At 40.2% G+C, this 144,179-nt stretch overlaps 2 protein-coding genes across 2 annotated transcripts; one reads left to right on the top strand and one right to left on the bottom strand.

The window, feature by feature from the left end:
- Positions 1–9,341: 9,341 nt before the first annotated feature.
- Positions 9,342–13,331, top strand: FGFBP1 (fibroblast growth factor binding protein 1). The gene is made up of 2 exons (XM_012552314.2): positions 9,342–9,421; positions 11,354–13,331. The coding sequence occupies exon 2, from the start codon at positions 11,375–11,377 to the stop codon at positions 12,074–12,076; it is 702 nt and encodes a 233-aa protein (XP_012407768.1). The 5' UTR covers positions 9,342–9,421; positions 11,354–11,374; the 3' UTR covers positions 12,077–13,331.
- A 40,309-nt stretch (positions 13,332–53,640) lies between these two features.
- Positions 53,641–134,174, bottom strand: CD38 (CD38 molecule). Its single transcript, XM_031943474.1, has 8 exons — positions 133,732–134,174; positions 85,488–85,614; positions 79,242–79,377; positions 76,508–76,590; positions 65,553–65,626; positions 64,021–64,113; positions 63,766–63,852; positions 53,641–59,516 (listed from the first exon to the last, which is right to left on the bottom strand). Exons 1-8 carry the CDS (start codon positions 133,965–133,967, stop codon positions 59,456–59,458), a joined length of 897 nt encoding a protein of 298 aa, XP_031799334.1. The 5' UTR covers positions 133,968–134,174; the 3' UTR covers positions 53,641–59,455.
- Positions 134,175–144,179: the final 10,005 nt, after the last annotated feature.

Below are 144,179 nucleotides of genomic sequence, written 5' to 3'. Positions count from 1 at the left end.
AATTACTTTTATATTCTGAAATCCAAAATATCTGACAGTAACGTGAGTTCTCTGAAATCAGCAAATAATACATATGGTTAAAAGAGCCATGGTCTTGAAGACCCAGGTTCAAATCCCACCTTACTGTCTAGGACTTTGATTTCTTCATCTATAGAAGGTTGGGCTCCATTGGCCTCCACAGTCGATTCTAGTACTAAACCTAGGATTCTATGACTCGGTATTTTTTAATCTGACTCTGTTGAACCATGCTGTAGTTTAAATCCACATTCAGGGTTGATGGATGACATCAGGCTATGGAACGTTGTTGTTTGAAAAAATACTCAATTATCATATATTGAGAAAACATGCCATGATAGAAAGAGCCCTGAAACTGAGGCAAGAAGACCTTGGTTCAAGTGGTATATTAATTCAATTAACAATCATTTGTTATATACCAGCCCTTCTTAAGCCACTTTGATTAGGACAGGGAATGTTGATTATTTGACCTAGAGCGATTGCCTCAACCTTTGCAAGTCTATTTCCTCATTTGTGAAAGAAGGAAGCTAATATTTGTGATGCCCTTGGCCTTGAAGCATGGGGAGCTATCTGGGAAATGGCTAGCAATCTGCATCATTACTTACTTCCACAATTTCATTTCGAGGCTCAAATGAGATAATAACTCGTATTTGCATAATGCTTTAAGGTTTAACAGATATTCTCTCTCAACAACCTTGTGAGGTACATAATAGTATTTCCTTCAATAAATTCATGATCTCATTAATGTGGGTATTTGCTCCACATGCATAGATCACAATCTGTTCCTGGATTCTTATCCTATGCAAGTTGAGTTCATTTAAAAATCATCAACAGCATTTTAACAGCATTTAAACAGATCTGCAGGGGAATAGATAAGATACACATGACACAATAATCAAGGTCTATAGTAATCTAGTATTTGATAAACCCCCACACTCCAGCTTCAGGAATAAGAACTCACTATTTGATAAAAATTGCTGAGAAAACTACAAAATAGTATCTCAGAAACTCAGAGATAGTCAGAAACTCTCACACCCCATACCAAAATAAGGTCAAAATGGGTACATGATTTGGAGAAAAGATGACACCATAAACAAATTAGGAGAACAAGGGATGATTTACTTAGCAGATCTTTGGAGAAGGGAGGAATCTATGACCAAAGAAGAACTAGAGAACATTACGGGGAAAGGTGAAATGGACAAGTTGGATGGCATTAAATTAAAAAGGGTTTGCATAAACAAAACCAATAGAAACAAAATTAAAAGGGAAGTATAAAGGTAGGAAAAAATCTTTACGGTGTTTCTGATGAGACTCTCATTTCTAAAATATATTTTTAAAAACTGTTTCAAATGTATAAGAATACAAGACATTCCCCAATTGATAAATGTTTGAAGCATATAAACAGACAATTTTCAAATGATGAAATTAAAATTGTCTATAGTCATATGAAAAAAATGCTATAAATCACTCTTGATTAGAGAAATGCAACTTAAAACCACTCTGGGGTACTATGTTATACCTCTCAGATTGGCCAAGAGAACAGGAAAAGATGTTGGAGGGGATGTGGGAAAACTGGGACACTGATACATTGTTGGTGGAGTTGTGAATTGATCCAACCGATCCAGAGCAATCTGGAACTATGCCCAAAGGGCTATCAAACTGTGCATACCCTTTGATCTCTACTGGGTGTATCCCAAAGAAATCATAAAGGAGGGAAAAGTACCCACCCATGCAAAAATGTTTGTAGCAGTTCTTTTTGTGGTAGCAAAGAATTGGAAAATAAGCAAATAGATGCCTGTCAGTTGGGGAAGGGCTGAACAAATTGTAGTACGTGGAGGTATATTGTTCTATAAAAGATGATGAACAAGCTAATTTTAGAAAGTCTTGGAAATATTTACACAAACTGATGTTGAGCAAAATAAGCAGAACCAGGAATACATGGTGCACAATAACAGTAAGAATGTTCAATGATCAACTATGAAAGACTTGCTTCTTTTCAGTGGTTCAGTGATCCAAAGCAATCCTGGAAAAAGACCTAAGGAGATTGAATGTAAATCAACACATGTTCACTTGTTTTTTCTGTTTTTTTTTTTTTTTAATCACTCCTATGGTTTTTTCCTTGTGCTCTGATTTTTCTCTCCCCACATGATTCATAAAGCAATATGTATTCAAAATAAATAAATTTAAAACCACCACCACCAAGTTAAACAGATCTTTTAAAGATCTATCTTTTTTTCCACATCATAGTTATTACTTGTATTAATCTTTTGTGAGTCATTACTCTGACTGATCTACTTTTTTTTCCCTAGTCACACAGTAGATTATAAGCTCCTTGAGGGTAAGAAATGTTTGGTTATAATTTTGTCACCCTGTCTTTGCATAGCTGGTGCTTAGTATAGTGTCTGACACATAATAGATGCTTTATAAATATTTTAAAATCTATTTCCTTCATGATGTCCTTTAAGCTACTTCTTGCTTGTAAATCATCTTAGAAGCCGTCCATGTTTCTCTTCAGTGACTTTTCAAACCACCCATAATTTTGGTTCTTTGGAGCTTGTGGATCTTTAAAACTCCAAGTCAAATAGCTTCCCAGGAGAATATAAATATAAATAAATAAATATATGAACATATATATATAATTTTTTAATGGGGCTTTTCTTGGAGACCAGCTTGGGATTATTGCAGGTACTGTTCAGTTACCTAAATGCAATCAAATCTGTATTTCACTGGATCTATCTCTTTCCCCTCTGTCGTCCCTGTCCTGGATTTGCATACTAACTCACTGGACTGACTACCCAATCACATGTCATCCTTTGAGGTAGGTGCTTTTTTGTCCATTTTTTTTCTAGTATAAATTGTTTGGTCAATTTTTTTTTGGGGGGGGGATATTCAGGGATCTTGCTGAACAGGGTCTATAATGTTCTTGGGTTTTAGGCAGTTTTAGCACAAAGTCATCTGAAAACGGGAACATCTGAATGACTTCAACATTGATGGGGAATCCTTCCTCCTCCCACCCCTGACAGAACATCATCAGTAACAAGGCGAATACTTAGCTTTTCCTTCTGTGTAGCTGCCTTGAATAATCAGAAGGTAATTGAACAGAATTATTCCTATGGTTATTTCTCTCAAAGGATACAGAAGATCCTTGTGTATTAGATATTCCATGTTGCCTGAAAGCCTGTAATGCTGAGTTTTATTTTCTACTTAAATGCTTTATTCCAACCAACACAATGGATCCATCGGGATCACCCATTTTCTGCACTTCCTGTCTGCTATAGCAAATCATTTGTGAAAGTTTGCCTGTAATTGTCAATGCTGTAAAATTACCTATGCATATAACTTGTAAATAAAAAGCTATAATAAAAAAAAGCAAGTTTGACTGTGCTCTTCTCAGACCAATGAAAGTGCTGTGTGTGCAGCTCGTTCTTATAAAAATGAAAACATGATGGGAAAATTAGTGTGAGGTCATTATTAGGTGACTAATTGCCTTTATTTCAGCTGTAAACGCATCCATGGTTCTGTTGGATTGTTTGTTTTCCCCCCAGTACTTTTGTTATCTTTTCCCTGAGAGAATTTGTGAATCTCTTATGAACTCTGTCTGGTTCAGGACTTTTTTCTAACTTCATCTGCCCAAGAATTGAGCTGTTCTGAGAGTCCCCATGTGGAAGTTCTTCCTTCACAGAGTCATCTTAAGGTCAGATAAGAGAAAGGCCGTAAAGGAGCTGGCAGTCCTCAATAATGCAAAATACAAAATGCACAAGCACTAGGTCTGATGGAGGCAGAATGGTGCTGGTGCCGGACTTGGGTGGGTGAGAATAAGGTCAACTCTTTGCTCCAACAGTTACTATTGCAAAATTATGAGTAAATATCTCTACTCATCCTCAATTTTCTTATCTGTAAAATGGGAATAATATCTTCAGTACCTATATCCCAGGTAAGAGCAAATTAGACAAATGGCAAATCTTAAACTCGTCTACAAATACCAGTTTTTTAAATTATTATTTATATTAGAGGTGCTAGGTGAAACAATGTGCTGGACTTGGAGTTCATAAGACCTGAGTTCAAGTCGTACCTCGGTGTAGCCGTGAAAAAGTCTATGAACCTCAGTTTCCTCATTTATAAAACCCCTCCAGGGTTGTTATATGGACCAAATAAAATAACAATGTGTAAAGTGTTTTGTAAACCTTAAAGTGCTGTGTAAGTACTAATAGTAGTAGTAGTAGTAGTAGTAGTAGTAGTAGTAGTAGTAGTAATATAAATATAATTATTTATGCTATGGGTGTATGTGTACATCACATACACACATGTGTTTACATGTTCTTTCTCCCTTTAGAATATACATCCTGAAGGACAGGGCTGATTTTTGCTTCTTTCGCGTTCCTTGGCACATAGAAGGTGCATAATAATTTTTTATTGAATCGAATCGAATATATGACATGATAAAAAGCTCACTGGCTGAACTCATCTTCTTTCAGTGGCTGAATAGGGAATACTTTTCAGACAGTACTGGAGAGCAGGGAAAGTCAGTGGTTGGGGTTGAAATTTTCTAGTGATATGATCTTCAGTGAGTCATCTACACTCTCTGGGTCTCATTTTCCTCATCTGTCAAATCCGGGGCTGACTCAAGCTGACCATTAGAGGTCTCTCCCCTGGTTCCTAATCTGGGACCCTACCTCTCTGGTGTTTACTCAGCAGACGCCGATTGAAGGCTTACACTGCGCAAGGCACATGCTCAATGAGAACATCAGTGTCCTGCGTCACACTTCCCTCTTAAGAGCAGCCTCATTCCTCTCCGTGGCTTCAGCAGAATTGCTGATTTTGCCGGACCACTCTGATCAATATCTCAGTTGTCTCACCGGGTACCATTTTTTTTTTTTTTGTATCTGTCCAAATTTTGGAGAAAGACTGGGGGCAGGGGAAAGCTGATGAGGAAGCCGAGAGAATCCAGTTGGACGCCCTTTGCTAGAAGATGGGATTGATTTCTGGAAAGCTGACATGTTCCTCTCAAATGAACTTCACACATTAATTCCCAACCTGTTGGACTCCTCCACCCAGACTCACTTGAGAAGGCCTCTCTTTGCCACTGATCCCAGTTTGGGGAAGTCTCTTAGCAGGATATGACCCAACGCCTGGCTGATCCTGGCCTTTCCTTTAGGACCTCACATAGCACTTTGCTTTGTTAACCATCTAACATAATGTAATAAGAACTATGGACATCGGCATCTGTGCCATATTCCCCTCCTAGACTGTCAGCTCCATGACGAGGTATCCCCTGGTACCTAGGACAGGGCCCTACATACAACAGGTCTTTAATAAATGTTTATTATTCTGAACCCAGCAGTTCTGTATAGAATCAAATTTAAGGAGTTAAAATTGTAACAAAAGGAAAATGAATTTATGTTTTGCACAAAGCACTTTTTGCTTTAATCCTGTGTGTGAAATGGTGACATCTGTTAGGTACATGAAATATGACTAGTATTGACCCAGTGAAAGGATCAATCGGCTTTGAGAGTGACATCTTGAATTTAGGTATAGAGGTTTATTTTAAAGGAAGCTGTACCTAGTAGAGATGTGTGGCTTTATGCACAATGTTCATTTTCTGTTCCATTTTGTATGTGGAAATGTTCATTTTTTAATATTTCAGAATAAAAAATTTAAAAGTTTAAATAAAAAAATAAAAAGTTGCAAAAGGAATTATATCTGCAATAGGTTTGGGGTAACAAAAATATAAAACTAAAAGAGTAACTGGCAAAATCCATCTGGCTACTGGACTGTAGCTACGGTCCAGTATAGAGTCAGAAGAATAGTCATACTTAGTGCTTGAATAAGAAGCATTTTTCATATGAGTTTTTCTTGGGATGCTCAAGACAAAAACCACACATTTATAATGGATTCGCCTCTTTTCCTACTTCACTGGGCAAAGGAAATTATGTTTTATGAAAAAAAGGCATTGACTAAGGAGAGTTCATTCTTTTAGCTGAGAATCTGATCTCTCTTAAAGTTTTAATGAGGTTTAATGGTTGCTATTTCAAAATGTTTAAAAAAAAAAGAATATTGGTCTGGATAGGATATTTCATGGAGAAAATAATTTCTTTAAAATTTGCTTCTCAAAATGAGGGAGGGAGGGATATCCAAGAGAGAAAATGAGAGCAAAAAGCATCTGCTGGTGGTTGTCATCCTTGACATGGCTATATTGGGGTCCAGATGCAGTGTGTCTGGTGGTGGCCTGTCAGACCGGTACCAGCTTGGAAAGCTCTACCCAAGTCTGGGCACAAAGAGCCGCCATGAACACTTGCATGAAGATGGCTCTAAATTTGTTCCTCTCCATAGGATAGTTTACCTCTCAGACCTGTGGAAGGGGAAGGTCTTTATGACCAAAGCAGAACTAGAGATCATTACTGATCACAAAATAGAAAATTTTGATTGTACCAAACTGAAAAGTTTTTGTACAAACAAAACTAATGCAGACAAGATTAGAAGGGAAGCAATAAACTGGGAAAATATTTTTACAGTCAAAGGTTCTGATAAAGGCCTCATTTCCAAAATATATAGAGAATTAACTCTAATTTATAAAAAATCAAGCCATTCTCCAATTGAAAAATGGTCAAAGGATATGAACAGACGATTCTCAGATGAAGAAATTGAAACAATTTCTAGTCATATGAAAAGATGCTCCAAGTCATTATTAATCAGAGAAATGCAAATTAAGACAACTCTAAGATACCACTACACACCTGTCAGATTGGCTAAGATGACAGGAAAAAATAATGATGATTGTTGGAGGGGATGCGGGAAAACTGGGACATTGATGCATTGTTGGTGGAGTTGTGAACAGATCAACCATTTTGGAGAATAGTTTGGAACTATGCTCAAAAAGTTATCAAGCTGTGCATACCCTTTGATCCAGCAGTGTTACTACTGGGATTATATCCCAAAGAGATTATAAAGAAGGGAAAGGGACCTGTATGTGCACGAATGTTTGTGGCAGCCCTTTTTGTAGTGGCTAAAAACTGGAAACTGAATGGATGTCCATCAGTTGGAGAATGGTTGAATAAATTGTGGTATATGAAAATTATGGAATATTACTGTTCTGTAAGAAATGACCAACAGGATGATTTCAGAAAGGCCTGGAGAGACTTACACGAACTGATGCTGAGTGAAATGAGCAGGACCAGGAGATCATTATATACTTCAACAACAATACTAGATGATGACCAGTTCTGATGGATCAGGCCCTCCTCAGCAACAAGATCAACCAAATCATTTCTAATGGAGCAGTAATGAACTGAACTAGCTATGCCCAGAAAAAGAACTCTGGGAGATGACTAAGAACCATTACATTGAATTCCCAGTCCCTATATTTATGCCCACCTGCATTTTTGATTTCCTTCACAAGCTAATTGTACAATATTTCAGAGTCTGATTCTTTTTCTACAGCAAAATAACGTTTTGGTCATGTATACTTATTGTATATCTAATTTATATTTTAATATATTTAACATCTACTGGTCATCCTGCCATCTAGGGGAGAGGGGGCGGGGGGTAAGAGGTGAAAAATTGGAACAAGAGGTTTGGCAATTGTTAATGCTGTAAAGTTACCCATGTATATATCCTGTAAATAAAAGGCTATTAAATAAAAAAAAAAAAGAAAAAAGAAAATTTTACTAGACTTTCAGTGAGGAAATATTCATTATCTCCTTAAAATTTCTTTACACTTTTGGATAAATATAATTGTTAAAATAAATAAATAAATAAATAAATTTGTTCCTCTCCCTTTCCTTTGAGCTACTGCAGTTCTGCTTTGTTTGATGTGGGCACGTCATGCCAGGCACCTGTTGTGTCTGAGGTGAAGTTTTGTTTGTCCTTTTGGGAGAGGATCATGGCATCGGGGTGGGGGAATGCCATGGCATGCAAGTCCATTGGAGTGAGCAGGAAAGGGCTCTGCAAAGTCATCAGCCTCCCCTTCTCCTCTAGAACCATCTGGGTCAGTGGGTAGAGAGAAAATCTTAAAGTTAGGAAGACCTGGTTTCAGGTCCCACCCAAAGTGCCCCTTCCTTGTGTGTCCCTGGACAAGCCACATGCCCTCTCCGGGCCCTGGGAACTTCTCTCTGGTGGTGTAGGTGGCCTTTGGCAAAGAAAGCTTCCTTACGGGTGATTGACTATAGCAGAAATTACAGGTCTGGTCTAAAAAGGCAAATGTTGGTTATCTGAGATACAAAAATGGAACCGTCCCTGTTCTCAAGAGGCTCACATTCTACTTCACTGTAACTGTATAGAGAAGAGGGACTGGCCCCGTGCTTTTATTGGTACCTAATGAGGGGTCCTTCACCAGGGAGCTTCACCACTGAGTCTCTGGATGGTGCTCAGGAGGAAGCACTGGACCTGAGTGCAAAATCTGACCTCAGCTGTGTGACCCTGGACAGGTCACTTACCTTGTGTCCTCACCTGAAAAATGGAGACAAATATAGCACTTATTTCACAAGGATCAAATGAGAGAAAATACAAAAAGCACTTTACAAACCTAAAAGCACTAGCTATGACTATTAGCCCTGCCTCCCCAGCGTGCAATCTGAGCCCCGGAGTGACTTGCCAGGTCATTCATACAAGCAGAATATTAGAAGAGAATCTGGAGTTTGAGTCCTGGGACCTCGCTACAAAAACCTCCTCCTGACGGGCTTGGGGGAGCCCCAGAAGTGGGGATGGTTCTTGATTCCGAGGGAGGACACTTTCAGCAGAAGATGACCACGTTCTTCACCACCTAACCAAGTCTGCATTTCCTTGGGTGCTCCAGCTGCTCGCCCCCAGCAAAGGCCAGAGCCTGAGCAGACTCCCCGGGCTCTTGTTTAAACACCCTCCTCCAGGATGTGAGTCCCCTCTGTGGCCCTGGGATCTGGCCTCCAAGGCCCTTTCTCATTCTGCTAGTCCTCTAGGATCTAGGTCTGCCACGTGCGAGAACATCATATACACCCCCAAGGGGGAGAGAAAAGCCCAAGTCCCACCTTTCCCTTTGCCAGGGAGGATGCGGCTTGCGGTTATCTCGGGCTGGGGGGACAGCGCAGAACCCCCAGATAAGCCGGCAGAGCTGATAAGAGCCTCGGGGAGACGTCTCTCCCCTCCGTGGGACTTGGCGAGTGCGGGATCTCGTTTGGCAGCCACACCTCTGTCACCCCATGGCAAGCGGAGCGGCGATGGGCTCTTACACGTTCCCAGTCGGGGCTGGCACCCTCTCAAGTGGGTGTAGCCAAGGGAAGAATTGAAGAAAGTTCTAAAGGTGATTTTTTTCAGGAGTATCATGTTGTAAGACCTTGTGATTGGGCCGTGGGAGTGCCCCGGCTGTATAAGTAACACGCTGGCTCACGCTGGGTTACCGAGCAGCCTGCAGTGCACCCAGTCGGAGCCCGGAAAGGTGAGAGATTTTCACGGGCCCCTTTCTGTTCTGCTTTTGGTGGGAGGCAGGTACTGCGGGGCCCAAGCCAGGAGAGGCCCCCCAAGCAGGAGCAGCGAGCTGGAAATCCCCTGCTGGGCTCTGGTCCCCCCACGTGCCACTTACAGGCAAAGCCCTTAACCTTGCTGGGGCTTGGGGTCTCCAGCTCTGTGGAGAGGGCATCGGGCTGAACCATGCCTAAGGTCCCTTTCAAAGCTACCAGTGGGGGATTCTGGGATTCTCTGTCCTAGAATTTTCTGAATGAGTTTAGCTAAAAAGCCTGGGAAACTTGTAAATGCTTTTGCCACATTTAAAGATAAATAATACTAAAAGTGTCCTATTTGCCTTTGCTTCCCTTCCTTCCTTTCTTCCTTTCTTCCCTTCTTTTTTCCCTTTATCTCTCTCCTTCCCTCCTTCTTTCCTATTTCTTTCTTTCCTTTCTTCCTTCCTCATCTTTTTTCATCATTTCTTCCCTCTTTTCTTCATTTTTTCTTTTTCCCTTTTCCCTTCTCCCTTCCTCTATTTTTTCTTACCTACCTTCTCTCCTTCCTGCCTTCCATTCTTTATTTTTTCTTTTTCTTTATCTCTCTCTTTCTCTCCTTTTCTATTTCTTTCTTTCTTCCCAGATTTCTTTTTTCTCTTATCTCTTTTTCTTCCTTCTTTTCTTTATTCATTTTTTCCTTCTTCCCTTCTTTCTTCTCCCTTCCTTAGTTCTTTCTTTCCTACCTTTTGTTCCTCCTTTCTTCCATTCTTTATTTTTTCTTTATCTCTTTTCCTTCTTTTCTATTTCTTCTTTTTTCTTGTTTTCCTTCCAGATTTTTCTCTCCTTATCACTTTTTCTTCCTTTCTTCGTCCTTCTTTTCCTTCATTTTTCTTTCTTCCCTTTTTTTCCTTCCTTTGTTCTCTCTTTCCTACCTTCTGTCCTTCCTTCTTTCCTTCCTTTCTTCCATTCTTTCTTTTTCTTTTTCTTTATCTCTCATTCTTTTCTTCCTATTTTTTCTTTCTTTTTCATTTCTTTCCAGCCTTTTTTTCTCTTCCTTTTCTTGCTTTCTTTTTTCCTTCTTCTTTTTCCTTCCTCCCTTCCCTTCTCTCTTTTTCTTCCCTTTTACAAAACCCCAATAGTTGTATAAATTACTTCTTTTCTGTATAAATAGCTCATAGCTTTGGAGTGTCTTAGCCTGTAGAGAGCAACGGAATATTGAGGTCAGACTGGGCTTAGAGATCATCAGGTTTAGTTTTCTCATTTTACAAATTTGAAGGCAGAGCCAAGGAGGTCAGGCTGCCAGCCCAGGACCACAGAGCTCATTCATGATAAAGCCCTGACTAGCTCCTGTCCCTGAGGGAGAAATCCTCTATCTTCACATGCAGTTTATATTGGCTCCCATTTGCTGCAAACAGCAGGGAAGGAAGGAAGGAAGGAATTAATCAAAGGGCCAATGGCCTCATGGAAAGGACTCTCTGTATTTTGAATGAGAAGATCTGGATCTTGCCTCTGTTTCTTGATACTTGTGTGATCTTGGGCAAGTCATCCCTTTTCTCTGTAAAATTAGAGAATTGGACAAAAATTTCCAAAGTTCCGCCCTGCTCAAAATCTGTGAACCTAGCTAGGATTCTGTAACCCAACTTTGACCAAGGGTCTTGTGGAGGGGGGGAGGCCAACATTTGTAGAAAGCATGGTTAAAAGGATATTAGAGTGGTAAATGTCCCCCACCAGAGAGGGGGGGTTCTCCAGTAGGAGATGCTGTGACTCTCCTGATTCCAGGAGCCAGAGATCCTCCCCCTGAGGGTTCCTCCATCGAGGGCCATTCAGGTGGGGTGCTCCTGAGACAGCTGTCTCCAGAAGTGGTGGGACAAAGAGAGGGAGGAGCTTCTCAGAGGAAAGGGCCCTCTGACTAATCTGACTTTGTCGAACAGGTTTCCTACCCGAGTGGAAGCATGAAGATGAAGTGCATTGCCCTATTCTCTGTCCTGCTCCTGGTCTCACAGCTGCTCTTGGTGGACTGTGAAAAACAGAGGAAAAGAAAACACGGGAGAGATGAAAAGGGCGAAGGGAAACATCCCCCCGGCTCTCCTGACAAGGAGGAGAAAGGCCAAAAGGCTAAGGGAGGAAAAAGGCTCCCCAGGGGCAAGTTTTCCACTCAAGAGAATGTCCCTTGTACTTGGGCAGTGACTGAGAAGGAGGGCGTCGCCTTGAAAGTTCAATGCAAAGGGCAGGAGGCCCAATTTGAGTGTACCTTTGCAGGCAGCCCTTCCTCCTGCCCCCATTACGCAGGCAATGAAAAAGCCTACTGGAAACAAATAGGCCGAGCCCTGCAGAAACAGAGGAACCTTTGCGCAGACCCCAAGAGCATCCTCAAGTCCCGCGTGTGCAAACAAGGGCCTAAAGAAGCTCATCTCAGAATGGTGGACTCCAGCAAGAAGAGCCAGAGTCAGGATAAGAAGGGCAGAAAGGACCCTCAGACAGCAGCCCCCACCGTCGGACCGGCTGCCGCCACCGTCCAGCCCACGACTGCTGCCCAGTGTGAGGAGGACATGGAGGCGATCAACCAGAGAAAGGTGGCCAGCGAATACTGTGGGGACACCTGGGGCTCCCTGTGCACCTTCCTGCTCACCATGCTGCAGGACAAAAAGTGCTAGCGGACTCCCAGCTGGAGCCTGTGCTCCCCATGTGCTGCAGAAAAGCCTTTCACGCTTCCCTCCCGCACGGACTTCTCTGGCGTCACAAGGGAGGGGAGCCCAGCTACGTATTTAAGTCTGTTTTGTATTGTTTTGCTTGTTTTGTATTTTGGAATTTATACTTTATTGGATTTTGTTTTCAGTGGCCAACAATGTTACAAAAACTGTAAAAGGGCATGTGTGTGTACACATAAATATAGATGTAGGTACATACACATGTATATAAAAGTGCAAATGTTATACACAAGTACGTGGTCTGTATAGATACATACAAGGTGGTGTGTGTGTGTGTGTGTGTGTACACATAAATATACATGCAGGTAGATGTAGGTGCACATACATGTGTGTATATATATATATATATATATATATATGCAAATGTGCACAGGTACATGGTTTGTATAGATGCATACCAGGTTGTTGTGTACATGTAAATATACACATATAAATGTAGATGTGTATATATACATATATATGCAAATTGCAAAGCACATGGTCTGTATAGATACATACAAGGTGTGTGTGTACATGTAAATATACATGAAGGTAGATCTAGGTCTATATACACATGTGTATGTACATGCAAATGTGCACAGGTACATGATCTGTGTAAATACATAAACTGTGTGTCTTATGTACACATAAATATACATGTGGGTAAATGTAGGGACATAAACGTGTATATACATGCAAATGTGCACAGGTGCAAGGTCTGTCTAGATACAAGGTGGTTGTATGTGTGTACACATAAATATACATGCAGGTAGATGTAGGTGTATATATACATATGTGTGTACATGCAAATGTGCACAGGTACATGGTCGGTATAGATACATACAAGGTTGTTTTTGTGGATTTGTGGATTCATAAATATACATACAGGTAGTTGTAGGTACATATACACATGTGTATATACATGCAAAATGCATATAGGTCCATGGTCTGTGTAGATAAACACAAGGTGGTTGTATGTGTGTGCACATAAACATACACGCAGGTAGATGTAGGGACATATACATGTGTATGTACACGTACATGGGCACAGGTTCATGGTCTTATGTGGTCTGTGTAGATAACACACGCTCTCTTCAGTTCCTCTTTGGGCTCAGCTGGCCAGAGGGGGTTTCAGCGCAGTGCACTCCCTAACACCCTGAGAATGTTTCTGACCTGGCCAGCATCTACTTTGGCCAAGATAATAAAGTTTTGCAAACATGTTTGGCCAGTGTTTGGTTTTCTGTGTTTGCCGGGGTACACAGGAGCCGGACCACACTGAGTAAACAGCCCATTCTCTGCGGGGGATGATTGGCCATTCCTCTCCAGAGCCATGGTTACTGATATTAGTGCCTCAGGGCAAACAGCACTAACGGTTCCTTAGAGTTGGCCAAGAGATGTGGGAGAGCAGTGACCCTTTGCCATAGACGGAGCTTGTTGTGTGCAGGGGAGGTCTCGGAGGAGGGTGGGACAGAGCAAGGCTGGGCAGGGGAGACGTTCACAGAGCGGGGGGAGAGATGAGAAGGGTCCCTTCCATTGCTCTTAGAGAAGAGGAATAGTCTGGAAGAAGAGAGGAGTGGAAGGCAAAGGACTTGGATTCCCCATTTCTACCATTTGCCCCTATGTCCCCTACACGATCTGTTTCCCCTCCTTCAGCCTCACTTTCCCCACTTGTAATACAAAGGTGTTTGACCAGACGATCTCCAAGGTCCTGACCTTGATAATAGGAAAGATTTTGACCTTCAGCATCTAAAACTTGACATTATATTATTCCTGTTATATCTGGCATTTATATGAATACAATAATAGAATTTCCAAGGCTCTTTTATGCACATATTAGGTAGCTAAGGGTGCCATAATGCACAGAGGGCTGGGTTCAGAGTCAGGCTCATCCTCCTGAGTTTGAATCCAGCCTCAGATATTTCCTAGCTGTGTGATCCTGGCAAATCACTTCATCCCATCTACCTCCATTTCCTCGTCTGTAAAATGAGCTGGAGAAGGAAAAGGCCAATCAGTCCAGTATCTTTGCCAAACAAACAAACAAACAAACAAACAAAAAAACCCACACAGGGCCACAAAAGGTCTGAAAAACGACTGAACAACAAAATACAAACATCGCACCGTTTGAGCTCCACAACAAGCCCTTGAATTATCTCCTTTTATATATATATAAGCTGAGTGTCAATGTGAGGTTAACAAGAGAAGGGGAAAGTTTATCAATTGATATACTTTTTTTTTACTTTGAAATAAACATTTTTCTCTTACTCTCTCTATTTTCTTTATGGATTTACTGAGTCACTGAATGCAGTTTGGTCCTATAAGGGATTCTCCAATTCCAGCCCTTCTGCTCACTTAGGCAGTAAGTATCACAAGTGGGGTCTGAGCCCAAGAACCTCCTAATTCCAAGTCTAGAATCTTTCTGGCTTTTCTGTGATAACAATAAGAAGAGCCAGCATTTACATCCTTCCCCGCTACCCCTCAATCACTTCATGATGTCACAGCATCAACACCACCCAGATATTTCTTGCATGTACTAGAAACTCAAAAAGTATTTGATACATAAATTAATGAATGAATTTTCTTTGCTTGGTAAAAGGCTACCAAATATATCTTTAGACTCTAATTAAACTGGGATATGACTTTAAGTGCTTCCAGGTGACCTTAAATCAACTAGAAAGATGAAAGTCCTTTCCCTTGGTTTTCTCAACTATAAAACAAATAGGTTGGACTAAATAATCTTTCAAATCCCTTCCTGTTTTAACATTCCACAAATTTATGGATAGCTTGGCTTAGACATGAAATCTGGGTGACGGAACCCACTATTTCATGCCTTGGTGTATCTGGACAAAAGCCTCCACAGTTATACATTGAGAAGGATGAGGTTTCTTTTGTTTGGTTTTTGATTAAATGTGCTTTTTCTATTTTCTCCCTTTGCTTGGTTCCCTTTGCCCCAGCTGAGCTTCCTTCCAGAGTGTAAAGCCCTAAGAAAGGATTAGGAAAGAGTCCTTCCAAGTGAACACAAAAATACAAGGGTCTACAAGCAACGCTGCTGACTACTCAGGGTCTAGCCTCAGTGGACGTGGCTTTTGGAAGTCCTCAAATGAGAGTCACTCACAACCTTTCTATAGAACCTTTGTTCTCCTCTCTGTAGCCACATGTGCATTACCAAGGGGTTTCCTCTCAACCACTCTCTGGGGCAGGTAAGGAAGGTGTTCTTTTCCCCATTTCATGGACGAGGAAATTGAAGTCCAGAGGTATGGAGTGAACATCTTGACTATGGCCACACAGCTAATTGTAGAAAAGAAAATGTGGAGAAGGAGAGAGGCTCCATGAAAGTATGGAGCAGATCAGGGGGCCACCAAGGTCTCTCCCCTCTCTGAGATGATGAATCAGCAGTGAAATAAGGGAAGAAGAGACTCTGAATTAATTAATGAAATTAATGAAAGATTTAATTTATGAGATTATGGAATGGGAGAAGATGCTCTGGTTCTTGGGCTATTCACCAGGGAAGACCACAATAGCTGCAGGAACCAGGCTGCAATCACACTTCCAAAGGCACAAAACGTGTAGGAACCAAAATCACAAGAAGAATATAGACAAGTGGTGAAAAGTGTCCGGAGACTGAAAAAGTGGGGATGGGGATGGGGTGATGGAGGCAAGCAGGAAGCATTGGGGACGTAACCACAAGAACAAAGGAAAGTGAGGGAAGGAGCTGAGATTCAGCCACAGATTGGCTCTGGAGAAAGCGGTCCAATTCCTCTTCCCTTCCAGTGCTACTTCTTACTGGACGCCACTGTCAAAGGAGTCAGCCAAGAGCGGAGCCCACAATCGAGCATCAGAGGAAAAGGGCTGAAGGCGTGTCTTGGGCATCCTCCAGTTAGGGGGATGGAGCCAAAGAGCTTATCATTCATCATGTGGTTAGCAGATTGCAGCCAGTCACAGACTCCGAAACAGAAAGGACTCTGAATTAACATGTCATTGTGATTCTTCTCAAAGGAGGTTCCCCAGTCTCTTCCAAATGGGGAGGAGCATTAAAGGCTCTCTAGGCACGTACCAGTCCCCTAGAAAGCCAGCAATAATTTTATCCACCTGCTCAACAGTGTGCAGAACACCAAGCATGAAATCTAAAATTACAGTCTTATAATCCATGTTAGCTTTCACACAGCTCCAGTCTCCATGGGCCTCAAAAGCATAGGTTAGGGTTGGGAAGGTCTTGACAGATCTTGGCTCTCCTTCCCTTTTTGATGTCAAAAATTTCATGGATCACACCCTCATGCACATTATAGCAAGACTACTATTATCTACTGATTCAGATGTGGTTTTGTAGGACTCTTAGGTTCCGTCTCCCCCAGAAAATATCCACAAGCTATTGTAAGAGCCTTGTTCAACACCCCCACCCCCTTTTTTTTGTTTTACAAAATATGAATCAATAAAATCAGAGTGAAAAGCAACTTTTCTAAGTCAAGAGTTAATAAAAGGCAAAGCTGGTCATAACAAGGAGGTCTTCTGATTCTGATTCAGTGTCTAGTGCTTTCTCTACTTCCTCACTTGTCTGAATAAACAAGAAGGCGGTTGAGTGCCAACCGTGTTACAGGGCAGATCTGCAGAAGCAGGGGGATAGTCATTCTCTCTCAGATGCTTCTAAGCTTACTCCTCTATCAAGGAATGATGTCATCCCTGAAATTCTATTGCCTCTGCTTAGACTTTTGCTTTTAGTTAAAAGAGATTCAAGCTCTTGGATTGACCATGAGAAAGTTATTGTTGCCTGTCTTTGCATCTGAATGAAACTTCCCTGAAGGGAAAAAAAGAGAGGGATGGTATCATCAAATCTTAGATTTATAAGAGTTTCACCTTCTGAAAATTTCTGATGCAGTCAAAGCAGCTTACTTGTTTTCCCTCAAACATGAATTGTATTTTCCCCTCTCCACATTTTTGCCATTATCCCAGACTAAAAATACTCTATTCTTTTTTCCATATACAGAAATTTTAGCCATCCTTCAAAATCTACCAGCTCAAATTTTTTCTCCTTCGGCAAAAGCATTGCAGTGATCTCTCCATCTTCTGAAGTCCTCGAGTGCTCATTGTCTGTATTATTTCTAAGAAAATTAACCGCATACATCTTTTATGCTGCTCCAACAAGTTCTGTTTTTATTGAACCATTAATTAACTCTTGAATTATTTTTTTTTAATTTTCACATAATTGTCTCTCCAACAAGGTCCCTAAGGCGAAGGTTATGTCTTGTAGTTTTGTACATTCTCCATGGCACATGGGATAATGCTTTACATAGGTTTAATGCAGTGATTAATCTATAATTTAGGATGTTAGATCTAAAGCCGGAAAGGATATCAGAGACCATTTACTCAAACATTTTACAGATGAACAGAATGAAATCAAGGGAATTGCCTAGGGGAACACCGGCAATGAGCACCAGAGATTTGAACCCAGAACCATTCTGCTTCCAGAGCCTGGCTTCTTTCCCCCATATTCTCGTCTCCACTGTGGATCCCATGCCATCCATTCCTTCCCTTCAGAGGGTGTTATCATGACTTCTCCCCACTCTCCCATAATCCTCCCTAATTTACCCAAGGTGCTAACAGTCTTCCTCTGCTTCTTTTCATGCTTCTAGGATATGATTATCCTATCCGTAGGAGCAGCCCTAGGTCATTCATCTAATGCTTCTTTGATCCTATGTCTCTGCCACCATTTCTCTCACAAAAGTACTTGTGCTTAATATGGCCTTAATATGGCAGATACTTGATATATATTTATTGACTTATTGGGTAGAGTTCAAAGAACTTAATGTGTTATTTCTGTATTGGACCACCTAACAGCACCTAGCACAAAGTGGGTAGGGGTGCATATGGTAGGTGCTTAATAAATGCTTGTTGATTGACTGACTTTGCCGATACATGACACCATAGACATTTTATTAGTCTAATAGTAAAAATACCTATGGATAGATGTATATATGTGAACAACCCCCATGTGAAGAGATAGGTCCAGCCCAAGGATGATGTCAGTTTTACAAGGGATTTGCATATGAATTGAATCTCAGTTTCTTCCTCTGTATAATGGGGATACTATTATCTACTATACCCAATTTAATAATTGGGAATAATTAGGAAAGTGCTCACCGTTCCCCATGCACATCAAAAGTTATTATTATTTTCTCTGAATACTGTTATATAGATATTTCCTTTGAAGATTAATTGCACATTTCCTCTGTGTGAGAGATCCAGAGGCAATCTCCAAAGTTTCCAACTCCCAAGGCCCCAGAATGTGTCGAGGGCACCCAAATATGCCCTGTTTTGTTCAGCCTCACTCCTGAGTAAGGCAAAGGTAGGTGTGCACTATGGTGCTCCCTCTTCAATACTGGAGAGGAGCAGCTCGGCTTTACTTTGGAGTTAATTTATAACAGGCAGTCTGTCCTTCCTGTTGGCGGGCTCCCAAGGTGCACCTGCTCCATGACTATTTACTCCACGAGGAGTCTCAGGTGCAAGAGAATCTGATTATTCTCACAAACCATCCTTCAGTCCCTCCCACAAATCAAAAACAGCCCTGAAAGTGGAGCCTGCCAGAAGTGGGCTCAAAAAGGAATATTCTGGCAAGTTCCTCGAGACTAGGGACATCTTTGATTTTTATGTTGTTAGTCTTCAATGCTTATCGCAGTGCTTGACTTAGTGAGTGCTTAATCTTTTCCAGTCATTCTTTCATTCCAAGGGAAGCTCCATTAGACATGAGAAGTTTGTATTCAATAAGTAGAATGGGTCTTCCATGGCCCACACCTGGATTTAATCGTTTGTAGGCGAGGGAAGATTGTGGGCTAAAGTTAATTCAAGTTGCCTGCAAGTGCTCTTTTGTGTGTCCTGGCCTATAAACCCACCCCTTGGAGAGTAGGCTTGTAAAAGATTTAAGTTCAATTCTCTGCTCTACAACTCACCGGTTCTTTTATGGAGAAGTCGCTTCTTAGTCTCAGTTTATTCATTTGTAGAATCATTGTAAAGATGCTTTTTGCTACCTACTACTTCACAGGACGTTTGTAAGGAAAGCACTTTGTGATCTCCGGTGTTGTTGAAATGTGAGTTGTTATGGACCGTGTGTGGGCTCAATGATTGGGCTTGTCAGACTTTGGAGAGCTCCCTGGACGTTCTTGCTGTTCTGAGCCAATACATTCTCATTTCTTTTTCCAAAAATTTTCAACTTTTCTATGCTCTTTATTGCTCAAAGAGGAGAAAAGCAGTTGAAGATGTATTTGTTGGGACAGTAGGGGAGACCCTTCTAAAATGACTCGAGAATCTGGCATAGCCAGGAAAAAAAATAAGCATTCTGCCGAGTGCCGGCGTGAAGGCCTGAAATCAGACAGAGTCTTGAAGCAGAAACCCCCTCACCTGAGAAACTAACTCCTCAAGCTTCGTGCTTGTCTCCAGGTAAGGACATTTTCTGGGCAGAGAAAGTTATCATTCCTGAAATACAAACAAAAACGGTGCTACTATCACTGGTCTTTATGAAACCCAAATTGCACTTGGGCTGGGCCACTGTGAATGAGACCAAAAGCCATCGTTAAACTGACCTAATTTGCCTCTTGTGATAACGCTGACTTTTATTGGCCTGTTGACAACAGAGTAGGAGAGTCAGTCATTGCATTGCCCTGGTTAAAAGACTGCTCTTTTACTCCTAAAAATAAAAAAAAAAAAGAAATCCTACAGGTCATGCTTCAGGGCAATAGCTCACCTGTTGGGTGGTTACTTATTGCTACAGTCTCTAAAGTTAAGTCCTTGAACAGCCCCTGTAAATAGGGAAGCCAAGTAAGGATGTAGAGGTGTAAAGGGTAAAGACTTTGCCAAGTGAGCTTGAAGAGCTGATTTCGAATCCCACCTCCGATACTCACCAGGAAAAAAATGACCCCATGTATGTTTCTGAAATCGAATTAAGGTTCAACTTTCTTCCTTGGGCTGTGGGTTGGTGAACTGATCCATAATGGCCAAAGGGACCAATGATCAATGACTCAAAGTCTTAGTTTCCTTACTTGTAAAATGAAATTGTTGAATTAGAGTGGCCCCAAAATGCCTTTCAATTCCAAATATATCCTGATTGAGTATTTCTGATTTAAGACAAACCAAGTCTTCTGGTCTTCATCTTCAGGTGTTTTCAGCTTGCAATTGGCTTGATCCTTTCCCTGTCCTAATCTAACATAGATATTCTGCTGCTAATAAGGGATAGGAACTGGTTCTTAGATGTGGGGATTTCCTCCCCATCAGCTGCTCCTTGTGAATTCCTGGGTGTATTGTTCTTGTTTAATTCATTCAACCACAATGATATTGAAATACTAGCTAACATTTAAGTCATACTTACCGTAAGCCAGAAATGCCCTAAATGCTTTACAGTTGGTACCTCAGGTGGCCAAGCATTTGTAGAATGCCTCCTGTCCGAAGGAAATGCCATGGGATTACAAAAATGCCACAAAACAGTCACTTTCCTCAAGTACTTACAATCTAATTTCATTAAGACACTTGAAAAGTATTAAATGGTCCCAATATAGTAAATACAACTAAGACTGTACCAAAATGCAATGATCTGACTTGTGAATAAATGAATTATCATCACTGGGAGTGTTTGGCAGAGATTAAAAAAAAAAACTTCCACTGTAAAGTTGAAAGAAATGTATAACTGAATTATTATTATTATTATTATTATTAACCACTGCTTTGGGTGGGCATTTCTAATAGATGGCTTCTTTGATATCTCTTAATTCTGTGATTTTTATGAAAGTGCGTGCTTAGATTACGTAGTGTATAATACACTGGTGAGCACAGACTGGAGTGATTTCAGAAAGCTCCATTGAAGGAGATGGGATTGAAATAGACCTGGGAAGGTGAGTTAAGGTCAGATGGAGGTGAGAGACATTATTTCAGAGGGACCAAGTATCTGATGGAGGAAAGTGCAGGTTATGTCCATGAGACAGTAGGGATAAAACTTTGGCTGAGTAAGAGAGCTCCAGTTGGGGAGCAAGAGTTGTAGGGCTGGAGAGTTGGGATGGGACTGGTTGTAGAGGACTCTGAATGTTTTTTCCTGTAATAATATTAGATTATTGCAATCCTTTAAAATTTACATATCGCCTACCTCCCAGTAATCCAGTGAGATATATAGTGCAAGAGATAGCAATAACTGGCATTTTTATTGTGCCACGTGACCTCATTTGAGCCTCTCACCAACCCTATACAATAAGTATTTTATAGGGATATTATTGACTCATTTTGCAGATTCCAACTTCCAAAAATTGACGTTACTGGCCTCTGGTTACATAATATACAGTTGACATCTCAGGCAGGATTTGACTCTAGGTCTCACATCAATCCTAAGCCACTATTCCTTCCATTATACCACTGCTTCTAGTAGTATTTTTATCCCTGTTTTCTATGGGAAGAAACTGAGTCAGAAAGCCGAGTGACTGCTTGCACAGCTCGTATCAAGTCTTGCTCAATTCAGTTCAGTGAACACTTGCTGCAGGATCCCTATGCTGTAGCCACCATGCTTGGTGCAGACAAAGACTGAGTCCATCCCTGCCCCCTGCATTGCCCTAGATGTAGTGTATGTGTGCAGATAAGGAAATAGCAGGAAATTAGCAGAGGCCAAGGAAAAGCGGGGTGAGAGTGGGGTGGGAGGCCAGGTTTGGACTGAGAATATCTTCTCTTAGCAGTCTAATTTCACTAATTGCCTAGCCTCAAAACCGGATCTCCATCCACCAATGTACTCTGCTTCTCTGGTTAGCTTAAGGACTCTCATTTATATCAGTAGCACCTGGCTCACCCATAGTGTTGGGAATTAAGAGGTGTTGAGAGTGAGGTTGACCAGAAGGCCACCTGGTCGACAGTCTCATCAGTGAGTATTGCTAAGCTAAGAATTCTAGCTCCCACCCTAGAAAGTTTGAGGAAGAGGGTGCTAGCAGTTTCTGAGAAAATCTATTAGTAAAGAAGAAATTGGTTATAATTTTCAGCTTCTGCATTTGGTACACAATTATTAATTTAGGCAATTTTCTTGTCCCCAGAGGCTAGATAGCTGGCATATGTCTACATAGTTATGAGGTATTCCTATAATCGGCAAGGCAACCACAAAGAAGGTGTAAACTAATGGTTATGTTGTGTAGGCAGACCACATGAGGCTCCCCTGCCAGACAAAATGTTAACTGTCTCTCACCTTCATCCTCTCTCCACTCCTATCCCACTCATTACAGCCTATGTTCCTTTTTAAATAATTTTTATTTTCTCTAGTTACATGTAAACAACTTTTTTGATTCCACATTTACATTCATTTTTCACATATTTCCTTATGAATCAAATTGGAAGAGAAATCGGAACAAAAGGAAAAGAACCATGAGAGAGGGGGGAAAAAAACAAGAAAAAGGGAGAAAAAAGTGAACATAAGATGTGTTGATTTACGTTCCGTATTCGTAGTTCTCTCTCTGGATACAGATGGTGTTTTCCATCCAAAGTTTATTGGAATTGCCTTGAATCACTGAACTGCTGAAAAGAACCAAGTCTGTCACAGTTGATCAGTATACAAACTTGCTATTGTTATGTATAGTGTTTTCCTGGCTCTACTTGTTTCATTTAGCATCAGTTCATGTAAATCTTCCCATGCCTTTCTAAAACCAGCTTGTAAGTCATTTTTATAGAACAACAATGTTCCAAAACTTTCAGATACTGTAAATTATTCAGCCATTCCCCAGTTGATGGGCATCTACTCGTTTTAAATTTCTTTGCCACCACAAAAAGACACATCTTAAGTTACTGAATCTACCACTTTGATCAAATTGTTTCGCAGCTCAAAAAATCTTCAGTGACTCCTCATTACCTCTTTCCCCCCCGAAGGCAGGAAGAGCTGAAGACACAGCTCTAACCATGTCAATCCCCTGTTCAAAAGTCCATTTTTTTTATAAGACTCTATATTGGGTGCAATAGACATAAACCTAGCCATATAATAATTGTTGCCCTCATGGGGTTACTATGAGGAAAGGACTTTCTGAAACATTATTCCTCCATTGTTTGTTATTGTTGTGGTGGTAGTAGTGATTCTAGGTAGTGTTATTCCCAGCCAAAGGCAATTCTAAGTAACTAGCTCTCGTGGAGCACAGACCAATTACTTCTTGGAATTGGTATCCCTGGCAAAACATACTAAAATTATGTACAATAAGCCAATCCAATTTTTTTTGTCTTCCATATGCTGTTGGTTCCTTCTATTCAATGCCTAGCTAGTACATGCCTAATAGGAACAGTATAGATTGAGGCAGGCTCAGAAAAATTAGGGCATTACAAACAAGTTAATAAACTGAAGCAGAGAGTTGAAATGGAAAGTCCAGTTGACCTAAGCTGTTGAGCAGTAGTTCTCAAAGTATGGTCTAGAGAATCCCGGGCATCTTTGAAACCCTTTTAGAGGGTCTACAAATTCAAAAATAGTTTTTATTTCCAATATGGTAAATGTCTATAAATATAACCCAGATAAACAAAAATGCTTTGGAGAGATCCTAAATAATTTTTAATAGGATAAAGATACTGAAAACAAAAGTTTGAGAACCACTGTTGTTGAGGGTTGGGCAGATGTGTAGGCACTGAATTCTACTTCAAAGGCACAAGGGTAATTTTTTGATTAAAAGCATCTTACTCTGAATCAATTTATAACAGAAAATAAGGTACCATAAACTGATGGTAGAGCAGAAGACATGAGAAGAAATCACTGGCAGTTAAGACCCCTGTTCTTTAGGAAAGAACATTCTTAGTCTTGAAAGGAATAAAATAATAAAAGCTCAGCTTCATCACAGTGAAAGGATTACTTGAGCAAGAAATTTTGAAAGATATAGTGAAAGGAAAAGCAGGCAGATGGTACGTTAGTCAGGGTCCTGTTGCCTCAAATATAAACCTACCCAAATGACTAGGAAAGGTCTCAGAAGTTATGATGAAGGGTGCTGATGTGGTTGACCTTGTGACATAGAACTATCACTGCCAAACAGTCCAATGTTCTCTTTATCCAAGACCTCAGATAGCATAGCAAAGAGTGGATATGAGCATGAGCTCTGGAAGAACCCAAGCCCTCTGGGATCTTAGATGCTGGCAACAGCCCATAGTTGCTTTTATGTGCAACTTCAGAGCGAAAGATGGAACTATATCCAAAGGACAATCAAACCTTGCCTATCCTTTGATCCAGAAATATCACTACTAAGTCTGCCAAAGATCTCCCAAAGAGATCACAAAAAGGAGGAAGACCCTATATCACAAAAAAAATTAATAGTACTTTCTGTGGTGGCAAAATATTGGAAATGGAGGGGATACCTATTAATTGGGGAATGGCTGAACAAGCTGTGGTTTGTGAATGGAATGGGATGCTATAGGGCAATAAGAAATGATGAGCAGGTGAATTTCAGAAAAACCTGGAAAGATTTGTATGAATCGATGCAAAGTGAAACAAGCAGAAGCAGAAAAACATTGCTCACTCTATCAGCAACATTGCATGGTGCAACACCACAGTAATCCAAGACAAATACAAAGGTAATGTTATACATAAAGAACTGATCTACTCAATGTAGATTGAAACATACTTTTTGTGTTATTTCTCTTGATTTGTTTCACAAAATGTGTTTTACATGATCACACACATATAACCTATATCAAAATTTCTGCCATTTTAGGAAGAGCTTGGGAGAAAAGGAAAGGAGGGCCAAAAATTTGGAACTCAAAATCTTGTAAGAATTAATACTAAAAATTGTCTTGACATATATATAATTGGATAAAAAATACAATTAAAAATTAAGAGAGATTCAGAACTAGGTCTCAGAAGTATGACTCACAATTGCTGTTTCCTCGCCCCATACCTTAAGCACCCTGAAATCTTCCCTATGGTAAAAGTGTAGGCTCTCCCTTGTTATGGCTCATGCTTTCTCTTTACCACCTTGGGCATTTTTCCCAGGAGGATCTGATTCCTATCAATAATTATCACAATTACCTTGGTAACAGACAATCATTATATGTTGAATGACTTATATGTGTAATGGGTGGAGGAGTTGGTGGGAGGAAGGAGAGAACATGGAACTGAAAACAAAATAAAAGTTGATTTTAGGTAATTGATAGTCAGTTAAAGCTCAGGTGTTAGCTTATCTAAAACATTCACTTTTCTTCCTAGGATTGTTAAGATTGCTTTAATTCCCTGCTTTGCCCCTAAGTCTTTTTTTTTTCTGGTACTTTAATTTTTTTTTTAATTATAGCTTTTTATTTACAAGTTATATGCATGGGTAATTTTACAGTATTGACAATTGCCAAACCTTTTGTTCCACTTTTTCCCCTCCCTCAGATGGCAGCTTGATCAATACATGTTAAATATGTTAAAGTGTAAGTTAAACACAATGTAAGTATACATGTCCAAACAGTTAATTTTGCTGTACAAAAAGAATCAGACTTTGAAATAGTGTACTATTACCCTGCGAAGGAAATCAAAAAATGCAGGTGGACAAAAATAGAGGGATTGGGAATTCTATGTAATAGTTCATAGTCATCTCCCAGAGTTCTTTCTCTGGGCATAGCTGGTTCAGTTCATTACTGCTCTATTGGAACTGATTTGGTTCATCTCATGGCTGAAGATGGCCGGGTCCATCAGAATTGATCATCATATAGTATTGTTGTTGAAGTATATAATGATCTCCTGGTCCTGCTCATTTCACTCAACATCAGATTGTGTAAGTCTCTCTAGGCCTTTCTGAAATCCTCCTGCTGGTCTTTTCTTACCAAACGATAATATTCCATAACATTCATATACCATAATTTATTCAGCCATTCTCCAGTTGATGGGCATCTACTCAGTTTCCAATTTCTAGCCACTACAAAGAGGTTTGCCTCTAAGTCTTTGACCTTAGAGAAAGCATTTTACCTTTCTTGGTCTCAAATTCCTCATCATCCTCATCTCTAAATGCAGGGATTGGGTAAGATGATCTCTATGGTCCCTTCTCACTTGAAGAGCTGATGAAATAGACCCATGAAAGGAATTCTCTGTCTAATATTTTTCATATCCATATACTATGACATTATAACGAATCATCCCTAGCTTTCATTTCCATGGTAGCGAAAGAACAAATGCTAAGTGATAGGACTCGTACACCAAATTCCTCCACAACCTTTGCTTTATTATTTATCTTTTTTCCATAGACATGACTTCTCTCTCAGGCCCGTAGGTCCCTCTGGCAGGGACTGGATTGTATATCTCTCAGTATTTTGACAGCACCAAGCACAGAGGTTGCCAGGAGCCTGGGGTGGTACAGGGCTGGGAGGGGGAAGCAGTCTGTTTTTCAAGGTTAAGCACCATCTTTTCCATGACGTCTTCTTTGGGACCTATCTATATTTTGGTTGGTGCCTTATCGACAATGAAATTGTGATCATTACTGTGGACTGTTTTCCATTTTGCATCTAGACGGTTTTCAAACAAATCTGGAAGGTGAACCTCCCTGCTTTTCTGAGACTGTCTGATTATCTTGAATTTATTTTATTGGGATATAAGAAAAAGATCATGATCAGGATCCCTTCAACTCAATTCTAGATTCTAGAGGTAATCCCTGACCAAATTTCAAAGAGGTATATCCCAAACAAGTATAATTTTCATGTGAAGTGAATAGTCCATGTCAATGTGATTTGATTTCATGCTACTCACTGGTCATGTGCTCTAACTCTTGGATGATCATGGGTGACCAGACAAGTTATTTAAACCTGTCAGAGCCTTTCATTTTTTTTTCTTTTCATTTCTTTTTCTTCCTCCCTCTTTCCTTCCCAATTCTTTCCTGTTTTCTTTCCTTTCTCTCTCACACAGCTAGTCTCTGAGACTAGAAGTGAACTTGGATCTTCCCAATTCTAGTCCCAGCACTCTTATGGGCTTATCCACCCAGCTACCAAGCCACCCTCCCTACTACATCTCTAAAGAATTATAGTTGAGGAACATTAAAAGGGCAGCGAATAGGCTCATGATGGATATAAGCCACTAAAGAATATTCCTATGAACATTATGGGGGAAGTTGAATAAAAGATATGATCAGAAATAGGTCTGCCCAGAATGGAAAGTGTTCAGGGATAATCTGTGGTCAGCCAAGAAGTGCCATTGATATCCACACAATGTAAACATAACTAAAGGGATGCTGGGTTGAACGCGAGATTGCCGATAGGACATGGGCAAGGAAGGTAAGGATTCTAAAAGGCAGGGAGAGGCACAGTTAGTGGACAGATAGGAGATGTAATTCTGAATGTTCAGGTGAGGAGTCGTGAAACCAGTTTAGTTTGGCTAGAACAGGGAGTCAGGAAAGGTAGGGAGGTCAAATAAGGCTGGATAGTAACAGAGAAAATGATCACTAACCCTTTAAATACAATAGAGCCCATGATCTTTCCAAGCAGAAAGAGCTATCTCTGATGTGTGAGAGAGGGGACAGACTAGAATTCTAGGTGACCCCCAATGTTGCTAAGTCCCCATTACAAGTTAGTTTTATTTCCAGGTACTAGGGAGTATGGCAAGCTAGCAGAACACCACCAGCAAATAAAAAACCTGTCTCATGTGGTTTGTTCTTCAAATCCATGTTCCTTCTCCCACCCTGACTTATAAGAAGAGACCTGCATCTAGTCTCAGCTCTGCCCCTAACTAGTGTCCAAGACTGAGGAAGTCAAGCTCCCTTTCAAATCATCGGTTTTTGTCAACTTCAAAATTCCAAATTCTATGATGTCATATCTCCATGGCAACCATTACTGATGTAGAAATGGTTAAAACCTGCCCAGGTCTTAGAAGTAAGTTGCTAAGGAAGATTACTCGGTTATGATGATGATGCTAATAATAACTTTTATATAGTATTTTATATAAATCATCTTATTTGATGTTCACAACACATCCTCTGGGGTAGGTGGTATTATTATTATCCTCATTTTATAGATGAGGAAAGTAAACAGAATATGACTTGGTGACATAACTAATGAGCATCTGAATTCAAATCCATATACAAGGACTCAAAATCCAGCAGTGTATGCACCGGGTCATCCTGCTCCTCCCTACCTCTACCATAGTACAAACCCTCGTTCCCATTTTGCTGGGGTATCGCAAGAACTGCAATACAAGTCATTCTATCTCTCCTCCATCCATTCCAACCCTTCTTCACAGTTCTGACAGAATCATCTTAATTACATACACTATTGTTCACGCCACTTCTATGCTCAAAGATCATCCATGGCTCCCTCTTGCCTCTGGTATCATTTCCAAACTCCCTGGAATTCTAGACTCCCTATTATCTGGTGCTTTGCTAACTTTCCATATTTACCTCAAGTTGTGCTTTTCCAAGTGCCCCATCCTGGGGCAGAGAACCCTCTGCCCCCATGCTCGGCTTTGATTCGATACCTTTGTTCACCTGTGCCCAGCCCCCTTAATCAACCTATTGAATGTTTGAATGAATCAATCGATACTGAATGACTCCTTTAAAAGTCAACACAACTGTCACTTTCTCCAAGGACCCTTCCGGCCGCTCTCCCTCCTTCCATTTAGTAGGTAAGGATTAAATCTCTAGTCCCCAATTACAGCTTCCCCACAGAACACTTAGTTTTGTACTATTTGCACATATTTAGGTGATATTCCGTATTAAAACTACTTCTGTTGGTACCTGATAGGAGCCTCCCAACCCACAATTTCACGAACAAAAGTTCCTCTTGGCTAAATTATGCATCCCCCCAATTTCTAGCACTGGGCTCTGGAAAGGAAGACATTCTCTGGTGATGACTCCGGGAAGAGTTTTTGGGAGGGGGAAGAGATGATTTTCCTTTTCAGAAAGGGGAGAAAAGGCACTTAAAAACGTGTGTGTCTCTGTGCGCCCCCCGTGTCTGTCTGTCTCTGGGCGGCCCCCCCCCGTGTGTCTGTCTGTCTCTGGGCGGCCCCCCCCCGTGTCTCTGTCCGTCTCTGGGCGGCCCCCCGTGTGTCTGTCCGTCTCTGGGCGCCCGAGACGATTTTTCCCAAGGTGCCCCGACTTCCCCAGCAGCCTTGCTTCCCCCGCAGCTGTCTCAGTCCCTCCTATGGGCCGCAGCTGCCCACATTACGCAAGCAGGTTGCCTAACTTCTCTCGGAAAGCGGGGGAGCGGGAAGCCCGGAACGGACCCGGGGCTAAGCCTTTCCTGGGCTCGGCCCCTCCCCTCTTGGCCGCGCTCCTCCCGGGGAGCCCGGCCCCCAACGCCTGATATCGCCCCACGGAAGGCCGGCCAATCAGGCGGGAGCCGCGCGCTCGGTGGTTCCCCGCTTCCCGCCTTGGCCAGAGCTGGGCTGGGTGTAGCCTGGCTCCGTAACACTTTCTCCTCAGCCTGTCCCGGTAACGCTCCCGCCTACACCTGCCCTAGGCTCCTGTGCTTTCTCCCCAGCGCGGCCCTCCCCCACCCCTTGTTCCGGAGCACCGACTGCCCCGGGCTCTCGGGAGCCTGAGTTCCCTGAACCGGCTGAGTCTAGAGGAGGCCGCACCGGGCTAAAGGAGCGTCTCTGGCTTGCGTCCTAGTGGCTTTTTTGTTTTCCTGGGAAACTCTGTTCCTGGGAGACGGACGCATGAAACGGGGAGATTAGGGCGTGGAGGACAAGAAGTTGGTTGTGGCAGTCATGGGGCAGACCCTGGGAGAAGGCGGGTAGACGTTTCAAGGGGTTATTTTATAAATATAAAGCCCTGTTTTCTAGGGCTGCCAGCTGTGCTCCAAAACAGCTGCATTACTTCTCTTGTCCCCCTCCCATTCCCCCCCAAAAAATCAGTCTGGATTTCTGGCCAGAGCAGAAACTGAGCCTTTGCACGGTCCTGACAGGGCTTGGTCTGAAAGCTATTGGTTGGAGGCAGATGTGGCTCTAAGTCCTGGCCCTAGCTGCTGAATCCCAAGGCACCAAGGGCTTTCAGACCACAGTGCCCGGAGGTAAGGGGACCATAGCTTGCTGTTGGGTCAGAGACCCGAGAGTCTTTCCCCTCTCAGATTAATAGATTTTTGGACTGGGTAAAAGAAGCCATTCTCTGCCTCAGTTTCTATCTAGCCTCAATCACTGATTGGAAGTTGCCTCAGTCAGAGACCCAGGGTTAGGGTTAGGTCCCGCACTGCCTCCAGGGCATCCTGTCATCTTGATTTACATCAGGCCACTGGACCCAGATCCTCTGGGAGGGAAGGTGAGGCAGGAGACCTTGGCCAGCCCTCCTTCCCTTAAATCCGATTCACCTGCAAGTCATGGTGATGTCATGGTCCTTTTCAAGGAAGCACAAGAAACAACCCCACCCAAGCAAGCAAAGACTTTCTATTCAAAATATTTCTGATGAAATGCAAATACATTTAGAAGGGGGAGAATCCATGATTCACTGAGGCTAGGGATAAAAGCTCGTTTGGAGACACAGGGAGGGACAGCGGCAGCAGGACAAAGCTACTTGCTTCAGTCTAGAATGCTCCATCTCCTGTGATCTCCCCACACTTGCATTCACTTAATCTTCAGAATTCACCTCAAACTTTCCATCTCCCAAGAAGCCTTACTAGATCATCATACAAATCATCCTAAGCTAAGCGATTCTGTGTGTGTATGCCCACCAGTCTCTCCCCCTCCCCCTCCCCTCACACACATTTAAGTGCTTTTGGATTGGTTGTGGCAGCACGTGGCTTGGGGAATTCGAGGAGGGGACAGGAAAACAAATACCTTGTCTCCTCTTTGAGGAGATCTCCTCTTGGAGATGGCAGGGTCATTGCTGGCAGAGGAGATGGTTGGCGCAAAAGCATGGAAATGGGGAAAAGGAAAATAGCATAAGAAGTAGCTTGCAAGATAGGTGGGACCTAGATTTGCATGTTAGGATCGGAAGCTGTTTGTATTTTAGTCTGGTATCTCCATGAGGAGTCCCGGAAAGCTTCTAGTAGAGGAATAAGTTGGTGAAAATAGTATATTAGAAAGATGACTCAAGCAGGGTGTGAAGGATAGATTGGTCTCTTTGCTTCCAGTCTATCCTTTCTCCAGTCACAACACCATTAGGATAATCCAGACAGGAAAGATTTACATGAATGGAAGCTGAGTGAAACGAGCAGAACCAGGAATACATGGTACATAGAAACAGCAGGATTATGTGATGATTAACTATGAAAGACTTGGTTCTTCTCAGTGGGCCAGTCATCTAAGGCAATCCCAATAAATTTTGGGTGGAAAATGTCATCTGCATCCAGAGAGAGAACTATAAAGTCTGAATGTAAATCAAAACATGCTATGTTCACTTTTTTTTTCCTGTTTTTTTTTCTCTCAGTTTTTTCCCTTCTGTTCTGATTTTTCTTTTTCAACATGATGCATAAAGAAATGGGTATTTTAAAAAGTTAATATACCTGTATAATTACAGAAAAAAATTAAAGAATTAAAAAAAATTAAAGATAGTCCAGGCAAGGATAAAGATATGAATAAAGATGATAGCAAGGAAAGAAGAGGATGGATGGGTATGATATTGTGCAGATACAATCAAGAAGACTTGATAATTCATTGAGTAAGGGGGTGAGGGATAAGGAGGATTGGAATACAATTCCAAAGTAAATTGTGTGAGTGATTCATAATTGGCTTTCTGGCATCCAGATTTTCTCAACTCCAATTCTTTAAACAGCTGCCAAATTGATATTCCTAAAACATGTCACTCCCTGGCAAAAAGTATTAATGGCTTTTGGGATAAAACAAAATGTCTCTCCTTAGCATTTAAAAGCCCCTTATAATTTGAACTCAGGCGGTTCCTTGAGGGGAATAGGTATTACAGCCTTCATATACTCCAAATCAGCCAAACTGGGATGCTAACCTGTTCCCAGTACATAATATTATATTTCCTCCCGAATCTACCTTGCATCTTTGTATCATTTATCCTCCATGACAGGAGTGCTCTCCCTCCTCACTTCTATTCCCTTGAAATCCCTAAATAGTTCCCTTTAAGGCTTAACCCAAATTTCACCTGATCTCCTACCAACTGCCTGCTCATCCGTTATTGTGTACATTTGTTTTATTTAATAGTGGTGAGCATATTGTGTCACCTCAGTAGAACATAAGCTTCTTGAGGACGAGGTCTAGTCTTGCTGTGTTTGTATCCCCAAGGCCTGCTACATAATACACTCTAAAAATATATTATTTTTTTCCAATTACAAGCAAAGATGGTTTTTAATATTTTTTTAATTTAGTACAAAATTTTCTCCCTTCTTTCTTCCTAAAATAAGCAATAAGATATAGGATACACACACACACACATACATACAGAGTTATGGAAAAGATATTTCCATACTAGTCAGTCCTACTGTGAACAAAAAAATAGACCACAAGGGAAAAAAAAAAAAAAAACTCAGAAAAGTTAAATGAAAATAGTATCTTCTAGTCTGCATTTAGATTATATCAATTCTTTCTCTGGTTGTGCATAGCATTTTCCATCATGAGTCCTTTGGAATTGTCTTGGTTCATTTGGAATCATCTCAGTATTGCTGAGAAACTGTTAGTCACAGTTGATCATAGCACAATCTAGCTGTTACTGTGTTCTCCTGCTTCTTCCCTCTTCAACTTGTATCAGTTCGTGTACATCTTTCTGGTTTTGACTGAAACCCACCTGCTTGTCATTTCTTATAGCATAATAGTATCTCATAAAGATTTTTAATAAATGCTTGCTGATTAACTGGGAGGACAGTGATGCAATAAATAGAAATGGAGAAATTAGAAGAATGAGAAGGTTTAGAGCAAAGCTTTTTAAACTGTGGATCATGATGCCATATGGGATCATGTAACTGAATATGGGAGGGTCACATAATTATGATTGATTATCAACAAATGTTTGATTTGGATATCTTTTTAATATACCAAATATCCAGGATTGCATAAAAATTTCTTGGGTGAAAAGATATTGTGAGTGGAAAAATTTAAGAAACTCTGGGAGGATAAAGTTGACAAGTTCAGTTTTGGACAAATTGAAGGAAGTCTGTGTGAATTATCATGTGGAACATCTAGGTGGATTTCCAAGAAGAGATATGATAATAAAGCTACAGAAAAGTTAGGAAAGGACTGAGGAGGTATAGACTTGAAAGTCATCTGCATTAAAATCTAAACCATGGGAGTGAGTACAACTATCAGTAGAGAGTTAATAGAAAAAGGGACCAAGGATAAACTCTTGGGCAACCTTGAATTTATATGAAGGGAGAAGAAAGAGGATGATGGCAAATAGAGGTAAGAGGAAGAAAATGACCAAAAAAAAAAAAAAAGGCAATGTCACAGAAATCAAGAGAAATTATCTAGAAAATATATAGATATGTGTGGGAGTGGGGATGGGGGTGGAGAAGAGAATCTAAAAATGTTAGAGAAGTCAAGGAGAGTAAGAGAGTAAAGGCCACTCATTTTCCGGTGATAAGGTTGTTGATAATCTTAGAGGAGTTTCAGCACCGTGGGGAGGACAGAGGACAAATTTCAAGGAGTTTAGGAAAGAGTGGGTTGTGTAAAAATACTGAAGATGTAAGCCTCTATGAGAACTGTGGCAATGGCAGGAAAGAAAATAGAAAAAGATGAAAGCTTTGAGAATGTACCAGAGTTCAGAAATAGTTAGTTATTTTTATTCGTATTTTAAAAATAGAACATATTGAACTTGTTTTGTATGTAGAAATAAAAGGTGAATTAAAGAAAGGATAATTTGTGGAATGAGACAAATACAGATTTGGCAGTCAATAGAATCAAGGGTAGATGGTTTGGCTTAGCAAGTGAAATGACAATCTTCTCCGTGTCCAAAGCATATGAATCTATAGGATGGACATAAACTAAGAAGCCAGCCCCTTCGAGGGTGAATCCAAGCTTGGCTCCCAGAGAGGTATTTTCCCACTCCAGTTTGGAATCTCAAGAAAGATAAAGCTACACCCCTCTCTTATTCAATATTGGGCTTATTAATAGCTTATGAACGAAGGGTGGAACACTTTCTCAAAAAAGGAAACAAGTACTTCCACCTCACTGCCTCAACAGGTACAATAGGGAATGTTGTAATACAATCTGCATGTGAAACCTGCTTGCTGCCAGGATGATGGGCAGAGCTATCAGTGGATATCTCCCCACCTTTTTTGTAGCCTTGACTGCTCCTCCCTTGGGACATGATTTCTTTTCTTTAACCACTCCCTTTGCTCCTCCCCTCTGGGAATAATTTCCTTTCAAAATTGGCTGCAGGTAATGGTGGCTGTTTGACCTGCCCAGCTGGTTTTGTTTTGGGGGGTTTTGTTTGTTTTTTGCAACACTGTTCCTGATGTATTTTGGTATCAAGAGGAAGCCCAGTGAAATCTCTCTTTTCTGGTAATTTGTAAAAGCAAATCAATAACTTTTTTTTTATAGTTACACCTTCCCCCCAAAAATCTCACTCTGGCAAATACAGCCATTTTAACTATTTCTCACCTGCCTAATTCATTCCCAATCACCATTCCACAATGCTTCATTTGAGACTAAGGTTAAGCAGTGTGTGTGTGTGTGTGTTTTAAATAACATTAAGATGAAGGTAAATGTAAACAAGAGATATATAGTGAGCTATAGCTTAGTCACACATTGAGAGAACACAAGTTACTGTCTCTTTGTAGGATCTATGGGAAAACGGAAGTTGTGGGTATTTGCTGGGATTGTTGTGGCTTCAGAATTCACCCCCAGTCAGAGCTTCTGGTCATGGCCTCCCTCCACGTCCTTCTCCAAATCCTGCTTAGCTGTGCTCAGAATAGCACTATGGGCAACTCCCTCTTGTTCTTTTTTTTTATGTCAAGGTCAAAAGATCTTACCCATTGTCTTCTTCCTCATGTGGTTCCCCCAGAACCTTCAATGACACTTGCTCATGCTCTCCTGTTTCTCTTCACAAAGCATCCATAGCCTTTCTTGAAAAGGGCACTGTGTTCTATTGCTTTCCCAAAAGCTATCCTGATCAGGATCAGTTATGGCCTTTGGGCTCTTGCTATCTTCAGGAGAGGTTATTAACTAGATTTAACAAAACAAAAATTTTAGTGTTTTATTAAAAACTTAACAATGAACATCAATATAATGAACTAAACTTATTAACTTTTAAACACTAATTTCAAACATGAATTGTCATGATTTTTTAGTCAGTCCTTCTAACTCAGGGGCTCTAAAACTGGGGTTTGTGAATTTTTAAAAAATATTTTGATAACTCCATTTCTATATAATTAATTTCCTTTGTGTTCCCATGGATTTTATTTTGTTAACAGAAAATCATTTGAAAAGGGTTCATAGGTTTTCCCAGATGCCTAAAGTAATCTACAACTCATAACATTAAATTAAGACCCTTTTCCCTAATTTCTCATTAGGTTTCATATTTATTTACATTCTTCACATTTCTTAATATTAATTGAATTAGAATATTCTATTCTATTAATATACCACAATTTATTTTGTTATTCCCTTATTGGTGGACATTTGAGTTATTTAAATTTTCAATTACATAGAAGACTGTTATGAATCCTTTAAAAGAGGTACCTTTAAAAAAAAAAAAATGTTCAGGCCACATCCAACAACATTGTTTTATCAAATGAGCATAATTATCTTTGTGGGGTTTGTGTGTGTGTGTGTGTGTGTGTGCGCGCATGCAGGTTTGAGTCCTACCAAATTATTTTCTGAAAAGATTTTACAAGTTTGGAATTCTAGCTGCAATGAATGTGTACTTGGTCCTGTATGATTTAGGTAGCTAGGTGGTTCATTAGATAAAGACCTGAAGTTGAGGACAGGAAGACCTAAATCTAAATCCAGCCTCAATGTTCAGACAACCTTTAATTCTATTGGTTTAAATAATTTTCCCCATTCCATAAGGGATGGTACCTCAGTGTTATTTTAACTTCTATCTCAATATCATTTTAACTTGTATCTCTTTGTAAAGTCTTTGCTCAAATCTTTTGAGTTACTCTTGTGAACAAGTGTGGGCTAAAAATGTGTCTTGTTAAGTGGATGGCTCCAAATTCACATAGCCAGGCCTAAAGAATGTTGATGATTTGATTTTTCTTTTTGTTTGATTAATTGCTTTGATAGTTTGATCAGTCAGTTTGGGATGAGAGCATCGCCAGAATCCCCAATGCTCTATACAGGCTTCTGTACTATTTACTATTTTTTTTTTACTGGTGATTTTTCAAAATCATAGAGATAGACTTCCCAATTTTCAGATGGCTCAAAACATCGAGAGGAACGTGACAATCGCAGAGCCAGTGTGACTTTGTCAAAAGCAGCTAGTGACTGGTAGATCAAAGGAGTACCACTGATCCCTGGGCATCTAGAATTTGGCAGTACATGACCACATTTCTTGTGATAGCCTAGTTAAAAGATGTAAAGCTACAGGCCAAGTAATTATTCAATTAGCTAGATTCTGAACTCATTAAATAACTAGATCCAAAGAATAGTAATTAGCAAACTTGATTAGATATCCCTAAGGAAGTGCTCCAGTGATGTACTCCTATCCTGTCACTTTTTTTTTAATTCAAAGATGTAATATACATATCAAATTTACAAACTGAAAAAGATGGTTAATGTCCTCAAACTGTTCAGTATTCTAGATCGGAACCTAACCATTGTACATATGAGATTCCAAGAGATAAAATGTGTGTGTGGTCCCATAATTGGTTGGTTAGAGGCTCTTCCTTACTCCAGGCTCTGTGTTCTATCCACTATGATGTCACTTAGCTGGCCTAGAGTATGTATATATGTTTTTGTATAGCTATATACAAATGTGTGTGTAATATTTATCTTTATTGCAAATTACATGTGCTTATACTGTATATTTTATATGTACTTTGTACAAAGGCTATTTTATATTGCTATATATAAAGCATACACTAATAGGTACATAACTATTTGTATATATACACATTTATGTGTGTATACATACATGTATATTTGTGTATTTATATGTATATATGTAAATGTACAATAAAGATTAAATATAAATATATTTGTATAATTGAATGTACTTATTTCCCTCATTAGAATGTTAACTCATTATTAATAGGGATAGTTTTATTCCTTGTATTATTATGCCTATTGCTTTAGCACCATGCTTGGCTTAAGTGCTTAATAAATTAAGGTTTGGGCCATTTTTGTATTTGCCAAAGCCTATCAAACATGGAAGATGCTTAACAAATGCCCATTAAGTAGAATCAAATAATGTGGACACTATGGCATCAAGGGTTAAAAAAGCAAAGGCGGTGCCTTCATGGTATTTCTCATCCTGATCAGCAAGATTAATTATTGAGTCCCTACCAAGTCTGTCAGACCTTCCTCTGCTATATGTGTCCACCTTGAAAATCATCAACAAGTCTAATCATGCCGACAATTGAGAAACTAGAAAGTGATTCTCTAACATGTCATGTCTGAGGAAGCATTGATGGAATTCTGACAAGGTGGGGAGCGGGTAAAAACCTCCTATTCATGTCTCACACCTCTTCACTGACAGCCAAGCCCAAGCAGGGTATGTGTGAATCACTCAGAGAGGAGGCAAGGATCTCAATAAGGCGGTGGATCATTCAGTTTTCCTCCCCCAACTTTGGAGCTACCAAGTGATATATAGGAAAGGTTGATGATCCATCAAGTAATAGACGGTACTGAGTGACCTGATTATAGTCCTGAAAAGGATGATAATGATGGTGATGATAATGAATGGAAGAAATAAAAACCATGTGAGATTATAAGCAAGTCCATATCCTGCCAGATCAAATAGAGAAGAAAGTCTCAAATGTAAGTAAAAATATTTATAGCAGTCCTTTTTTGTGGTGGCAAATAATTGAAAATGAGGAGGTAACCATCAATTAGAGAATGACTGAACAAATTACATAAAATGTATGTGATAGAATACTATTGTGCTATGAGAATTTATGAAGGGTATGATTTTAGATAAACTTGTATGAACTGATGCAGAGTGAACTGAACCAGGAGAACATTTTTTTTTTCTTGACAGTATTTTATTTTTCCAAATACACGTAAAGATAATTTTCGACATTCATTTTTGTAAGACTTTTGTGCTCCAAATTTTTCTCCCCTTCTCTCCCCTTCTCCCTTCACAAGACAGCTAGCAATCCTATATAAGATAAACATGTACCATCCTTTTAAAAATATTTCCATACTTGTCATGTTGTACAAGAAAAGTCAGATCCAAAGTGGGGGAAAAAACATGAGAAGGAAAAAAACAAAGAAACAAAAAGAAATGAAAAAACTATTCTTCAACGCACATTCAGCCTCCAGAGCTTTTTCTCTGAATTTGGCATTTTCTAACCTAAATCTATTGCTATTGCTTTTGAATCACCACATTGTTTAGAAGAGCCAATCCCTCCCGGATGATCATCACATAATGTTGTTGCTATGTACAATGTTCTCTTGGTTCTGCTAACTTCACTTACCATCAGTTCATGTAAGTCTTTCTAGGCTTTTCTGAATCAAGCTGTCCATCATTTCTTATAGAATAATAATATTCCATTATTTGCATATACTATAACTTATTCAGCCATTTCCTAACTGATGGACATTCACTCTAATTCCAAGCAGGAAGACAATTTGTACAATAACAATCATAAAGTCCAGAGACTTGGATCTCTGGTTAACATAATGGTCAACCATAATCGAACTCAAGATGAAATGTGCTACCCAGCTCCTGATGGAGAGGAGATGGATTCAAATATATGTATATATGTCTGTGTGTATGTATATATCATTCTATCTTGTCTATATCTATCATCTGTTTATACATCTACCTACCTCTCACTATAAGCACCCCCATGTGAATGAATATATATATATGTATAGATATATATATATTCACCCCCCCTACACATGTGTATATGTGTCTCTTTTTGTGTGTAAGCAATGCAAAATTTTATTTTGCTTGACTATGCTTGTTAGAAATTTTGCTGTTATTTTCTAGATCAGGGTATTGGGGTGAAAGAAAATAATGCAGATCTGAAAATTAAAAAAAAATTTAATAAAAAAAAACCCATGCAAGAATTGTTAAGAGAAGAAACATATGATTCCCCAAATCTTGACCATTATTAAACTTGTGCTACTGATATTTTCAGTGAACCTACTAGAGATGATTTTGTATTCCAGTATTTTAATTTTATATGATTTAGGTAGCTGGGTGGTTCGTTAGTAAAGAACTGAAGTTGAGGGCAGGAAGACCTAAATTCAAATCCAGCCTCAAATACTTACTAGCAATAGGATCCTGTGTAAGTCATTTAACCTTTTCCTGTCTGTTTCACCATCTGCAAAATGAGGATTAAAAATATCACCTACTTCCCAGAGTTGTTGTGAAGATAAAAGATAATATTTATGGGGGGGGAAGGAAAAAAAAGAAAAAACAACACACACATTTTGCAAATCTCATGATGCTATGTAAAGGCTAGATATTATTATTATTTTAAAATAATAAGTAACCATCCAATCAGTCTCTGAAATAGGATAACAATAGACTAATGATTTGTCACAGGCCTTCATGTATAAACTCCATCTAAATAAAATGGGAATAAAGTGATAGTAATGATAACTGGTGTTTATGTGGAGCCTTATTTGAATAAATAAAACTGAAGTAGATACAAGAAGAGATTGAGAGGTTGCTTTGGCTTGGCTTTTAGTCACAGACAATCTGGACTTGGTAGAGAGGAGGTGATGGGAAGTGGCCAGATGTCTGGGAAAAGCTGTCTACACCAATTCCTTCCACTTTCCTCTCATTGACTAATCCTCAGATTTTTGTGAGCTGCCTTTGGACTTCATCACTCATTTGGGACTGTTCTCTCTGAAATTACCAATGATCATTGGCCACTCTTCCTCCTCCCTGACTTTTTTTGATATTACTCTCATCCAATTCTTTTCCTAACTGACCATTTCTTTTTGTCATCTTTGCTTTCCCCTTAGCTATAATATATTTTCTAATTGTGGGTATAGAGCAAGGGTCATTTCTGGGCTCTCTTCTCTATTTCTCTTAGTCATCTCATCGGAGCCCTTGGGTTTAGTTATCGTCTCTTTAAAGATGACACATAGAAGTTTACTAGGCATATAAAGATTGAAGACTAAAGAAATGATCGTAATGATAATGGAGGAAATCTACTGGGGAAAGTGGGAAGAGAGGAGAACAGGAGTATAAGAAGTCTCCTTTGGTCAAGGAGAAGGACACTTCTTTTTCAGAAGTGAAAGGAGTGAAGAAGATTGTGGGGGATGGTATTCAAGGGATATTAAATTAGAGAAGAAGAGGGAGTTCTTAATTGTTTTTGGTTTTGTTTTTGTTTTTTTTTTTTAAGTGAAATGAGTTGTAGTCCCCTAATGAGAAGATAGAAGAGAGCAAATGTTTGTGAATGTGGTAGAGAACTGTTAGTGAGGAGTAGAGAAATTGCTTTGCTCTGGTGAGAGCCTACTTAAGATTTAATGACACAAATTTGTTTCTATTTAACAGATTAATTGATAGTTTAATAGACTTAATTGATTAGACTCCTTGTAGAGTGGAAGAGTAGGCTGTGAAAACTAATGGGATTAAGGAGCTGGGAAGTGCAGAGGTTTCAAGTTTAGAGGTCTTAAACTTAACACATCCAAAGCAGGGAATATCTTTTACCCCAAATTCTCTTCTCTCCTGAAATTCCCTGGTACTATCAAGGACAACATCCTTCTGGTCTCCCAGCTTGGCAAGTTATTCTCGACTCGGCCCGCATATCATTCAGTTACAAAATCTTGTTATTTCTATTTCCATGACATTTCTAACATCTGAGCTCTTCTCCACTCAGTCAAAACCCCAGTTCCTTTAATAAAGTGATTATTTCCTTTCTATCTTGGCATGAGTAGAGTTGGATGGATAGAGTGGCCCGGAGTCCTGACCGTAGTGAGACCTGTACATTAAATAAATCTGATCTCCTCTGATCCATACTGTCCAAGTGACCCTGAGCAAATTAAGGAGAGAAGAACCTCGGCTACTTGCCGGGTACCGTGCTAAGAACTTGAAAAATTTTATCTTAAAAAATTCTCACAACAACCCTTTGGAGGTAGTTGCTGTTGTTCTTCCTATTTTCCCACTAAGACAGTCGGACGCCACAGTGGACCAAGTCTAGAAGACCCAAGTCGTGTTTGGCCATGGATACTTCCCAGCCCTGTGATCCTGGAACAAACCAGTGAACCTTCATCTGCCTTGGTTTCCTCAACTGCAAAATGGATATCATAATACCATATACCGACAGCTTTGTTGTGAAGATTAAATGAAATTTGTAAAAAACGATGGGCCTGACACATGAGAGGTATGATATAAGTACTGATACCCTTCTCAGTCTCCAAGCAATTGTCTATGACTCTTGAATTTCAGAGCAGGTGCTAATCTATATTGGCAGACCGGGTGCTTTCATTAGGAATTCCCTAGGCTGGCGAAATCAGATCTGGTAAAATTGTCATTATTCCCAACACACGGAATAATGCCCAGCGCACAGCAGGTGCTTAATAAGTGCTTGATGATTGATTTATCAGTTTCTAAATAGAGGATTGAGGTTTAGAATTGGATATAATGAAGAATATCATTCCAACAAGGCTATGACAGATTAGACTTAAAAAATACTTTTAAAACTCAATAAGAATCTATTAAAGTGGAGAATGAAAGTATTATCTTTAAAAATTACAAATTAAGGTTTTAGAAAGAGGCCTAATTGTGGCCTTTATGTTCTAAGGATCAAATGAAATAATAATTGTAAAGTGCTTAGTGTGCTTAGTATATATTAGTGTATATTCTGTATACATTCAAACAGACTTTCCTCCTGGAAAGAGAATAAGCTGAAAGATTTAAGGTTGACTAATCAGAATAACTATCTATTGATCCGCAAGTCAGTAGTTTTTTGTCTCCCATTTCTATCTGCTGTGAGTTGTTAGTATGAATCAGATTCCCCAAATCACCAGTACTTCTAGGTACCTGCCAAAGACTAGACCAGACCTGAGGGTGTTCCACCATGCCATTTCTACTACAAGAATTATTTTGTCCGAGAAATGCAAATTAAGACAACTCTGAGATCCCACTACACACCTGTCAGATTGGCTAAAATGACAGGGAAAGATAATGCAGAATATTGGAGGGGATGTGGGAAAACTGGGACACTGATGTATTATTGGTGGAATTGTGCATACATCCAGCCATTCTGGGGAGCGATTTGGAACTATGCTCAAAAAGTTATCAAACTGTGTGTACCCTTTGATCCAGCAGTGTTACTACTGGGCGTATATCCCAAAGAGATCATGAAGAAGGGAAAGGGACCTGTATGTGCACGAATGTTTGTGGCAGCCCTGTTTGTAGTGGCTAGAAACTGGAAACAGAGTGGATGCTCATCAATTGGCTGAATAAATTGTGGTATATGCATGTCATGGAATATTATTATTCTGTAAGAAATGACCAACAGGATGATTTCAGAAAGGAAAGACTTACATGAACTGAAAGCTGAGTGAAATGAGCAGGACCAGGAGATCATTATATACTTCAACAACACTATATGATGATCAATTCTAATGGACGTGGCCATCTCCAGCAATGAGATGAACCAAATCGGTTCCATTTGTTCAATAATGAAGAGAAACGGGTACACCCAGCGAAAGAACTCTGGGACATGACTGTGAACCACCTCATAGAATTCCCAATCCCTCTATTTTTGTCCACCTGCATTTTTAATTTCCTTCACAAGCAAATGGTACCCTATTTCAGAGTCTGATTCTTCTTATACAGCAAAATAACTGTTTGAACATGGATACATATATTGTATTTAACATATACTTTAACATACTTAACATGTATTGGTCTACCTGCTGTCTGGGGCAGCAGGTTGGGGGTAAGGAAGGGCAAAGTTGGAATAAAAGGTTTTGCAATTGTCAATGCTGAAAAATTACCCATGCATATATCTTGTAAATAAAAAGCTATAATTATAATAATAATAATACAGAATTATTCCTCTGAGAAGCCAGATGGCAGTTTGAGAACACCATCACTCAGTTACCATGTTGCCGGCTTCGGATTCTGGGAACCCAATCACGTTCACATAATTTCTTAGAATTACATGGAATCAAGGGGGGGGGGGGAGAAGGACCAACAAATGCAAAAATGTTTGTAGCAGCATTTTTATGGTGTGAAGAATTGTAAACTGAGTGAGTGCCCAGCAATTGGGGAATGGCTGAAATAGCATATAAATGTAATGGAATATTATTTTTCTATTTAAAAAATGATAAAGATGATTTTAGAAAAGGCTGGGACGACATTACGTGAGCGGATGCTGAGTGAAGCAAGCAAAACCAGGAAAAATCGTACATAGAAATAGCAAGATTGTGTGATAACGGATTTGGTTCTTCTTGGCAATTCAGTGATCCAAGGCAATTCCAATAAACTTTGGATGGAAAATGCATTGATCCAGAGAGCACTATGGAGACTGAATGTGGATCAGCACATAATATTTTTACTTTTCTTCCCCTTGATTTTTTTCTTGTGGTTTTGCCCTTTTTGTTCTGGTTTTTTTTTTTTTTTTTTCTCTTTCAACTCATCTGAAAATGTTAAATGTTTATATATATATATATATATATAACCTAAAAATAATAAAATATTTTTAAAATAAAAAATCATTGTACATGAAAGTGCAAATGTACAATTTGCTATTCCTTTTCAATATAACATTATCATATAAATTTCAAAAAAAAATATTATATGTAACCTTAGCAGTTAGCTAGCCTATTCCATGCCTGAAATTTCAACTCCACCTACAATATCCTTAAACAGTCTTCCAGTTTTCAAACGAAAAGTTCTGGTGAGAAAGAAAACTCTTCCCATAAATCTACTTCTGAGTCTGTGGATAGATTTCGGAGTATTTTTGTATAAATTTGTATGAAAATTATATTAAAATTTGTAAAAAAAAAAAAAAATTGTATTAACTTGTACAAAACTTGTATAAATACATAAATAAAATTAGTATAAAAATAGACCTTTATTTGCATTAACCAATTGTAAAATTTAGCATTCCCTTCATTCACTGAAAAGCACTCTTCTGAGCTCCACAGGCTTTCCTACAACCAAAGGCGTCCATGACTCCTCCAAAACTTGAGAATTGAAATAAAAGGTTTTGTAAATCTCTCCAACCAATCCTCTGCCTTTCAAAACTTTCCTACCGCAAGCCCAAGTTTTATTTGCTTTTCTAAAACTGAAAAATTGCCTGGTGAATTTCTTTGATTTTTCTCCTTCTCCCTAGGATTTAGAATTGAATTGTCATGATTTCTGCTTGGTAAACTCAAATGTCCAGTCATAGGTATGTCCCCACCTTGTGGTCTCTCGAGATATTGCCCCCTAATGACAAATTCGTGTTGTGTTTTTCACAACCAGAAGCAAAAAAAGTTTTCTTAGAAAAAGCAGAACCTGACAAACGTTGAGCTTTTATTGATTGTCACAAACGCGTGTAATTAAGCGGAGGATTGGAAGTTTCCAACGGCGTTTTGGAGTTTGATCATTTAGAAGTCCTTGTGCTAAGCAGTAAAACGTCGGAACTACACAAGGAGCTTTGATTCTCCATGTGTATATCTTGTAAATAAAAAGCTATAATAAAAAAAATAAAAAATAAATAAAAAAAGGAGGGAGCAGCAAACTCGGGCAACCTGAAAATTGTTGAGCATCTAGATCTCACGTTGTAAGGCAAGATGATTGATTAGGAAGTATAAGGGACCGGAATGGGCATTTAATCTATCCCACGATTTTACAGCTGAGGAGACTGAGGCTCAAAGAGAAGAAGGGACTGGCCCAGACTCTGACGGAAGGTGGAGGAGCCGGCTCCCGATTCCAAAAACAGCCCTCTTTCCACCGTCCCACTTAGTCAACTGTTTTGATCTTCTGATGACTATTTTGTAACAAAATAAATTGAGTAAATTCACTTTTGTACAAGGTTGGAGAATCTTCCGCTGCCCTTTGGTCTTTATCACTAATTAAATAAAGTATGTGTTACATTGTATCCCGAGGGGGAGAGAAGAAGAAACCCTGCACTGGCTACAAGCAAAAGGATACAAGGGCTTTCTTTTCTTTCCCATTCAAAATAATGTGGAGAAAGAGCACAAAAGGAGCTCTGAAGGTTCTCCCGAGGACAAATGGGCTCTGGCTTGCTGGGAACTGCTCTGGAGCAAGAGCATGCCCGTTTCAGGCTTCGCAACCGGCCTCCGGTCTGCTTGAGCCTTCCCCAGTCAGAGAGCTGATTGGGGGGGGGCCCTCGTGGGGTGGTGTCACCCCCTCTCCTCCCTCCCCCCACCTTGTCACTCAGGGCCTACTCTTCTTCTGTAATTGCTAGAGCACGACTGTCCTTGAGACTTGCTAAGTATTTAGGCAAGTAGGTGATGGAGGAGAGAGCCCTGGACCCAAATTTAAAACGAGTCGCTAACATTTAAGTAGTTGGGTGATCCCGGGCAAATCTCTTTACCTCAGTCTGCCTCAGTTTCCTCATCTGCAAAAGGGGGAATAATAATAGCTCCCACCTCCCGAGTTTGTTAGGATCAAATGAGATCCCATTTGGGAAGTGTTCAGAATATTGGTTGCTTGTATGTGCTTGAGAAATGTTTGTTCCCTTCCTCTTCTGCTTCCTTTCCTTTTCTTTTATCCTTCCATTCCCTTGACTTCTCTGTCCCCCCCCCCCCCCCCCATTCTTCCCCCCCCCCTCTTCTCCTCCCCTCCTGGCAGTTCCCACAGAAATGCCCCAAATGTCCCTGACTCCTGTACACATAACGCTGCCCCTCTCGTTCTTGGGTAACGACCCTGGAGTTAAAGTAACCTGGCCAAGCTCTGTAGGGGATTTGCCCGCGAGCGGGGCCTATTCTCCCAGTGCCCAAACGTGCTTCTGTCAGACGTGTCTGGACGTTCAGGAGCCGCGTGTTTGTTCCGACGGCCGCCGAGACCGGCTCTTCTCTGTCTTTCCCTGTAGCGCTTGTTCCATCGCTCACCTTTGAGCAGCAGCCGGGACTCCCCCGGGGACCTGCTTTTCGAGCTGACGCTTTGTGGGAAAATCCTCTGCACGGCGTCTGAAGGATGTTGGGATATGTCTCTTCTCGGCGTCGTTGCGATGCTTTCCTGTGACTTGTCACAAACGTTCAGTTTCTGTTGATCGCATCAACCTCCTAAACTTCTGCTGGCTTTCCTCTTGAGCCTGGGTCATGGAAGCCTGAAACTGAGCTTTAAAATAAATGAAAACTACTTAAAAAAAATTAAACTTCTCTGCAGATATTTTTATCACGGGAAAGTTAATTCCATTGACGATGAAGAATTGAGGCTCAGATTTTTTTTAACCTTAAATTTTTTAAGATTTCTTTGCATATAATAGGATATTTGCATCTGGCCTATACTATGAAAAAAACTAGGAGTTTTGGGTTTTTGTTCTTAGATTTTTGTGAACCATAATTAAAATTGTCCTCAGAATATCCTAGTGAGAGATTTAATGAACAATAAATATGAGAAAAAAGAGCTAAAGGCAAGGTTCTACTCAATGGACAAGGTTTTATACCTTTTACAGCAAGATGTTAATTCATTTTGCAATTCTTTTTTCCACAGCTTTCATTTCTTTTCTATTTCCCCCTGAAGTATCTTTATTTTACTTAGAAAAAAAATCTTTACTCGTTTAAAAAAAAAAAACTTTTTCCTTCATCTCTCCCAAGAATTCTAGATGATTTTCTGCCCAGGATACGTTTTCCTCTGAAGCATTGCTTGCACATATTTTGTAGTCACTCTTCTGTATTTGCAACTTGAGCATCCTTGCCACCATAATAGCTCGTTATGGTTCTTTTTTTTTTTTTTTTTTAAATTTGCACACTTTCCAGTCTACTTTCCAAGTTTGGACTTGATATTAGGGCTGGTTTCTGCTATTCTTCTGGAGGCTTCAAGGCCTGGACGGGTCCTGTTGTTCCTTTCTTGGGGTGCTGAATATTGTATTGTTCTAGAATCACAGGGACAAGATGAGGACTTGTAAGCTTTCAGTGGTTCCGAAAAGTTCTGAACTGGGGAAAAGTCTGATGACTGCATCTCTACTCTTGAGTTTTGTATACTCCTGACCTGGATTTGGTTCTGTGCAAGAGTAGACTACTCTGGACTCCAAGTTCTATTGGGTGGCTTGAAAGCTCTGTTGGTTTAAAGCAAAAGAATTGCAATCTCCCCTTTGGGTGTTTGGCCTTGGTTATTTCTGGGTAGATGCCTTGGTAGATTTTGGGAGAAAGACCGTGCTTTATGGTCTGAGATCTGAGTGACACCATAGCCAGGCCAGGTTCACTGGACTCAACCTAATGACTAAGTGCCAAAGAGAGAGCTGCTACCTTAACCAATCAGAATCTCCCTGTTAAACTGTTAACAGAAGCTAATGGTTATTGTATAACCCTGGAAAACTATGCTCTCTTTTGGCCTCTTAGATGATGTAAAAAGCATTTTCTCTGCTTTTATCCAAGGCCATAGTATAGAAAAGATGAACTTAAGATGCTATTTTACTTTGGTCTGTTTTCTCTGTAAACCTTGAAGAACTCTATGACCATGGATGCTAATGATAATGAAAAGAGGGAGAAAAAAAGAGGGAAGAGCTCCTGGCCCATTTTTGTTCAGGGACAGTGATGGTGTTAGACAAATTATGACATCTGAGTCTTTTAGTTTTCTTCCTATTCTCCATTGTGTTCTTTCTCAGTGAGTCTTTTCTCAGCCCAGAACTTACTTGCCATTAAAAATATGACTGAAAATATTTTTAAAAGTAATCTTTTTAAAATGAAGCTTTTTAACGTGGTATACACAGGGATTCCTAGACATATCTTGGGGGTTTATAAACCTGGATGAGAAAAGAAATTTTATTTTCACTCACCTTTGTTTTCCTTGATAATCCTTTATTTTTTATTTTATACATTTAAAATTATTCTGAGAAGGAATCTATAGTCACCACCCAACTGTCGAAATGGTTCATGAGGTTTACGTATTCACCTAAACATGAGCCTGGGAATTTCAGTTGTCACCTAGTAAGGAAAAGTCTGTTTGTCTTTGTCTCTCTGTCTCTCTCTCTCTTTCTGTCATTCTCAGTCTCTGTTCTTCTCAGTCTTTCTGTCTCTGTCTGTCTCTCTCTCTCTGTCTGTCTCTCTGTCTGTCTTTCTCTCTCTCTCTCTCTCTCTCTCTCTCTGTCTCTGTCTCTCTCTCTCTCTGTCTGTCTCCCTCTCTCTGTCGGTCTCCATCTGTCTTTCTTCTCAGGCTCTCTCTGTCTCTGTCTGTCTCTCTAGGTCTTTCTGTCTCTGTCTCTCTGGGTGTCTGTCTGTAGGTATCTTCCCTGCAAGCTAGAGAATTTTTTTCTAAATACTACGACATTGTAGGGAAGGGGAGAGAAGCTATAATCAGCTGAATTAGCAAATGACATTCCTCTAATGCCCTGGTTAGCTCCCAAATTTCCACTCTGTTTTGTGCTATGAAGACATCGCTCAAACGTCCCTTCAGAAAGGTCTGCCAAGGTCTAACTCAGCCTTTGGCTCATGCTGCAGCCATCAGCATCCCTCTAAATCCTAAGAAGTCATCTCTTCATTACCACTGGCAGGAGACTCTTCTGTTGCTAAGGGGCAGCTCACAATATTTAGCCCCGGAGCAGCAAGGAGCGGTGACTATAAATTTTATTGAAGTGGCTGCTATTTGTGGCTTTCTTGTGTTCTAGAAAATGACTTGGTGAAGAACTATGCGTTTGTTACACCATGCATAATAAATGTAGAGCGTTTCTAAGGCTCACCTCTAAGAAGTAATATCACTTTCTCTGGTTCCTTGAAATCAAGTCTGGCCTTCAGATGCTGATGCTAATGGTTGGTGAATTGGGAAGGAGAGGGATTTTTCAGGGATTTTTTTCCGTGAAAGCAGTAGATTTCAAAGTGTGGTGCTAGGACCTCTGAGCTTCCCTGAGATCCCATCAAGGGCTCTATAACATCACAACTTTTCCTAATAATACTAAGAATTTTTCTGATCTAATATATAAATATCAATAGAAAAAACCCACATAAACACAAGCTCATGGGGTGGGATGATCCTCAAGAATTTTTTTAAATGTAAGGGCTTCTGAGAACAGAACGTTTGAGAAGGACTATCTTAAAGGGATGTGGGCTGGGCCCTCACCTAAAGGACCATATAATCCTGCTGGAAATTTGTCTTTGATTTTGTTTTTAACTTAATAGATAAGCTGGTTTCTTGTTAACTTTGATCATTCCACCTATAATTTGTTCTCATTTGATATCTTAGGAAAGGGACTGAAAAATATGGTGAAAGATTAAAAAAAAAAATCTCTTTGACCAAATAGATTTTAGACTCATGGTCTACAAAGTGTCATCTGAAATTACTGTAAGAGTCTCCTTATAAAACTTAACCAAATGGAGACTGGGAAGTGTTTGGTGAAACTGCTTCCACCTCTGCCTCTTACTTCTGGGATGATTTTAGGCAGGTCACTTTACCACCCTGGTCCTTAATTTTTTGTTGTTTTTTTTTTGTTGTTGTTGTTTTTATTTTTATGAGAAGGTGAACTAGATGATCTCTGAGATTCTGACCAACTCTAGGCCTATAAGTTTTAAAAATATTATCTGCTTATTAGATGAACATGTCTATAGTAAATGCAAAATATACTTTAAAGGCGATTGCTTTTTTAAAAAATAAATTAGAACTAAAACTCCCACTGATGGTTTCAAATCCTAAAATATAAGAGAGAGGAGAGCTTGGAGATTTTATCAATTATAAAAGAAGAAAGCATAATGGACAAATGGCTTTCCCAGATCACCCACCTAGTGAAGAACAGAAAAGAATCAGGATCTAGGTCTTCTGATTTGCGATTAAATGTTGCTCAAAATAATCCCCTTCTGAAGCTGCCCACTTATAACTTTAACTGCTTCCCCAAAAATGGGTCTGATGGTGGCTAGAATTCCACTTTGGATTTACCTTCAGAGTAGGTTCTGTGTCCCATGAGAGAGAGAATCCGTTTTATGACATTATAGTCACACCTTATTTTTGTTCCAAATTATCATCATTCAAGCTTCGTCTCTATCTTTTTCAAAATTATGAATTAATTTTTCAAAATAAAGCTCTGAATAGCTTTTAGACATTTATCAGGCTCCAATCCATCCGCAAAAAGCCTAACGTTTGCCTCCAATGAGGAGATCCAAAAGCAGGTACACATATATCCATATCTCCATATTTACATTTACATATAAATGTATCAAATGATGGCCTTTTCTAATTGTGTGTATGTGTGTGTGTGTAAATACACACACACACACACACACACACACACCAAATTATTCTTCTATTTATCAGTTTTTTCCTGTAGAGGTGGATATTATCCTTCCTAGGACAAAGACTTCCCCTAGGTTCTTTGTAGTTACTTTGCTGCTGCTCTTGAGAGCAGCTAGGATTCAGCAAATAGGACCAGAAGGGCACATGCTACCGTGTTATGAAGCCACTGGATCACCGGATTAGATCTCAGATCATCTCTAATCCAACCTTTTCATTTTTAGTGACAAGGACACTGAGAATCAGGATATTAAATACCTTAGTCAAGAACATATATAATAAATAGCAAAAGGATTCTGATTCAGGTTTTCTGATTTAAAATATGACCCAGAAGAAACCCATTAGTGAAAGATAGCACCGAACAGAGATTGTGATGTCAAATAATTGTCTGTGTGACCCTGGGCAAAGTCACTTAATCCTGTTTGCCTCAGTTGCCCACCTGTAAATTAAAGCTAACAAAATAATAATACCTGTTTCTCAGTATTGTTGTGAGGATGAAGTGAGTGTTTGTAAAGGAGTTTGAAAACACATTAGAAAAGGCCATCAGTATTGGTCCCCCATGTGTTTGTGGGATAGGGCGTGTTTCAGTGGTGTTATAAGGGAATGTATTATAACTATTGTTCTTACTGTCCCATTTCAGTAAATGCCTTCCCTTCGAACTAATCATATCAGCTGGCTTACTACTATGGTGAATGTACCAACGGGGGCTTGTGAACTCTAGTTTTGTAAGTGTAAGTTGCTAAGGGGAAGGAGAGGGAAAGAAAAATAACTTAAAAAAGATGCTCTATAAAGATAAATTGCTATCATTTGTTAAAGTGAAAATCCATAATGCTACTGTCAATGTGAGAAAACATTCTTGTAATCGAGAGACTAGTAAGACATCAGTAGGTAAGACCTAAACTGAAAGATAACTGAATTAATATTTGTGATAGTTGTTCTTTTTCAACAACATCCTTGTGGAAACTTTTTGCTAAGCTTAGAGATTCGTTTTGTTACATGTACTGTGAAAAACCTTTGAATGAATTCCCACAAGGAGACTCAAAGGTTAATGGATGGAAAAGATGGGCATCTTGTGTAACATCTTCCACTTGCTCAGGAATCACTGCCAAGTCTGGTTAGAGCAGATATTAGATGTAAAGAGAAGTGATTGCCCTCTGCGTTACGGGGGCGGGCATGGTGAAAGCTTGCCAGGTTTAGGCAATGAGATGCTGCTTGACCTCGCTGAACAAGTTGTACCTGAGCAGACGGGGGATTTTAGATTCCAGATCTCGTCCCCTTAACAAATTTTGACAATTATGCCCACATTGTAGCAAACATTTTACAGAATTATTATTTATCACTTTGCTATTATTTTCAAAATGATCATAAGGATCTCAGAAAGAGGCTCCCATCCATGAAATGGTTCACTTATCTGATCAACAAGCATTAAGTCCCTGTTTGGCACTGATCATAAATAGCTTTACACATAGCATTCGACCCAGGGGTGGGAAACTCTGCATATAATGTCAGACTTGAAAAATATGTTTAGCTTTGTGAAGTTTGATTTCTTCCTTTTTTCATACTTTATTATAAAGGATGGCTCTCTGGCAGTGGATGAGTAAATATAGGCCCAAACAGAGATCTAAATATACAATATAGCCCATATTGCAAATTTGCTAAGACCAGTGAAATAGAGACAGAGAAAAGTGGGGGAAGTGAGCGGAAGGCAAAAGGAGGGTAGAGGGGAGGAAGAAAGGGAAGGAGAAAGGGAGGAAGAAAGGGGTGTGATTATAGCCAGAGCAGCAGTTTCACTGTTTAAAGGAATAGGAAAGAACCCCGCTTCTCAGGGAGATTGTCCTATTGGATAGAGGGCCAGCCCAATTTCTCTTTCTCTCTCTTTCTTTCTTTCTCTCCCTCTTTCTTTCTCTCTCTCTTTCTCTCTCACTCTTTCTCTTTCTTTCTTTCTCTTTCTCTCTCTCTCTTTCTTAAGTGACTTGCCCAGGGTCACACAGCTAGGAAGTGTTAAGTGTCTGAGACCAAATTTTAACTTGGGACCACTGCACCACCTAGCTGCCCCCATCCAGCCCAATTTCTAACATGTATGTGGTGGGTTTAGTATACCTTGCATTTTTCTACCATTGGCAAGTTGGAACTATGCCCCAAAGTTGCCAAACTCTGCATGTGCCATGACCTATCAGTACCACTCATAGTCCTTTAACTCAAAGAGATTCGGATAAAGAGAGAAAGGACTTGTTTTTATTAATAATTTATAGCTCTTTTTTTGGTAGTAGTAAAAAAAACCTAAGAAACTCAGGTAGTACCCATCTATTGAGTATCAGCTAACAAATTACAGCATATGAAGTAGTGAATTATTACTGTGCTGTAAGAAATGATAAAGGGGATAGTTTCAGAGAAACCTGGCAAGATTTGTATGAATTGATATAGAGAGAATGGAGCACAACCAAGATAACTGTTTCAATCCAATTAAGGTATTATTGTAAAAATGGATAGCTTTGAAAGATTTGAACAATTCTGATTAAACATGATTCTTTTTTAATAATAATAATAATAGCTTTTTACTTTTCAAAATACATAGAGATAATTCATCCTTTTAAAACCTTGTATTCCAAATTTTTCACCCTCCTTTCTCCCCCCTCCCCTAGATAGCAAATAATCCAATACAGTCAACCATGATTCTAAAGGACTGAAGATAAAGGATGCTATTCATTTCCAAACCAAAGGAGGTGTACTAAATAGACAGAATAATTCGAATTTGGGGAAAAGGTCCAATAGCAATTTTTTTGCTGGGATATGTAAGTGTTATAATGATTTTCTTCTAATTTTTTAAGGAGGGGAGTAGAGGAAGTGAAAGAAGGCAAAAGTAAATGCTTTTTAATGGAAAGAAATCTAATTTTTTTAAATCCAGTGTAGCTCATAAGAAATGGCTTCAAAAAGGTAAATTACTTGTTTCTTCATCTCCAATGAATAGACACTTAATTTATAAAATTATGAAACGGAAGAGGCACATCTTGTTTTTTGGGTATTCATCAGGAAAGGACATGATTAGTAGTAAGAAATAGGACTTTAATCATACTTTAATAAGACACCCAGAAAAGCAGCAAAATGTATCCTGAGGCAAAGGGTGGGGAAAGGAAAGAGGTAGAGATTACATTTGAATAACCAGAGTTGGGAGCCCTGGGCATACAGATTGGAGGGAAATTGAAGAGGGTGGGGATGGGAGTTGGAGGAATTTGAGATCTCATTTTATAGGGTTTTTTTTTTGGGGGGGGGGGACAGACCAACTCCTCTGTGCACCACATGAGTCCACATCTGAACTCAGGTGGTCTTGACTTTAGGCCCAGAACTATGGTGGCATTTAACGCACCCTAGGCGATAATCTGGTTCGCCTGCCCTCATTTTCTGGGTAAGGATCCAGAGAGAGGTCACACAGGCTGTGGCTGAGCTGGGCTAGAACTCTGGATTCTGGACTCTAATCCAAAGCATTTTAGACCAGACCATTCTGTCCCCACTAGTGCCCAGTTCAGTGCTTTGTATACTGTGGGTACTTGGCAGTCATTATGGACTAATTTAAATGGCTAAAAACTCCTGGTACATGAGATTCCCGGTATATATTTGGAACTAGCAAAAAGTTTCTACATGGATGTTGTTGAAAAAGAACAACTATCACCTCCTACTTTGGGGGACACGGTACCAAATTGTCTCCCATGCCAGGAGTTTTTGTAGCCACTTAAATTAGTCTGTAATAACGGCCAAGTACCCACAGTGTCCCCCAAAGTGACTAAATTCTGCATACCCTTTATCCCAGTGATCCCACTGCTGAGCCTCTACTCCATGGAGACCAGATAAGGAAGGAAAGGCTCCCTAATACAAAAATACAAAAAAGAGTAGTTTTTTGTGATGGTAAAGAACTGGAACTAATGGAGGGCTCGTCAAGTCGAGAGTTACAGAGCAAATTACACTATGTGAAAATAATGAAATGCTATCGAGCTATGAGAAATCATGGCGGGGGGGGGGGTATGTTGTAGAATGAAGTGAGCAGAGAGCCAAGAACAAGCTGCATCATCGACGTGGCAAAGATTTAAAGGACTTTGAAGGGTTCTGATCAATGCGATGACTAACACAGTTCCAGAGTTCCCACAGTTAGACAGCGCACTTCCCCCCCCCCCCCCCCGCAGAGAGGTGATGGGCTCAGTGCAGAGCTCATCTTTGACTATCAATTTCTGATAAAAGAAATTTACTTGTTTTTCACCGGATTAATGGGGTAAAAGGGAGATGGAAAAAGAAAGTATCTCTAAGATACCCTGTTAATATTTTTGTGTGTATCCGGGACCCCTTTGGTGGTGTAGGGAGCCCTATGGAACCCTTCTTAGACTCAAGTTTTTACATCAGTAAAGGAAATACTAGTTGTACTAGTTAATAGAAAATGGTGTGTTCAGTTAGAAGTAGGTGAAAGTAAAGATCCTTCTTTCCCATCCAAGTTCATGAACCCCTTACAATCCATCTACAGACCGGGCTAAAACATCTCCTTTCAGAGAATGGCTGTGCATGAGAGGAGTCGGGTCTTGCCATTCATATTTGACTAGTGGGGTGAACTCTTGACTTACTGTACTCCTGAGAATAAAAAAGAAGCTATAAAATATGGCTATCACACCGTGCACCCAAGAACACAATTATATAATGTTCCGGCTAAATGTCACCTCCTACATAGTTTATTCAAATTTCAGGTGAGATGATGCCCGGGGGAATGTTTATCTGTGACATTTTGCAAACTCCTTAAATCCCAGATTTCTGAAATGTGACATTTTGTCAAGTCGTGTGGGTTTTTGCAAACATTGGAAAGGTAAGAAAGCAAAGGGGCTTTTTCCTTTGGACGATAGGGAATTTAAAGGTACTGCATTGTCATTGTGTCCTGGTGTCACTGTGTCCTCTGAGACCAACTGCAGATTTCTTTAATGTCAGTTTAATCTTTGGAATGGATCTATTTGCATGGGAGCTGGGTGTCCCCAGGCTGATGGCTCCAGAATACAAAATGAGATCAGCTGAGGCTATGCTGCTGTCTGTTGGCTTCTTGGCACACAGAGTCTGGTCTGGTTTGGGACCAGCATGTAAGAGGGTCTTGGAACTAGAGAAAAATGAAGCATCATGTCCTAGGCAAGCTGGAGCCCAAGGTGAAGACTACAAACTAGGAAACTGAGCAAACAGGAGGGTGGTCTCCTGAGGGAGACTTGGAATTGGGAAGCCAAGAGTAGTTGTGAGGAAGCACTTTTCTGTCCTTTAAGAATCACAGAAATGAGGTTTTTTGTTCTTTGTTGATTTAATTAAACCATGGCTAAGGGTATATTGGAGTCAGCAAGAACAGGCTAGATTGTTAAATTTGCAGTGTTAAGTATTTTATCTTGGGCTTCAACAAATATTACAAATTGGGGCTCGATGTATTGTTTTTATTTTTATAAATTGTTGTCATCGGAATATAGATATATTGTTTTGTCAATTGTCAAGACCCCGGCTTCTTAAACTGTGGGTCACAAATCCATGGGAGATACTCATAACTAAATGTGGGGATTATGAAATTATGATTTATTATCAGTAAATGTTTGATTTCTAGACTTATTTTATATACCAATAGACCTGGGATCAGGTAAAAATTTGTTGGACAAGAAGGGGTCATGAGTGGAAAAAGTCTAAGAAGCTCAGCTCGACTTAAAAAAAAAAAAAGATGGAGTTAATGTTAATAATAAGATTAAACTTAAAAATGGGTTGTGGTGAGGCAGCTAAATGATGCAGTAGGTAGAGCATTGACTCTTACATCAGGAGGACCCGAGTTCAAATCCAGCTTCAGGCACTTACTGGTTGTGTGACCTTGGGCACGTCACTTGATCCAATTGCCTCCAAAAATAAAAATACAAAAATGGGCTGTTTATATTTAGCAGTACATTCCTGGCTATTTCTCTTTCTCACTCAAGGCTTTTGGTCTTGCATAAAAACAACCACCATCCAATACCACATTTTGTAGACCCAGAAACAAAGGAAAACTCCCAACTCTACTAAATGCTCTGTAATTATAATTACTGTGAAAGAAACCTAAGAAAAGGCCTCTTTTTCTTCCTAGAATGACTTGGGGGAATGTTCTAAATGGTGGTGAAAGTTTAGTTTCCAGCTTTTACTCGGGTGAAAAAGGGAAGAGAATTGCCATTAATATTTAGGACACGTGGGCCATCTGAAGAACCTCCAGCTGCCCAGATCTCCACCAGTCACTTTCTCTGCCCAGGGGACCATGAATGGAAAGAGCAGCAGGGCAGGGCAGAGCAGCTGGGTGACTGGAGGCCTCCTGAAACTCCAGAACATGTCTCGATGCAATGACAGGAGACTGAGCTCTCTGCAGGCTAGAGATTAGAATAGGAGGAGATTTGGGGCTCAAGAACAGAAGCCAGTGTTTGTAGATGGTGTTGCCTGGGCTACGGAAAAGAGAAAGGGGGTTAGGGCTGGTGATCCCCCAGATTAGAAAGCTGGGACCCCAACCTAAGCCTCGGGGAGAGGAGGCAGCAGCTGTTGAGCCCCCCTCCTGCTCTCTGTATTTTCCCCACCCTTGTCCCATTCACTCCTCCAGCCGATTGCAAGCTCCTTGAAGGCTGGGAATGACTCTTGCCTCCTTTTGTATCCTTAGCACATAGTAGATGCTTCATAAATGTTGACAGATGGATTGATTTGGGGCCCGGACTCCTAGGGACCAGGCTGAGGCTCAGAGGGAATGAATCAATGAGACGCTCATGGGTCATTTAAAGTAGCAGCAGGACTTTATTACATCCTTATATTTCCCTATGACCCCAGATAGCTAAAAAGGGCTTCCTTCAGCTAGAACAGCTGCTCTGCACATTTGGAGCTTGACCAGGACAGTGAGAACCCCTCGGGCAGGAAATGGGAACCTCCGGCCTGGGTCTGCTCTGCCCCTCCCCACCTCCCCCGCCCCCGCTTCCTACTTGACGGACAAGTGGGTAGTGGGTGAGGTCTGGAGTAACAGGGGGGCTGGCCATGGGGGCTGCTGCGTGGGTGCGGGGAGCTGGGGGGGTAGGGAGGCGGCTCCCCCTCAGTCCCCATCCCTTTGTCCCTGCCTGCTTCTGGGCGCTTATCTGCGTGTCCCTCCTTCTCCCCTTGGGACTGCGAGCCCTCCCCCACTTTTCTGTGTCCTTTCTCCTAAGGTCTTGTGTGTGTGTGTGTGTGTGTGTGTGTGTGTATAAATGTGTGTGTGCACGTATTTGCACATACCTGTTTATGTGTTGTATTGTGTATGTGTGTGCCCAGTGTGCGCAGTATATGTATGTGTATAAATGTGTGTGTGCATATTTGCACACACGTTTATATGCATTGTGTTGTGTATCTGTGTGTATACATATGCCCACATGTGTGTAGTACATGTATGGGGGGGCCTGTGTGCATTTATACACACTTATATGTTTGTTGCTCAGTCCTTTGTCCCATCGGCTGCCCATGACCCCACTGGGGGTTTCTCAGCGGAGAGAGCGCAGGGCTCGCCTTTCCTTCTCTAACTCGGGAGCCGGAGGCTGCCGGGATGAAGCGCCCGGAGCCGGAAGGGGCCCCAGATCCCCTCTGACCCATTGCCTGGCCCGGCTTCTCCCTCCCTAACGAGGAAGCTGCCCGGCTCCCAGAGCACCAAGCCCTGGGCAGCGGAGCATGTGCGCGAGCTTCCTCCACCATAGGAAGTTCTATCCTAGAGAAGTAACTGATGGGGAGGGCGATTTGCGGAGGAAGGCCTTTACCCTCTGGGACAGGGGGCTTGGCTCCGGAACGATCACCCTCATGGGCAAGCGGGACTAGCCAGAGGGGATCTGGGGCTCGCTCGGTGGGCCCACAGGGCAGGGCTGGCAGCGTGGGGTGCTGCCCTGAGGCACGTGCAGCTCCTGCTGGGAAAAACTTCCCAATGGTGACCGCTGGGCTTGGAGGCGGCCCGTCCCCTTCCAGGAGGCCTTGGGCCGCTAGTCTGGAGCAAAAGAGGGTCCGCAGCCGGCGGAAATGGGGCAGAAAGGCTGGAGGACGAGCGTCCCAATGAGCCGGACCAAAGAAAAAGCCAGTCTGGCCTCAAAGAGAGCAAACGTGGGGAAGTCAAAGTTTTAATCTGGGCTTCCGGAGAACAACAATAACTATAATAATACTAATATACATTTGCATTAGCTCTGTAGGGTTTACAAAACCCTTGACATCTTTTATCTCATTTCATCTTCCCAAGAATCATAATAAGTGGATGCAATTATTCTCCCCATTTTACAGAAAGGAAAAACTGAGGCAGAGGGGCTTAAATGATATACAGCTAGTTTGGTGACATAACTGTGGGATGGCCAGTTTGGGGGTGTGGAAATACTGGCAGGAGAAGTACAGTCAGACCCCCAGAAATGGAAGCCCCTGTGCTTTTGGAAAAACACTGGTCTTTACTTGACCAAATGAAAGGCACTTATTAGGATGGAAATCAATGTTCCTTGGGATATCTGTCTGTCTGTCTATCTGTCTATTTATAGCTATATATTCAGTAGAAGTAAGGTACTAATGTAGACACGGAACTTTAGCTTTTCTTATGGAGAAACACTAAATAAGTTATTTGATACAAATGTCATATTCCTATCTTGATCCAATAATTGTTGATTGCCAAATATCAGAATCTTGCTAAATCATTACTGCTACTTGTTGCTTTCCTTGGTTTTTCCCCGAGGCCATGGGGATAGGATGACTTGCTCAGGATCACACAGCTAATGGCAAGTGCGTCGGTCGTATTTGAACTCGGGGCCTCCCGACTCCCGAGCTGGTGCTCTGTCCACTATAGAGTCGCCAGCTGGCCCAGATAAAACACAATTACTGTGAATCATTTTTGTTGAGTTCTCATGAGACACAAACATGGATGTTTGAATTAAGCCAGTTTGCCCTTGGAAGGTCATCTAGGTCATGAGAGATTCTCTCCTTGCCATGTTTGCCCTCTCTGTGCCAGCTGTTCTAGATGAAGGCAAATTAACACTGCGCAATATGCTTCTGTTCCAAAGGCACCTCAAGGCTCCATTCAACAGGCTCTGCAGGCTGGCTCCTCGGGGTTTCCCACACACTGGATGAGTTGAACAGCCCTGCCATGAGAGGAAACAAGCATTTAGTCCGAGGAGATACGGTAGCCACGGCTCATATCCCCACCGGGACCCTCTGCCCTCCGTCCGTGTGAGTATCCTCACATAATGGGTCACAATTAAATATCTTGTCCAGAAGGATGTGAACCAGGTCTGGACAGCTACGTGACAAAACCCGAGGGTTACTGCTCAGTTGTGTCCGACTCTTCGTGATCCCATTTGGGATTTTCTAGGCAGAGACAGTGGAGTGGTCTGCCATGTCCTTCTCCAGCTCATTTTACAGATGGGGAAACTGAGACAAAGAGGGACGTGACTTGCCAAAGGTCACTCGGTATCCGAGGCCAGATTTAACCTCAGCTTGGCACACAGGGGTCTCCATGTCTAGGGGCCAATTTACATTGGAGTCTTATCTCTAACTTCTCCCAACATAAATGCCAAAAACCTGCCAAAGAGATTGTCATTTCTCACTCAGAATGGCCTTTTTTCCATATCCTTGAACGTTCTTGCCCTATGACTGCCCGGAATGGTTTGTTGGTGGCCCCCGTGACCAGTGACTATGAGGACCTGGTCATCTGTGACTCAATAAGTGTCTTCGAGCAGGAATAGCTCCAAAACGGTTGGAGGAAGGATGTGTCTATGGCTGATTTGGGGACAGATTCTTGACCAATGCCTTTTTTCTGTATTTTCAAGCACTGGAGTTCTAGTGGAAATCCACAAGATTTGCTTAGGAATCAATTTTCTCTATCTTTAAAATGTTCTCTTGCTTTTCTTTTTTTCTCTTTCTTTCCTTCTTTCCCACCTCTGTCTCTATAGGATATCATGCCCTTACCTACAAATACTCTTGAAGGCACTTTTTTCTTTTCTCTTGCACATCTGAACTCTCCCGAGGTAGCTTGGGCTTTACTGGCTATTTCTTTCTTTCTTTTTTTTTTTTTTTTATTTAATAGCCTTTTATTTACAGGATATATATATATATGGGTAACTTTACAGCATTAACAATTGCCAAACCTCTTGTTCCAATTTTTCACCTCTTACCCCCCCACCCCCTCCCCTAAATGGCAGGATGACCAGTAGATGTTAAATATATTAAAATATAACTTAGATACACAATAAGTATACATGACCAAAACATTTTGCTGTACAAAAAGAATCAGACTCTGAATTATTGTACAATTAGCTTGTGAAGGAAATCAAAGATGCAGGTGTGCATAAATATAGGTATTGGGAATTCAATGTAATGGTTTTTAGTCATCTCCCAGAGTTCTTTTTCTGGGTATTGGCTATTTCTTTCTTAAGGACCATCCCTGAAAACAAAAGCAATCTGATTTTCATTGGTCACCAGTCGGTCCCCGGTCAAGCCCCATTTGGGCCTTCTTTGGGTCCCGATTTGAATATAGACACCAGTCATTTCTGCTTTGGCCAGAGACCCTGAGCGCCTTCCCCTCACAGATTCATCCATTCATTTATTTAGATCTTCTGGGACTAAATGAAAGAGGCCATTGTTTGCCTCAACTGCTGCCCAGTCTTCATAACTGATCTGGAGTTGCCTCAGTGAGACCTGTTGAAGACCTGAGCATAAAAAGGCTGAGGTCTCCCATTGCCTCTGGGGCATCTCTCCCCATCCTGATCTATCCCTGGCCACTGGACCCAGAGACTCTGGAGGGGAAAGTGAGGCAGGGGACCTTGTCCAGTCCTCCCTCCCCCAAATCTAATTCACTTGCACATTATGCTATCTCCTCCCCCAGTCATGGTCTTCAAAGGTAAATTGGCCCCCAGACACGGAGACCCTTGTGTGCCAAGCTGAGGCCAGAAAAAAGTGCTAAGGAAATGGGAAGCATAGTAAACACCACAAACCAGATGTTCCCAGCCTTGGAACAGAGAAGAGCTGTTTGAGATCAAAGTCCCAGGGACCAATAACAAGGCTTCTCTGTGCCGTGGGCACAGTTCAAAACTTCTGCTCTCTTTGTGTCCAACCCTCTAAAGGTTTGGATTCTATGCTATAAACAGTCTTGATTTATCACTAAATAAGTTTCTATACACTGCAGAAAGCAGAATTCTCTAATAAAAATGTACATTTATGAAGAGACACATTAAAAAGCATCCCTTGGACCTCCCTTTGACCATCCACCAGCTCTGGGGGTTCTGAGGGGAGGGTTTCTGGGGACCTGTAACTGCTTCCAGAGGGGATGGGGTGTGGCTAGAAGCCGTGCCCAGAAGCCGTGCCCTTCCCTGGGGTGTTTCCAATAGAAAGGGAGCACGTCGCTGGCTTCTACCCAGCCTCCTCTCTCGGATGGAAATACCGAGCAGTGGTAGCTGTTGGCCCTCCGGTAAGCAAGCTGGGCTTGGCAAAACGAGAAGCATCCTCCCAGTGTGTGAATATTTGTCTGGATGTGTCTAAATCCTCCAGCTCACCCCCTTCCAGAAGGGTTTTGCTGCTCCCCATTTAAGCTAAGGGGGGGGGAGGATTTGCATTTAACAATCTTCTCTGTGGACTACACTGACCTAACCCTATTTTCTAATTCTCATTGACCAAAATGTTATTTTTCTTTGTCACAATTGGAGAGAGGGTCATTAGACTGTGGATGGAGAAGGCAGAAGCGCCATAAGCCTTAATAAGGCTTCTTGCCACCCCAGTGACTTTCCCAGTGTGTTTTTGTGTCTGTGCACTGGACTGGGCAACTCTGAGATGCTGGCATTTTATGAAAGGCACTGAGCACTTAACTATGTCTCAGTCAATGAGAGCTGTGATCCTGACAATAGTGTCCTTCCCTGTTCTCTTGGATACGTTCAGGTAAGAGATGGGGGACCCAGATGAGAAAAAAAAATTAAAAAGAGGCAATAATTTCGGGGGCAGCTGGATAGCACAGTGGATACAGCACGGGCCCTCAAGTCAGGAGGACCCAAGTTCAAATGTGACCTAAGACCTAACACATCCTAGCTGTGTAACCCTGGGCAAGTCACTTAACCCCAATTGTGGAGGGAAGGAGGGAGGGAGGAAAGTTGGCAAGATTGTTGGGAAGGGGGGAAAGGAAAATCAGTGAAAAATTTTATGAAAGTGATGAACAAATTTGGAGGTTTCATTGAAACAATTCAAAATAGCCCTAACATTTATAGAGTTCATTCATTCACTGTCTAATAAGTGTCTATCACGTGCAAAGTAATGTGCTAAATACTTTAGGAGACAGAAGGACAACTAAGCCTTCGAGGGTCGTACAGTATGGCCTTATATTCTGAATATTTCTCAGCTCCTTTCCAACTAAAAACAAAATTGGAATATGTTTTCCTATGACATGAGTCAAAAATTGCAAAGCTTGCTTGGACCCAGCCCTTTGTACCTTGGAAGCTTTAGGCAGCATCCAGATTCAAAGTTTTCATTCCTATCTATGGGGGGGGGTGTAAGATTTGTGGGGAAGCAGGCTAAGAACAAGGACAATGACCTCCTAGGGAACAGGGAGGAGAATGGGGGAGCAGGGACTGATGGTAGGTTATCAGACAACAAACATTAATTTATTAAGCATTTACTAGCTGTTAAACACTAGAGATACAAAAAAAAAAAGAAAAAGCCAAAATACAATCCCTGCCCTCACAAAGCTAACCAGCTAATGGGAGAGACTACATGGGGAAAAACACACACATGCATATGTGTGTATGTGTCTAGTTATCTATACCTATACCCATATGTTCACACATATATGTATTATACGTGTGTGTACATGTAAGTGGAAGATGGCCTCCAAAGCTTCAGAGACAGGCAGGGGAGGAGGCAGGGAAGAATGGAAGACACAGGTCCACAAAAGGGGGGATTTCTGCTTGAAGGAGCCAATCCAGGAGGCAGAAGGAGAGACAGCAATTCCAGGGATGGGAAATAGCCATCACAAAAGCAAGAGCAATAGCTCTCCTTTGAGTCTTCCAAAGATTGTTCGCAACCATCTTCTGAAATAGGTAGGACCCCCATTCCCAAATGTGAAATTGGGCTCAGAGTCAAAGGACCTTTTCTCCCCTTCATCTCCATTAAGAGATGAAGGAAGCTAAGCTAATTGGGTTCTTCATCAGAGCAGCTGACCTCGGGGGTCCTTGGGGCTCCAACATTGAGCCACTCTGGGAGAGGAGATGGTGAGGGCCGAGCTGGGAGCCCAGGACAGGACGTATAAGGCTCAATGACAGATACTTTGGGTCGCTGATAAGAACGGGGGGAAAAATTTCTCAGAAAGTTAAGATGCTGCTTCTTTCTATTCTTAGAGAAAGCCATTACCTGTGGTCACCCTTGCAGGAGAACGCAATGTTCCTGCCTTCTAAAATGGATTTCAGCTCCTTGATGGAAGATTTTGAACATGAGTCACTGGAAGGGGAAAAAGAAAAGATGAGCATCTGCACTTCCTGCTTTGTACCCACTTTCCAGATAAACTCAGTTTCCCTGGGAGCGGCTGCCTTTAAAGATGTCCCAACGACACCTCACGGATGCGTCGTAGGATGGTGGCGAGCAGAGCTGTTGTGAGTGCCCGGTTACCTTGACTGCGCACTGAGGTTGTGTATCACCCAGACCTTCATCAAGTGGACTCTCTTTGGATTCAGATGGTGAACCTCCACGCTCCCGAAAATGCTGAGACAGGGGACACAGAGCAGAGGCAACGTTCAATAACGACCCGAGGCGCGTGCTCTCCCTGGCTCCTGGAGATGATTGTCCACTGAGCACAGGGGACCACCAAGCGCCCATTTGGGACAAAGGCGTGCTTTCCACACTGCAAGGCGGCAGCCGGCCGGCCATATATGTGTCCTGGCTCTGCCCCACAAGGCCCCCACTGAAGTCACTAAAGGGAGTGGCAAGCTACACGGGGGGACCCATCTCTAGCCATCAGCAGATGTCCTCCCAGAAGCCCGAGGGGATGTCACGAGTTAGGGCGTCTCATTATACACTGGCACAATCCACTTTGAATGGGCTTTTCCCAAGTCCTTTAGGTAAGCCAGATATATCATAAAGGAATATATGCACCTTGAAGTGAGTATATACATACACATATACACACAAATGTACATACGAGTTATATAGGAACATATAAGTATATATATACATATATATACATATATATATATATATTCACACAAACACATAGTGTTATATGTGCACATTTAATTGGGTAATATATGTGGACATATAAATGGGCATATATATATGCACAAAAGTGTTTTATATATATATGTGAAAAGTGTGTTAGACGAAGGCACGGAGAATGGTGTTAGTCACAGATGAGGAGGTTAGATAGATATATGACCGGATAAGGGGGTTAGATAATCACAGATGAGGGTGTTGTATAGTCAGAGATGGGTGTATTAGATAGATATGCCTGGATAAGGGTGTCAGATACTCACAGAAGAGGGTGTTAGATATATGCCCGGATAACCGTGTTAGATATAGAGGAGGGTGTCAGCTTCTTCAGTAGGAACCATTTTTTGATTGTGTCTAAGTGCTAGCGCTTTCCTCAAACTCTCCTTTTAATGTATTTGTATGGATTTGGGGGACAGTATTTGATCTTGTTGTCTCCCCCTGTTAGTGTGTCAGATGCCTGCCAGTGGGGATTGTTTCCAGCATTATAGTTGTGTCCCCGGCCTTAGGGTACCTGGAAGCTGCTTGTCCTTTGACTGAAGCAATTTAAATGAAATAGCTCTTTAGGAAAAGCAGTGTGTATTGAGGTACAGGAAGTTTAAATTTTTTTTGGCCCAGATCGTCAAGGACACAGAAAAGGCTGAACAATAAACTTTCCTGGACTTAGTGATGCAGAAGGTAACTCTCCCACACGGTCAGTCAATCTCCCTCTCTCTTTCAATTTCTCTCTATCTCTCTCCTTCTCTGAGAGGGAGGGAGAGGTGGAGAGAGGGAGGTAGATGGAAAGAGATGACTAGTATATATAAGACCCCCCCACCCCCCTCTCCCAACACACACTCAAGCACTCAAATACCATACATTTTCACTCACTCTCTCTCATCCACTTACTCACATAGAGACACACATTCACACACACACCCCCTGACAACAAGCCGTACCTGCTGTTTCCAAAGGGCTGGCTGATTGACCCATTGAGCATCACATGGACCACGCCACAGGCTGCTTCTGCAAACTGAAAACACGGCCCCAGCCTTGAGTGTGAGGGGCTACAGGTTCCCGGGTTCTCTGAACAGTGAGATCAGAGGACAGGAGGGGAAGCTGAACGCTGCTTGGGGTGGGGGGGATTGAAGGAAGGACCAGCTGTATTGTATTTCAGGCTGTCTGGGGCTGCTGAGGGACCACAGAGGGGAAGAGGATGGAGACCAGCAGCCCGACTTTGGGAGATTTAACCAGCTGGTCCCTGCCAGCACCCACTGAATTCAACACAGCAGATGGGACGGGGCCGGGTCTGGCCCCAGGCCCTGCCTTTGGGACCCAGCTGGTTAAACATGGGAGATGGGATGGGGACAGGTCTGGCCCCAGCCCCAGCCTCTGAGGGTATGTTCACAAGCATTTGTTCTCTGACCCCCAGGGCTCACGTTCACCAGGCTGGCAGTGACGATAGCCGGGCCCAACCTGGCGCTGCCCTCTGAAGGAGAATGGCCAAGGGGGATTCTGTTCCCCCCCCCCCAGAGAAGTATTGGGAAAAGTAACCTTTATTCTGGCCCAAATTCTGTAAAGGAAAGATGGTGATTCCTTTAGCAAATGAACAATCGCAAATGGGCTTTTCCTTCTAATTTGGTCAGAGAGCAATAGTTTCCATTTTGCTGGATTCTGGTGAAGTTTTGAAAAGCAGAATTTAAAGACAATATAATATAGCACAAAAACAACTGGAGGGGAGATGAGGGAGAAAATGGAGGAGAAGGGGAGAGAAAAGTAAAAGGGGGGGGTGGAAGGACAAGTGTTGGATGGCCCTTCTTATACTTAGCAGTCACATGACCTTGACCAAGTAGCATGCTTTCTCCTGACTTACCCATGTCTGAACTAGGGAACTTGGACTGGGAGGTTTCTGGCTCTTCTAAATCTAACTCCTTACCCACTTTTTGTCTTCTCTCACTTAGGTTCTACTCTCCTGGATATAGCTTATAATGACCAAATGAGGGGAAAGTTCCAACCCCGGAGAACCCAGGACAATTTAAACTGATACCAACATTGCCAACCACTTTCTACTCCTGTCCTAATGGGTCGGTATGTATTGTCTGAATCTAAAGTTGACGTTTAACTCCATTTAAGCTCCAGAGTGGGGTCTCTGGGTGGTACCATAGTGCTTGGAGTGTTGAGCCTGAAGCCAGCAAGACCCACCCAGCTGGGTGAACCAGGGCAAGTCACTAAATCTGTCTGCCTCAGTTTCCTCATTTATATAACTAAGGGGAGGAGGAAATGGCAAACTCCTCTAGTATCTTTGCCAAGAAAATCCCAAATGGGGCCCAGACAACTCAACACAAGTTCACCCTAAATGAAACTCATCTTCCCCCATCTTCACTGTGGCATCTCCCCCTATCCCCGTATTCAACCACACAAACATTTTGACTTAAAATGAGTCTTTGCTTTCCCGGTGGAGAATGGGCAGAATCCCAGAATGTGTGATGCACTAATAATGCCTTAGACTGAAAAGCAGAAGAAATAACAGCTGAGATTGGAAACAAGTTGTCCGACCAATGCAGACTGCACTTTCCTTCTCTGTAAGATGAAGAGTTGGATTATGTGGCTTTCCTTCCAGCTCTTACATTTTATGGATTATGTGGATATATACAATGTACGTAATTAACTCAACAATTACAACACTGGGTTAGGCAATTCCACAGCTTGCGATATCTCCGAGTTAAGGGTAGTACAAGAATTACCCCGATTTTATAGATAAGAAAAATGAGGCTCTTCAACTTGCAGATGGCCACATGTCTAATGAGCAGCATTGGTCATCTTGCTCTGTATTCCATGAAACAGAAGGGATGTGGACTAGAGCTGACAAATCCCACCCTTTCCAGAAAGCCATGATACCCTGGAGCAGGGGTCCTGTTCACGGTCCCTCAGACTGTTGGAGGGCTGGACTATAGTACAAACAAAAACTTTGTTTTGTGGGCCTTTAAATAAAGAAACTTCATAGCCCTGGGTGAGGGGGATAATCATCTTTAGCTGCAGCATCTGGCCTGGAGTTTTTAGTTATCTTTTCCCCAAAAGACCTCACTTTTCTTTGATATGTCCTGAGTCTCATGCATTTATCATGTCCTATTTGCCATCTGCAAGCCTATAGTTGAATGGATGCATTTCATATTCAAAAATAATAATTTATACTATAGTTATTTATTTTTTTTTTGCTGAGACACTTGGTGTTAAGTGAGTTGCCCAGAGTCACACAGCAAGGAAGTCTTAAGCATCCGAGACCAGATTTGAGCTCAGATCCTGCTGACTTCAGGGCTGATGCTCCATCCATTATAGTTGTTCTGGAAGGTAAAACCCACCCAATTCAGCTATAGACTTATAGAAGTCAATCATTTCCCTGCCTTCACCCCATCACCTAACATAATGCTTCATTAAGGACATCCGATTTCATTAGTGTGCTCACTTCCTCACCCAGAGCAGATCAGGAAACTTATGAATGAAGCTTTATTAAAATAGTTCTAAAAGACTACTGTGGCCAAAAATGTGGTCCCCCTGAGGCCAGCCCTGGGATGGGCCTGTCTGAGCAGAAGTAAGCTGATTCTTGGATGACAGATACACAGTCCACCCCTTGGCCTGGTCCCAAAGCCTCTCCAGTTGCCAGGACTTGCCACATTCTTGTTTTGCTGGCAGAGCTTTTGAGAACTTGGGGTCACCATCACACCATGACAAAGCATCAGAGCAAGTCTTTGGAGAAAGACATCCCTGCCCAAAGTAGGGAGCTGAATAAACTGAACTTTTAGTTACTGTTATCATCATTCAGATGGTATTTTATCTTCATTATTTCATTTGATACCAATAACCCTGCGAATTAGGCACTCATGGGGAAACTGAGGCTTGAAAACAAAAGGCTGCAATGTTCCTTGTCACATATCCAGTGGGCATTAGAGAAAGGATTTAAACACAAGCCTCTCTTGACTCCAAGCCCAGACCCTTTTCTACTGGAGGTTTGTCTTTCACAATGAGGCACGTAATTGAATAAGGGTCTGGATTAAGGTAAAATGGGGTTTTGTACTTTTCTCTAGATCTGGTAAAAATCCTAGTAAGATGGAGTACAGAGCAGCCCCATGGCCTTCTGGACAGCTTGACTATTGCCTTCCAAGTCTACAAGGGTAGCGATTCATAATGTTTGTGATAGACCAGGTTTTGTTTTTTGTTTGTTTTTTCATGTTAGCCCAGTGGCCAGGAAAAATAGTTGTAGATTGGGCAACATATACAACAAGGCTGGGAAGATCTAAAGAGATAATTGAATTGCTGCTCATGAATTGCTTCTGTTTATTTTGGTCTGTGTCAGGAAACTGCAAATGAAAGCAGGCTGTTCTGTCCTTTCATCAGAAAAGGTAAGGAGTCCATTCCACATAAATCAAACTTTGCCCCAGTGTCTATAGGACCCGCAGACCTAGCCCAAATAACAGGTATAAAAATAGAAACTTTCCCCTAACAATCACAAAGGTTAGTCAAGAGAGCTGGCAAAATGAAGTGATAGATTTGGATCTGGCTTTGAGCAAATTCAAAGGGAATTTGGTGATACCCTAGAGACTGTATGGTATCTTTATACAGTATGCACATAGACATTATGCATATTTGTCTTTATCCTCTAGGAGAAGGTGACAAGGTCAAAGGAACAAATTTCTATTTTCCAGTTCATCAAAAATAATAAATGGGGAAACGAAATATAAAGGAATAAAGGATAGAGGGAAATGCTCCCGTGTATCAGAAAGCTGAAAGGCAGAAAAATGTGCTACAGATAAGGAAGGAAAGAAGAAAGCCCTTTTAACTAATTTGGAGCTAAGAGTCCATAAAGAGAGAACTACACTGCCCTAGGAGAAAGCAGTCTTTAGTGCTACAAGAAATGTGATGTGCATGCACCCGGTAAGAGGTAGTCCAGAAATTGATTACAGGAAGTAGAAGTCAATAGTAGTTAGTGACACCTTGCTAAGAATTCTAGTGGCATTTGTTGGGGAAAAAATTATATCATCAAAGGGATTCTGTAAAGAACTATGTAGTCATGAGACAAAAAACCCATCTCTGAACAATTCAGAGGCACAGGTGATGTTTGTAGCACTATTCCTATAGGAAGAAAGGAAGGCAGAAATGGGAAACGAAAAGCTCTCTAAGAAAGATTTTTACCATATTTAACAAATATTGGATTATTTGCTATCTTGGGGGGCAGGGGGAGATTGAAACACTAGGTTTTGCTTGGGTTAATCTTGAAAAAATCATCCATGCATATCTTTTGAAAATAAAAAAGTATATGAGAATTTTTGGAGAATGGAATAAAATATGGGAATGATGGCTCCTTGTTCAAAGGAAAAGTACATCCAAGGGTGAGGAAAAGCATATTTACATGAATTCTTATTAGTATGATCTGATGAGAAAGGATATTATCTGCCTGATATCATAGGCAATTCAATAATATTGAATTTTCTTGAGAAAATCCTAGAATAGATCCTTAAGACTCTTAGTGAATGAACATATAGGATGGGGGCATCTAGGTGGTACGGTGGATAAAGCATCAACCCTGAGTTCAAATATGCCCTCAGACACTTAACACTTTCTAGCTGTGTGACCCTGGACAAGTCACTTAACCCCCCAATTGACTCAGGGGAAAAAAAAGAAAGAAAGAAAAGGATGGGATGATTACACAGAACCAGAAATAGTTCCATTCCATTTACAGAAAGTTTAAATACATTTAAGAAAAGCATATTCAAATTGCCATTATTCTCATGAAAAAGATGGTGAAAGGACAGAAAATAAATTCTTGCAAATTAAAGAAAATTTTAATTTTTAAAAGAAAAACATGGAAAGAAGATGACTAAGCAATACACTAGTTTATAGTTTATATAGATTTTGAATAGTTCTGATCAGAGAATAGTTGTTAAAGTTCAATGTCAGTTTGGAAGATTTTCCTCTGGAGTATGCCTAACATCCTATTGGCCTTTGGTTGTAATTTTTTATTATAGCTTTTTATTTACAAAACATATGTATGGGTAATTTTTCAACATTGACTCTTGCAAAAATTTCTGTTCCAACGTTTTCCCTCCTTACCTTCACCCCTTCCCCTAGACGGCAAGTAGTCCCATACATGTTAAATATGTTAAAGTTAAATACAATATATGTATACATATTTATACAGTTGTCTTGCTACACAAGAAAAAATGGATTTAGAAAGCAGGGAAGAAAAACAAAAATGCAAGCACACAGTAACAGGAGTGGAAATGCTATGTTGTGATCCACACTCATTTCCCAGTGTTCTTTTGCGGGTATAGGTGGTTCTGTTCATTACTGATCAATTGGAACTGATTTGGATCCTCTTATTATTGAAGAGAGCCACATCCATCAGATTGATCCTCATATAGTATTGTTGTTGAAGTGATCTCCTGGCTCTGCTCATTTCACTCAGCATCAGTTCATGTAAGTCTCTCCAGGCCTTTCTGAAATCATCCTGTTGGTCATTTCTTACAGAACAATAACATTCATATACCATAATATACACAGCCATTTTCCAACTGGTGGGCATCCATTCAATTTCCAGTTTCTGGCCACTATAAGAAGGGCTGCCATAAACATTTTTGCACATACAGGTCCCTTTCCCTTCTTTAATATCTGTTTGGGATATAATCCCAGTAGTAATAATACTGCTGGATCAAAGGATATGCACAGTTTAGCAACTTTTTGAGTATAGTTCCAAATTGCTCTCCAGAACGGTTAGATTCATTCACAACTCCACCAACATTCAACATAATTATCTTTTCCTGTCATCTAAGCCAATCTGAGAGATGTGTAGTGATATCTCAGAGTTGTCTTAATTTGCATTTCTCTCATCAGTAGTGATTTGGAGCACCTTTTCATATGGGTAGAAATAGTTTCATCATCTGAAAATTGTCTATTCATATTCTTTGACTATTTATCAATTGGAGAATGGCTTGATTTCTTATAAATTAGAGTCAATTCTCTATATATTTTGGAAATGAGACCTTTATCAGAACCTTTAACTGTAAAGATGTTTTCCCAGTTTATTGCTTCCCTTCTAATCTTGTCTGCATTAGTTTTGTTTGTACAAAAGCTTTTTAAACTTCATATAATCAAAACTTTTCTATTTTGTGATCAATAATGATCTCTAGTTTTTCTTTGGCCACAAATTCCTTCCTCCTCCACAGGTCTCAGAGGTAAACTATTCTATTTTCTTCTAATTTATTTATAATCTCATTCTTAATGCCTTGATCATGAACCCATTTTGATCTTATCTTGGTGTATACAGTGTTAAGTGTGGGTCAATGCCTCGTTTCTGCCACACTAATTTCCAATTTTCCCAGCAGTTTTTGTCAAGTAGTGCATTCTTATCCCAAAAGCTAGGGAATGTGTTGTTATAATTTTAATAAAATCATACATCAAATTGAAAGATGATACAAAACTGGGAAGGAAAACTAACTGAAGTAGTGTCAGAATAAAAAAAAATCACAAAATGTAGATGAGACTATGCTGAACCAAATAAGATGAAATTTAATAGGGATGAAAAGAATCAGCTTCACAAGTCCAGAGTATATGGCATTATTTTAAAAGGATCAGAGATTTTAGCACGATGAAGAGTTGTCATGAGTCAGCTCCTAAAAGCTAATGCATTAGGCATTAAGAGTCATGACTTCCAGGAACAAGGAGTGATAGCCCACAGTAACATGCCTTGGTCAAACCAGACACAAATGCTTTGTCCAGTTCTGGCTTCTGCAACTTAAGGGACTATTGTTAAGTTGAGAGAAACCCAGAGGAAGGCAGCCAGGAAAGTAAAGGGCACACACTTCAGGTCTTACAAGCTTGGGTTAAATGAACTAAAGAGGTTTGGTATGCTTGCCGTATGTGAAAAGTATGATGCTGTTTGCTCCCCCCACCCCAGAGAGAGAGGCATATAACCAGGAACAATTAGTAGAAGTTGGAAAGGGAAAAACTCCTCACCAATTTATAAATGCAACAAGCTGTTTTGGGTGCCCCTTCACTGGAGGTCTTTGAAGCAGAGACTGGGTCACTATTTGTCAGAGAGCAGCGAGTACATCATTTAATGAATAGTAGGAAAGTACGAAGAGTCAATATTGAAGAAGGGAATGAACAATAAAGCTGCTGCCATCAAATTTTTACATACAAAGTCTAGGGCAAGTCAAGTCAATAAATGCATTTATTAAATACCTACTGCATGCCAGGCACCGTGCTAAATGCTAGGGACATAAAGGCAAAAATGATCTGTGCCTTCAGGGAGCTCATGATCAACTAAGGAGAAAATGGGTGAGCTAGAGCAAACTAAATTCATGGAGGCAATTTGAACTAATAGTTTGAAATATAACTTTGGAAAGAGAACCTTATTCAAAAAAGAACAGACATCTCATTACCAAAAACTAAACACCAATATAATGGTTCTTTTTTAAATTTTATTTTTGTTTGATTTTTCTAGGCTAGGTCTCCCTATCTCTCCTAGGCTAGAAGGTGCTCAGCATAGTAATAGCACACTTGGTCTGCATTGTATCTGATTGGTTTAATCTACTGCTGCTCAGAAATCCTGAGCTCAAGAGTTCCACCAGCCTTATCCCCCACCTCAGGAGCTGTCACAGAGTTTGTGTTGGAGAAGACAGGAAATCTGGATATAGTCTGATACACATTCTAGATTTGGTGAGAACAGTGTTGAAAAGAAACAATAGTCGATTAGGGGTGAGGGGCATAGAAAGCTCTTAAAAGTGGTATTCTGAAGACAGAAAAGGGGGAGGTGACTAAAGAAATTGATATAGCACCACAGGGAATGGATTGCCCAGCTCATTTTAAAATGTGCACCTAAAACAATCCTCAGGAGTAAAATCATATCTTACAAACATACACTGACAGAACAGAAAGAGAATTAGTGAACTACATATTCATGTAAAAATAAACAAACCTAAAATAAAATTAGTTGAGGAATACATAAATTGGAAACCAAAAAACCTCACTGAAATAAAACTAAAAGTTAGAACTTTGAAATAAAATTAGCAAATCTTAGCTAATGTGATTGAAAATTAAGAGAATAGTAAGTCAAATCAAAGCATATTTACTTCTTACTGTTTTGTTAACAAAACTAAGACTACAAAGTAGAGTGACTTTAAAATATATATATATAAATAAAACATTCAAGTTGTCAGAAGACCAGATAAAGATCTTAAATATAGCCCAATCTCAGAAAAGGAAATAGAACTAGCTCTAAAGGAACTATCAAAGTGGGGAAAAAACCACCTCCTGGTATTATAGATTCACAGGACAATTCTATCATACTTTTAAAGAACAATTAATATATAAATTATTCTCAAAAATTTAGAGATTTAAGTATCTGTCATACTCCTATGAGACAAATGCAGTCCTGGTAACAAAACCAAGACATAGAAAGAAAGATATAGGCCAGTATCATAAATGAATGTTGATTCAAAAAGTTTAAACAAAATCCTATTCAACAGATTAGAGTAATTCATCCAAGAAGTTGCTTATTATGACTGTTAGATTTAAATCAGGCATACAAGGATGGTTCAGTGTTAAGAAAACAACACAATGAATTACATTAAAAACTAAAACATCCAAAGTCACAAGATTATTTCAACAGAGGCAGAAAAACTCTGATGAAGTACAACACTCATTTATGCTAAAAACCTAAAAAAATTAGGCAGAGAAATCTTTTTATTAATATCATTTAAAAAAAGTTTATCTGTGGGGAAGCTAGGTGGTGCAATGGATAGAGCACTAACCCTGAAGTCAGGAAGACCTGAGATCAAATCTAGTCTCGGACACTTAATACTTCCTAGCTGTGTGACCATGGGCAAGTCACTTAATCCCAGCTGCCTCGGGGGAAAAAAAATTATCTCAAAGCAAACATCAGATGTAGTAGTAATATGTTAGAACCTTTTTCAACAAATAAGAGAAGAAAACAATGAAGTCCACCTCCCCCCCCCCAGTTATTTTATATAATTCTGGAAATACTAGCAACAATAATGAAATGAGAAAGAAATAAAAGGCATAATAAAAATAAGTAGAGAAGAGCTAAAACTATCTCTATTTAATGATATGGTATCATACTTGGAAAATCCCAGGAAATTTATCAGCAAAATTACAGATGACAAAATAAACCCTCAAAAATAGACTGCATATCTTGAATTATGCCCCAAAAGTTATCAACTGTGCCTATGCTTTGATGCAGCAGTGTTACTACTGGGCTTATACCCCAAGGAGATACTAAAGAAGGGAAAGGGACCTGTATGTGCCAAAATGTTTGTGGCAGCCCTGTTTGTAGTGGCTACAAACTGGAAACTGAATGGCTACCCATCAGTTGGGTAAATTGTGGTATGTGAATGCTCTGGAATATTATTGTTCTGTAAGAAATGACCAGCAGGATGACAGAGAGGCTTGGAAAGACTTACATGAACTGATGCTCAGTGAAATGAGCAGAACCAGGAGATCATCATATACCTCAACAACGATGCTGTATGAGGATGTATTCTGATAGAATTGAATATCTTAGACAAAGAGAAGATCTCATTCAGTTCCAACTGATCAATGATGGACAGAGAAAGAACACTGGGAAATGAACGTAAACTGTTTGCACTTTTGTTTTTCTTCTCAGGTTATTTCTACCTACTGAATCCAATTCTTCCTGTGCAACAAGAGAACTGTTCGATTCTACACACATATATTGCATCTATAACATGTATAAGACTGCCTGCCATCTAGGGGAAGGGGTGGAGAAAGGGAAGGGAAAAATCGGAACAGAAGTGAGTACAAGGGATAATGTTGTAAAAAAAATTACCCATGTTCTGTCAATAAAAAGTTATAATAATAAAATCCAAGAAGCAATAAGAGGAAGGAAAATCCCATTCTAAATAACTATAAAAAGCCCAAAGTATCTAGAGAACAACCCACCAAAACACATGAGCTTGCATAAGCTCATGTACAAAATACTTCTCAATGATAAAAAGAACATTTTAAATACCTGAAAGAACATTTAGTGTTCACCAGTGGGCCATGCTAATATGACAAAGATGAAAATATTGCCATAGTTTATTTATTTTCATTTTTAATGACCAAAATCACCAAAGGGATACTTTATAGACCTTGATAATATCAAAATTCATTCGGTAAAATGATGTGCTTAGAAAATGGAAGCAAAAGAATTAAATTGAGGGTGAAGGTGAAAAGAGAGTATACTGTACTTCCCAGCAGGAATAGCACCAGGAATTCAAATTCCCAGAATGAGTTGAGGCGGGAAAAGGATGAAAGAAATAATACAAGCAAGCAAAAGGTAGATGAGATGATTGCAATGGATGATAGTGACAAAACTGAGCTACCCTTTTGCTTTGCTTTTCTCTTCTAAGGAGAATGATCTTTGGACTAGGAAGGATAGACTAAAATGGTTATGGGTGATTAGGGTGTTAGATGGGCACAATAATTCACTAACATAATTGATATATGCCACTGGTGAGTGGTCTTTTGAAAAAAACAATTTGCAGAGCATAGCACACCACAAATTTAAGCTCTCCCACTAATTACCTATGTGATTTGGACTAATTGATCACTTAATTTCTCTGGACCTCCATCGATAAGGTCCCTTCTGGTACTAAATCTATGCTCCTCACAGTTGCAATTATGTAATACTTTCTAAGATATAAAGAGGTAATCTCATAGTGACTTTGCAAGGTAGGTTAGACAAATAGGATTGGCTCCATTTCACAGATGGGGAGACTGGGGCTCTGAAGGGATTTGGCCAGAATTGTTTGTTAGCATCCGAGTCAGGACTCAAAAAAAAAAAGTCCAAGGCTCTTTGTAATACCTTCTAAAGCTATGATTCATACAAAGTACTTACAATTCTGGAAGCCATCTTCCAATATATTGAGTTGGGGTTGTTGGCACACTCACGCCAATGTGGGCAAGACTGATAGTTCATTTCTGAAAGAGATTTTATACAGAATTATGGAGGTTGCAAAATCTGTTTCATAACACAGTAAAGACAGAAAAAATTTACAAACCATATTTCTGCTAAGTGGATGGAAGGCTAGATTTGGCATCTAAAGACCTGTGTCAAGATCTCCACAATAGTTACTAGTCCATATGTTGAACCATTTTGAATCTGTTTCCTCTCATTAGAAAGTGAAGACAGTTGGGGAACAAGGTAGTACATGGTTAGAGTACTCCACTTGGAGCCACGAAGCCCCAAGTTCAAATCTGGTCTCAGACCCTTATTAGCTATGTGGCCTTGGACAAAATACTTACCCATTTGCCTCAATTGCTCCTCTGTAAAATAAACTGGAGAAGAGAATGGCTAACCACGCCATTATCTCTGCCAGGAAAATCTAAAAGGATTCCCAGAGAGTTGGACATGACTGAAAAATGGCTAAAAAACAAAGATAACATAGTATCTATTGAACACAGTCAATGTTGAAAATCTATGGAAATGTGAATTACTCTTGTTCTTTTTTTCAATAATATCTTCAATAATATCAGGCAAAGATACTGAATGTGTAGGGGGAGAGATTTAGTGTTGGGATATCTCAGTTTGAATCCCACTTTTGTTTCTTGCTAGCTGAAGCCTTGAGCCAATTATCCTTCCCCTGTCACATGAGGAAAATGAACAAAATAATGTCTAAGGTGGCTAGCTCATGCTCCTAGGAGCTATAAAAACTTCTTTGATAGAAGTTGAAATATAAACCTTAAATGAAAAAATTTAGGGATGTGCTATACCAGCAGATATATCACTCTCTACTCTTACAAATTCCAACAACTTTCTTATTTGTACTTAATTCAGACTGGAAGCTAGATAATTCTCTTTGAAAGATGAAGTTAAATTATTTTAAAAATCAACTGAAATATGGAAGTAGATGATTATATCTTTTAACATAAAAAGCAGCTAATTTCTCAGCTAGTGAAATAAGCAATTACACTATTTAATCAAAATATTTCATTTTATTTCCCTAACACCAAAAAAAAAAAAAAACTGAGTTTGTTACCAGATAATTGCAATTCAGTGAACTTTTAATCAACCATTGAACATTTCTCATTAAAAAGTTTGGAAATGTTTTCCACTTCTCAATTTTGTTAACTGGATTTATTGTCGCTATAAATCATCTCCACCCACTTTAGTTATTTTCTAATTTGCCCGTTTTTATTAAGAACGGCATTAGCTGTGGTACATGGAAAAATGAAGGAGGCATCTGGATAATTAAAACACAGAAATAAATGGGAATTTCTCAGATTAGCTGTATATGGGGTCATGAAGTCAGGTTTGAATCATGAAAAAGGAAAAAGTCACCTCTGGCTCCTCCTTTAACAAAAAAAATCTCACCTTTTTGGGTTTTGCATTTTCTCTTCCATATAGAATGTCATCCCTCCCCACTCCCCACACTTTCCTAAGTGAGGAAGCTCCAATTCCCAAACTCCAGCATTGAGCATCTTTTTTAAGCTTTCATTTGAGACAACTAGGTGATGCAGTGGAGAGAGCACCAGTAATGAAACCAGGAGGACCCGAGTTCAAATCTAGAGTCAAATAATTGACATTAGCTGTGTGATCCCGAGCAAGTTACTTAATCCTTATTGCCTTACAAAAATAACAAAAAGCTTTCATTTAACAAATGATAAACTGAAGTTCATTCATAAAAACACATCAAAATTCAATAATTGACCATGTAAAAGTGGAAAAAATCCTTAGAGCTAGAAGGGATCTTGGGGACGATTGATAATACCCTCTCTTTTTATAGATGAGGAAACTGAGTCACAGTTTAAATATCTTGCTGAGGATCATGATGGTTAGTCAGTCTCTATCACTTCCCCCCCCAACCTACTCCAAAATAAAAGAGGAAAATATAAAAGACAAGGGAGGCAACACAATGTTGCAGAATCTGAGAGATCTGGTAATAATTTAATGTTTTGGGATACAGTATCTCACTGTAACACAAAGAGGTTGAGCTAAATGATCTCTTCCATCTCTAAGACAAGATGATTCTGCATTATGGGAAGAGATCAAAACAAAATGTTCAAAAAACCTTCTAAAAATTTTAAGTCCTAATTTTCTTAGAGGCAGTCTTCTAAAAATCAGAATATAGAAGAAAAATGTCTAGAGTAGGAAAGCATTCATCAGTTAAAGGAGCCCCAGGTGATTGAGAGTCAGGTTGGCAATGTGAGAAAATGAATTTTAAGGAAAACATATCTTGAGAATGATGAAAACTAAATTTTTATAAGATCACAGGGAGCTGAGCAAATACACTAGATGCCACTTAAAGACCTCAGATTCAAAACAATTGTGTGACAGGGGATTGAACACTGGATTCATGATCATAAGACCTGATTTTGAGTCTTGGCTCTAACACTGACAGAGGAATCAACAAGAAGTTGTTTTCTCCAAATTCTCCGAATCTCAATTTCCTCATTTGCAAGATGGGTTAATAATACTTAGATTACTTTCCTCAAAACAACCCTATAGGCAAGTAACCTTGTAGGGCCACAGAACGTATCAATATTTCCAGAGATGGGCTCATATAAGATCAGAACCTGGACTTCTTTCACTTTGAATATTCTTAAATTAATGACAATGTTAAACCTCTCACCTGCACTTGAAGGGCTTCCACACCACATGAGTCCATCAGCCATGTAGCCCAGCAATGTGTCCTCCAGAGTGAGCAGATCGCCCCGGACTTTGGTGTACTGATGAGCCAACTCATTGGTCTTGCTCCAAAGCAGGGTCTAAAAAAGAAAAGGCAGTTGGTCTATCACTATCTATCTGGCCCTCTCCACCAGTCAGGTCTCATATAGACTAATGGCTTCCTATCTGGATCTTTTAGGAAAGATATTGCAAACTTTGCAGTGCCCAGGGAAGAGTGACTAGGACAGCCAAGGGACTGGATCATTATATTCTAAGAGGAAAAGCTTGAGCAGCTGAAAATAGTGATTGTGGTCCTAAATATATAAAGGTATTGTGAAAGACTCATCCTAGGTCTCTCTAGAAGCCTATAGTATAACCAATAAATAGAAGTTATAGAGAAGCAGATTTTGGTTCAACTTAAGATTAAATTTGCTTTTGCACAAAAAAGATTCTAGAAGATCTGAGTTCTAGTTAAGCACTATTAAGCTGTGACCCAAGGCGTTAACCTCTTTGTGCCTCAGTTTCCTCATCTCTAAAATAGGATGATGGCACCCATCTTACAAGGTTGTTGTGAGTATAAAATAAGATAATAATTGTAAAAAATACTTTGCAAATCTTAAAGTACTGTAAAGTATCGTTGTTGTTTGACACAATTAGACTTGGGAAGTCTTAAGTGGTTAAATAAGTATTAGTCATAGATGTTGTTAAGGGCAATCTGAACTGTGAGATCCAGCTTTAATCTTAAAGTGAGCACTATAAGGGACTTCAGAGACATCCAGTCCAACTCTTTACTGATGAGTAAATTGGGGGAAAGGGCAGGAATAATTGTATTTGGGAACCCTTTTTCCTAAGCTCTCTCATATCTTTTATCCCATTTCATCCTCATGACTTCTTAAACAGGTCTTTCTTCTTTTTTAAAAATTCTTTTTGTCCTCTCAGACCCGTGGAAGAGGAAGGAATTTATGACCAAAGAAGAACTAGAGATCATTATTGATCACAAAATAGACAATTTTGATTATATCAAATTGAAAAGCAAACAAAACTAATGCAGACAAGATTAGAAGGGAAGCAATAAACTGGGAAAACATTTTTACAATCAAAGGTTCTGATAAAGGCCTCATTTCCAAAATATAGAGAGAATTGACTCTAATTTATAAGAAATCAAGCCATTCTCCAATTGATAAATGGAGAAAGGATATGAACAATTCTCAGACGAAAAAATTGAGACTATTTTTAGCCATGTGAAAAGACGTTCCAAGTCATTATTCATCAGAGAAATGCAAATTAAGACAAGTCTGAGATACCACGACACACCTGTCAGATTGGCTAGAATGACAGGGAAAGATAATGAGGAATGTTGGAGGGGATGTGGGAAAACTGGGACACTGATACATTGTGGGTGGAATTGTGAATACATCCAGCCATTCTGGAGAGCTATTTGGAACTATGCTCAAAAAGTTATCAAACTGTGCATACCCTTTGATCCAGCAGTGTTTCTACTGGGCTTATATCCCAAGGAGAAACTAAAGAAGGGAAAGGGACCAGTATGTGCAAGAATGTTTGTGGCAGCCCTCTTTGTAGTGCCCAGAAACTAGAAACTGAGTGGATGCCTATCAATTGGAGAATGGCTGAATAAATTGTGGTATATGAATATTGTGGAATATTATTGAACTGAACCAGCTACACCCAGTGAAAGAACTCTGGGAGATAACTATGAACCACTACATAAAATTCACAATCCCTCTATTTTTGTCCACCTGCATTTTTGATTTCCTTCACAGGCTACACTATTTCAAAGTCTGATTCTTTTTGTGCAGCAAAATAACTGTTAGGACAGGTATACATATATTGTATTTAACTTATACTTCAACATATTTAACATGTATTGGTCAACCTGCCATCTGGGGGAAGGAGGGAAAAGTTGGAACAAAAGGTTTTGCAATTGTCAATGCTGAAAAATTACCCATGCATATATCTTGTAAATAAAAAGCTATAATAAAAAATCCTTTTTTGTTCTGCAAAATTGGGCAACTGCTATTCAATGCCACCCCTACTAGGAACTGACTATACTGTCCCAAGTGACTCAGTTTCCCTTCTGAGCCTGAGGCGGGGGTTTTTTGCCTATAAAATGAGGACTTGGACCAAATGATCTGTACTATCTCGTGTCTAAAATTCTGTGAGAACAGAGGTAATTAAGTAAGTTTCTCAAGACCACATGGCTAGTTAAGGATCCACAGGATCCACTTGTGATCCTGTCATTGGAGAAAAACTTTGTGGAGCACCCTCCAAATTCCCTTTGCCACAGTAGGAAGTCAAGGAGGATTTAGGCAGTCCCAAGGAACATATCGGAATAGATATGTGGTTGTAGGCTCTAATGAAGGTATATCATACACCCACCATATTGCACTTGGGCCTCTGCTCTTGGATATGGAATGGAAATGTGGTACAGTGGATAAACTTGGGTCCAAATTTTGCCTTCAGTACTTATTGCTTATGTAACCCTGGACATATCATTTAATTTCTTAATGATTGGACCCACACTTAACACTGTACACCAAGATAAGATGAAAATGGGTCCATGATTTAGGCAAAAGAACGAGATTATAAATAAATTAGAGGAACATAGGATAGTTTACCTCTCAGACTTGTGGAAGAGGAAGAAATTTGTGACCAAAAAAGAACTAGAGATAATTATTAATCATAAAATAGAAAATTTGGATTACATCAAATTAAAAGGCCTTTGTACAAACAAAACTAATGCAGACAAGATTAAAAGGAAAGCAATAAACTGGGAAAACATTTTTATAGTTAAAGTTGCTGACAAAGGCCTCATTTCCAAAATATATAGAGAAATGACTCTAATTTATAAGAAATCAAGCCATTCTCCAGTTGATAAATGATCAATGGTAAATATGAACAGAAAATTTTCAGATGATTAAATTGAAACTATTTCTACTCACATGAAAGGGTGTTCCAAATCAAAGAAATACAAATTAAGACAATTTTGAGATACCACTACACACCTGTCAGGTTAGTTAAGATGGCAGGAAAAAATAACGATGAATGTTGGAGGGGATGCGGGAAAACTGGGACACTGATGCATTGTTGGTGGAGTTGTGAACAAATTCAACCATTCTGGAGAACAATTTGGAACTATGCCCCAAAAGTTATCAAATTGTTCATATCCTTTGATCCAGCAGTGTTACTACTGGGCTTATATCCCAAAGAGATCATAAAGAAGGGAAAGGGACCTGTATGTGCCAAAATGTTTGTGGCAGCCCTGTTTGTAGTGGCTAGAAGCTGGAAACTGAGTGGATGCCCATCAATTGGAGAATGGTTGGGTAAATTGTGGTATATGAATGTTATGGAATCTTATTGTTCTGTAAGAAATGACCAGCAGGATGAACGCAGAGAGGCTTGGAAAGACTTACATGAACTGATGCTGAATGAAACGAGCAGAACCAGGAGATCATTATATACTTCAATAACAATACTCTATGAGGATTTATTCTGATGAAGGGGATACCTTCAACAAAGAGAAGGTCTAATTCAGTTCCAGTTGATCAATGATGGATAGAATCAGCTACACCCAGAGAAGGAACATTGGGAAATGAATGTGGACTACTTGCATTTTTGTTTCTTCCCAGGTTATTTTTACCTTCTGAATCAGATTCTTCCTGTGCAACAAGAGAACTGTACAGTTCTGCACACAATATATATGTGCACATACATTGTATCTAGGATACACTATAACATATTTAACATATATAAGACTGCCTGCTATCTAGAGGGATGGGATGGAGGGAGAGAAGGGAAAAGTTCGAACAGAAATGAGTACAAGGGATAATGTTGTAAAAAATTATCCATGCAGGGTTCCGTCAATAAAAAGTTATAATTAAAAAAGAAACTTCACTAAAAAAAATAATTTCTTAATGATTTAGGCAATTCTCTAAGACATGGCTTCTTTATCATAAATGGGTTGCAACGTGTTGATTCTGCGATTTTTAATAGAAGAAACTCTCTAAACAAGGAAGTCACAGATCCTTCACATATTAGATGTTTTCCCAAGTCTGTTGTTATTGTTGTTTGTCCTTCTTTCTGGAAAGAACATCAGGGAGGTGATGCCCTGAGATGCAAGTGAATTAGACTGAAGTGAAGGAGGGCTGGGCAAGATCACCTCCCTTATTTTCTTCCCCATTGCCAGCTGGGTCCAGTGGCCAGATCAAAATCTGACCCTAATCTCAGAGAGGAGGGGTTTGACCTGGGTCACTTTGCAATATACTTCTCTTAGTCAAGAAGATAGGAATCTTTCCTGTGAGATAACCTTGAAGATAAGGAGCATCCGTTTCTCTTATTGATCCTTTGAGTTGATATTTTAAAAATAGCTCATATTTAAGTAGTGCTTACAAAGCACTTCTCACAACCATTGCGAGCACAGTGGTGTAAATACTGTTTTGTCTTTTATAAATGGGGAAACTGAGACTAAGACAGGCTCAGTCACTTGTCCAAGGTCACACATTTGCCAGATGATTGATCCCAAGCCAGGACAGCCCAAGGAAAAAGCAGAAAGTGAGTGGAATTTGTCTTTCCAAAAATTTTCTTTCCCTCTTTCCAGATACTCAGCATGAGCTTTTTATCAAACTGACCTCAGCCTTCCAACTGGAGTTTTTTGGGGGTGTTTTAGTTGTTGTTTATTTGTTTGTTTGTTTGTTTTGCACCACTCTTGCCTCCACTGTATGCCTGCCATTTTCAAAACCTACCTCAGGGAAGCTGACAAAGTTTACACTTATGGGAGAGGGCTATTATCCAACTGCTCTCCAAACAATCCTCCTTCCTTCCCAGTGGACCCAAATACATTTGAATGTATTCTGGAGGTGGCCCTTTCTTGGTTTAATGCTAAAGCTCAGAAATTCAAGCCAAGGAAAATACATGTGCACCTCCAAGATGACTGTGGGAGGAAATCCTGGAAAAGAGAGTCTTGTCCTAACCCTCAAATCACATGTATGTATAACTGCCTTCACTAATACCTAGTAGGGTCCTTGGTCCCTGTAAAAGGACAAATATTGGCTGAGCGTTTGTTGGGTGGGAGGCACTGGTTTTGATGCTGAGGTTTTCCTTGGAAGTATAAAACCCGATTCTTCATATCGTTTATAATCTGCTTGAAGAGAAACATCTAAACAAATGCAAATGGGGAGGAAATAAATCAGAAGAGAGATGTAGACACCAAGTGCCGAGAGACATCTGAGGGGAGAGATATAATGGCGGTCTAGAGTAGACAAAAGGAATGTCACAGAGGAAGGGAGAGCCTAAAGCTAAGACTTGAAGCAGAGGAAAGCCTACTCTTCAGAAGTTTTAGGGAGTACGGTAACCAGGAATAAGGGAGGATTTAGAGAGGCTGTCATTCCTCCAATATTCATTATGCCCCTTCTGTATACAGGGTCCCATGCTAAATGTAAGGGAAATCAAAAAACAAATACTGTGTATTCATCCCAGACCTAATTCATGCTTTGTCCTTCCCTATGAAAGGCAACATAAACTAACCAGATCACCTTGGACTTGGGAGATGAGTTCAAGTCTTGACACTAACACCAACTAGAAAACCCTCAGCCTCAAAATCCACAACAATGTAACAAAAAAGACATTGTTTCTCCCACTTACCTCATGGTCCTTTGAAAGCCTTAAGGCACTATACAAATGTGAGTTATTATTATTACATAGGGCATCATCCCTTCCCTGAAGAAGTTTAAGCTCTAGCGGGGTGATAAATTACTTATTGATAACTATAATATCTGTCGTCAGATCATAAAATTATTCTGCTACAATTCCTCACTTCAATGGCTCTTAAATCAAGATGGCTTTCTCCATCTCACCACTTACATTTATTTCCATGGCAGTAGAAATTGTCTCTGGTAGTTGGACAGTGTTTCATCCCTTATAAAAAAGATCATGTCCCAAAAGTCCCTGTTGCTATAGGCAACCCCTATCCACGACTATCCACCCCAGGCCTTCTTCAGCACAGAGTGGCCTACCCTGCGAAGGTGAGCATGGTCTTTGGAATTTCTCCTACCCACATCACAGTGCTGTTGGCTTTTCTTAGTTGGTGAGTATTAATATTTCTTTAAAAACTACTTCATTAATAATACAAAAGTAGATCTGACCAGAGTGATTCAGGATACAAATGTGTATCTACAAAGTTCAAACAGTGACTTACCTTATTACAAGGTATAGGATGAGCAGCCAATGCCATCAGTGGCTGATAATCTTCTTCTGTAATGTTGCATGGGTTCTTGGAAATGAATGCTTTTTCAAAAGCTTCCCATATTTTTAGACAATCCTTTCTGCAGAAAAAAAAGAAAATATCTTTGTGTAGAGTCCAATTGAAAAAAGAATACTCAATTCTTTAACATCAACCATCAGCAAAGGATTTAAGTGTCTCATTTTTGGATATTTCAATACTGGGTTGAATTGGAGAGTTGATAAAGACCTTACTTTTCTCAATGAAAAAGAAAATCAGTCAAATTTGTATTGACTTCTGTGAGATAATAACAGTAATTCATTAATAAAGTACTTCCATATTTACAAAGTATTTTCCTCACCAAAAAATACTACAAAATAATTAGGACAAAAATGATTTACCTCCATTTTATATGACGCAATTAGGTGGTGCCAGGGTAGATAGAGTGCTGGGCCGGGAATCAGGAAGACTTTCTAAATTCAAGGATGGCCTCAGATACTTAACTACCGACCCTGCACAAGTCACTTAACCCAGTTTGCCTCAGTTTCCTCATCTGTTAAATGAGCTAGAGTAAGAAATGGCAAAGCACTCCAGTATCTTTGCCAAGAAAACCCCAAATAGGGTCATGAAGAGTTGGACTTGACTGAAGTGATTCAACAACAGTACAATTTTATAAAAGAGGAAATTGATGACTTGTTCAAGGCCATGCAGTTAGAGAGTATCAGAGTCAGGATGTAGTGGGAAGAATATTGAAGTTGGAGTAAGTGAAGCCGAGTTCCAAACCAGATCAAGAACAAGTCCTGTAGGAGGCTTAGCTAAACCATAAAGGACATAGTCCATTTTTATCTTTTCATCTTCATTTCCTAGGCCAATGCCTTATATAGAATAGGTGCTTAATAGATATTTGTTGGATTTAAATAAAGACTTCCCCCAATAAATTTAGGTCTGATTTCCCCATGCAGTACCCAATGCTTTAGACCAATTTCTCCATCATTTATTCTCCTATCAAAGTTGACTGAATTTATTTATCCCCAGGTTCTTATATGCAAAGTAGTTTAAGGGGGAAGGGAGGGAAATCTTCACACATTAAATAAAATTTCAATCTGAGAAATGGTTGAATGTGTTACAGCAAAAATCTGTGTGGTCCAGTAAAAACCGATGCTGTTTTTGGCCTCAGAGGATCTGAACTCAAATCCTAGATCCTGGACCTCATTTGACCCTTGTGCCTCAGTTACTCATCTGTAAAATACAGAGATTACAAAAGTCACTAAATTGCACACATTTTAACTAATGATAATACCATTATACCTATATTCTCAATGGAATTTTTAAAAAAGGGAAAGGACCTATATGATTAAACATATGTACAGCAGAGTTTGTTGTAGTAGCAAAAGAACTTGAAAATAAAAGGGTTTCCATTACACACCTGTCAGATTGGCTAAGATGACAGGAAAAAATAATGATGATTGTTGGAGGGGATGCGGGAAAACTGGGACACTGATACATTGTTGGTGGAGCTGTGAACGAATCCAACCATTCTGGAGAGCAATCTGGAATTATGCCCAAAAAGTTATCAAACTGTGCATACCCTTTGATCCAGCAGTGTTTCTACTGGGCTTATACCCCAAGGAGATACTAAAGAAGGTAAAGGGACCAGTATGTGCCAAAATGTTTGTGGCAGCCCTGTTTGTAGTGGCTAGAAGCTGGAAACTGAATGGATGCCCATCAATTGGAGAATGGTTGGGTAAATTGTGGTATATGAATGTTATGTAATATTATTGTTCTGTAAGAAATGACCAGCAAGATGAATACAGAGAAGCTTGGAGAGAGTTACATGAACTGATGCTAAGTGAAATGAACAGAACCAAGAGATCATTATATACCTCAACAACGATACTGTATGAGGATGTATTCTGATGGAAGTGGATTTCTTTGACAAAGAGACCTAATTCAGTTTCAATTGATCAATGATGGACAGAAGCAGCTACACCCAAAGAAAAAACACTAGGAAATGAATGTAAACTGTTTGGATTTTTGTTTTTCTTCCTGGGTTATTTCTACCTTCTGAATCCAATTCTCCCTGTGCAACAAGAAAAATGTTTGGATCTGCACACATACATTGTATCTAGGATATACTAGGACATATTCAACATATATAGGACTGTTTGCCATCTAGGGGAGGGAAAAATCGGAACAGAAGTGAGTGCAAGGGATAATGTTGTAAAAAAAAAATTACCCTGGCATGGATTCTGTCAATAAAAAGTTACTATAATTTAAAAAAATAAATAAAAATAAAATAACATAACATAAAAAAAAATAAAAGGCTTTCCATCTGTTGGGGAGTGGCCAGAGAAATTATGGTACATAAATGTAATAGAAAATTATTGGATCGGCTTAACTGAATACAGTGTTTTACTCTTTGAATAAAATCAATGGTAGCAATAAACAATAAATAATGTAAAAAAAAAAAAAGAAAATTATTGGGTTATAAGAAATGAGAACAATGGAAAACCAATATGAAATGATGCAGTGAATTGGGCAAAACCAGAGCAATCTATATGACAAAATCATTAGAAAGAAAAATCATTTCTAATGACCTTTGGACTGGAAATGCAGAATAAAAAATAGGTTATGAGGGAAAAAAAGAAAAGAAACTTTGAAAGGTAAGTTTCAATGTGATGACAGACCACAGTTCCCAAGGACCAATGATGATGCATACTATCTCTTGGCACCTCTTGGCAGAGGGGTGATGGACAAGATGCAGAATGAGACACATGCATGGCCCATGCAGACATTTAAGTTCCTTGACTACAAACATTTGCCCCTTTTTCTTTCTTTTTCACTTGGCAGGAGTGGCAGTGGAGGGAAGAAAGGGAAAAGGAAAAAATACTTGTTAAAAGCTAGGAAAAAAATCTTTACAAGTGTTTCTGATAAAGATCTCATTTCTAAAATGTATTCTTATAAATTTGACACAGTTCTTTATATGTTATCCCCCAATTGAATAAATATTTACATCCAAGGATATGAACAATTTTCAGATGAGGAAATTAAGTTATCTATAGTCATATGAAAAAATGCTGTAAATCACTATAATTTAAAAAATACAACTTAAACAAGTCTGGAGTACCCCCCTCACACCTCTCAGATTGGCCAAGATGACAGGAAAAGATAATGATAAATGTTGGAGGGAATGTGGGAAAACTGGGACACTAATGCATTATTAGTTGAGTTGTGAAATGATCTAATCATTCTAGAGAGCAATTTGAAACTATACCCTAAGGGGTATCAAATGGTGCATAATTTTAAGCCAGCAGTGCTATTACTGGGTCTATAATCCCAAGAAAATCATAAAGAAGGGAAAAGGATCCACATGTGCAAAAATGTTTATATCAGCTCTTCTTGGGGTAGCAAAGAATTGGAAAATGAGTAGATGCCCATCAATTGGGGAATGGCTGAACAAGTGGTGGTGTATGAAGGTAAAGGAATATTATTGTTTTATAAAAAATGATGAACAAGCCGATTGTAGAAACACCTGGAAAGATCTACATGAGCTGATGCTGAGCAAAACAAGCAAAACCAAGAATAGATAGTACACAAAAAAGCAAGAATGTGCAATGATCAACTATGAAAGACTTGGTTCTTCTCAATGGTTCAGTGATCCAAAGCAAACCCAATAGACTTTGGACAGAAAATACCATCTGAATCCAGAAAAAGAACTGTATTCATTTTTTTGTTTGTTTGTTTTTAAATCTCTTCTATGGGTTTTTCCCTTTTGCTCTGATTTCTTTCTCCCAAACTTGATTTATAAAACAATGTGTATTAAAAATAAATTAAAATGCTTGTTAAGTGAAAGAAATAATTGTAAAATGAAATTTTAAATGAAATGAAATGAGGTAGATGGATAAGGTGCCCTCCAAGGTCCCTTCAAGCCCACGATGCTTAGACCATAAGGCACAAAAAAACTTTAGAGTCTATTTGCCTCATCTTACACAGGGAAATGAGAACTCTTTCTCCAAGTCAAACAAGTAGTTAGGAGCCATCAGGACCCAAACTCTTGTTTCCCAATTTCCCCATCCTGCTACCTTCCCACTAGGAGCATATGCATGTTACTGGAATATCCTATAACCAGGCTACCTTTGCCCCAAGTATTGCATCACCAATCAAATTCAGACATGATGGCAGACCACAGGCAAGACATTTATCTGAGTCTTGAAGTGGGGAACAAAACGAAGTTAGATTTACCTATGAGAGTTTTATGGAACAACAGAAGTTTCTCCTAGTTTTATTCACTCCATGGAAATAAAGTGGTTTCTACAATCCAGTCCCCGATGGCCATGGCACTTTGTCCCCAAACCCCTGCAAGCATACATCCAAGCTAAGGACATGGAAGAGAATTCAAAAGCTGCTCAAAGAGGTTAGATTAATGGCTACCTGGAAAATAAGACCTTGAATTTCTCAATGAAAACATCTGCCTTCGTGAACAAAGAATAACCTATTGTCACGATCATTTCAATTGTTCCTATTCTTTGGAGTTTGAGATTCACACTAAGATATATGAAAGGTTATCATATGTGGAAGTAAGCAGGATGAGCAAGAGGAAGCCATGGGGTAGGCAAAGACTCATTCACCCTTTCTTGGCTAAGGATCCCCCCTACTAACCTGACACATATGGTCATCAGTTTATATCTTTTGTCATTTTTCCCCAATCTCCCATCTAGTTTCTGGGGCAGTTGCATGGCTTAGTGGACAGATCATTGTGTTTGGAGTCAAGAAGACTCATTTTCACGAGTTCAAATTCTACCTCACTCATTGATTGTATAACTCTGAGCAAGTCATTGCCTCAGTTTCCTCATCTGTAAAAACAAGCTGGAGAAGGAAATGACAAAAAATACTCCATTACCTCTACCAAATGGGGTCACAAAGAGCTGACGTGACTAAAAACAACTGAATGATTAAATCTAATTTAACTGAGAAAAGGAAGATAATATAACCACCCCCTGTCTTTTCACAAACCAGGGTGGCCCCATCATATTGTTCTTGTCTCCTCAGCTTTATAGAGAACAGATCAAGCTTCAGGCAAAGAAACAGAAGGTTGGGAAGAATTCCTCAGCAAGATTTCATAAATGCCCTAGAATCTCAGAGACATTTAGAAGCCAGCATTTGTGAGGGAAGAGATTCTCTGTGTCTATGTGTGTGTCTCTGTGCATGTGTTTCTCTGTGTGTATATTTCTCTGTTTCTCTCTCCCTCTTCCTTCTCGTTTTGCCCCTTCGCCTTTCTTCTCTCTCCCTGTCCCTCTCTCTTTCTCTTGTACTGATGAGTATTCCTAAGTCTTCCATTGGCATAAAGATCTGTGACTAAAATTGGCTACAAATGAAAATAACTCTCTTCCCTCCTTTCAGTATCCTGTCCTGGAATACCCTGCTTGGCAAACACCTGGGCACTGCAATCAGGGGCAAGGTTGCAGATAAAAAGGAGGTGGGTAGCTTAGGGCTTTTATGAAACAAGAGCCTCCATTGTGTAGATCTGAACTTATTGGTTTTCCAGCACAAGCATGTTCCATCTGACATTGGGTCCAGGTAGGTAACATGGAAGGGTGGAACGATGTGCTTGGCCCATCTGTCTGGGGCATAGATCAAACGCTATTCTCCTCCAGGGAGCCTTCCCTGAAATCCCAACCCACCAAGTTCTCATCCTCCTCTGGCACGTGAAGAGTGGGGGCCAAAAGCCAACAAGATGCTGAGCTTCTTAAGGCTGAGACCCTGGCACAGTGCTCTGTGCCCCCTAGGCACCAGCTCAATGCAATTCCTTTGATAAGTGCTCATTAAGTAGTCCCTGAATGGGAGGTTGGTTGGTTGGTTAGATAATAACTCCGAAAGTTAACTTGGCCTCTGTTTATATTGGAAAGAGCTCCAGGTTTGGAGGTCAAGGACTAGGGCTAACCTCCCCATTGTATTACTCACCACCAGGGTGACCTTAACTTTGGGAGGTCTCCATTTCTTTGATGGAAAAAGAGTCTGAATTAGACAACCTTGGAGGTCCCTTTCACTTTCAGATCTACAAATCCATGAGTTCAGCTGTACTTGAAGATCAGGGTCAAAGGATTGGGGGTCCAAGGGCACTGTGTTTGACTGTGGCTGATCAGCCCAATCTTAGCTTGGTAGAACCAAAACACATGCTATAGTTTATCAATTAATGGACTGATCAACAAATGTTTATTAACACACTGCAGATGCTGGGTGCAAGGGGAGATTAGTCTAGGGAAGACGTGATTCCTGGCCTTAGGAAACTATAATTGATGTGGGGGAGGACTGAGACACTAACCTGATGACAAGAATGAATAGTAATGCATCCCAGATGATGGTCGGGATTGTGGTTCTTTTGTGTGACCTTCTCCCAAGTTATTCATCTTCTCTGAGGCTCTCGGTTTCCGGAAAGAGAGATGGTTGAACGAGATGACCCCTAGATCTAAGATCTTGTGATCCTATGATCTTTCTGTTAAAAAGCTTCAAAGCAAAGTGCTAGGTGAAGTCCAAAAGGAAAAGGTGCCACAAGCCCAAGGGTCATGGAGGATGGCATATTGGACCTGACTTTGGAGAAGAAGCATGAATTTAACTGGTTAAAAACTGTAAGAAGAAAAAGCAAGAAAATTCATCTCCTCTTGGGATCAGGAAACGCCTCAATTATGGCTTCTCCTTTTCACTTCTGGAATCCATTTGCTGTCCTCCTTCAGACTACCCAAGGGGGATATCCTTGGAGATGAGGGAAGGAGGAGAGGAAGAAGACCCTTTATTGTACAACAAAAGGATTATTTTCCAGAGAAAATTAAAAATGTCTTGAGAGAGGCAATAATACACAGGCTTAAATTTGTGCAAAGATGTAAATGAATGATAACAGACTTTTTCCTGAAAGCAGATTTTGAGAAAGGAGACAGGGAAGAGAACAAAGATGCAGGGTATATAGTGTGAACTATGAAAGGGAAGGAAGATGAAGAAGGGGAGGGGAGAAACTGGGGACACACTTCTCATTTTCCCTGGACCCATTCATATTTTCACCAAAGAGTGAATGTAATGCATAGCTAATATGTTTAACCTGCTTGTATCGGTATAACCTATGCATGGCAATGTGTTTAACCTGATTGTATATGTAGAACCTATTACTTGCTATCTTGGAGAAGAGAGAGAAGAGGAGAGGAAAGGGAGAAAAATTTGAAATTCAATTAAAAAAATGAATGTTGAAGACTATATGTATAATTGGAAAAAATGCTATATACAAGTTTTTAAAAGAGTGAATATGGATACAGGAAAGAAGTGAAAGACATATAAGTCTATCTTATCACTTGACAGAATGAGCAATGAAATGAAAAAGCCTGAGAACTGAAGGAGAATTCACAAGACCCTTCAGTCCCTCAGTTTTTCCATCTGTAAAATGGAATTGAATTAGATAATCTTTAAGATGTCTCTGAGCTTCTAATACTCAATTTAATTCTGTTGAATTCAACAAATACTTAATAAGTTTCTAGTATATACAGAGCACACTACCTTATGCATCTCAGAGATGGAGAGTCCCTTGGGTCCCTGCCACCATAGCACGCTACAACTATCTCCCAGCATTATTGTGAGAATAAAGGAGAAAATGGATGTAAAATGCTTTGACAACTTTGAAATGCTCTACAAATATCTAATATTATTATTTCCATACTACTTCTTATCTTTAAGATGACCAAGCTGATGAAAGTGAGCTTTGACATAAGCAAAAAGATGATTTCCCCATCTTGACACCTCAGGAGAACCCAGCCTTTCTTGTTCTGGCTCTGACTTTGATGTTTGGCGTCTCCTTCCATCACCAAATTGTTCACATTAGTCACAATGTGTGATTTTGATCTGGGCAAGAAGGGGAGATCTTCCCAGATTTCTAGAGGATCATCCCTTCTGCTCTTCCTCTGAAGAGCCTCATGATGAAACACTTCTTTGGCCATGACCTTATGAGATGGTACCAAGCACTTCAACAATAACTCATTTTACTTTGATCTTGAAAAGCTCTGTGCAAATTTCAAGTTCATCTAATGCCTTAAATGGTTGTTTCATTTCTTTCTCCAAGAGTTCATAATTCCCTCGTTCCTTCAGTAATATTTTTGAGAGACCTAATATTTTTAAGGATCCAAGTAAGAGATATTGAAGCTCCAAAACTCAGGGATTCTGCCCTCGCAGAGTTTTTAACTGGTCAGGAATACAAGAGGCCAGCGACTGTTATCGAAATCATAGTATGGACATGCAGTGAGAAGAACAAAGGGCTTTGGGATTTTAGAAGAAAGAGACATCACTTTTGTCTGAGGGAGGGATGGGGAAAACTTGGAGAAATGACATTTAAGCCACGATCAACTTGAAAGTTGGAACAGAATTAAGGGCTAAGGGAACAGGAGAGACAAAAGCAGTAAGGTGGAAAAGCACGAGATCTATCTAGAGAAGTTATTTAGGCTGCCTAGAGGGCCAAACAAAATGAAGAAAAATGACAACGCATTTATAGAAGCTTAAGGTTGCAATACTTTGCAATACCATTAGGAAGCAGACATCACAAGTATCACCATCCCCACTTGGCAGGAGAAACTGAGGCACACAGAGATTAAGTGATTTGCTAAATGACTAGTAAGTACCCTAGCTGGCATATGGATGCAGCTTTCTCTTGCCTCCAAAGCCAGTCCTCTCTCTATGACACTAATTTTATTGCTCCTTAATCATGGGAGTAATACAAAGCAACAAGTATTTATTAAGCACCTGTTCTGCACAATGCCCTGTAACAAGAACACAAAGAAAAAACAAAACAATCCTTACCATCAAGAAGCTAAAATTCTAGTGGGGTGATAAATTTCAACAAATATACATAATTTGTATTATTTCAGGATCGATAGAACACTACAACAAGAGAGAGGAAGATAGTCCTCCCAGGAGAAGGTAGAATACGAAGTGAATCATGGAAACCAAAGATTAAGAGACAAATGTGGAGTACATCCCACTTATGAGGCACAGCCTGGATAAAGGCTTGGAGGCAGGAGATTGAATGGCCAGGTTTAGAAAACAGCTGGTAATGTGGAATATTAATAACAACAGTTAACATTTATATGGCATTTTAAGATTTGCAAAGGACTTTACAAACATTGTCTTATGTAATCTTCACAATAATCCTGTGAAGTAGGTGCTGTTATTATCCTCAATTTACGGATGAGGAAATTGAGGATCAGTGCAGGTGTCTTGCCTGGCCAGGGTCTCCCAACTAGGAAGTGTCTAAGGTGGGTTGAGAATCCAAGTTTTCCTGATTCTACATCTGGCATCTTGTCCATGATGCCATACTGCTTTGTAATCAAATCAAATCACGTGCTCAAAGATGACAGATTCAGAGATTAAGTGACTTATGCAAGTTCACACAGCTAGGCAGTTTCTGAGACTGGATTTAAATTCAAGTTTTCCTAACTTTGAACTCAGCACAATCTACTGCACCACCTAGCTGCCTCTCACTAGTCTTGGAGCAGGGTATTTTTCCTTCTATTCAACATTCAACCTCAGGTTCCTTCTTATTTTTCTTTTTTTCCTCTGAAATCTCTTCCCATATAAACACATGAATATACTATCAAATGTCCTCTGTGCAAACATTCTATTATTTCTTGGTTACTGCTGAGAAAACATTAAAAACACAAGAGGTATTTCCAATCTACAACAAAAAGAACCAGTGGGAAAAAATTACTCTTATCCACAGTGGGCGATGCTCAGATCAGAGGGAAACCAACACAAGTGCCCCAAGAAATCTGGAGTGAATATGCCTCTGAGTTGAATTAGCAGAATACATCCATGCCCTCCCATCTGATAAAGAATGGCCGCCTTCACCAGTACTCCGTTGCCCCACGACCACATCCACTGCAATCCATACTGTCAGGCATTTCATGCCAAGCTGAAGATCTTATAATTTATCCCAGAAGCAACAAGATGACACCGAAGACTATTGAGTAGAGAAATGATCGTTGGTCACCTGTGTTTTAGGGAAGTCCACAAGGAGACCTTGTAACCTCTGGCCTTTCTTTGCTCATGTAGGGACATGTCTCTGTCTCTCTCTGCCCCTGTCTGTCTGTCTCTCTCTGCCCCTGTCTGTCTGTCTCTCTCTGCCCCTGTCTGTCTGTCTCTCTCTGCCCCTGTCTGTCTGTCTCTCTCTGCCTCTGTCTGTCTGTCTCTCTCTGCCCCTGTCTGTCTGTCTCTCTCTGCCCCTGTCTGTCTGTCTCTCTCTGCCCCTGTCTGTCTGTCTCTCTCTGCCCCTGTCTGTCTGTCTCTCTCTGCCCCTGTCTGTCTGTCTCTCTCTGCCACACACACACACACACACCACTCTATTGCCTTGGGGGAAGATAATATGGTGTAAGTAGTGACAAAGGTATTAAACCACCCAACTGGCTTAAATTCAGAGAGGGGTGGGAGGAGCAGGTTGGCCAAGCCAATATAATAAAACTCAACATCCTACTTAAATTAACTTATCATGCCAATCAAATAACACTCTACACCAAGATAAACTCCAAATGGATACATAACCTAGAGAGTGACCGCAAATTAGAGAAGCAAGGAAGAAATTACCTTTCAGGTAAATGAAGAAAAGAGTTCATGACCAAATAAGAAAGAGAGAGCATCAGTATCTCTCTCAGCGCCTAGTACATAGTAGGTGCCTAAGAAATATTGATTGATTGGCAAACTTATCACTTTAGGTAAAAAGGACAATTTTTATTACAAAATATTTGAAAGTTTTTCCACAAATTGTGAATACATCCAGCCATTCTGGCGAGTAGTTTGGAACTATGCTCAAAAAGTTATCAAACTGTGCATACCCTTTGATCCAGCAGTGTTACTACTGGGATTATATCCCAAAGAGATACTAAAGAAGGGAAAGGGACCTGGATGTGCACGAATATTTGTGGCAGCTCTCTTTATAGTGGCTAGAAACTGGAAACTGAATGGATGTCCATCAGTTGGAGAACGGCTGAATAAATTGTGGTGTATGAATATTATGGAATATTATTGTTCTGTAAGAAATGACCAACAGGAGGATTTCAGAAAGGCCTGGAGAGACTTACACGAACTGATGCTGAGTGAAATGAGCAGGACCAGGAGATCATTATATACTTCAACAACAATACTATATGATGATCAATTCTGATAAACTTGGCCCTCTTCAGCAATGAGATGAACCAAATCAGTTCCAATAGAGCAGTAATGAATTGAACCAGCTACACCCAGAGAAAGAACTCTGGGAGATGACTATGAACCACTACATAGAATTCCCAATCCCTCTCTTTTTGTCCGCCTGCATTTTTTATTTCCTTCACAGGCTAATTGTATAATAATCAGAGTCCAATTCTTTCTGTACAACAAAATAACTGTTTGGTCACGTATACTTATTGTGTATTTAATTTATACTTTAATATATTTAACATATTGGTCATCCTGCCATCTAGGGGAGGGGGTGTCGGGAAGAAGGGGAAAAATTGGAACAAAAAGTTTGGCAATTGTCAATGCTGTAAAATTACCCATGCATATAACTTATAAATAAAAAGCTATTTAAAAAAAGTTTTTCCACAAAAACCTCTGAAATTAGAAGATAAGCAAGTAAATGGTAGGGAGTATCTTAGAAGTCAGTCTTTCTGTTAAAAATCTCATTTCTAAGCTAAATAGGGAACAGATCCAAATTTGTAAGAATAAGAGCAATTCCCCAATTTGAAACAATTTGAAAAGGCAGTTTTCATAGGAAGAAAATCTAAGAAGTCTAAGCCTTATGAAAAATGTTCTAAATCATTAATAATCATAGAAATGCAGATTAAAGAAGGAAGGGAAGGAGAATGAAAGGAAAAGGAAAGAAAAATAAAAAAGGTAGAAGAGAAGAGATGAAGAAAGAGAAAGGAAGGAAGGAAGGTAAGGAAAACAAAAGAAGAAGGAAGATGAAAAAAGAAAATTTTATGCTCTACAAGGACAGCAGGAAGAAAGAAGAAAATGTATATGACTTATTCATACATCAGTCAAAATTTATGAGGTATTTTGATAAGTAGATTGGAGGAAAAGTTTTTGGCAGCTTTTGCCCTTAGGGTAGCAAGTTTTAATTCCTGTAATTAAATTCAATAAGCTCTTAAAGAACTTCTTGTTCTCTTAACTCTCTTCCAATATTCTTGTAACTGTTCTTGGAGACATCTGCAGGCAGAGAAATAAAGAGAGGAACCAGAAAACTGAACCCCAATTCTAAAATTTCTTCTCTCAGCCCCCTCATCCCTTTTCTCATTCTTCACTTTAACCATGGTGGGGGGGAGCTAAGAAAGGCAACAGAGTGTGGGTGGGGTGGATTGGTGGATATGTACTCTCAGAAGAGAATGAGCAAAGTTTAGCCCAATGAAACTGGACTGGCATGCTTCAATGAATTAAATTCAAACACTGCTCTCTCAAATACTGGGGGTAATGTGCCCTTGGTTATTATGTTGACGTTGACAGACTGATGACTGAATATTCTAAGATCAGGCTTGACCATATCACACCCCTCTCCCATTTGTTAAACCAGGGGCTCACTATTACCTCCAGCTTCAAATCTAAATCCTCTATTTGGCTTGTTCATAATCAGGCCCCACTTGCCATCTCTTTAATTTTTCCACAGACTATCTTCCACACCAGAAATCCTCTCACTCCTCATTTCTGACTTCCTTCCCCCACAAAAATCCCATCTTCGACAAGCTTTTCCTGGTCCCTGTTAATGTCAGCACCTTCCTTTTGTTGATTGTCTCCAATTTATTGTATATGTGTCTTGTTTAGACATACTTATTTGTACACTTGGTTTTTTGTTGTTGTTCTTACCTATTATACTTGTAAACTTGTTGGAAACAGACACTATTTTTCTTGTTGTGCTGTTTGATTAAAATACATATTTTAATTTTAAAACTAATATTGAAATTATAAAGGAATGCCCACAGATTTATAAAGATTTTCTTGAAAAGTTAACTTCGTGCTCACAAATTTGGCCATTAGTTTAAATCTTTATAAGAGGCCAGAATTTTTAGTTTTCTGGGAATTTTATAAGTATAGGAAGCATAAATAGAAGTCGCTAGGTCATGACCTAATGAAAAGAGCGCTGAGTCTGGAATCAGGAAGATCTGAATACACATCTGGCCCCAGACACATATTAGCTTTGTGATTCTGGACAAGTCACTTAATCTCAGTTTGTCTTAATCTACCAGATTAAGAAATGGCAAACCACTCCAGTATCTTTGCCAGGACAAACCCACAGAGAGCTTCATCCATGGGGTCATGAAGACTTGGATATAATTGAACAAGAACATGAAATAAAAAGAAGCCAAAAAAAAAAATGTTGTAAGAACCAGGACTAAAGTTGAGTCTCCTAAAACTTGAATGGAGTTCTTAAACTGGAATACACAGACTCACAAGAGTTTCAGGGATGGATTTCAGATAAAAACTAGAATGGGGAAAAATTCCATTTTTGTTTTTATTAACCTCTAACTGAAAATGAGCATTTCCTTCAATTACTTAAAAGCATCATTCTCAGAAAAGATTCATAGCTTTCACAGGACTGCCAAAGGAATTCATGACACAAAAAAGAGTAAGAACCCAATCAAAACAATTCATAGCAAGAGTTTGTTCTCTCTCTAACACACACACACTCTCTCTCTCTCTCTCTCTCTCTATATATATATATATATAAATATAATTATATATAATCTAACTATATATATATCTCTAACTATATATATATATATATACACATATATTTATATATATATTCACATATATTTATATATATATATATATATCGCAAAAATACATACCTATCTACTTTTTCATATATGTGATGATGTCATGGAACTAGATAACTTGGAAGTGAGTGACTAGGACAGAGATTATGGGAACTTGATCTCCCCAATCTCCAAGGTGACTCTTGTTGAGCATGTGGTCCTTTGAAGGTACCTCACTATCTCCTTGTCTTAGCAAGAGCATTAAATATAAAGCCACATTCTCTTCAACAATGAGATGAACCAAATCAGTTCCATTTGTTCAATAATGAATAGAACCAGCTACACCCAGCGAAAGAACTCTGGGAAATGAGTGTGAACCACTACATAGCATTTCCAAACCCTCTGTTTTTGTCCGCCTGCATTTTGATTTCCTTCACAGGTTAATTGGACACTATTTCAAAGTCCGATTCTTCTTGTGCAGCAAAATAACTATATGGACATGTATACATATATTGTATTTAACATATACTTTAATATATTTAACATGTATTGGACAACCTGCCATCTAGGGGAGGGGATGGGGGAAAAGAGGGGAAAAATTGGAACAGAAGGTTTTGCAAGGGTCAATGCTGAAAAATTACCCATGCATATATCTTGTAAATAAAAAGCTATAATTAAAAAAATATAAAACCACAGAGAAGGGTTCTAGGCTTTGTCATCCTTACTGCCTAAGTTAACTTAGAAAAATCACTAATGTGCTCTGGACCTTGATTTCCATAGCTTTAGAATGGTGATACTACATAGTAAGAGGCATTGTGATATAATGAATAGAATGCCTCAGAGTCAGGAAGACACAGATTTCTGCTTTTAATACACTTTGGTTATGTGGCTGTGAGCAAGTCATTTAATCTCTCAGTGGATTAAACCAAAGCTTCTTAAACTGTGGGTTGCAACCCCATATGGGGTTAAATCTCTTATGAGTTCTGTGTATTCCAGATTAAGAACCCCATTTGATGTGGAATGTTGGAAAGGATGTGGGAAAACATGGACACTAATACATTGCTGGTGGAATTGTGAATACATCCAGCCATTCTGGAGAGTGATTTGGAACTATGCTCAAAAAGCTACCAAACTGTGCAGACCCTTTGATCCAGCAGTGTTACTACTGTGCTTATATCCAAAGAGATTTTAAAGAAGGGAAAGGGATCTATATGTGCACCTTGCACTGTATGTGCAAGAATGCTTGTGGCAGCCCTCTTCGTAGTGGCCAGAAACGGAGTGGATGCCCATCAATTGGAAAATGGCTGGTAAATTGTGGTCTATGAATATTATGGAATATTATTGTTTGGTAAGAAATGACCAGCAGGATGATTTCAGAAAGGTCTGGAGAGACTTACATGAACTGATGCTGAGTGAAGTGAGCAGGACCAGGAGATCATTATATACTTCAACAACAATACTATATGATGATCAATTCTGATAAACTTGGCCCTCTTCAGCAATGAGATGAACCAAATCAGTTCCAATAGAGCAGTAATGAATTGAACCAGCTACACCCAGAGAAAGAACTCTGGGAGATGACTATGAACCACTACATAGAATTCCCAATCCCTCTCTTTTTGTCCGCCTGCATTTTTTATTTCCTTCACAGGCTAATTGTATAATAATTCAGAGTCCAATTCTTTCTGTACAACAAAATAACTGTTTGGTCACGTATACTTATTGTGTATTTAATTTATACTTTAATATATTTAACATATTGGTCATCCTGCCATCTAGGGGAGGGGGTGTCGGGAAGAAGGGGAAAAATTGGAACAAAAAGTTTGGCAATTGTCAATGCTGTAAAATTACCCATGCATATAACTTATAAATAAAAAGCTATTTAAAAAAAGTTTTTCCACAAAAACCTCTGAAATTAGAAGATAAGCAAGTAAATGGTAGGGAGTATCTTAGAAGTCAGTCTTTCTGTTAAAAATCTCATTTCTAAGCTAAATAGGGAACAGATCCAAATTTGTAAGAATAAGAGCAATTCCCCAATTTGAAACAATTTGAAAAGGCAGTTTTCATAGGAAGAAAATCTAAGAAGTCTAAGCCTTATGAAAAATGTTCTAAATCATTAATAATCATAGAAATGCAGATTAAAGAAGGAAGGGAAGGAGAATGAAAGGAAAAGGAAAGAAAAACAAAAAAGGTAGAAGAGAAGAGATGAAGAAAGAGAAAGGAAGGAAGGAAGGTAAGGAAAACAAAAGAAGAAGGAAGATGAAAAAAGAAAATTTTATGCTCTACAAGGACAGCAGGAAGAAAGAAGAAAATGTATATGACTTATTCATACATCAGTCAAAATTTATGAGGTATTTTGATAAGTAGATTGGAGGAAAAGTTTTTGGCAGCTTTTGCCCTTAGGGTAGCAAGTTTTAATTCCTATAATTAAATTCAATAAGCTCTTAAAGAACTTCTTGTTCTCTGAACTCTCTTCCAATATTCTTGTAACTGTTCTTGGAGACATCTGCAGGCAGAGAAATAAAGAGAGGAACCAGAAAACTGAACCCCAATTCTAAAATTTCTTCTCTCAGCCCCCTCATCCCTTTTCTCATTCTTCACTTTAACCATGGTGGGGGGGAGCTAAGAAAGGCAACAGAGTGTGGGTGGGGTGGATTGGTGGATATGTACTCTCAGAAGAGAATGAGCAAAGTTTAGCCCAATGAAACTGGACTGGCATGCTTCAATGAATTAAATTCCAACACTGCTCTCTCAAATACTGGGGGTAATGTGCCCTTGGTTATTAGGTTGACGTTGACAGACTGATGACTGAATATTCTAAGATCAGGCTTGACCATATCACACCCCTCTCCCATTTGATAAACCAGGGGCTCACTATTACCTCCAGCTTCAAATCTAAATCCTCTATTTGGCTTGTTCATAATCAGGCCCCACTTGCCATCTCTTTAATTTTTCCACAGACTATCTTCCACACCAGAAATCCTCTCACTCCTCATTTCTGACTTCCTTCCCCCACAAAAATCCCATCTTCGACAAGCTTTTCCTGGTCCCTGTTAATGTCAGCACCTTCCTTTTGTTGATTGTCTCCAATTTATTGTATATGTGTCTTGTTTAGACATACTTATTTGTACACTTGGTTTTTTGTTGTTGTTCTTACCTATTATACTTGTAAACTTGTTGGAAACAGACACTATTTTTCTTGTTGTGCTGTTTGATTAAAATACATATTTTAATTTTAAAACTAATATTGAAATTATAAAGGAATGCCCACAGATTTATAAAGATTTTCTTGAAAAGTTAACTTCGTGCTCACAAATTTGGCCATTAGTTTAAATCTTTATAAGAGGCCAGAATTTTTAGTTTTCTGGGAATTTTATAAGTATAGGAAGCATAAATAGAAGTCGCTAGGTCATGACCTAATGAAAAGAGCGCTGAGTCTGGAATCAGGAAGATCTGAATACACATCTGGCCCCAGACACATATTAGCTTTGTGATTCTGGACAAGTCACTTAATCTCAGTTTGTCTTAATCTACCAGATTAAGAAATGGCAAACCACTCCAGTATCTTTGCCAGGACAAACCCACAGAGAGCTTCATCCATGGGGTCATGAAGACTTGGATATAATTGAACAAGAACATGAAATAAAAAGAAGCCAAAAAAAAAATGTTGTAAGAACCAGGACTAAAGTTGAGTCTCCTAGAACTTGAATGGAGTTCTTAAACTGGAATACACAGACTCACAAGAGTTTCAGGGATGAATTTCAGATAAAAACTAGAACGGGGAAAAAAAATCCATTTTTGTTTTTATTAACCTCTAACTAAAAATGAGCATTTACTTCAATTACTTAAAAGCATCATTCTCAGAAAAGATTCATAGCTTTCACAGGACTGCCAAAGGAATTCATGACACAAAAGAGTAAGAACCCCAATCAAAACAATTCATAGCAAGAGTTTGTTCTCTCTCTCTCTCTCTCTCTCTCTCTCTCTATATATATATATATATATATATATATATATATCGCAAAAATACATACCTATCTACTTTTTCATATATGTGATGATGTCATGGAACTGGATAACTTGGAAGTGAGTGACTAGGACAGAGATTATGGGAACTTGATCTCCCCAATCTCCAGGGTGACTCTTGTTGAGCATGTGGTCCTTTGAAGGTACCTCACTATCTCCTTGTCTTAGCAAGAGCATTAAATATAAAGCCACATTCTCTTCAACAATGAGATGAACCAAATCAGTTCCATTTGTTCAATAATGAATAGAGCCAGCTACACCCAGCGAAAGAACTCTGGGAAATGAGCGTGAACCACTACATAGCATTTCCAAACCCTCTGTTTTTGTCTGCCTACATTTTTTATTCCTTCACAGGTTAATTGGACACTATTTCAAAGTCCAATTCTTCTTGTGCAGCAAAATAACTATATGGACATGTATACATATATTGTATTTAACATATACTTTAATATATTTAACATGTATTGGACAACCTGCCATCTAGGGGAGGGGATGGGGGAAAAGAGGGGAAAAATTGGAACAGAAGGTTTTGCAAGGGTCAATGCTGAAAAATTACCCATGCATATATCTTGTAAATAAAAAGCTATAATTAAAAAAATATAAAACCACAGAGAAGGGTTCTAGGCTTTGTCATCCTTACTGCCTAAGTTAACTTAGAAAAATCACTAATGTGCTCTGGACCTTGATTTCCATAGCTTTAGAATGGTGATACTACATAGTAAGAGGCATTGTGATATAATGAATAGAATGCCTCAGAGTCAGGAAGACACAGATTTCTGCTTTTAATACACTTTGGTTATGTGGCTGTGAGCAAGTCATTTAATCTCTCAGTGGATTAAACCAAAGCTTCTTAAACTGTGGGTTGCAACCCCATATGGGGTTAAATTCTATGAGTTCTGTGTATTCCAGATTAAGAACCCCATTTGATGTGGAATGTTGGAAAGGATGTGGGAAAACATGGACACTAATACATTGCTGGTGGAATTGTGAATACATCCAGCCATTCTGGAGAGTGATTTGGAACTATGCTCAAAAAGCTACCAAACTGTGCAGACCCTTTGATCCAGCAGTGTTACTACTGTGCTTATATCCAAAGAGATTTTAAAGAAGGGAAAGGGACCTATATGTGCACGAATGTTTGTGGCAGCCCTTTTTGTAGTGGCCAGAAAGTGAGTGGATGCCCATCAACTGGAGAATGACTGGCAAATTGTGGTCTATGAATATTATGGAATATTATTGTTCAGTAAGAAATGACCAGCAGGATGATTTCAGAAAGGTCTGGAGAGACTTACACGAACTGATGCTGAGTGAAGTGAGCAGGACCAGGAGATCATTATATACTTCAACAACGATACTATTGATGATCAATTCCGATGGACCTGGCCCTCTCCAGCAATGGGATGAACCAAATCAGTTCCAATAGAGCAGTAATGAACTGAACCAGCTACACCCAGGGAAAGAACTCTGGGAGATGACTGAACCATTATATAGAATTCCCAATCCCTCTATTTTTGTCCACCTGCATTTTGGATTTCCTTCACAGGCTAATAGTACACTATTTCAAAGTCCAATTCTTTTTGTACAGCAAAATAACTGTTAGAACATGTATACTTGTATTTAACCTATACTCTAACATATTTAACATGTATTGGTCATCCTGCCATCTGGAGGAAGGGGTGGGGAGAAGGAGGGGAAAAATTGGACCAAAAGATTTGGCAATTGTCAATGCTGTAAAATTACCCATGCATATATCTTGTTAATAAAAAATAAAAAAAGAACCCCATTTGAGTTCCAGCAGATTCACCTTTAGTTCTAGTTCTTACAACAGTTTTCTTGGCTTCTCTTCTATTTCTTGTTCAATCGTGTCCAACTCTTCATGACTCCCTGGATGATGCTCTCTGTGGTTTGTCCTGGCAAAAATACTGGAGTGGTTTGCCATTTCCTACTCCAATAGATATGGAGTCTCATAACTGATATGTTTGACTTGTACACCTAGTTTATATACCTATATATTCGAGGTTATCTAAAACTTTCTTGGGCAAAAAGGGGTCACAAGTGGGAAAAATTTAAGAAGCCCTGGATTATACCATTCCCCATAAATCATAGAAGACCTCCTGTTCTACACCCAGCGAAAGAACTCTGGGAGGTGACTATGAACCACTACATAGAGTTCCCAATCCCTCTTTTTGCCCACCTGCATTTTTGATTTCCTTCACGAGTTAATTGTACACTATTTCAAAGTCCGATTCTTTTGTACAGCAAAATAACTGTATGGACATGTATACATATGTTGTATTTAACTTATACTCTAACCTATTTAACATGTATTGGTCAACCTGCCATCTGGGGGAAGGGGTCGGGGGAAGGAGGGGACAAGTTGGAACAAAAGATTTTGCAATTGTCAGTGCTGAAAAATTGCCCAAGCATATATCTTGTAAATAAAAATCTATAAATAAAAAAAGAAGAAGAAGAAGACCTGCTGTTTCTGCATCAGAGCATGGAATTTCCATGCTGGGAGTTCCCCAGACTGATGAGACCACAGGTCCAGACCAAAAATAGTCCCCCTACTCCCTACAACTGTACGAACTATTAAGAAAGCAATTTATAAGTCCTAAAGTGTATAGAAACATGGTTATCAGCATTATTACTAGGATTATTTTCTGGTAAATGCACAATCAATATTATTCATGTAACCTGTGAGATAGGACTTTAGGTTTAAACTCTGATCCTAAGACCCATCTCTTGAGCCCCCAGTTCCATTTAGGAAGTGAATCTCAAATTCTGAGGCTTTGAGTGCATATTTGAGTGTTAAATTATCCCTCCTCTTTCCCTTCTTCTTTTCCCTTATAAGGAAACCTTGTAAGACAAGTCTGGCTATGAATCCACAGCACGCCGGGCCGCCCATGAAGACAGGAAGAAACAATGGTGAAGGGCTCACAAATAACCCATAAATAACTTGAGAACAGCCACACCTGGAGCATCCCATCATTGGCTCTTCGGGGAAGTTCCTGCATAAAGTGGGAGATGACTCTGGATCTTTCAGACCTTTTAAATGAGTAGAACTCCCTTATATACTAGAAGATCATATTAAGTCCTGGCTCCTCACGGTACCCTCTGATGCTGGATTACCTCAGAGCATGATGGAACTGGGGACCCTTCTCTCTCCTGCCATCAGGCAAAGTCTTTCCCCACTTCTTGCCTTTCCCTTCCTTCCTCCCACCCTTACTCTCATACCTTCTCATTCACCCTCAGCCCATTGCCTCACACACACCTGGCTTCTCTTTTTCCTCTAGATGCCCCAAAGATATGAAGCCATAACTGGGAGGGGCTGCTTGTGTGGGCCAAGTGACAAGCATTCCCAGGGGCCAGAAGCCATGCAACAAAGGCAGACCAGACCCAAAAAGGAAGGGAAGAACAGGAGCAATCTTCTGACTGGCATCAGAGCAGACTGGAGTAGCTGCCCTCTAACCCCCTGGCGGGTGGGGATGGGTGGGGCAAGAGTAGGGTAAAGTGCCCCTGCCATAGTTAGCAGGTAGGGCTGAGCCAAAGTTCTTAACTCCCAAGAAGTCCCTAAGCACCACTAAGCAGCAGTCTGGGGCTTCTGTAGAGTCTATCTACAGTGACCATTGGCTGTTGTCCAGAGTTCTTGGGACATCAGTGCCCATTGTGCTGTCTCAGTCCAGAGGTGGGGACCTCCCGATGCCAAATCAATGGCACTGAAGCAGTGCTATGTTCTATAACCACCTCAAAAATAAATGCCTGCTCCACACACAGTAAAGTTCAATCTGTATTCAAGTTTCCTCTATCACTTTCCAGAGAATCAACAAATTAGTGTCACACCCTGATCTGTCACATTTGCTGATTTCCAAAGGATAATGCTCACGATGAAAACTGAAAACAACCAGATCTTGGGAGCTAGTTAAATATGGCTCTAGTACTCCAGAATCCTCCATTCTTCATTGTTCCAAACTCCCTAGCATCAAACAGAAAATTTTGCCTTTTCTTTCCTCCTTCCCTTCTGCATAAAGCGATTTGTTTGGGAAGGAAGATCCCAATCCTCCCAAATCCCCTGGCTTAACCACCAATCAGCATCAGGGCTATAATTTGATATAATAACCAACTAAACTCAATAAGCAACGACAACAGCTGCTGATGGTTGGCTCAGCCAGCCAATGATTCCATTGGTCAAAAGGGGTGGGGAAGGTACATTACCTCTTAGCATTCTAACATTTATGAGGGACTCCAGAAACCATCTGGTCCAATATTGCTTGTTTTGTTTTTTTAAATGAGAAAACAGGAGTTTGGAAAGGATATCTGGCTTTTCCAGATCACACAGTGAATTAATATGACCAAATAAGCTTCACTCCTCTGATTCTTCATTTTAAGCTCCCCCTCACAATTTCTGGGGCTCCTGAGCATTTTCGCATATCCTGCTGGACTAAGAGGAAACAAAGATTCTAGACAGCCAAAGGTTTCTGTCAGTCCTAGAATCAGAGATGTAAAACTGGAAGGGGATCTAGAAGGCACCTGATCTATGCTAGACCCCAGTGAGAAGTCTTTTCTGCCATCTTATTCTTTTCTAAACACCCAACTGAAACTTTCAGTAATCTTTCCCATAATACCCTAATTGATGCTGTAGGAAATAAATCCTTATGAGCCAGTACACATAGGAAATAAAATTAAAGGCTACTTAATTCCCCTTTTCCCCTTTGACAAGCTCCTCAGTGTCACCTTTGGGAACCCAAGTCCACAAAATCTATGATAAGCGGACACTCGTATTCTCAGGGTTGAAAAACTCATTGCCTCAAAGGTGACCCTGGACTTCCTTCACACCCAGGTCCTAAAAGAATCTATTTTTTATTAAAGCTTTTTATTTTTCAAAACATATGCATGGATAATTCTTCCATATTAATTCTTGCAAAACCTTGTGTTCCAATCCCCCCCCCAGATGGCAAGTAGTCCAATATATGTTAAACATGGTAGAGATATGTTAAATCCAATATAGGCATACGTATTATACAATTATCTTGCTGCACAAGAAAAATCGAATCAAACTAGGAAAAAATGAGAAAGAAAATAAAACGCAAGCAAACAACAACAAAAAGAGTGAAAATGCTTTGTTGTGAAGCCCACTCATTCCCCACAGTCTCTGGGTGCAGTTGGTTCTCTTCCTTACAGGATCATTGGAACCGGTCTGAATCATTTCATTGTTGAAGAGAACTACATAAAAGAATCTGTGTTAATACAAAATGGCAGCTAAGTGATATAGTGGATAGAACTCTGGGTCTGGAGACAGAAGACCTGTATTCAAATTCAGTCTCAGACACTTAGCTCTGTGAGCCTGGGCGAGTCACTTACCTCTGTCTGCCTCAGTTTTATCAGCTGTACAAAGGGAAAAATAATAGCACCTACCTCCCAATGTGGTTGTAAGGATCTTATGTAAAGCCCTTAGCACAATGCATGGCACTGAGTAGACACTGTATAAATGTTCATTCAAAATGATCCATAAACCAAGTCAATAAGCCCAAATATCTTGGCGCAGTTCCTCTGCCCTACTCCCATCATTTCCCCATATGAAACAATTACTTTTCCAAGTCTCAGTCAATAAAGCAATTTGACCTTCATATCTTGCAAGTCCCCAATCCCTCTTCAGCTCCTCCCCAAGCACTCTGGGTAGCTATTGCATTCTTTTCTGGTGTCTGGTATCATCACTTCCTCCAGGGTGACTTTGCTGGGAAAATAACCATTTCTTGTTCGGACCAGCCACAGGACACTGTCCTTCAGGCACGCACTGCCACCTTGTGGGATAAGGAGAAGCTGGTGGGAATACGCAGCATCCCAGCTTTACAGCCCGTGTTGTCGCTGAATGTCCTTCCAAGACATCCATCCCATAAAAGCTGCCGAATACGGGTCATGGGATATGGAGCCATAAAGGACTTTAACCATCCTCTAGATTGACTCATTTTCTTTCTTTTTTAGTTGATGCCTTTTTTATAGTATTTATTCCCTCATATACTGTCCCACTGGACCTGGGTTTGCAACAAAGGAAAATGGTTAAGTGAAAACTATTTATTTGCCATTCATTCTCAAAGGAGACCATGACATCACCATGACTTGCAAGTGAATTGGACTTGAGGGAGGGCAGGCTGTGTAAGGTCACCTGCCTCACTTTCCCCTCTAGAGCCAGGTCCAGTGGCTAGATATAGATTAGAACGAACAACACAGACAACTTCTGCCAGCTATGCAATATCACACTCCTCAAATGCCCTACTTATCAACCAAGCAGAGGCAAATGTTTCATCATCTGTTTTCCATGCCCACAAATTGATTATTGATATTAACCTGAGTACTTAAATATTGACTCCTTATACAACTGATCATCATTGCACATGTCGTCATCTTGGTTCTGCTTAACCAATTGCATCGGTTCATATAATTTTCCATTTTTTTTCCTGAATTCCTTATTTGTCATCTCAGAGAGTATGATAATATTCATGTTGAGATACCACAATTTGTCCAGTCAAAACCTATTCAATGGGCATTTTCCTTTCTATTTTTGCTGTTAAGAATACTTTGCCAGCCCCATGGTTCAGTGAATAGCGTGCCAGGCCTGAAGTCAGGAAAACTGATTTCAAATTCAGATTCACATATTTACTAGTAGTGTGATACTGTGTAAGTCACTCAATAGCTGGATAGTTTATATAGATGGGTAGGGCAATAGTGGGGGAAGAAGAAGAAAGAAGGAGGAGGAGGAGGAGGAAAAAAAGAGGAGGAGGAAAAAAAGAGGAGGAGGAAAAAAAGAGGAGGAGGAAAAAAAGAGGAGGAGGAAAAAAAGAGGAGGAGGAAAAAAAGAGGAGGAGGAAAAAAAGAGGAGGAGGAGGAGGAAAAAAAGAGGAGGAGGAGGAGGAAAAAAAGAGGAGGAGGAGGAGGAAGAGGAAAAAAAGAGGAGGAGGAGGAGGAAAAAAAGAAGAGGAGGAGGAGGAAAAAAAGAAGAGGAGGAGGAAAAAAGAGGAGGAGAACAAGAAGGAGACGAACAAGAACAAGGAGAACAAGAACGAGAACAAGAAGAACAAGAACGAGAACAAGAACGAGAACTAGAACAAGAAGAACAAGGAGGAGGAGGAGAACAACAAGAAATTAAAGAAAAGATTAATCCAGGTTTTCCTACTTGACTATATATAAAACATACTTTAAATTTCAGAATATTTTTCACTTAATTCAATTCAAAAAACAAATTAAACGCCTGCTATATACAATATATTGGGTTGGTGATATAAGGAGAAAAAGAAATGAAAAACAAAACACCAACAATGCAGTTCCCACTCTCAGAGCGATTACAACTTACTAAGGGTGTAGATACCTAAATATGATAGAAAGGGGGGAGTGAGATGGAGACAACCAAGTTCTAGACTTGGAGCTAGTGACACTTGTGTCAGACACTAACTAGTCATGTGATCCCAACCAAGCCCCTCACCCTGTGTTTTAGGAATAATATTACCAATTTCACAAGACTGTTGTGAGGCTCAAATGGGATAATATCCAAAGCGCTTTGCAAAACCCATAAATGCTAGCATTTATTATTGTTACAGGCTAGAAGGGATGAGAATTCCAAGGTTACTGTGGGCTCCTGATCAGAAACTTAGTGAGACCACAGTCTCTAGTAAACTTTAAGGGAAGAGATCATTTTTTTTTTTATTTAATAGCCTTTTATTTACAGGATATATACATGGGTAACTTTACAGCATTAACAATTGCCAAACCTCTTGTTCCAATTTTTCACCTCTTACCCCCCCACCCCCTCCCCTAGATGGCAGGATGACCAGTAGATGTTAAATATATTAAAATATAAATTAGATACACAATAAGTATACATGACCAAAACGTTATTTTGCTGTACAAAAAGAATCAGACTCTGAAATATTGTACAATTAGCTTGTGAAGGAAATCAAAAATGCAGGTGTGCATAAATATAGGGATTGGGAATTCAATGTAATGGTTTTTAGTCATCTCCCAGAGTTCTTTTTCTGGGCATAGCTAGTTCAGTTCATTACTGCTCCATTAGAAATGATTTGGTTGATCTCGTTGCTGAGGATGGCCTGATCCATCAGAACTGGTCATCATATAGTATTGTTGTTGAAGTATATAATGATCTCCTGGTCCTGCTCATTTCACTCAGCATCAGTTCGTGTAAGTCTCTCCAGGCCTTTCTGAAATTATCCTGTTGGTCATTTCTTACAGAACAGTAATATTCCATAATTTTCATATACCACAATTTATTCAGCCATTCTCCAACTGATGGACATCCATTCAGTTTCCAGTTTTTAGCCACTACTAAAAGGGCTGCCACAAACATTTGTGCACATATAGGTCCTTTTCCCTTCTTTATAATCTCTTTGGGATATAATCCCAGTAGTAACACTGCTGGATCAAAGGGTATGCACAGTTTGATAACTTTTTGAGCATAGTTCCAAACTACTCGGAAGAGATCATTTTCAATGGGGAGCAATCAGCCTATATGAAAGAGAAGGTGGCACTTGAGCCAGTCTTGAGGGAAAAAAAAGGATTTCAACACAAAGGAGAAGGGGAGTGTTTGCTGGACGTGGCTTCTGAATATCCACGAGGTGACCAGACTGGCAAAAAGTAACACTACCATACAATGCTTCGATTGAAGTGAGCAAATGAAGATAGGGATGGATAGAAAAAACTGAGATTATAGAACCTGGTCCTAATTACTAGCTTAATTAGTTTTATTTTATCTAAGATTCATTAATGAACCCCTAGAGGTTTCTAATTCAGAAGGTGTAAGTTAGTGAATCCATGTCACCTAATCCCATAAGGGCTGCCATACAATCTCCTCCACTGCCCTTCTGAGAAATATACTTCCATTGTAACCATAGCAACAACAACACAGACCACATCAGCCTCTGCCTTCTGCTCAGGATGATTTAAAGACTCTAAGAACGTCCTAGACGTTTGCTGTTGAATAATTTCGGTTGTATCTCACTCCTTGTGACCCCATTTGGGGTTTTCGTAGGAGAGATACGGGATTAGTTTGTTTCCTTCTCTAGCTCAGAAGGGGGCAATTCTGGGTGAACTTCATACTCTACTTTAGATTCTACTCTGTTGGTAAATTGGACTAAGAAAGTAGAAAACAAAAAAAAATACAGGAAATATAGACTAGATTGGGATATTTCATAAGGGAATCTTAGATGGAAAAAAAAAACTAAGGTGGGAAAACAGGAAAATACAGAATAAATATGAATACAAAGTCTCTAGGGATGTGAATCTGGGGATGTGGAATGGAAAAGGAGGAAAGATTTTTATCTTTGAGGAGGAAGGAAGAAGACAACTTAAGGAAAAGACCAAAATCAGGCTGCATTTGTGGTGGTGGAAGTTTGGCAAAACTGTAACCCAGCAGCTAGTCACGTCTTTGAGGAAGCTAAACCTTGAAGTCTCCAAACATGAAAGAAGTTGCCCTGAAAAGTAATCAATTGCTTTGATGGAGGCGTCAAAGTTTCCTTTGTAATTTTAATTTCCTTTCATATGTTAGTTTGCAACTCTTCTCTGCCCTTGATGTCACCCTACAGAGCTGTAATTACCATTAACTTCCTAGATAAAATTCTAAGAGAAAAAAATCTGAGAAATCAACATTTCCTTCAGGGAATTAGGTTAGTCAATGAAACAACTTTTGACGAATTCCATCTCCTTTTTCAAAGCCAAAAATAGACATCACTTTTTAAAATTTAAGAGCTCCAAATAAAAGGATAGTACATTTGAGTAAGATCAAAACAAAGCATCCCCCCCTTTTAAGGCTGTGTAGCTAGTACAGGCAGGTTTTCTGATTTCAAGTCCAAATTCAACTCTTCCTCATAATTTCAATTCTGTTTCTTAGTTATAATGAGCACATCTCTCATTTTTTTCCCCATAAATTTTCATTTAATGAATCAGTTTTTCATTGTCTTCAGATGAGTTCTTGTCCCACCATTTATGCTCCTAGTAAGTTATTCCCTTTCTGCACCTCAGTTTTCTCATCTGCAGTTTGAAACAACTGGACTTGACAGTCCCTAAACTCATTTTACTGCACCGGAGGTGGGTCCCGAGAAGTGATTGTAACGCTGTTAATGTGATCTTTAATATCTTGGAAATTGCCATGGTACAATCAGGATCAGATTTCTTACTCTGCTGATGGTCTACACTTTAAGAAAGTGAGGGAGGAAACAATAACAACACAATTTAAACTTTGTTTTCATTCTCTGGAGTAGATGACACAAAGTCCCAATTTTATCTGATTCAGTTTTCACTCAGACTTTTCTTTTAAGAGGTTTGTTTGTATCTTCTTGTCTTTTGTATTTTTTTAGAAAGAATCCACCCTTCAGGCCGCCCATGGCCAGAAGAATTCCTGACCACTGGAAGCATTGCTGTGCATCTGTTCTTTCCGAAGGAGAATGTGGACTCTGTTGTGTTGTGACATTCAGGGCATTCCTGAGTGAGCCAATATTTGGGGGAAATTATTCCCGAAAGGAACTAAGGAACTTGCCTTGTAGAAATTTGAAAAGAAATAAATGTTTTGCACTTTTAGGGTGTTTTGAGCTTCAAATTCATTAGCTCATGTGATAATGAGGTGGGCAGTGAAAGTATTATTAACAATCTTAGAGCAGAACCTTTGCTCAAGATCAGCTTCGTAGCAGATGAAAGTAGAGGGGATTTAACTCGGGTTTTTTAATGCTAGTTACAGCATAGAATCATATTTCAAGTAAGGTGGGATCTCAAAGACAATATAGTCCTGCTATACCATTTTACAGTGAAAACTGAGCCGTTTTACAGATGTGAAAACTAATGTCCAGAGAGTTTAAACAACTTGCCCAAAGTCATAGAGGGAATATCAGAAATAAGGTAGAAACCCAAGATCTTAGACACCAAAGGTAGTGTGCTTTTTACTGATTTATGCAGCAGGACAAGGTTTGTTGATAGCACACACAAACACACACCATTTGGAACCAGCAATAGAATGAAAAGCAGCAAGTGAAGTTGAAGCGTACTAGGCTTGGTGATATAAAGACCCCATTCAAACCCCACATCTGATTAGCTTGAGACTGTAGTCTGGTCACCTCAAATTCTTCATCTGTGAAATGGGTCTGTTTTACCTACCACACACAAATGAAATAAACTACATGAAGCCCTGAGCAGACTTTAGACTCTCTGTGGTTGCTGTTGCTGGGCTACCTCCTTCTGGCAGGTACATTGGGTAGCGTTGCCAAAAGCAGGTAAGTTCAGAGTCTTTCCCCTTTTCCTGGCCGGGTCCCCTTAGGGAGAGCAGCAGCATTTGAGAGATGACCAGTCAAGAGGTCATGGAGGAGATCAAAGACCACTGAGCTACGCAGGAATTGAATCTGTAGCCATGACCTTACTTACCCACGCTCCCCCTCAGGGGTGGCCAGCCCAGGGACCCAGGACTACATGTGACCTTCAGCTGCTGACCCTTAAGCAAGCATGAACACCAGGGGGCCACCGTGAATAGGTTGGGTGCTCTATTAAAGTAATATTACAATGAGACAGAAGAGGGTGCTCTAACCAACCAGTAGTCAAGAAAAATGTTTGGGAGTTAAATGAATTCGGCACTAAAGGGAAAGGGAGAAAGCGCCCTTGCTTTTTTTCTGTGACCCTGGTGAATTCTACATCCCTACCTTTGATCATTTGAATCAAGCTTCCTCTAACAATTTAGCAAATGAAGCCAATTTCCCCATAGTCCCCTGTTTCCTTCTCCCTTCCTTTCCAATATTCAAGATATAATTTAAACTCGTTGTTTCACTCACCCTGTGACTTCTCAGACCAAAACTTCCTCCCCTGCACACTACTCCCCTACAGATGCTGGGGCTTCCATTAGGATGTAAGCTCCTTGAGTCAGGGGCTGAATTGTTGTATATTTCTATCCCTGGTGATTAGCAGAGTTCTTAGTAAATAGTCTTTAATAAATGTTTTTTCTCCCATTCATTCCTTCCTAAGCCAAGAATCTTTCCTCTAGTGTCCAGCTTCTGTTTACATTCTTCCTACAATGGGGGACTCACTACTTAACAAGAGAACTTTTGCCATTTGGGGATAGAACCTTCTACCCTCTCACTTCCATTTTGGGCTCTTCCTTCTTACCCTTTGGAGCCAAATAAAACAATCCTAATCCATTTTTCCCATGACAGCCCTTCAGACATACTTCTATCATCTAACCCATCTCTTCTCTCCTACGTTAAATATTTTCATTTATTTCCTCACATGACATTATCCTTGTCTTTGTCTTATTTTCAGTTTTTATATATTTAAAGTGGAAATATATACGTAGTGGGTTTGTGCTCACCCTAGGCAGGAGCTGAGGAACTGAGCTGAGCACCCTGTGGTCTCTGCAGCTCCATGCCCTCAGTCCTGAAGCTCTCTGGGGAGATAAAGCAATGCCTTTATCTTCAGGAGGGCGGCAGGACAAGGTGGCTGTGTCAAAGACAACTAGCCCCTGAGCCAAGAATGACCAGTTCAGGAGATCTGCAAGGGAAATAGATTCAAGTGAAAAAACAATGAAAATAGGCATCTATGTCTTAGAACTCTTTTGGGGACTTCCCATGGCAGGCCACAGGAATAGAGCTTGCTCCCAGAACCCATGACAGAGTGTTACATATGGCAACCAACATATGAGCTATCTAAACCAGCCTAAGTCTGTTAATGTTAAACAATGATCCTTAGGAGGGTTGAGCAAAATCCTCAATGTATGACTTTACTAATAAAATGTAAGCTCTCTGAAGACAGGAACAGTTGGGGTTTTTTTTTTCCTCTTTTTCTTTTTATACTCCCTTAAGTCATCATTAGTGAATAGCACAGTGCCTGGCACATAGTAGGTGCTTAATAACTGCTTACTGATTAGTTGATGGATTAGAACAATTATTAGATAGGGGCAAAGACTTTATATGAAGAAAGAGAGGTTGGATATAAATTTGCATCTGAGTGAAAATACAAACCCTTTAAAGGGCAGGCCATTAAAGGAGTTCTCAGTCAAAATTCGAAAAGCTGAGGTGGTGGTGGAAAGTCAAAGTGGAGGTTTTCAGTGAGGGAATCACAGAAAGTGGGGAGTCATTTGAGATGAATTCACAGATTCAAACTATCACCAGGTCAAGGGGCGAACTCCATGATAATGCTTTAGCAAAAAGGCAAAATTCTAATGAACTTGCAATCAACAAGGAAAGGAGGAACCTTTTAGGAGAAAGGAACCTACACAATTATTACAATTGGCATAATTTGTTTAAGTCAGTGAATCAGCTGGTGGCTGTGTTATTTTATCCCCATTTTACAGTAGAAGAAATTGAGGCAGATTTGGGTTAAGTGATTGCCCAGGATCACACAGCTAGTGTCTGGACTTGAATTCAGGTCTTCCCCACTCCAGACCCAGCAGTCTAACTACTATGCTACCTCACTTATTATGTGGACTAGAAGTTGTGATGTATAAACTAAAGATAACACCTTTTTCCAATTGTGGAAGGATAAAGAGTTGAAAATTGCTTCTCAAAATCTGGGAAATTTGACAAGAGGCTTATGAAGCATGAACAAATTCCTGTCAGAAAGTTTTCAAAAATATGATAGGAAAGATGAAATCAAGGGGAGACCCACTAAAAAGTGATTTAAAGATGTCTGTCATAGGAAAGCAGAAAGCCAAAAGCTTTGAAGAAGAAAAATGGATATTTCTACCTGCAAAAGAGATTAATGGCAAAACCAAGATTAAAAAAAAAAAGTTGAATTTTTAGCAGATGTAACAAGAAAGAACTAAAATAAATTTATACAGAGAGAATCAAGGAGATTCAGAAAGAGGTTAATTAAAATATAGTATAAATGTATTTTGAAAAATATTAGAAAAGATTCATTTGTGGTTTGTGTTTTCTAGTGTGTTTTTTTTTAACTATAAAAAGATTTTATTTTCCCAAAAGTTTTTCTGCATCTATTGATAATATTAATCATTGTTTTTGGTGTTCTTAATAATATGGTTAATAATATTTATAATTTTCCTCATATTGAACTAACAGTATTCCTACTATAAATCCCACCTCATCATAATGTACAATCTTTTAAAAAAAAATATGTTGCTGTAACCTCTTCGATAATATTGTATTTAAAATTTTTGTATCAAAGCAAATTAAAGATATCAGTCTATATTGGTCTTCGAACATCTTAAGAATTCTGGTAAATGAAATAATCAACCATAATTCCAGAAGGTTGATGACAAAAATGCTACCAAACTCTTGTTGGAGAAGTTATGGACTATAAATGCAGAATAAGATGCATATTTTTGGACATGGCCAGTAGGGGGGGGATTTGCTTTGCTTGATTTATGTACATTAATTACAAGGATGTTTTTCTTTTCTTCAATAGAGTTGGAAAGGATAAAAAAAAGCATGCTTATTAATTGAAAAAATAAATTTTAATTTGAAAAATTGACAATATGGATCTAATGAAAAGACAATAGCTTTTTCTGCAGCTGCAAGGTCTACCTTCCAGAGAGAGTCTGACTTACAAGATGGTGTTTTTAGTCTGGAGGAGACTGTGGAGGACACTGAGGGAGAAAGACATTGACTGAGAGATACCTTGATGGTAACTCCAAACTCAGTTTCATCCAAGGAGGGCTGGTGGACTTTCCAATGCTTTGTATTTCTCTATTTGCTCATGGGCTCAGCTCCTGTGAAGCCATAATACCTCATACATTTTACCTAGACCAGAATTAAAAGCAATTCCATATCTTCCCCTTCCCCTTCAAAAAAAGGAAGGGAGGGAGAGGGAGAGGGAGGAAGTGAGGGAAGAAAAGAGAGGAAAGAAAAAAAGAATGGAGAAAAAAGGGAGGAAAAGAAGAGAAAACAAAGAAGGGAGGGAAAGAGGATGAAAGAAGAAAGGAGGAAAGAATGAAGAGATATGGAAAAAAAGGGAGACAGAAAGAGGGAGAAAGGAATGAAGAGAATGAGGAAGGGAGGCAAGGAGGAAAGGAGAAAGTATTAAAGAGGAGGAAGGGTAGGAAAAGAAGGGAAGAGAAGAAGGAAGACAGGGAGGCAGATGGAGAGTAGAAACAAGCAGAGAACAATAAGATGAAAAATGAGGGAAGAGAAAAGTATTTTGGAGGATAGAGTAGTTGATATGGTCCAAAAGGTACAGATGGTTCAAGAAGGAGAACTGGCAAGAAGCCAACAATGATGAGTTTATTGGCCATCTTAGTAAGAGAGCAGTTTTAGAAGAGTAGAAGGATTGGAAGAGAAGTTATAGTTGAATAAGAAATGTGGAGGGGGTGAGGACAGACCATCTCTAAAGGATTGAATATGCAAGTGATCCACAGGGAAAGGAAAGGCAAAAATGGTGGGTGTAAGTAGGTTTCAGCCTCTTGCCAATGATGATCTACAGATAAAGGAAGACACAAAACTCCCAAGAAGGACAGGGCAGAAAGATCTTGAGTGAAGGATTTAAAGCCTCCCTGATAGCCTGCCATGCACAGCATTTGTTGAAAGAACCAAAAGAAAGGCTCCAGCACTTTTCCTAGATGTTCTTGGGAGAATATAAAGGGGACACGGGAATGGCTGGTGTCCCAGTAAGCTCCTGTACGACTACTGTAGTGGATGAAAGTGAAAATGTACCCCAACTGTTTGCTCCTCTTGTTCTTCTCCTGCTTCTTTGCCAAATCTTTGTCATTATGCATCTCCTCCCTTCCATGCCCATCCTGCCTTTTATACTAGGTGTGCCCAAGCTTTTTCTTGCGTCCACTTCCTCTCTTTTTCTACCCACTCTCTCTGAATAAACTCCACAAATGTCATGGATTCAAGGATCATCTCTATGATTCTCAGAGAAAGGTCTAATCTCCCTGCTGAAATCCTATCCCTGCCCCTGGAACTAGCACAGATATCTTTCTCAAAGTCAACATGTCAAAAACTGGTTTCATTTCTTCTCTGATAAAACCGATTCGCCCCCAGATTTTGTCTTTTTCTGTTAAGGGGAATAGTATTTTCTTACTAACCTAGATTAATATCAACAGGAGCATCTTCAACTCTTCATTCTCCCTGACACCTCATAGGCAATTATTGCCATGTTTGGCAATTCTTTCTCCACAGCATCTTTCCTCTCCACTCCCTTTTTGCCGTTCATAGAGCTGCCATCCTAACTGAAATTTTCATCACCTTATCGGCACAGAATCTCCAAGGAGGGCATGATCATCTCCTTTTGGTGTTCTCACCCTTCCTAAGAAGTCAAGGAGGTGTAATCACCTGTGGTCTACTTGAAGCAAGGGATATTTACAGTAAGAGGTGTTTACATATCAATAGCAGGGTGCTTATAGTTGGCCCATGTTTAGTGTGCTGTAATGATGTAATGGTTCTCTAGTTGGCACAGGCTTAGTGTGCTGTAATGATGTAATCATACTGAGGTATTTAAGGGCTGAGAGGACTAGAAATAGAGAATTATAGAACACAGGTGGTCATACCCTCCTTGACTTCTCAGGAAAGGCAAGAACACTAAAGGGAGGTGGAGAGCCAAACCAGACATTGTCAGCAGGTTCCCTCTGGGCTGAAGGGTTTTATACCTTACCCAGAGTTCCCCCACTATCTGTGGCCCTCTAACATCAACCCAGATGCTGTAGCTGGCACTACTCGTGGTCCTTCACTACCACATGATTTGTTTTTAAGTCTGAAGAAGATAAGGGAGATAGTAACAGGACCACAGAGGATATTGACACAATTCTATGCTTTGCTTGTTCCTCTAAATTCAGAGCCCAAACTCAAAGAAGGAAGAAGTCCAAAGAGAAAAAGGAAAAGGCTAATGAGATTTTTTTAACAACTCTACAGAAAAGAGAGATGCTGGAGCAGACCAGAAACAAATAAAAAAAACACTGCTGGAAATTTCAAATGAATTATGTAAATTTTGATAACTATATTTTGATGTCTTTACAGTTTAAAATACTTTTTTTTATCATTTCATAAAAATTTAGAATTTTTATTTTACTTTAAGTTACATTTTGAACACATTGAACACTTTTTTTTTGTTTTGTTTCAGAGGGATTAAGCAGATATTACCAATAGGATGTCTTAAAATCTGGGTTGAAATGGACAGGGATCTCCTCTCCTCTCAGTTTTTAAGAGGATACCTCTTGAATACAGAGAGAAGATTCCCTGATATTTACACACATAGAGAACGTATCAGATGCTTTGGTGTAAACACTGATAACCCCATCTTGTCCAGTAAGATAAGAGTAACTTCAAACATGTGTACTTTCCCTTTACTCTTTCAAACACAGAGAACCCTCCATCACCCTCCCTTCCCTAGCCCTCCTTCCCCATTGTTTTTCAATCACTCTTGGTTTCAATAATAGCTTCCCCATATGAAATCACTTCCCCAGAACAGTTTTTATTCCTTTTATATTGAGGCTCTTTCCCATGAAAAATTCTATACTTTTCCTTTCATTTCCTCAAAGTCTGAGAAAGCTTATAAAAAGTTGTTAAGCAAAATATACTCGATGCCAAAGTGTCTACCCTCATTTTAAACTTTCCCAAAGCATAAAACGAAGACTCTTGATTGGTTTTATAATGACTATGTTTTTGGCAAACCAAGGAGTTTGGGATTTTCAAAATTGTATACTTTTTGCCAATATAGCCCTTGTCCTACCTGAGTAACCATGCTTTTTTTATCAAAAGGGATTTTATGAAAGCTGGATATAGTTTGTCTTAGGAAGAGGGAAGTGGGATGAGCATTGGATGTAGCATTCGAGTAGACTAAGTAAATACAAAATGCCAATTCCTAAGGAGTTAAAAGCTCATCCCTCTGTCCAGCAGAACAGTTTAACCAACTTGTTGAAAATCCCTTCCCTGATATGGTTAAGAAAACCTCTTCATGTTAACTGCTAGGTCTCCAACAATTCAGGGAGTGGGGAACTCATTGCCTCTCAAGAGACTCCATTCCATTTCTGTTGCAGGAGGGTTTGAATGATTAAGAAACTTTTCCCTTTTGCCAATATAAACAAATTTGCCTCTTTAAAACGTCTCCATTGCTCTAAGTTCTATCCCCTAACACAACAATAAAGGTTTAATGTCTTCTCCTCCAAGACAGTATTTGAAACACTTAAAAACAATTATTTTGGCTTCTAATCTTCCAGTCCCTCTCAGTCAAACATCTCTTCCTTCAAGTAATACTCACAGAGTATGATTTTAAGGTCTTCCACTATATTGGCTGCCTTCCTCAATGCAATACCAAGCTTACCGAGGTGCTTCTTAAAATGTCTTGCCCCAAATTCAATATTTTCGATGTGATCTGACCAGGGCAAAGCCCAGTGACACTATCACTGCTTTATTCATAGAGCAACTCTTGCCTCTCCTCTTCATGGAGCTTCAGATCAAAGGAAGCTTCTTGGTTGCTGCATCACTCTACTCATTCTTAGTAGTTGGTAATCTATTCAGACGGGCTGCTACAGTCATACAGCAAGTGATACTAAGTTAATTTTTTTTGGAACTCTCAAAGTTATCTCTACATTCAAATTAATTTTTGCAGATAGCTTGCCATCTGGGGGAGGGGGTAAAGGGAGGGAGGGGAAAAGTCGGAACAGAAGTGAGTGCAAGGGATCATGTTGTAAAAAATAAAATTACCCAGGCATGGGCTCTGTCAATAAAAAGTTATAATAATAAAAAGAAATTGGCAGATAGATCCCAGTGATCTAGCCTAACAGACAAGATCTTTTTGAATCTTTATTCTAGTGTTCAGAGCATTACTTTCCCTCCCAGTTTGTGATAACCTTCCCACTGACTGTGCATACTACCTATGCTTTCATCATTTCATTAAAATGTTAAGGCACGCACGCACACACACACGAAATAAATAATTGATCTACATTGTACATTGGGTACCTTTTCTTTCTCTTTTTTTATTTATTTATTTAATAGCTTTTTATTTACAGGTTATATGCATGGGTAACTTTACAGCATTAACAATTGCCAAACCTCTGGTTCCAATTTTTCACCTCTTACCCCCCACCTCCTCCCCCAGATGGCAGGATGACCAGTAGATGTTAAATATATTAAAATATAAATTAGATACCCTAACCCTAACCTTTTCTTTCTCTTGTGGAATACATGCAAGAAATGTACACAGAGAAATCACCCTATGTGGTAACTTACTGGGTGAATAAGAAAGAGGAGCTAAGGGTCAAAGGACTGTTAGAAAACTTCCTCCCATTTCCTACCCTTAACCCCATCCATACTCTACTCTACTCTTACTCTACTTTACATCCCATTTGATCCAATGACATGGGCTGTACTGTCATTCCTCATTCCTAGAACTGTGGGGGGGGGGAGGGGGTTATTGGGGCACTTCAGTGGAGAACATATGCCAGGTTCACTGAACCATTAATAAGTATTCATTGGGGAAGGTGGATTTCAAAAAAAACTAATAAAGCTAAAATGAACTAATACAAAGCCAAAGTGAGAAGAACCTGGCAATCATTTTGTATATTAACAGTAATGTTGTACTGATGATCAACTTTGAAAGATTTGATTACTCTGATCGATAAAATGGCTCAAGAAAATCCTATGTGACTCATGATGACAAAATACTATTCACTTCCAGAGGACTCATGAACTCCAAGTAAAGTGAAGTAGGATTTCTTTATTTCTCTTATTTTTTGGAAACATGACGAATATGAAAAATGTTTTGCATGATTTCACATGTATAATTGAAACCATAGTGCTTTGGGAGGAAGAGAGAGAATCTAAAATTCAGAATTGAAAAAGAATGTTAAAAATAATTATGTATTTTTTTTTTAAAAAAAGGCCACCATTCATTGGGTCTAATTCAACCAATTTGGACCCCTAATTGTATTATTGTTTAGCCCATGTCTTTTCCACAATCATAGTCAAAGTTTTATTGAATGTTTTGCTAAAAATCCAAGTAAACTCTGTTGGTATTTTCTTTATCCCTAGATCAGGGGAATTAATGCAAAAAAAGAAAGAGAGAAAAGAAAAGAAAACATGTTTGTTGGTTATTGTGAATTAGAAAACTTCTAATTTCGTCTAATTATATCGTATTAGAAAGTACAGCATGTAAATGCCTGTAGGAAAGAAACTTTCTTTTGTCTCTCATAAGATACAGTGTTTTTGATTGTATTAGATGCTGAGGAGATGGTGGTTGCTTTAGATTGGACTGAACTGGATAACAGAAAGAGCCATGCTGTTTCTCACGCCTTCTCTAAATCATGTCTTTTTCTTGTTTAGTTGTTTTTAGTCCTGTCCAACTCTCTGTGACCCCATCTGGAGTTTTCTTGGCAGAAATTCAGAAGTGGTTGACCATTTCCTTCTCCAGCTCATTTTATGTTGAGGAACCTGTGGCAAAACAGGGTTAAGTGACTTGCCCAGGATCACACAGTTAGTAGGTGTCTGAAGATATATTTGAACTAGGTTTTCCCAAGTCCAAATCCTGAGCTCTAAACCCTGTTCCCTCATTCTCAATCACTATCACTTCATTAATAATATTGAACGATTTCAGGAATTTAGATCAAATTCCCTGACTTGTAGACTGAAAAATCAGATCATCCAATTGTGCAGCCCTCTAATTTTCTATGAGCTTTCAAAGACGGCTCAGTATTCATTTAAGTGCCCAAGAATATAATTGTATTATACCTTTCTGCACTTATTTTACACACTCTCCTTGACATACTCTATGTTCTGTCAACTCTGGACCAGTCAACTTGATTTTATCAAGAATAATTAGTACCTTACTTATATTGGGCGCCATCTTCCTAATGGCACTTCTTGGCTTAGACTCCTAAATGTTCACCCTCTCTACAGTGTTATACAAAATTTCCCAGTACTGCTAACTACTGGAGCTGTACCTCTAAGGTTACTTTTATGTATGTATGTACGTAGCTTGTGCATATTATACACACACACACACACACCTTTTTTGCTCCAATTAGAGTGTAAGCTCCTTGAGGCAGGAACTATCTTCCCTTTTTCTTAAAAATTGTCTGAAAAGTAGAAAGCCCCTAAAACTGGGGTAGTTGCAGAGGGAGAAGGAAGGAGAACAGATACCAGAGATAGGAGGAAGAATCAATAAAATGTAGTAATGATTGGTTGTTGGCAAAGGTGATTGAACTGGGAAAAGTCAGTCAATGAGCATTTATTAAGTGCCTACTATGTGCCAGACACTGTACTAAGCTCTGTGGATAAAATAAAAGGCAAAAAGTCTGGTCCATACCCTTGGGGAGTTTAAAATCTAATATAAGATCAATAAGAAGTAATCTGTAGAAGAAAAGTTCTAGAATGAAGAGGGACTGGGAAAAGACTTCTTGTTCAAGGACATTGATATTTCAAGCCTGGCTTGACTGTGAATCTTATTTTTTATAAGATCTCATTTACTCCTCTGCTTGTTCCCTTGATTCCATTTTCTCTCATCCCCCTCTGAAACTGCCTCCGTTGATCATTTCTTCTCCTTCTGAGCATTTTCTCCTCTCAAAAATGTTGAGGTCACTGCTTTCCTTTTTTCAGATCACTCATATCTTTTGTTGAATCTGCTTTCATAACATAAACACTGAGTATGGCTGTAACATAATATTCTATCATTCATCCTCTTTTTATTTAGTTCCCATGGGATCAGTTATCATTTTTGTGCCAATAACTCCAAAATTCATATAGCCATCCCCAGTCTTTCCACTAAGTTCCAGTATCATGTCATCAATTACCCAGTTAAGTCAACAAACTTTATTCAGTGCCAGCTAAATGCCAGGCACTGGAGGTACAACGGCAAAAAATCAGTCCCCATTCTCAGGGAGCTTTCAATCTAATGAGGGAGACAACAGGCAAAGTATTATGCACTAATGAGATATACAGGATAAATTGGAGATAAATTCAGAGGGAGGCACAGAGATTAAGAAGATATTATTGAGAAGATAAGATTAATTGGGAGATTAAGAAGAATTGTAGAAGTTGAAACTTTTGCTAAGATTTGAGGAAGCCAGAGATGGGATGAGGAGAGACCTGAGGAGGAGATAAGAGGAGGAGAGAGTTCCAGGAATGAGCAATGACAGTGTGGCCCATATCACTGGATCAAATGGGATATAGAGTAGAGTAAGGAAAAGGGAGAGAAGTTTTCTCATGGTCCTTTTACCCTTGACTCATTCTTATTCACCCCAGACATCCAATAAGTTACCACATGTGGTGATTTCTCTGTGTACATTTCTTGCATGTATTCCACTAGAGAAAGAAAAGGTACCCATCAGCTAATTGTCTTTTTATACATCTCATTTCCTCTGCTGCCATCATAAAGGCCAAAGAATCTCTATACAACCCCCAAAGGGCCAAATCCTTGGGTACTAGAATCTATTGGTTAGCTCTTTCTAGTTCAATGGCTAATTCTCTTCCCCTGCTGCTATAATGGAGGCCAAAGAATTGCCAGATTATCCCAAAAAGCCAAATCTGTGATATGCCAGAAGTCCAATTTCACACATGCTCCAAGGAAGGATTTTGCAATTATCCCTATTACACTTATAATTCTCAATACACAATCCAATTTTCCAGAAATTAATCTAACATTTCTAGCCATGTAACATCCCAGAAATCATTGGTTAAAAAAAAAAAAAAAAAAAAAAAAAAAAAAAAAAGATTTACAGATTTTCAACATTAAAGTCATTGGAACGGATCCAGGGCAATCTGACATAGTAACTTAGTGTTCAATCTAAAGTCTATAGCTGTAAAGCAGGTTAGCAGAATTGAAGTTGAGACCACTATCTTATACTAAATACTATAATAATCTCCAAATGTCTGGTCAACCTAAACATAAAGTCATTAAAAAAAAAAAAAAAAAAAACTTCAAATGGAAAAGGAAGTACTTTGAGTTCTTAATTCTTCATTGTGTGTGCACAAATTAATTGTGCAAAGGATAGGGACGATCATAAAAAGTGGATAACTGATTACATAAGATTTTTACAATTCTTATATTAACAAAATAATGCACACAGAATAAGATAAATAAGGAAGGAAGGGAAATGGAAAATTTATGTAAATGTGTAAGAAGACCGTCTATTGCTCAATAGTTAACTAGTAAAAGTTTATAAACAGAGAAAGTTCAAAAGAAATGTGAATTATCAAAAAAATAATAATTCTCTAAATCACTAATAATAAAAGCAATTCCAGTTTAAAACAATTCTGAGACTTCCTCTTACAGCAATCAGATTGGTAAAAATAATAAAAAGTAAAAATGGTAAGTAACGGACAATCTGGGAGAACATAGCACGGTGTGCATTGTTTGGGGATTATGGACTACTCCAACCATTCCGGAAAACAATTTGGAAATCTACGCGGGGAGACTCTAGAAATAATACCAGCACAATGCCTACCCTTTGACCCAATGATACCATGGTGAGGCATATACACAGTGAAAGGTCCCTTATCTTTATAGTAATATTTGTTCTAATAGCAAAGAATTAGAAGGAAAGTAGGTCCCAGGGACCTAGTGGGGAGAGGCTGAACAAATCTTGAAGTATGAATATAATGGAATATTATTGTACCACAAAAAAATAACAAATGGATTCAGAGGAACTTGAAATTTATGTGACCTGATGCTATGTGAAATAAAGCAAAACTGGGAAAACAATTGACATAATGATTATAATCACAAAAAGACAGAATTAGATTTCAGAGTTCTGATCAATGTAAAGACCAATCGTGACCTTAGCGGACTGATGATGAAACATGCTTCCCAGTTTTTGGCAGAGAAGCGATAAGTTATAAGGGTGGAATACAGGAGACCTAGTAACATGTGGCTGATTTGTTTAGCTGAACTGCACTTCTTTGTTACCAAAAAAGGGTTTGATTGAGAAGATGTAAATGGGGAAGGAAACACTGGAATGTGAGAGCATTAGCTTTTTTTAAATCCCCAGTGAAACAATTCCCAACCCCAGAGAAGGTCAACATCACTCCTAAACTACCAGCAATATTGTCCTGATAAAAAGCAGGTGTTATCAATCAATCACCAAGGACATCCTCAAATCTTTTTCACTTCAGAGAACAGGTCACCCCAAAGGGATCAGTCTCCAGGTAAGTGAGCAGTGACCTCATGGAGAGTGCTGTGACTGGAGTCACTCAGTTCAGGTTTCTGTGACACACTGGACCTTTGACCTAAAGGTCATTCAGTAGAAAGCCAGAGGGAAAAAAACTATAGGGGAAAAAGCCAAGTAAGAGAATGAAGAAGGCGGTTATCATCTCTACAATGTGGGATTCTACAGGAGCCGGTTCACGGGCCACAGCAAAAGTTGGCCTGACGAAGATCCACAGCAATAAAGCATAGCAGCCGACACTCCGACAGCATCACAATAGAACAGTAGATGCTCCCCAAAAATGTCCCCTTCACCAACCCTTCCTCCATTCCATTATGATCTAATTGGTTCGCAAGATCACCTTCTCCCTGCCACAAAAACATCACTTAGCTTAAGGTCCGGGAAGTAAAACTACAGTCACATTGGGAGCTTTAACTGTCAGATTAAGCCCGTTCCCCATTGCTACTAATTACTCCCACTTTGAGAATTGAGGACCCCCTCATTTCTCAGTCAAAAGGATTGGAAGCAGATGCCTCAAGATGTGCTGTAGAACCAGCAAATTGCCGGTGGTGGCGGGAGAAGAAAGGCAGAGTCATGCCTTTCTGCCCGAGCAACACAAATGACAGCTCAGGTGAATGATGGCAGCCAGAAGTACTGGCCTGTTGGCCCGGGGAGAGAAAGCAAGTACCCAAAGCCTTAGGTAAATGTCAGCTGAGATGCACAGAAAGTGGGCAAATATGGAGATGTTCTGCATAACGTCACATGTGTAATCAGTATCCTATTTCTTGCCTTTTCACGGGGTGGAAAGAAGCAGGAAGGAGGAAGAGAATTTGGAATTCAAAAATGTTTTAAATGGTGTTTAAAAATCTTATACGTAATTCGGAAATACTTAACCAAAAAATTAAAATATATCAAAGAGAAAAAAAGCAAGAGGGGAAGAAGGAAAGAAAGAGGAGAGAGGGAGAGGGGGAAACGGAGGAAGGAAAGGAGGAAAAGAGGGACAGAGAAGAAGAGAGGGAGAGCCAGAGAGTGACAGAGAAACAGAGGGGCAGAAACGTACAGAGAGAGGGACAGGAAACAGAAAGAGAAACAGAGAGAGGGACAGGAAACAGAAAGAGAAACAGAGAGACAGAGAGGGACACACATACAAACACACATACACAGAAGCGGGGAGAGGGGGACCAGGAAAAGGAAGGTTCATTATATTTTCAGGTAAAGCTAGAAGAATTCACTATAGGAAGGAGCACATTACTGTGCTGAGGGAGACCCTACCAGACCTTCCTTCAGTAACCTCAGAGTTCCAAGGATGGTTTTAGTGGAGGATCCTAGAGTAAGATAAGCTTCCAACGGGAGTCTCCCCTCTTCTTTAGCCACCTTTAAAGTGATCAAAAGGGAACCCCCGATATTAGCCAATGTTTTCTGCTCTGACAGAACAGGTTGTCGGTCATATGTGAGTTTATCTGAATACCTGCTATGCAAGCCTCCAATGTTCATAATCGAATCCTTCACCGCCTCCACGGCTCAGCTCAATCTACATGAAGCCTTTGCTAATGTCCTCCCTCCCCTACGACTATTATTGAGCTAAACTAAACTAATAAAAAACATTTAATTTTGCACATATTTCTGTGACATTTTCATGCAATAGAAACACCAGCTTCCTATTTGTCTTTGTATCCCCAGCATTTAGCAGAAACGGCTGACCCATGGAAGGCATTTAATGGGTGTTTGGGGTAGGGATTTAATTTTAATGTTGGATTTTGAACTATAATACCAATAAGGAGCAATTTTTGTGTACACAGCAGAATACATACATGTATACACGTGTGTATACGTACATATGTACATAACTAAAGTTATTGTTTGATCTTCATTCTCCATCACACACAGACACACACACACACACCCCAGGGATTAAAGGGTTACTTTGAGATCAACTTGGGCAGACAGCATAAGACCAACGACTGTGGCCGTTTCTGTTGCACAGCTGCAAGTCCCTGACTTATCTCAGCAATTCATCTTTACAACCTCACCACCACTGAAAACTCACCGTGAGCCTTGGACCTCCTAGGCCCCCAATCCGTGAGAAGGCTGGAAGAACATATTTCCCTTCTCTGAACTGAAAAAAAAATTATTCCATTTTCTCCCTGGACTTTATGCCTCCCTCACATACCTGTTCGTTTTTCATATTTAAACATTTCTCCTGGTTTCTGACCATCAATCCCAAAACAGGATTGAAAGGAGCATACTGGAGGAATTTTCAGAATGAGCATAGACATTTCAGAAACCAGAATCAATGTACAAATCAGTTTGGTTTATTGTAGATTGTCTAGACTTGAAGTGATGAGGGAAATATTAATAATGCAGATTTATCTTAAAAGTGTATCAGGTATTTTTCCCCAGGGTATTTGCCAGTTGTTACACATTTATTGTTATATAAAACTGTGGGTTTATTTTGTACCTTTTGCTACAGATGGATATAGACATAAAATAAATTCCACACTCTACTTTCCAAAATGTCTCACTTGTTTGAGTTTCCTTCCGTATTTCCTTCTGTTCTCTATTGTGTATTTTTTCAAGATTCAGTGGCTCCCCTTTTTGCATGTATTATTATTATTAGCCCTACCTTTTTCCCTCCAGAATCCCCCTCATTAAAAACTAATGGGGGGGGGGGGAAAGAAAGCCTTTTAACACATCATCATAGTCAAGCAAAATGAATCCACTTAATAACTATGTCCAAAAGCATCTCTCCCATTCTGTACCTTGGATCAGCCACCTCTCTCTCTCTCAGGAGATGTGCAACACGCTTCAAACGAGAGCCCCTGGATACATGATTGGTCATTGCTTTGATCTGACTTCTTAAGTCTTCCCAAGGTTGGTTTTTGGTTTTTCGCAATGGGGCGTCTTCCTATAAACTGGTTCTGCTCTAAAAAAGTCTTGCTGATTAGGTGTTCGGTTCCCTCAAACTTTCTTATCCTATCCTTCCGCAGCAATCACCACTCTATAACCAACCCCTCCTGGATCACATCTCACCTGAGGGAGGTGGAGGGGGTAGGTGGGTAGTGAGCAGACTGATAGGCAACACCAGTTAGGGATTAAAAAGACCAAAAAAAAAAAAGGGGGGGGGAGGCAGGCACCCAGGGGTCCTCAAACTCCGGCCGTGGGCCAGATGCGGCAGCTGAGGACGTTTATCCCCCTCCCCCAGGGCTATGAAGTTTCTTTATTTAAAGGCCCTTGTTTTTACTCTAGTCCGGCCCTCCAACAGTCTGAGGGACAGTGAACTGGCCCCCTATTTAAAATTTGAGGACCCCTGCGAGATTAGAGGTCACCACTGTAAACCTTTTTAATTTTAATTCCTTGTTATATATATATATATATATATATATATATAAATATTATATATATATATATATATATATATATATATATATTCAAGTAAACTTTCCAAGTAAAACTTTTAAATTATAATTCTTTTCATTGCATTGACTAAACCTCTCTTTGGGACTTTGGTTATCTCACCTGGAAAGGATTCTGGGCTCCCCAGAGGAATCTAGTGCCTCCGGGGCATTAGGGTTGTTCCACTTAGCTCAGGAATCATCAATTAATTCAACAGGAAATATTTAGTAAGCACATTAATTGCAAGGCACTGTACCAAGCCTGGGAAAGCAAAGAAAAGGTGAAAACACTTCCTGCCCTCAACAAGCTTATATTCTAATGAAGAGATAATATTTGCATCAATAGGCAAAGTCAAATACATATAAAGTAGGGGGAGCGGAAGGAGCTGGGAGCCAGAGACATTAAGAAAGGCTTTCCAGTGAAAGGGTCCGGGGAGCCGAGTCTGCCTAGGGGTTCAGAGAGGCACAGGGAAGAGGGAGAGTGTAGCAGCCTAGACAAAGATGGGCAGATTTCAGTCAAATGAATTGCAAGCGGGCCAGTCTGGTCCGATGCCCGCGTTTTATTTCTTTAAATCGCATCACATTTTATTTTTCAGCTGACATTTATTTTCTGTCTCATCCCTCCCTCCTCCACATTTAAAAGAAAAAAGTTTCAGCAAAACCCTTATAATAAATATGCAGACAAGCAAACCCGATTTCCTCCTGGTCCATATTCAAAAACCACGTGTCTCCCTTGGAACCTTGAACTCCTCACCTCTCCCTGAGGACGTGGGAAGCCTGGCTCATCTTTAGTTCCCTAGAAAGCATCCGCCCTCGCATTAAGGTTAAATCAAGTCATGTGGCCAAGGTCGCCCAGGTGTTAAGTGTAGAGCCAAGCTTGCGTCCCAGACGCCATTCCTCTCAATGCACCATATTGTTTCCAGCTCTAGGTTAGGGAGCCAGCGCTATCCCGTCACACAAACTCCGGGTCTAGAGTCAGGAGCCCAAGCTTTGGCAGTCACCCGATAGGCCACTTCAGACAAATAAGCACTTAACCCCTTTGGGCCTCAGTTTCCCTAGCTGTAATGTGAGAAAGTTAAATCGCAAACTCAGGTTGGCCCAACAACAGTTAAAAATCTACCGGGAGCTGTCCCTCCATCAGAACGGGCTCCTCTCTGGACCAGATGGATCTATGATACGTGATCTCTGTCCAATTCCTTTCCTTGGGTCAATATCCAGGGAGACTTGTAAGGGCCCCCTCCCAAACGCCCTGACCCCAAGGACTGATATTGCAGGGAATGACATTTTCCTCGGGGTGAAGAGCACCGGATCCATAGGGTCAGAGAGAGGAGAGATTGTTGAAGCGTTTAGTAAACCACTGGATGCTAGGACTGTGATAAGTGCTGGGGAACATGGGAGCAAATGGCGCCCTGCTGATGAGGAGCTTCCATTCTAATGGAAGACCACGACCCCCGTGGAAGTTGCCAGAGACTGGGGGGGGGGGCACAGGGGCACACAACAGGGAGTCGGGGCTGGAACGAGGGGTCACCAACCTCAGCCCCCCCAGTGATTAGGAAAGGGGGGCCAGGAGCCAAGGAGTGATCTGCCCTGGGGGGGGGGGGGGGAAGGGGAGAAGTGATCTACAAGGGCCCGAAGGAAGCCAGAGCCCGGTTTAGGATTTCCTGCCTTTCCATTGCCCGCCCGCCTCTGGCCGACCACCCAGAGAAGACCCCCTTTGCTATACCTCCCGCTGAGAGGCTTTGAGACGGAAAGTGATGCTCTAAGCTTCCCTCCAGGCCCCAGGACAGCGATGCTCAAGAGCCTTCCACGGGTCCTTTTTCCCCGATTACAGAAGCTCCGGAAACATGTTGGGGATCCAAGATAAGCCCCTGTACTTCCCTAATTGTAGCTCTGTAATATGGTGGCAGCTAAGGGCGCGATGCGTAGAGCAAGCACCAGGCTTGGAGTCAGGAAAACGGGAGTTCAAATCTGACCTGCGACACTCACTGGCTCTCTCATCTTGGGCAAGTCAGTTTGCCCCTCTTTGCCTCAGTTTCCCCACTTGTAAAATGAGCTGCAGAACGCAAAGATGGTGGACTAGCTTGCCAAAGAAAACCTCAAATGGAGTCACAGAGTTGGACCCAACTGGGGAAAAATAGACCTTTTTTAGAGATAGTTTAGGTGGGTCCGTGGATGGAGCCGTGGGCCTGGAGTCAGGCAGAGGAGTTCGAGTCCCTCCTCAGACACTGACTGACTGATGCTGAACAAGACACTTGCGTTAACCCAGTGGAGAAGGAAATGGCAAAGCACTGCGGTGTCTCCTCCGAGGCCTGCCTTGGACAGCACGAGCGTGCTGTGGGCCGTGGGGTCCCCAAAATCTGAACACACCCAACAGCAACAACAATCTGGGAACGTGCTCAAGGACGAATTGCCCCAACAGGCGTCTGGGCATCCTTTCCAAGCCCGCCCACACATGTGCGCTGTGAGCCCGAGCACGGGGCTAGAGGATGACCCCAATGAGGGTTATTCTCCTTCCTTCCCCTCTACCCCCAGCAAGATTCTTACTGCGATGTGCAGACCGAGCCAGAGGCTCAGAACCACAGCTTTCAAGCTAGAAAAACCCTTCATTATAATCGCATCCGACATGCCCATTTTACAGATGAGGAAACTGAGCCCCAGAAGTGAAAGACTTGGCCACGCTCATCGAGTCAGTCAGTGGGGTGTGAAACCCACCGTTGAGAGCGTGTGGTTAGAATCGGAAGGGGGGCGCGCACCCCGCTAAAACACTTTCATCCCCTAACTGGCCACGCCATTCACACCCTCCTCCTCCCCCCGCTCTCAGGCCCACTGGCGAGAAGGGCCAAGGTCCTGCGGCGCATATTGTCAGTGTCTGAGGGCCGGGCCCCCGCCTCCCCAGCTGACCCCGAACAGTAGCCGATTGTTCCCGGGAGTTCGCCCGGTCCCTGGGCCGGGGCCGCAGGTAGCATCTCGCCTCTCACCTCAGCTCCGGGTGCAGCAGCCCGGCGTACGAGAAGCATCTCCCCAGCAGGATCTCCCTCAGGTGGGCTGTGGAGCCTCTCCCCTTCCACTGGGGCAGCGGGGCGGGCGGCTCCCTCCTGCGCGCCAGGACCACGGCCGAGAGGACCACCACGGCTCCCAGGATGAGGATGACCAAGAGGCCCAGCAGGAGCCCCCTGCATTTCTGAGTCCAGCACGGGCTGCCTTCCCTGACCATGGCCGGTGAGTGAGGCAGAGGGGCCCCCGCTGGCCCCGAGCCGCGAAGGGGGACCGGGAGGATTAAGCGCTTTAATCCCCTGCCCTATCTCTCCGGGTTCCTCTTTCCTCCTTGGCAGCCCCTCCCCTTCTTCCTTTAAAGGCCCGGGCTCAAGGCCAACCCCCCCAGTCCAAACAAACAGTCAAGAATTCTCACAATCAGAAGCAAACTGAACGAGGCTCCGCCTCCTTTTTTTTCTTCTTAAAACCCTGAACCTCCAAAAAGTTCAACAGTGAATGGCAGCTGGGACAAAGTTCACCCTGAACCAGCCGGCGCCCGGCCAGGACTCGGGATCCTTTTAGGGCAGGAGAGCCGGGCTCACAGAGTCTCCTGCCCAAGGAATTCCGGCTCCTGGGCCAAGACTTTTGGCCTCTTTTCACAGCAGGGGCACAGCTAAGGACTGGAGGACTGGGCTAGAACTCAGCAAGTTCACCTATGGCTCTGCCTACCCCTCAGCAGCCCCTCCTGCCCACCTGTGGCTCCGCTTCCCCCTCAGGAGCCCCCGCTGCCCACCTGAGGCTCTGCAGCTCCCTTCAGGAGCCCTTACTGCCTACTTGCGGCTCTTCATCCCCTTGCAGGAGCCCCCGCTGCCCACCTGTGGCCCTGCATCCCCCTCCAGGAGCCCCTGCTTCTCTCTTCCTCCTTCAGTTCCTCTTCCCAAACTCTTTCATTTTTCACAGTAACTTCTCCATTGCTCCAGACTCCTCATCACTACCAGTTAGCTGTCAGCTATTCCCCCAAAATACGCCCCCCCCCCAAACTCTGTTTGCTTTTTGACTCCTAGGCCCGCGAAAGACACTGAGCTGGCTGGAGGAGAACCTGGAGTTTTAATTGAACTAGGATTCGCTGGACACTTTCTGGGTTTCCATGCCGGGTCTTACCATAGCAAGCACTTAATAAGTGTTAGATTGAGTCGCTTAGGGATTTGCAGGCAATAAAGGACCCATCTTTAAGTCGGGGGGGGGGGGGGGGGGGGGGATCACATTGATTTGAAGGTTCTCTCCTGTTCAGTGAATCAGAACCAGCAAAGCTCTGCCCTTTTTTCTCAGACCTTCACCGTTGACCTTTTGTCACCGTCCTCCGAATAGCTGCCTAATCTATGGCTTCATCATGGCGGGTGCATTCCCCTGAGCGGGCTGCAGGCCTGCGGGGACTGAGTAGCTGGTCTTTAAGAGCTGCTTGGTGGCACAGAATTTCACCACCCACTGTGGTCAAACTGGTTACGGCCTTTCCAATAGGGCTCATCTAAATTGTCGTATACGGTTATATCTCAGCTGACTAGGTGACCATGAGCCAGTCCACCTTGGTGGGACCCACCAGGCCTGAGCCTCCATTGACAGACCTTTGGAGAATTCACTCCCGCTGTGACAAGGCCATGAGGGAAGACTTTCAAACGAGTCAGTTGCTTTAAAGCAAGAAGTCCCTTGAGACTCATTGCTTACAAGGTAGAAGATCATGGTTTGTGCTTGTTTAGGCTGCTGCTGACCCTGTCAAAGTCCTTTACAGGAAGAGGAAAGGGACTGGGAAGAAGAAAAGAGACACGTAAGAACCATTTTCCTTATAATTTGACAGGGCAATGAAATCACAGATTTAAAGTTGGAAGGAACAGACCTTAGAGATCAATAATCTAATCATTTACTATACAGTTGGGGAAACTGAGGCCCAGAGATATGAAGTGCCTTGCCCAAAGTCACATGAGTTAATAATTAGCAGAACTGAAATCAAGCCTAAATGGGGAGGGAGGAAGGAGGAAATACCAAAATTTTGAGAGACATCACATCCTACACCATCATATTCACAAGCATCTTAGTTCCTTGAAGTAGCTGTAAAAATGGCTACAAAAACTCAATAAATAAAAATGAAAAAAAGCCAAACCATCCAACTAGTATTTATTAAGTACCTATTGTATATCAACACTGTGTCTTTTTTTATATGCTCAGTGTTTAGCCCAGTGCCCAAGCACATAGTAGGTGATGAATGAATGCTTGGTGACTTGTTGCACATAATAGGTCTTAATAAGTGCTTGATTGACTGGCCAGGTCTATGGGATTAGAATTCAAAGAATGAAGCAATGCCTAATTAAAAAGGAACTTGCGCTGGGGGAGACAACAAGTGCCTGCCCATAGACTGTAAGTGAGAATGGGATACTCACTTCAAGCGGACAGAGGGTATTTCTTTCCTGAGGAATTTCCTGTATCTGTAAAATCACAGGTTCTGTCCCTAATCCCTAGTTGATGGAGATAGAAATACAAAAAACAAAAAACAAAAAACCAATTCCTCCTGCTCTCAGAGAAATTACGTGTCACTCTTGATGAACATAGGTGAACCAAAGAAATACAGACTATATACAAAGCAATGTGAGATGATAGGGAGGGAGGGACTTTAAACCCGTTAGGGAATTAAGAAGGACTTTTTGGGAAATATTTGGCCCTGAAGGGGGGTAGAAATTTGGTTCAAAGATCAAGGAAATTTGTCTAAATGCGGGTAGAAAAATCACCTCTGAGCCTCAGATCTCTCTAGAGCAAAGTTTATCAAAATGATCTTCGTCCAGCACAGGTCTGGCCACATCTATACCCACACTGTTCAAGAAATTCCACAGGCTTCTTGTTTGATCCAACAGCAAATCGGAGCCTTCCATGCCCTTTTCTTCCAAGCTTCCCATCTTCTCTCAGTTGACCCCCCCTCCATATCCTCTATGACCCAGTAAACAGCACAAGAAAAGGCAAAAAGTAGGGGGGCTCAGTATGTCATGTTCGGGAGTTTGGGAGGAAACAGATAAAGGACAAAGATGGACATAGAACCACCTTAGAATCCTATCGCTTCCTATTAGCTGTGTGAGCAGGTCATCTTGTCACCGAGTCTCACACTGGTAAAACGCGAATAAATGTACCATCTACGTCAGGAACTGGGGAAAAGCACTTGGCAAACACTAAAGGCTTTCACCACGGTGATGTGATCAATCATTTCTATAACTTGATGGTAGAGGCTTCTTCCTAACACAAAAGACGCGCGCTGTCCACTCCAGCTACGGAATACTGAATAAAGGGGGCAGTCCTGCTGCCAAGGCAGCATCTGGCAGCCCTGCTAACCAGGAGCTAACATCCTCTTTTTTTAGTGCAGAGCCTGGCACACCGCAAGGGTTTGTTGACTTGACTATTAAACACCAGCCATGTTTGAAGGCTCTGTCAGGTTCTCTGGGGGACAAAAAGTTAATTGTGTCTTTCTCTGAAAAGTTTTCTCCACAGCTACCAGTGAGCTCCAGCGGTTGTTCTGTGCTATGTGAAAGCTGGAAAGTCTCCAACTCTGATTCCAGACATCGACCCTTCTCTCCCCTCAACCCCCAGAAACACAAATAGCTTGTCTGTATTCATCATCTTAATCAGTTTGATGGAAGAAGAGAAGGCTCTGCTCCATATTTTAGAAACTTAACTTCTGCTGGGATGCAGTGAATAGAACACTGGACTTGGAATCAGGAAGATTTACCTTTTCAAGTTCAAATCCGAATCTCAGACATTTACTGGATGTGACTGGATGTGTGGCACGTTCCTTCAGCCTGTTTGCCTCAGTTTACTCATCTGTAAAATGACCCGGAGAAGACCATGGCCAACCCCTCCAGGATCTCTTCCAAGAAAACCCACAATGAGGTCACAGAGAGTCAGTCAGATACGACTGAAAAAAAAAATAAAAAAGACTGAACAACAACAAGAAGGGGCCACGGGAAGCAGGCTCATGATGTACAGGTGGCTCATTCAGTATTGGGAATTGAAAAGTAAATGGCTGCTGGCCGTGTCGGGGAGTATCTCACACGCACTCGTGGGCAGATGTGGCTTCTCAGATGTTTGAACTTTAGCTACAGAACTGAGTCAGCAACGAGGAAACCTTTCTATCATTTCCTCAGGTTCTGTTCCTTCCAGCTTTTGAAATACCTTCTTTTTATCATGTCCTTCAAGACAAAGAAAAGGATAATTAGACCTGGCTGAACGTAGGGTGCAGGAACTTGTGTTTATATTTGTGTGTGTATGTATGTATGCCCATAAGTGTGTATGTTTTGGAAACACACACACACACAAATACTAGTTCATGGAATCCAGGTTAAGAACCCCTGGGCTATTAAAGGATGCTGAAAAAAAAAAAAATATATATATATATATATATATATATATATATATATATATTATATACACACACAAATGTGTGTATATACTTGTGTGTGTGTGTATGTAGTATTTAGTCATTTTTCTGTTGTATACCACACTCTGTGACCCTACATGGAGTTTTCTTGGCAAAGTTACTGAAGTGATTGGCCATTTCCTTCTCCAGCTCATTTTACAAGTGAGGAAACTGAGGCAAACAGGTGGAAATGATTTGTCCAGAATCACGCAGCTAGTAAGTGTCTGAGGGCATATTTAAACTCAGGAAGATGAGCCTTTCTGGCTCCAGGCTCACCTAGCTACCAGCATTTATGTATTCAAATATATTTCTATGTGTGCATATATAAACATAGATGTATGTAGACATAAAATAACTATTTTTCAATATAATTGGTTTTCTTTGTAATTCCATTTTTTTTTTGCCTTTAACAATATTGTTCTGGAAGGGAGTCCACTCTATCCTAGGACTTTCCCTCTAAGCTGTATATTTTATTTCTGAAGGGACGATGCGATCTACTGGAAAGGCCTCTGCTCATAGAGTTGAAGAATTCGAATTCAAATCCAATTTAACAGCTGTATGACCCAGGGGCAAGTGTCGGAGTCTTAATTTCTTCCTCTACAAATAGGAGTAATAATATTTGAGAGAAATATGGCATGATGGGTAGAGGGAACAGTTTAGAGAACATGAAAATACAAAAGGAAAGAAAAATGCTGTCTCCTTTTAGAGTCTCTCTCAGCTGCAGGATCTGCTTCTCTAGAACCATTTCCTGTATGTGTAGCTGCTGACCCCGATACCCTTGTACTTCTCCAGTGGGGATTTCCATTTGGGGGGTGGGGAGCAGAGGCCAACCTGGGCCTTCCAAACCATCCCCCTTTCATCTTTCTCTTCCCCTTTCATGCTTTTTAAAATGTAAGGTCCTTGAAATCAAGGAATCTTTTTTTTTTTTTACTTGTATCTGTATCCCCCAGTTAGTACAGTATATGACACAGAGTTAGCAACCAAGACATTTTGATTTTTAAGGGGGTGCTAGAAAGAAAAGAAGGGGTTACTAAGAGCCATGGCAAAGAAAAGAGGCCCCACGGACACATTTTTAAAAGATTGTTCTGTTTTGAATTTTTTCTCAATTACAGGTAAAAAGTTCCAAACTCCCTCCCTCACTTCCTCCCTCTCCCTTCCTTGGGAAGGCAAGCACTGTGATTTTGATTCTACGTGTGCACTCATGTAAAACATATGAAATTATTTTTAATGAATAGGAGAGAACAAAAGGAAGTTCAGAAGGAAACCCAGAGAAGAAGGCAGGTTGGAAAGTAGCATGTGGAATTTTATAAATAGATATGTACAGATCTATACATACTTAGTCATATTTAAGAAGCAAAAGTTATAAAATTCATGGTTTCATACACAATCTTCTTTGGGTGTTCTATTGTATCCTTTTAATTAATATTAAAGTTTAGAATACAAAATAAAAATATCAAAAAATAAAAGGCATTTATGGGTCTCATACACAAAATCCTCTTGATGTTTCCCCTTTTTTATAAAAATGTTCTCTTTTTTAAGTCTTACGTTCAGTTTAAAAAGAAGTTTAAAATATTAACTGTTTATATTATTTACTTACTACATACATAAGAAAATACAAAATCGGGGGCAGCTAGGTGGCACAGTAGATAGAGCACCATCCCTGAAGTGAGGAGGACCCGAGTTCAAATCTGGTCTCAGACACTTAACACTTCCTAGCTAGGTGACCCTGGGCAAGTCACTTAACCCCAATTGCCTTAGGGAAAAAACACAAAATACAAGATAATTTTGTTCAAAGGCTCTGGCAGCTGAGGAGATCAAGAAAGGCCTTTCCTAAATGTTAGAGTTTAAATTGAGCAGAAGGGAAAAAAGAACACTGAGTCAAGACGTAAAAATAGCGCAAAATGAGAATGATGGGAGCCAGTTCTTTCTGTCTCTGAAAAGAGTATCTGGTACTTAGTTCACGGATGTATGAAGAAAGGAATTCATACATATAAGCATATATACACACATATGTATGTGTATTTAGAGAGACACACACACACATATATATATATATATATATACAAATGCACACACTATAAATAGTATATATAACCATATAAATATAGAGAATTTTAGTTGTGTGTGTGTGTGTAGTATAAATGTTCAGGGAAATTAGGTCAAGAGTCTGTTGAGTTCATAGGGTCATAGAGGACTTCAGAAAACAGCTTGTCCAAACCCTTCATTTTACTATGAGGAAGCTGAGGACCAGAGAGGTCAGGGTTTTTGCACAATATCTAGTAAGCAGAAAAGCAGAATTTCAATCCAAGTCCCCTGGCTCCAGATATATTACTTCTACTGCACCAGCCGCCTCTTTTTCAGAAGAGGTTGCCTCATGGGAGATAGTTGAGGAGCAATAACAGAAGCAATAAATCGATGATAGAAAATAATGGGATCCAAAAATCAAATTAAGAAATTTACTAGTCAGCTTATCAGCAGATTCTATCACCAAAATCCATCAGGGTGAGGGAAGAAAATAGATTATAAGCTCTAAACAGGTACATGGAGACATACAGGGTAGGGCAGGAAAAACATGGAGGAAGGAGTTGTTGCTTTGAGATCTTACCACACTACCCTTGTAGTCTTGGGCAGGGCAGATAGCCTGCTAGCCTCACGAGATCCAGCCTCATTGGCCACAAGCAATGAAGACGTGGGCTCAGAGAGAAATGCCAGCTCAGAACCAAAAGATGCAGCCAAGTTTCCGTAACTTGGTCAAGAAACAATGAGCCTGCTTGCCCTACTGACTTGTCAGAAATTGTAGAGGGGTGCTCCCTTGAACATTTAAGGTCATTTGCTGGCGTTATTTGGACTACCCACGCACCTTGGAACAACTCATGAGCTTTCCCCCTTGATTCAGTTGGAGAGTGTACTTCAGGCTCACCTAGCTACCAGCATTTATGTATTCAAATATATTTCTCTGTGTGCATATATAAACATAGATATATGTAGACATAAAATAACTATTTTAGTTATTGCAATGTGAGTTGAAGTTAAAAGAGAAGAGAAAATGAGGACAGTTTCATTTCTGTGGATGGCTATATTTTTACTAAACAACTCTAGAGTTCCACCTCCATTTAAGCCCTTATTATGAAATAATAAAAATAATAAACTAGCATTTATAGAAAACTGTAAGACTGGCAAAGTACTTAACCAATGTTATCTCATTCTTATTCATAACAACCCTGGGAGAAAGTGTTATTATTATCTCTATTTTACAGATGGAAACAAGGGCACAAGGCTTGTGAATGGTTAGGGCGTGAATAGAGTCTACCTAGTGGCCCCATTGCATACTGAGGCTCTGAGAGGTTCACTTCTTACTTCCTGGAGAGATGGGAGGTAGAAAGGCAGGAATTTGGGTGCACTGTAGAGCAGCTTGCCTGGACATTTTGTACGTGGTTTCATTTGGCAAAGAGAAGTTTGCTTGGTTCGGAGACTTTCTTGAAGCCCTTTAGCCTCTTGGCCACCATGATGTTGGGACGCCTTTGCTCACGGCATCCAGAGGACAGACCAGAACCTGTGAGTCAGTGAGTACTCTATACCAGCTGAGCATGACAGCACCCCAAGTTATATTGTTAGCACGGTATTGATGGCCCTGGGAGGGAAAGGGTGATTTCAGCACTCTATCCCAGCTTTAGCTGAGACAAGGACTCCGCCAGCTGGGAAACTGCCTTTGAGTATGAACTTGATGGGACTGATGCAATGTAGGAATTTAGTTAAGGTTTGAACTTCCTCTCCCAGGAAGCAGAACCCAGGGTTGTACAGGGTGTGTATTGCCCTGGAGATGTAGCGGTAAATGTCATCCTTCTGTTCTTACTGTATCTTTGAAATACATACCAATTTGTAAAAGCTTGTAGATGTTAAGTGGAATTGAGGGTACTAGTCGTTGGTCCCTAATAATGGGGGGACCTAATCAGTTGGGTTCTTGAATCACTGGGAGCAAAGGAAGGACACAGCTGATCCTCTCAGGATACCCTGAGGGTCAAGTGTAAGAGCAAGCGATTTTGGGAGAGGAAGTCAAAGAATACTCTCAGGGACAAAATGTGAGGAGGTCATTGCACAGATCCACCGAGGGAGCAAACAGCGGCAGCTAAGAGACTAATGGAGCTGTGATGGAGGCTCATCACTAGCTGTGAATTCGCAAAGAACAAATACAAGAATTGATTTGGGAGCAGATGATTCAGGAAGAGGCCAAGGGAGCAGAATAATCTTGAGAGAATAATGTCAGAGGCACAATATCTCAGGACGAAACGAAGCAGTGATAAAGGTGAAGGAAGGGCCCTGGGAGTCATATTGGGAGGCAGGGGAAGGGCAGATGGAATAAAGAGGGTTGTGGGAAAGAGGGCAGTGAGTGACGGACAGGAAGAACAGCAACTGAGCTCATTTTGCTTCTTTTTCTCTCCCAATGAAGATAATCTTCCTTCCAGTAAAGGTTAAAAAAATACCATAAACCTTTTAAGCACTGGATGAAGGGGAGGGAGGGGGCAGGAGCAGAATTCCAAGCCGGAAATATGAAGGGCTGCTCAGGACTCACCTCTCCACAACCACCTCCCACCTGTGCGGCTCTATTTCAGAATATGGTGACCCCATAAAGAAAGTGTTTCTCTTTATGGTCTTCTCCAAGCTCCTCCCTACAGGTGAAGCTGGGAAGAGAAAAAGAGAAGGGATCACCTGTTTGCAAAATGCAGGCAGACATGGACTCTGCAAATAATTAGACAAAGAGACGGGAGAAGGAAATAGACAGACAGAGACAGACATAGACAGTAAGAGACAGATAGACAAAGAAAGAGACAGAGAGACAGAGACAGAGACAGAGAGAGACAAAGAGAAACAAATAGAAAAAGAGAGACAGAGAGAGAGGAGAGAAAGAGAGGAAGGATGGAGGGAAGGAGAGAGGGAAGGAGGGAGAGAGACAGAAGAGAGAGAGAGAGATACAGAGATGATTCAAGCCAGTTCCAATTGTTCAATAATGAAGAGAGCCATCTACACCCAGAGAGAGGACCGTGGGAATTGAGTGTGGAACACAACATAGTATTTTCACCTTTTTATTGTTGTTTGCTTGCATTTTGTTTTCTTTCTCAGTTTTTTTTTCCTTCTTGATCTGATTTTTCTTGTGCAGCAAAATAACTATATATACATAGTTTATTGGGTTTAACATGTATTTTAACATGTATTGGGGAACCTGCCATTGGGGAAGTGGGAGGAGGGGAGGAGGGGAAAGTTACCCATGCATATGTTTTGTAAATAAAAAGCTTTAATTTTAAAAAAAAAGATTTTATCACCAAACTGAACTTGTGCTTCTGCTTTCAATGTCCTCTAGGCTCAAGACCCCCAAATCCCCACAGAGATGAAGCAAAATTGCAGATCTACTTCTCTATATTATATCTCTAATATAGATATATTTATTATATATATTTATATAGAGATACAAAAGTCTACATTAAGCAAAATAAATAAATAAGCAGCATAAATATAGCATGTGGGAGACACAGCTAGACAATGGTCCCTGTGAAGAAGTTCTGGGAATCTTAGCAGAATGAAAGCTCAGTATGACTCAACAATTCACTGACAACCCAAAATTTAAAATGACAGATCTAATACATGTACAGTCCTAAGTTGTGCAAAGAGAACCAGAGAGATGATCTCTGATTATCTCTGATGATCTCAGCCAATCTCTATAGTAAGGGAACAATTCTGCTTTGCCCTAGTGAGATCCTATCTAGAATTCTAGCTTCTGCGCACTAGGAAGCATGAGCAGGGACAAAAAAAAAAAAAAAATGCCGCTAGTATTCTGGAGGTTCTGGAGAACAGGACAAATGAATGTAGAAATGAAATGTCTTACTCAGAAAGGAGAGTTTGCGGCAACATGAGAAGAGTATTCAGTATGGGAAATGGGCTTTTCCAGGTGATATTCCCCAGGAAATTGAATCATCAACATCACAACCTTGCCTGAAAGATATAGGGAAG

The sequence above is a fragment of the Sarcophilus harrisii genome, chromosome 6 (genome assembly GCF_902635505.1).
Source record: "Sarcophilus harrisii chromosome 6, mSarHar1.11, whole genome shotgun sequence".
NCBI classification, from domain to species: domain Eukaryota; kingdom Metazoa; phylum Chordata; class Mammalia; order Dasyuromorphia; family Dasyuridae; genus Sarcophilus; species Sarcophilus harrisii.
The sequence above is the reverse complement of the archived record's forward strand: the minus strand, read 5'-3'. Positions and strand labels throughout refer to the sequence as shown.

Bases quoted from the DNA above. Each gene is read 5' to 3' on its own strand.
- FGFBP1 (XM_012552314.2), top strand. From the start codon at position 11,375: ATGAAGATGAAGTGCATTGCCCTATTCTCTGTCCTGCTCCTGGTCTCA.
- CD38 (XM_031943474.1), bottom strand. From the start codon at position 133,967: ATGGTCAGGGAAGGCAGCCCGTGCTGGACTCAGAAATGCAGGGGGCTC. The intron at 65,627-76,507 runs GTAAGTACTTTG...CCGTGTTTTCAG, and splicing joins GGAAGATGGCTTCCAGAATT to TTTGCAGAAGCAGCCTGTGG. The intron at 59,517-63,765 runs GTAATGGCTTTC...CTCTCATGGCAG, and splicing joins TCCTGCAAGGGTGACCACAG to GGCTGTTCAACTCATCCAGT.